This window comes from Juglans regia, chromosome 13 (assembly GCF_001411555.2).
Source record: "Juglans regia cultivar Chandler chromosome 13, Walnut 2.0, whole genome shotgun sequence".
Taxonomy (NCBI): domain Eukaryota; kingdom Viridiplantae; phylum Streptophyta; class Magnoliopsida; order Fagales; family Juglandaceae; genus Juglans; species Juglans regia.
The window spans coordinates 31,917,491-32,061,669 of record NC_049913.1 but is presented as its reverse complement, the minus strand read 5'-3'; the positions used below and the strand labels follow the sequence as shown (position 1 = coordinate 32,061,669).

Sequence of the window (144,179 nt, the reverse complement as noted above, 5' to 3'; positions counted from 1 at the left end):
TGGAAAAGGTTGCGATGGACTTTGATATTATTGCATCATGTTATGGCTGAGTAGCCCCATTTTTAGAGCTTCTGATTACTGTTCATTGCTGGGAGATAGGTAAGGGATGAGATTCGGCTTGGCATAACATGAGACCGTCCATGGTGGAGTACATGAGGGCAAAAAAGAGATGAAACAAAGTAAGTATTAGCGTAATGTGTCGGCCCGAAAATATATCATACACAAAGAGTTCACTACTAATCATTAATTTTTACTATTATTCACAGATCATCTAAGATCACCTCAGCATCCAAATTAATATAGCCTGATCAAACTCTTACAGATATGTCTACAGTGCGGCATGGATTCAATTGTTGACCCGAATAATGTTTATGTGTTTGTCTTTATGTCTAGGCCCCGTTTGGATACAGAAACACTTTCAACCCATCTTATCTCATCACATCTCATTATTACAAATTTTTCAAATTCTCATACCAAATATATCAAACAATTTAAATTTTTTAAATCTTAAAATTATAATAATATTAAAAAATAATATTCCAACAATATTTTATTCAACTCATCTAAAACCATCTCATCTTACTATCCAAACGAGTCCTAAGTCTTTAAGTCGTCTTTGTGTTTGTCTTTAAGTAGTCTAAGCTACTAAGATTATGTCTGTCTTTATGTGTTTAAGTCTTTACGTGTTTGTTTTCCCATTTGATACTCTTAAAATTAGACAGCAAGTTGAGGATATTTTTCCATGAAAATTTCGAAAAATAAGTCATGATTTGAGAAAGATCCAAGTTATGAACTCTCACGGCCAGTACCCGCAACCATGCATATTGACTAACGAATCTTTTATGCGGTCCAATTCTAATTTGTGGGTAATCAAAATAAGTTACTGTTAGTGCGAGAATATTCAACATGTCCAAATCTTGACGTCGAAACACTATAACAAGGGTGCTCTAAAGTAGATCTTGGGTAGGGTTTGGCATCCTATGGAGCCTATTCGAATTCAAGATTTGGATTCAAAGTTCTTAATTGCAAAATTTGAGGATGCGAGGGATAAAGAGAGGGTCATTACCGATGGTCCCTGGACTTTTGACAAACACTTGGTCTTAGTTAAAAAATTTGATGGTTCTTAACAAACACAAACGTTGCAGTTAACTGAAACTTCATTTTAGGTGCGAATTCATAACTTGCCTCTAATTAAGGGTGCTACCCGCACCATACGGTGTGGGGTAGCCCCCTCTTCGCCCCCCGCCCCCTGCCCACTTCAATAGTGGATACAGTCCAATAGACCTAATGTGAGATCTCTAATTTTGCTTGTATTTTAATCCTTATTTTTATTATTTTTAATTGAGGTGTTATTTTGTTATTTTAATTAATGTGTTAGTTAATTATGTTATTTGTTATTTTATTTGTTTTGGTATTTTATTTTGATGTTTTGTTAATTTTATTTTATTTTAAAGTGTGTTATTTTGATTATTTTTATTTTTGGGCTTGTGTTTGTTTTGGGCTTATTATTTTTGTTTTGTTGTGTTGGGCCATGTGTGTTGTGTGTGTATGTTTACTGAAGTCTAGCCGAAGACCGGCCCATCCCGAAGCCCGGCCCATCCCGTGAGAACCCAGCCCCCCACTAAGACACATGACGCCGTTTTGATGGAGCTAGGGCTCCATCTTTTTCTCTTCGTGCGCCACATACTGCTGCTGCTTCTTCTTCCTCCTCCTTCATTTCTCCTTCATTTCTTCTTCTTCCACCAAGTTCCATCTTCCACGCAGCTGCTGCCGAAAGCGGATCCCAGCCGTGAGCCACCTCCACCTTCATCTCTCTCTCTCGTGTCGTTCAGCATGCACCCCGAGGGCTCGCTGTCAACCCGTGGCTTCGCACAGTCACCACTTCCTTCCGCAAGCTCCTCGGTGGCGATGGGCATGACTTCCGTGTGTGCTGCCGTGCCACACGTCCGCGAGAAGACTTCTATTTCTCCACGGCATGCTGCCGTTATTTCCTTCTTCCACCGTGCGACACGCACGCCATACGAACCGCCGCATTTGGCCTATAAATAGACCACGGCTTCTCATGGATTGGGCATTCTGATTGAGTGTGTTATCTGTGAAATTTAGGAGTGAAACCGAGTAATTTTGTAAGCTTTTTCGAGTGTGGTTTGGTTCGGAAATTGTGAAATTTTGGGTTGTAAATGGTGAGTGTTGGGAGGTTGTTGCCTTGTATGGTGTTGTGAAAATTTGTTTGTTGTTGTGTGACAAAAATCCAAGTTTTTGGGCACTTTCTTGCCGTGTGCTGCTGTTGCACTGCCGTCTTGTGCAATTAAACATTTCAATTGATCTTTCAGATTTTTCTATTCATCGTGTGTATGTAATTTTTTCTCTCAATAATATTGTGTGTAATTTCTCAATTTTTATAAATAAATTGTTATAATTATATTGTGTAAACTGTTAATTGGTTGGTTTGTTGAAAATTGGGCCTTAGGCCGGATTGGAGGATGGGATTACGCGTGTGGTTCTGAAACTGTATTTAGGCGTTTATTGAGAATTTGAAAATGAAATATTTAAATGCGTATTCCAATAAACTGTTGAAAAGCATATTTATCGTTTTATTAAATTGTGAGATGATGTCACAAAATCTGTTGGATATTGATACTGTTGCGTGGGTGCGTGTGTTTCACGACTCCAAACTGAGATGGGGCATTATCTCGGTAGATCTCCTCTGGTCACTCGGGAACGTAACAGACTGACGTGACATTCCCTGAGTTGTCGCAGGGCGACGATGGGAACGGACGAGACGGTAACGCTCTCGTACCGATTCCGTGACCTTTGACTGGCGAGGTTAGAGGATGCTTGGCCATGTACGCACTGGACGCGGAACTGTGCATCGCTCGTTACGAAGTCTCATGCACGGACGTTACCCATGATGTGACGAAGACAACCAGGTCGTGCGGACGGTCCCTATGGGAGACCGTGGCGCATGCTTATTGACTAATAATTCTGATTGGACCAAAATGAGATTTTTGGTGTAAGTGATTAAAAAGGGTATTTTGGGAATAAATATATTTGGTATTATTTTATGTAGATTATGCGCCTATGGGGACGCGTGTTACTTATATATATATATATATATATATATATCTTGGATGTTATTTCGGTTAATTATGTACTGAGATGTCATAATCTCATGGTGGTGTTTTACCCTACGGTTCCGTTTTATGGTTCCGTAGAATCTGACGCAAAGCCTGAGTATGAACCTGAGGAATCAGCTCCGCCAGAAGTTTGACTTGCTGAGTTACTATTCAACATTATGGGATTTGTTTCCCCTATGTTATTTTCTGTATTTACTTTATCTGTCGGATGACCGTTTAATTCTTGTAAAGTTACTTTTTTTTCTTTTTAAACAAATTCTGGTACTTAATAAAAAAAGACCTTTTATTTCTCCGCTGCAATTATTATTCTATACGCTTATTGCATGTTGTACACACTCTGAGTACTGTTCGTTGGGGTGCGTGATCCGTGCGGTCATCATCCCGGTGTCACGAACTCTAGTAAAATAACACGTGGGGATCGAGGGCGCCACAGGTGGTATCAGAGCGGTCTGGCTCTGGGAAACATCGTGAAAGTTACTAGGTGCAGTACCAGAATTTTTTTTTTTTAAAATTGTTTATTTATTTTAAATATCGAGTTTTAAAAATACGCATTTTTATTAGAAAAATGGACCGATCGGGAATGCCACATCCGGAACCTGAGAATGATTTGACTCATGCTGATGTGAATCTCGCTATGGCTAGAGCCTTGACCCGTATGACAGAATTTCTCTAACAAAATTATCAGCCGCAAAAAGAGCAACAAAACGGTTGTCCATATGAATGCTTTTTAGCTCATAGGACCCCTGCTTTTTCCGGACAAGAGGATCCACTTCATGCTGGGAGGTGGATTAGTGATCTCGAAAAGACATTCGAGATCTGTGGGTGCACTGAAACTCAGAAAGTATTATACGCAAGTTATCTGCTGCAAGGTGATGCAACTGCTTGGTGGGAGACCAAGCGAGAGCTTCTGGAAATGGAGTTAGGATCTATTGCAGCGGTATCTTGGGTACGTTTTAAAAGGGAATTTAATGATCGGTTCTTCCCGAACACTATGACGAAGCAGAAGGCCTGGGAGTTTAATAATTTAGTGCAAGGGGAGGTGACGGTTGAGCAATATGCTCGGAAGTTTATAGAACTCGGGAAATTTGCTACGCATTTAATTGCCACTGAGGAAATGCGGATTGAGCGATTTCAGGAAGGTCTACATCGAGAGATTCATAGACAAGTTGCTTGTCTGCAAATTCCGACCTTCCAACAACTGGTGGAAGTTGCTACGATTGCAGAGCGGGAATTCATTGAGCCTATTACCGCTTCGTTTGGGCAAAAGAAAAGAAATTTCGGGGAAGGTAGTAGTACTGGGTCTGCACCTAAGTTTACTACCAGGACTGGAGCCCGACCGCAGATGACCACTGGAGTACGAATGAGGGGATGAGCTCCAGTATGTGGCAAGTGTAATAGGTCGCATGTAGGTGAGTGTCATTTGTCTGGGATTCAATGTTTCAGATGCGGGCAAACGGGGCATCTTGCTCGCAATTGTCCTACCATGTTCCAGGCGAACCAAGGTAGTTACCGAGGTGGAAGGACTACCCCAAGACCATCTGTTCAGGCTAAGGTTTACGCAGTGACTCCCGATGAGGTAGACGAAGAAGCACTAGAGACTCAAAATGCTGGAGTCATTACAGGTTCAGATTTCTATCCAATCAAATTGATATTGATGTGTTGTGTGTTTTGATTGATAGATTTCATCAGTAATTTTTAATTTACTTTAGGTAGAGTTCGACTGTTTGAATTTTATGCATGCACTTTGTTTGACTCTGGAGCATCTCAATCGTTTATATCTACTACGTTTGCACGGATGTGCAATCTAGTCTTTAAACCTTTATTCGCAGTCTTTGTTGGTGAAGTTGCCAAATGGAGAGACTGTTTGGTGTTCAAACGTTACCCTAAGTTGTCCTCTGGTTATTAGTGGAAGAAAAATTATATTCCTAAGCCTCATACACCACACACCAACCTTTTTATGATTTCTTTAATTTTATTCTCTTATCAAATATGTGGTATATGAATTATGAATAGAATAATTCAATTATTTTAAGAATAATAAAATAAAATAAAAAACTTTAAAAAAATTTTAAAATAATAAAAAAATTTTGGTGTGTGGTGTATAGGCTTATGAATAGCAATGCTCATTAGTGGAATGACTCTTAAGGCAGATCTGATAATGTTTAAGTTACTTGAATTTGATATTATTTTAGGAATGGACTGGTTATATCAGTATTTTGCCAGTATTAATTGCCGTAGTCGGATAGTTAGTTTTCAACTACCCGGAGGGAAGTATTTAGAGTTTGCAGGGAGTAAAGTAAATCAAAACCTACAGTTATAACTGCCATTCAAGCAAGTAGAGACTTGGCAAGTGGAGCTGATGCTTTCTTAGTTCAAGTAATGTCTGTACTTTCGGAGAAGAAATCTTTAGCAAATATTCCGATTGTGGAGGAGTTTTCCGATGTGTTTGTGGATGATTTGCCTAGCTTACCACCTGTTCGTGATTTAGAGTTCGCCATCGATCTAGAATCCGGTGCGGCACCAGTTCATAAGGCCCCGTATCGAATGGTGCCAGCAGAATTAAAAGAGCTGAAAAGTCAAGTACAAGAACTGGTAGATAAAGGGTTTATCCAGCCTAGTTATTCACCTTGGGGGGCACCAGTTTTATTTGTTAAAAAGAAGGATGGTACTCTCAGAATGTGCATAGATTACCGAGAACTCAATAAAGTAACCATCAAGAATAAATACCCCTTACCTCGGATTGATGACTTATTCGATCAACTTCAGGGTGCAACAACTTTTTCAAAGATTGACCTAAAGTTGGGATACTATCAATTGAGGATTAAGGATCAGGATATACCTAAGACTGCCTTTAGGTCTAGGTATGGGCATTATGAGTTTAAAGTGATGCCTTTTGGTTTAGCCAATGCCCCTGCAGCCTTTATGGATATGATGAATAGGGTATTTCGACTTTATCTAGATTCCTTTGTGATTGTTTTTATTGATGATATATTGGTTTATTCTCGAGATCCGGAGCAGCACGCCGGTCATCTTCGTTTGGTTTTGAGTAAGTTAAGAGAACATCAGCTTTATGCAAATCTGAATAAGTGTGAATTTTGGTTGGAGGAGATTAAGTTTCTTGGTCATGTTATGTCCCGGGATGGCGTAGCAGTTGATCCAAGTAAGATCGAAGCTGTCTTGGCATGGTCACGTCCTTCAATGATACACGAAATTTGAAGCTTCTTGGGACTTACCGGTTACTATCGTAGGTTTGTGGAGGGCTTTGCTCGATTGTCTGGACCTCTCACTTCACTTACCAGGAAAAATGTGGAGTTTGTCTGGTCCGACAAATGTGAGAAAAGTTTTCAAGAATTGAAGAAGAGGTTAACTACAGCACCTGTGTTGGCACTTCCAGAACCTCATAAACCGTTTGTGGTTTTTAGTGATGCTTCCAAATTTGGTTTGGGATGTGTTCTTATGCAGGAAGGAAAAGTTGTGGCGTATGCATCTCGTCAATTGAAAGATCATGAAAAGAATTATCCCACTCATGATTTGGAGTTAGCAGCTGTGGTTTTTGCTCTCAAGATTTGGTGGTACTATTTATATGGAGAGGCCTGTGAAATCTACACTGAAGTCTTAAACATCTATTCTCGCAGAAAAATCTTAATATGAGACAGAGGAGATGGTTAGAGTTAATCAATGATTATCAATGTGAGATTAAGTATCATCCTGGAAAAGCAAATCTGGTTGCAGATGCACTTAGTCGGAAGTCTTATTCGGTTGATGAGGCTGAGTCACCAGGATTGGACTCTCTTCTTATTAGTATGAGGAGACTTCTTGCTAAAAGTGTTGACTTCAATTCATGATATCCGAGTTCTTGATTTTAAGGAGTTAAAGACTCTGCAGGAAAATGACTCTAAGTTGTTTGACATTAGAGAAAGAGTCAAAAAGTCGCCAGGACCCGCGCATTTCAATCTAAGCAGAGAAGATATTCTTTTATTCCGAAATCGTAGGGTGATTCCTACAGATTCAGAATTTAAAAAAAGAATCTTGACTGAAGCCCATGTAGCTCCTTATTCTGTTCATCCTGGAAGTACAAAGATGTATCGAGATTTGAAGAAAAGTTTTTGGTGGGAAGGAATGAAGAGAGACATTGCTTTATTCATTGAAAAATGTACAACTTGTCGACAGGTTAAAGCCGAGCATCAAAGGCCTGCTGGCTATCTTCAACCACTCCCTATTCCCGAGTGGAAATGGGACGACATCACAATGGACTTTGTTATAGGACTACCAAGAACGCCTAGTGGGAAGAATTCAATTTGGGTAATTATTGATCGTCTGACCAAGAGTGCCCATTTCTTACCTATATCTAACATTGATACTTTGGGAAGTTTGACTCGGTTATATATCAAGGAAATTGTACGTCTTCATGGAATTCCCAAGAGTATAGTGTCAGATAGGGACCCACATTTCACATCTCACTTCTGGAAAAGTTTGCAAACAGCTTTGGGCACCAAGTTAAAATTCAGCAGTGCTTATCATCCTCAGACTGACGGCCAATCAGAACACACTATTCAGACCCTTGAGGATATGTTGCGAGCCTGCGTTTTGGATTTTAAGGAAAGTTGGGAAAATCATCTGTCGCTTATAGAGTTTGCTTATAATAATAGTTTTCAAGCGACTATTCAAATGGCCCCTTATGAAGCTCTTTATGGGAGAAAATGCAGGTCTCCCTTGTTTTGGGATGAAGTCGGCGAAGATAATCTACTTGGACCAGAAATTATTCAGGAGATGAGAAATCAGGTTCAAGTTATAAAAGACAAGATGACAGTTGCTCAGAGTCGTCAAAAGAGTTATTCGGACACGAGAAGAAGAGATTTATTATTTGAGGATGGTGATTGGGTATATCTCAAGGTTTCTCCTATGAAAGGCGTTAAGCGTTTCGGTAAAAAATGGAAACTTAGCCCGAGATATGTTGGTCCTTTTCAAATTCTGGAGAAGGTTGGACCCATTGCTTATCGTATTGCCTTGCCAGAATATTTTGGAGAGATTCATGATGTTTTCCACGTGTCGTCATTAAAGAAGAGCTTTGAGCAACAAGAACCGCGTTTCGTTGACCCCGGAAGCATTCAACTTCGGTCTGATCTCACGTATGAAGTTGTTCCAACTCAGATCTTGGACAGAAAGGAGCAACAGTTGAGATCTAAGACGATACCATTAGTTATGGTATCATGGGGAGATCCTTTGGCTCAGGATTTCTCATGGGAGAGAGAGGCAGACATGAGAAAGTTCTACCCTTACTTGTTTGGGTAGTTTGAATGTTGTTTTCTTTCTCAAGCTTTTGATAAGCTTTGTATTGCATCTTGGTTTTGGAATCAATGAAGAACTTGGCAATTTCGAGGACGAAATTTCTTTTAAGGGGGGGAGGTTGTGAGATCTCTAGTTTTGCTTGTATTTTAATCCTTATTTTTATTATTTTTAATTGAGGTGTTATTTTGTTATTTTAATTAATGTGTTAGTTAATTATGTTGTTTGTTATTTTATTTGTTTTGGTATTTTATTTTGATGTTTTATTAATTTTATTTTATTTTAAAGTGTGTTATTTTGATTATTTGTATTGTTTTTATTTTTGGGCTTGTGTTTGTTTTGGGCTTATTATTTTTGTTTTGTTGTGTTGGGCCATGTGTGTTCTGTGTGTATGTTTACTGAAGCCCAGCCGAAGACCGGCCCATCCCGAAGCCCGGCCCATCCCGTGAGAACCCAGCCCCCCACTAACCCACACGGCGCCGTTTTGATGGAGCTAGGGCTCCATCTTTTTCTCTTCGTGCGCCGCATACTGCTGCTGCTTCTTCTTCCTCCTTCATTTCTTCTTCTTCCACCGAATACCATCTTCCACGCAGCTGCTGCCGAAAGCGGATCCCAGCCGTGAGCCACCTCCACCTTCATCTCTCTCTCTCGTGTCGTTCGGCATGCACCCCGAGGGCTCGCTGTCAACCCGTGGCTTCGCACAGTCACCACTTCCTTCCGCAAGCTCCTCGGTGGCGATGGGCATGACTTCCGTGTGTGCTGCCGTGCCACACGTCTGCGAGAAGGCTTCTATTTCTCCGGCATGCTGCCGTTATTTCCTTCTTCCACCGTGCGACACGCACGCCATGCGAACCGCCGCATTTGGCCTATAAATAGACCACGGCTTCTCATGGATTGGGGATTCCGATTGAGTGTGTTATCTGTGAAATTTAGGAGTGAAACCGAGTAATTTTGTAAGCTTTTTCGAGTGTGTTTTGGTTCGGAAATTGTGAAATTTTGGGTTGTAAATGGTGAGTGTTGGGAGGTTGTTGCCTTGTATGGTGTTGTGAAAATTTGTTGGTTGCCGTGTGACAAAAACCCAAGTTTTTGAGCACTTTCTTGCCGTGTGTTGCTGTTGCACTGCCGTCTTGTGCAATTAAACATTTCGATTGATCTTTCAGATTTTTCCATTCATTAATTTTTTCTCTCAATAATATTGTGTGTAATTTCTCAATTTTTATAAATAAATTGTTGTAATTATATTGTGTCAACTATTAATTGGTTGGTTTGTTAAAAATTGGGCCTTGGGCCAGATTGGAGGATGGGATTATGCGTGTGATTGTGAAACTGTATTTCGGTGTTTATTAAGAATTTGTAAATGAAGTATTTAAATGCGTATTCTAATAAACTGTTGAAAAGCATATTTATCGTTTTATTAAATTGTGTGGTGATGTCACAAAATCTGTTGGATATTGATACTGTTGCGTGGGTGCGTGTGTTTCACGACCCCAAGTCGAGATGGGGCATTATCTCGGTAGAGCTCCTCTAGTTACTCGAGAACGTAACAGACTGACGTGATATCACCTGAGTTGTCGCAGGGCGATGACGGGAACGGACGAGACGGTAACGCTCTCGTACTGATTCCGTGACCTTTGGCTGGCGAGGTTAGAGGATGCTTGGTCATGTACGCGCTGGGCGCGGAACTGAGCATCGCTCGTTACGAAGTCTCATGCACGGACGTTACCCGTGATGTGACGAAGACAGCCAGGTCGTGTGGACGGTTCCTAGGGGAGACTGTGGCGCATGCTTATTGACTAATAATTCTGATTGGACCAAAAAGGGATTTTTGGTGTAAGTGGTTAAAAATGGTATTTTGGGAATAAATATATTTGGTATTATTTTATGTGGATTATGCGCGTATGGGGACGCGTGTTACTTATATATATATATATATCTTAGATGTTATTTTGGTTAATTATGTACTGAGATGTCATAATCTCATAGTGGTGTTTTACCCTACAGTTCCGTTTTATGGTTCCGTAGAATCTGACGCAGAGCCTGAGTATGAACCTGAGGAATCAGCTCCGCCAGAAGTTTGACTTGCTGAGTTACTATTCAGCGTTATGGGATATGTTTCCCTTATGTTATTTTTTGTATTTACTTTATCTGTCGGATGACTGTTTAATCCTTGTAAAGTTACTTTTTTTTCTTTTTAAACAAATTCTGGTAGTTAATAAAAAAAGACTTTTTTATTTCTCCGCTGCAATTATTATTCTATACGCTTATTGCATGTTGTACACACTCTGAGCACTATTCAATGGAGTGCGTGATCCTTGCGGTCATCATCCCGGTGTCACGAATTCCACTAAAATAACACGTGGGGATCGAGGGCGCCACACCTAACAATTATGCCTAGGTCCAAAAGTGATTAAAAATACATTTTTAGACCCAAATTATAAATTTAAATTTGTAAATATGACTATAATTTAAAAACTATGTAGTTTTTAAATTTGCTAGTGCATATTTTGTGTAAATTGTAGTGTAGTAGAGTGGCCCTCTTATAGATTGCCTTCACAATACAAGTCTCACACTTAATCATTGTGGAACTTTTGTATTGTCTTGACAATCTATAAAAGGCCCACCCTACTACACTATAATTTACACAAAATATTAAGTAAAATATCTACTTAATACATATTACTATATTTATATATAGTACAAATAATAAATATTTATAAATATGTATAGCATAAATATATGTAATTTGATTATTTATGTAATAAAATATATAAGTATGGGGCGGGGTTGGGCCCTCCATGCCCCTTCTAAGGGGGCCAGAAGCAGGGCGGGGCGAACAGGGGCGGCCCCGCTGCCCACTCGTACCTCTAATGGCTCGAAGTGAATCTGTGGGAATGCTGATTGGAAGTACTCTCGGTACAGTTGAGGAGGTTGATCTGCTTGATGGGGTGATTGCTTGGGGTGAATTTCTACGTGCGCTTGTCTGGATATTACAAAGCCTTTGTTAACGGGGAAGAAGCTATACATCAGTTCTAGTGTCCCTTACTAGGTGCAATTCTCGTATGAGAGATTATCCAATTTTTGTTACTTTTGTGGGAGAATTGGTCATTCTCAAAGAGACTGTGAACAATGGGGAGGATTGATGTGAAACACGGTCATCTTCCCTATGGTCAATGGATGCGTGGAGTTGGTCATGGTGGAAAAGTAGCTAAAGCATTAGGCCGTCGTCAACTGTCTACGGAGGGGGATGTTCAGGCAGGTGAGCATAGTAATGCACAAAAGGTGAGGGAGACAATTGCAGCATCAACAGCTCCTGACATTGCGGACGTATCAAAAAATTCCATCGATGCTAGTTATTCAAATGATAAGAGGAGTCATGAAGGAGTGGGGGTTAATGATGTTGAATGGTTGAGTAAGGAAAGTGGTGGTTTGCGCCTTTCACGTGTGCACGTTTCTGAGAAGTTGAATGAACCGTTGGAAGGAATGGAAGGAAGCTTGGTAGGCGTGTTAATGAGGGAAATGTAGTGGGTTGTGTTAGTGGAGGGAATGTAGTGGGCCAAGTGAATGGAGATTCTATTCTAGAATGTGATCAAGGTGATTTTCGCCCAATTAGTCTTTGTAATGTAGTGTATAAGTTCGTTTCTAAGGTCATAGTGAATAAACTCAAGGTTTTTTTGCCTGCTATTATTTATGAGTCACAATGTGCCTTTGTTGGTGGAAGGTTGATAACTGACAATGTTTTAGTGGCCAATGAGCTGGTTAATTATTTGAGGCACAAACAATATGGTCAAAAAGGTTATATGTCCCTTAAAATGGATATAAGTGAGGCCTACATTCGAGTCGAGTGGAGTTTTTTGGAAAACATTATGTTGAAACTAGGTTTTGCCCAATGCTTTGTGAAGCTGCTTACACAATGTGTGAAGACAATTTCTTTCTTAGTTTTGATCAATGGGGAGTCTCATGGACCTATTCTACCCACTAGGGGAATTAGGCAAGGGGATCCATTATCCCCTCACCTATTTTTCCTATGTACTGAGGGTCCCATTGCTTTGTTAAAAGATGCAGATAATAAACAGCTTGTGAGGGGGATTAGAGTGTGCTGAGGGGCTCCAATGGTGAGTCATTTATTGTTCGCGGATGATAGCATTATTTTTTATAGAGCTAATGTTCAAACTACTAGACATATTCAGGGGGTTTTAGAGAAGTATGAGGAAGCATCTAGTCAGAAAGTTAATAAAGAGAAAATTGATGTGGTTTTTTCAAAGAATGTTGATGCTGGTAAACAAATGGAGTTGTTGAGTTTGTGGGGGTGTTAGGACCTCCCAACAGTATGATAAATATCTAGGGTTACCTAACCTAGCGGTGAGTTCCAAATCTAGAGCTTTTGCTAATATTAAGATAAGGGTGTGGAATAAGTTGCAAAGTTGGAAAGAAAAATTGTTATCACAAGGTGGGAGAGAAGTTCTCATTAAAGCAGTGACTTTGTCAATTCCTGCTTATGCTATGTCTTGTTTCAAGTTGCCATTGAGTTTTTGTTGAGAATTGGAATGGATAATGGCTAGATTCTGGTGGGGGCAGAGGGATAGTGAGCAAAAAATGCATTGGCTAAGTTGGCAAAAATTGTGTACTTCTAAGTTCAGAGGTGTGGTGGGTTTTAGAAGCTTACATTCCTTTAATAGACTTTATTGGCAAAGCAAGGTTGGGGGATATTACAAAACGAAGGGTCTTTGTTACGAAGGATCTATAAAGCCAAATACTTTCCTAATGGTACTTTTCTCCAAGCTACTTTGGGATTACATTCATCTTATGCATGGAGTGGGATATTTGAGACAAAAAAAAGGGCTACTTGAAGGGTGTCGATGGAGGGTTGGGACTGGTGATTTTATTAAGATATGAAAAGACTATTGGGTTCCAAGTCATAAAGTGATGAAGTTGGCGATGGGCATTGTAACATCCCTACCCTACCAAGGGCGAGGCCGTTACCCTTGACCTATTCTTTCCCTATTGTATCTGTATATTTATATATATATATATATATATATATACTTATTTGTTTTCTACTAAAGTAATATGTGATAAGCATGAACATATCACGCATGTACTATAAATTCCTAATTTAAGAAATGGGAACACTTGATAGACATTCGATTTAACATTTTCCATAAAGGACTCTCAAAGTTTATCATTCATTCATCAAAACATAACTAGTTCTAAATAAGAGGGGACTTAGTCCCTACAATACATACAAAAAGATGTTAAGCCAACATATGGGGGGTTACCATCACCCGACCATAGAAGTTAAATCGTTACCATCACCCCACCATAGAAATTATATCATACCCAAAAGATACATTGTCTAAAATTTAATTCAACAAAACGTCCCAACACAGGACCAATCCTAAAACATAAACCATCATCATCAAAAGGGTCAAACCAACATGGGAACACTAAGCATCGGCCCCTCCCTCCTTGGTAGTGCCAGGCTCCCCAATCTCCCCATCAATACCTGGACGTTTAAAACATAAACACAAAGTGAGTCTAATACTCAGTAATCAGTAAGCCATGCTGTTAACTTACTAATCACATAATCTTTTTTTTTTTGAAAACATACATACATAAACATTTGCCATTCTTGACAATGCTTTCATGCATAAACAGTTTAAAGAATAAGTCATACTTTCATGCATAAACATTTTAAGAAAAACTATGCCCTCATGTTTCACTTTCATTTGGCTGGTACACACTATTAGATCCCATGTGTTAGAGTTAGCGATCTTTTAGATCCAGACTCTACCCGTGGCCACAGGTTGGGACTCTCTCTCAGTTAGTAGCAGTGCTCTCAAGCTAGTGTAAACATTTACTTTCTATTACTATAAAACAGTAATATTATGCACTGTCTTAGAGTGTGTAAATCTAGAATACTCCCTTTAAAAAATTATAAGGTCTATTATTAAAAAATTAATTTCTTCAAAATAGTCTTATATTTATCCATTTTTTAAAAGAAAGTGTGTAGTACTTTCACACCCTAAGACAACAAATATCATTTCTCTTTCATCATAGTATCAATAAAAAGTTTCTTCTAAAATAAATAGTTTGCAATAAATGAGTGATAAACAATTTGTTGCTAGTGTACGGTGAGTGTACAGTGAGAATTCTGTGATCAATAGTAGTGAAATGGTTTAAATTGAGATGTTTTACTGGTTTTTGAAAAATAAAAGAGAAAAACTTGAATTAAAAAATTATTTGAATATAATTTGTTAATATAATTTTTTTAATTTTTATTTTGAAATTTGAAAAAGTTTTATTTTTTTTTTTGTGTTTTGTTTGAAAATTTGAAAAAGTTGTAATGATTAGGTAATGATTAGATAAATAAGTTGAAGATTTGAAATTGAAAAGTATGTTTTTATTTAAGTGATGTTTGGAAAGGAAAATATGAATAATTTTGAAATGAGATAACATGTTTTCAACTCATCTCACTTTCCAAACATAGCCTAAATAAAAATAAATAAAAGATGAATTTATTCACAAAATTGAGAACTCGGGGAGCTAAATTAGATTACAAGAAACTGAATAGGGGTGTTCATGATAATGAAACGATTAGCTATTTTATGTCGGGAGAATAGCAAGTTATTGATTACTTACTTCAAGTGCACCTTAATATCCACTAGTATCTGATTTTGTTGAAAAAACATATTTATGTTCAATTGTTAGAAGGTCATAGGAAATCTGGGACTTGTTTCTCTATTTTGATTGAAAATTTCTACTTATCATTTCCTACACCACACACTATATGATTTGGCATTTTTACCCTTATATTTAAGCACACACTATTGATGTGTAAATATGCGTGTTTAAATAAAAAAACAAAATTGACAAATTATATATTGGTGTGTGATGTGACCGAGATGATAAGTAACATTTATCAAAACCAAATGTAATTACAAATTAATTACTAAGAATACGTTGATATGTAAAGTAATCTGTGAATAATAGTGAGAAAGTAATAAATAAATAAAATGAATAGTTTGTAAACAGTAATGAATAATAATGAAATTATATCACCTCATAACCAAACACACCTTATAATTCAAAATACAAACATGTGACATTCACATCTTGTCACAATATAATATGTTTTTTTTTTATTTTTTTGAGTTGGGGAGGGGGTCGAATCCAAGACCTCCATTTTGGAGGTTTGGGTGTTATGTCTTCAGGTCATATGCCTTATAATATGATATTAAAAGCTATTAATAATGCAAATAATTTTAATTGCATGTCATCCTATAATAGGATCCGAGTATCATTTCAAAGTCGAAACAAAATACAAGCTCTTTTGGAGGGCTTCTTGGACATGAGTTGAAAAAACAAAAGTCAATATGTATATATCAATAATCTATACAAATTAAGGAAAAGTATTGACATTATGCCGCTCAGTTATATTGTTCATTTTGTCTCATTGATGTGGCACCATTATGCCACGTGACTTATTAAAAGAATTAAAAATATATTTTCAAAACAAAATAACATCCAAAAATATTAAAAAAAATTATAACATTAAGTTCTCTCTATCCTTTTCATTTTTGTATTTTTATATTTTTTAGTAAGCCACGTTGCACCATATGGGTGGTGCCATGTCGATGAGACAAAACGAGCGGTATAACTTAGACGACATAATAGCAATTTTTCTCAAAGAAAATGATTATTTTACAATTCAAAATTTTATTTGAATAAATGTTTGGCCTAAAAATAAAATTTATAAATTAATGTGACCGAATTTTATGCCAAATCATAAAAATATTTTTATTATAAAATAAATCTAAAATTATATTAAAGCATGTTATTTTATAAATTTATTTTTGTAACTTTACTTTGTGGTTCATGCATACCATGCTAATTACCACGTATAATTACTTTATTTAGAAGAGTAAAAGCAATTGGATTGCTCCACCGTTGCCTCGCCCCGCATCCGCTCCGCCCCCATACAATGAGGCGGAGCACCCTGTCCGTCATATGCGGGGGGCGGGTAGCCCCGCCCGCATCTGACCCCCAAGGCTGGGGCGGGGGAGGGACAGGGGCAACCCCCGCCCCGCCCCGGATTATAAATATATATGTATATAAGTATATATAAATAAATAAATAACCCAGGCATGCCTGGTTTTTTTTTTAAAATATATCCCTAACGAAACGACCCTGTTTCATCAATGACGAAACAGTGTCGTTTCATTTTTTGTTTAGAATCCCCCTGGTGAGATCACCTCTCTCTCTCTCTCTCTCTCTCTCTCTCTCCAGTCGCCACGCTCTTTGTGTCTGGCTTCGTCGCTCGCCATCACCGTAGCCGTCGCCGTTGCCACAGCCTTCCATGATTCCGTCTTCATCTCTGTCGCAGAAGGTAAGAAACCCTAAATCTACTACAAGTTTTTGTGATATTTATTTTATGGAATGAAGATTGGAGGAAGGATTGGGTTTAGTTGTAGATGGAGGATGAGATTTTGTGAATTATGTGCTGTGGAGACTTGATTGTGCATGTGGTTCACTGGTTTGAATGGTTGATGTTTGATCTGTACAATGTGTTCATGTGTGAATATCTCCGTGATTGGTTTATTTTTTCATTTTTTCCGAAACCTTAAAAGAATTTAGGGGTTTCAAAGTTTGAAACTCCTAAATTAATTTAGGGTTTCGAATTGAAACCCTAATTATTCACCCTAAAATAATTTAGAGGTTTCAAAGATTGAAACCCCTAAGTTATTTTAGGGTATCAGATTGAAACCCTAAAATCCTCAATATGGTAAGTTTTGAGGTGGAAGTAAAGATGCAAAGTTAGGAATTCTCTAGAGTTTCACGATTTTTGTTGTGGTACAATTAAACTGCTCTCCGTTAGGACATTCATACAAGCTATTCTGTCCAAATTCAGAAAAACAAGTCCAGACACCCATGATAATGGCCAGCTGTGTATCTTATATTCAAGTTCTTGAATGCACATATAAGTCTGGATTTCGAATTCCTCTAGAGAACCCCGTTTTGACACACTAAACACTAAAAAAGAAAATTTCTGTGAAATACAAAGTTACAAAAATTTGAATAAACTTTTCAACGTCACCAAGTTTCCCTTCATCCAATGTATAGATCAAGATATATTTCCGTTTTAACTTTGACTAGTTTTTCCCAAGAAACAACATACATAAATTGGAATCTTTCAAGTTTTGTATCGAATTCATCACCAACTTACCCCTTGACACTGAATATTTTAACACAAGAACATGTTTTGACACGTGAATTTGCCAACACAAAAATAAAAAAGATAACAATCAATATACGTATTCAAATTATAAAAATAATTAATAGTAGTTGAATGATAGAAATTGTAGCTTAATTTCCCAAAAACATCTATGTATGATGTATTAACATTTGAGATGATTAAATGTTACTTATGTTAAGAAAGTGTACACACTTTGCACTCAAGCTCATGTCTAATTAATACGTTATCACTTTAAATCCTGAATTGAAAACCTTTCCAATAATTTTCTTACGCGTTCCACCATTTTTAAATATTGATCTAATTTGTTTTAGTTTCAAAAGAATAGTCATAGCATGATTTGGTTGTGTTTAATTTAATTAAAGTTGCGTTTGGATGTTGAGATGAGTTGAGTTTTTTATGAATAGTAGTGAGTTGAGATTGTTGAATGAGTTTGGTGGGTCTACTTAAGATGAGTTTAAAATGTGTTTGGATGTTAAGATGAGTTTAGATATATTTATAAGAAGTTGTGAAAAAAAGTCCCACCATTAATTTTATACTGTTTACCTGACAGTAAAAACTTTTATTTTCTCATCTGGTGCCGAACATAGCATTGAGGGAGAGAGAGTCAATGGGCTACTAGTCAATGGGTCCCACAAATTAAAGAGAAAGAGAGAGAAATAGAGAGAGGACGTGCAAATAAAGAGGAAGAGAGAGAAATAGAGGGAGAGTTAGTGAGTCCCACAATTAAAGAGAAAGAGAGAGAGAATGTCAGTGGATCCCATTAAGAAAAGAGAAATAAGAGAGTTCGGTCAACCAAGTCTTAAGAGGAAATAGTTTAAAATGAAGATACATTAGCTTCGTTTGGTTTCAAAAATTCTCTCAACTCATCATTACAACTTTTTCAAATCTCAACATAAAATATAATAAATAATTCAATTTTTTCAAATCCTAAAATAATAATAATATTAAAAAATAATATTCTAACAATATTTTATCATCTCAACTCAACTCAACTCAACTCACTTCAACATCCAAACACAACCTATGTTTGAACGTTGGAAGCACTCTAAAAATGAACCCATCTCAGATGAGTTCGTCATCCAGGCTTCGTTTGGTTGATAAATTCATTTCAACTCATCATTACAACTTTTTTAAATTTTAACATAAAATATAATAAATAATTTAACTTTTTCAAATCTCAAAATAATAATAATATTAAAAAATAATATTCTAACAATATTTTATCATCTCAACTCAACTCACTTCAACATCCAAACACAACCTAAGTGATTTCTAATCAGAAGCTCAACGTGCCAAAAAATCTGCTCCTACATTACCTTCTCTATAAATATGTCTTACCTTATCTTCTAAGGTAGCAATACTAGTTTGTATCTTTTCTTAGTAATCTTCAAGATATTTTTCAAAAAAAAAATAATCTTCAAGATATCATATACCACGTCTCCCTTTCCTTTTTCTATTCAATGAACCACTAACAAGGAATCAGTTATATGGGTTGAAAGCGGGTCATAATTGGAGGCTTTTGAGCAATTTTGTATTTAGAGTTCAAAGACGCAAAGTCAGACATTTTTGGAATGAAATGAAAATTTTATATTTTGTTTAAAAATTTAAAATATTATATTTTAATATTGTTATTATTATTTTAAAATTTTTAAAAAAAATAAATTATTTATTATATTTTATATAAAAATTTAAAAAATATATAATAATAAAATAAGATAAAAATTTTGTATCTCCAAACCTGCATAATAAACTTTCCAACGAAGCCATCGCCGATTATAAAGTGGACAGTCCACTTTATTGATTATTATAGACCACGTAATGAGCGTGCAGCATCTTGATACTATAGAGTCTACATATTATCTCCATCTCTCTTTTGAATTATTGACGAGGTTGGGATTAACAAAATTGTAATACATAAAATACGCTATATGCAATATTTATCGAGTATAATGTAAAATTACCACTTTACTCAAAGTTTAAGCTAACAGGAAGAGCAAAATTTTTCTACAAATTAACAACCGTTCACATCACACATAATGTGAAAATTTATTTTTTTCCATAAAGTATTAGGTGTTTTTCATAATGTGTGAGTGTGTTTTTTATACAATATATGATGTGAAGCAGTGAATAATAATTGATGAGAATAATATTTCATAAAATATACATAATATAATGTTTATATAATATAAATTAATTTAAATGATGAATTTTAAATTTAAATTTTATCAATTAAATCGAAAGGCGACAAAGCTTATAAACATGAGTTATTGGTAGCGGTGTGGGGGAGGTATATTATTATTATTATGGAAAATATTAGTATATTGTCTGAGTTTTTTTTTATTTTTTTTGACGGTTCATATATTTTATTTTATTTTTAATTTTTTTATTTAATAATTAAGAAAATCATATTTAATAAATTGACATTTTTTTTATTATTTTTAAAATATTTAAATATGTTAAAGATAAGAAAAAAATAAAAAGAAAAACCTGCACAGATGGCATATTGCTGTCAAAGTTGGGCGGCATGATTCTACTATAGAAAAATTTAATTGTAAGCGATTTTATGTATTAATACACACATTCATTCAATATAATTAATTAAAAAGTAGATTTTACTAAAAATAATATTAATTTAAATTTAAAATATAAAGATAATAATATTAATATATAAATTAATACTCAAATTTGTTTGTACGTAATAAAATTTCTCAATTATTATTATTATTAATAAGATTAGACGTTAACAACAGCAAAGAGCGGTGCTTGACTTAAAGTATATTATATTAATTATTGAGATTAGACGTTAACAGCCGTAGATAGGGGTGTAACCGGTCCGGTCCGGTCTGGTTTTGGATAAAATCTAGGACCGAACCGGTATGTACCGGTTTTATATTTTTCAAAACCGATTACGCACCGGTTACCCTCCTAAACCGGTACTTCCGGTTTTACCGGTTTCCGGTCCGGTCCGGTCCGGTTTTCCGGTTTTTTAAAAATATAAATTTCACAATTTGTCATTAAAAATTTGTTTATAAAAAAAAAAAATTGATTTAAAAAAAACTGTTTTATACTTTTATTAATATATTAGACTATATAATAGTATTAATATTAAACTATTGGTATAGTTATAAGTTATATATTAGTATTAGTTATAAACTTTTAGTGATTTAGTATTAACATTTTATGTAATAATTTATAAATTATAATAAGAAATTATTTCATATATGAATATATATGTTATATATAAAATTTTACATAAAAATTTATAATTATACATTATATATAAAACTTATATATATTAATATTTAATATATATAAAATATTTTGTATAAAACTTATATATAAAAATATTATTTTTTATTTTTTTTAATCAACCGGTCCGGTCCGCTTCGGTCCGGTCCAAAAAATTCCGGAACGGGAACCGGACCGGAACCGGCCGGTTTTTACGTTTTAAAAACCGGTTCCGGACCGGACTGGTTCAAAACCGGTCCGGTCCGGTCCGATTTTCCGGTTTTCCGGTTTGAGTTTACACCCCTAGCCGTAGAGAGCGGTGGTTGAAGAGGATAAAATTTAAAATAATAAATAATATTATTATAATCGTTTATTTAATTTATTAGTTAAATATATAATGATTGATTTAGACTTTAGATAGTAAAAATCCTTCACCGACAAACCAGACAGCGGCACGTGAGTTTTGTCGGTCCCTCGTCAAAAGATTTTTATTTCAACGTTGAATTGAATTAAGTTCTTAAAATAATAAAATATTATTTTTTAATATTATTATTTTAGAATTTAAAAAAATTAAATTATTTATTATATTTTATATTAAAATTTAAAAAAATTATAATAATAATTTAAAATGAGTGATAACTAGACTGCTACGAATATTTATGTCAAATGTATAAAATTTTACAAATATTTGTTACACATCATCTTACGACACATATTACATATATTTTAATTTTTTATTTAATTTTATTCTTATTAAATTAATCGAATTATTCTATTCATCATCTATATAAAATAAATAAAAAAAATAAAAAATTATGCCTGATATGTGATGTATGGACTATAAATAAAATTTAGATAATGATATCTTTACACTTTTTTTACTACTATTTTATTATTTAATTATTTTTTTTCTTTTTATTATTTGAATCTTGACTAAAAAGTCAAGAACATGATATTTTTGCATAATCTTGAAGAGAGTACTAAATTCAATCCATCAACCTAATAAAATGTAATTTAATTTTATAAAAATTAATCTTCTTTTTACTCTTTTGAGTTAATTTAATTTAATTTATTTTATTTTTAATTAAATTAAGTTAATTTATTGAATTCATTTTTTCTTACATTATATAAAAAAGTTATGTTCTAAAATTTTTAATCAGATTCAAATAAAAAAAAAAACAAAAAGGCTAAAATATAAACTAATAGTAAATGAGATGTAATGTTTACCCATCAAAATTTTCAATTTTACAGTACAATAATATATACGGATTAATCGAAAAGCTATGATGAGACAACTAGAAAAGTACGTATTAGACAACAATGATATCTCTTTCTAATTTATATCATCTGCATTACAATACAATAATATGTCGGCAAACTATAATTGGACGTTCAAATTATTTAATATTTTATTTATTAAAATTGAATTATAAAATAAAATAGTACTTTAGTCATCAAAATATTTTATAAATTTAAATTAATATTGATATAATACATTAAATTTTAAAATTATTTTCATTACAAAATATATCTAAGGTACCGTATAAAATTATATCAATTCTAATTTTTTAATTATATTTTTGAACTACAAGTCAATTAAAAAAATATTGTTTAAAAGAAATTAAATTGAAAATTAAAAAAATGCACAATAATTTTTTACATCTATTTTACAATTATGTTTTAAAATGGTGAAAACTTTTGCAAAATAATGATACTATTTTTAAAAAATGTCATCCATTTATTTGGCCAAAAAGCTCATGGCAATTTGCACCATGACATTTTAGCTTTTTCTCATTAGCAGAGTTGGACCGGTTTGCAAAATCCTTCTGGTATGTTAGAACTTGTTTGGATTCGACAATAAGTTGAGATGATTTTAAATAAATTAAATAAAATATTATTATTATATTATTTTTTAAATTGAATAAATTGAGATGGTTGAGTTGCCAAATTATTTCAAAAGATGCAGTTTAGTTTAGGTACTTGGAGGACTTGTAATTTGTAAAATTTGCTCATTAAAATGCAGACGCAAAACCTGCTTGTCCTTTAACATCATGGGCTATTTATTTCTCTGTATTTCAGCACGAATAACAAGACTGATCAATAATGAACACAGAAAGCATATATAATCATAGAACAAAAGCAAAAAGAAAATGAAATCACTTCAATGGGATCATCAGATCAGATCAGAGTCTTTTAGCCCTGCTCCTGTTATAGGGAGAAAGGATGAATTTCAGCCTTCGGATCAGTTAGACCAAATAAAGATCCCATACTTGCAGCTGGAAATCCCACACTTGCAGCCGAATCTCTCCTTTCCAACTCTGTAACAGCAGCACAATCAGTGTGATTTATTTCCTGTTTTTCTGTTCTTTTCCTTATATTATGTAAAACGTCTTCCTTCCATATTTGTATATTTCCATACTTATTGTAAAGCTGTAACCTCATAGAATGTATTATTTAAATCAAATGAAGATGAAGGAGAGGTGTGTTGGTCTCTCTGTTTCTATCCATTTCTGTCAAGGATTATAGAGTCTTACAATCTGGATGTCAAGTGCGGAACAAAAGGCCTTTATTGTCATTCTTCGAAGTAACAGTGTTGGATCTGTCTAGCTATTTGATTCTTGGAGATATATAGGCACGCACTGGATTCTTCATCACAACCAAGAATTCCTCCTTTTCTGAAAGATCAACACCTTCCCCATCCACTGTTTTGAACTCAAAATTCCAGACCAGATTTGAGACAAGATACTGGAGGAGAAGCAATCCTAGTCTGTTCCCAGGACACATCCTTCTCCCAGCACCAAAAGGCATCATCTTGAACGCTGTTACATCAGACACTTCTTCTCCAATGTCTTCACCAGTCAACAATCTCTCCGGCCTAAACTCCATGGGATTCTCCCACACGTTTGGATCTCTCCCGATCAGTGCTGTCACGATGTTCACCGTCGTGTCTTTTGGGATTGTGTATCCGCCGAGCTCAACATCTTCCATGACCGTGTGTGGAATCAACGAGGTGTTTGGAGGGTGAATTCTCAGACTCTCGAGAACCACTGCTTTCAGATATGGAATCTTGTGCAAATCATCTTCCTCAACTTCTTTCGCTCCTTTTGCCACCACCTCGCTGATTTCTGCAAAAAGTTTGGATTGAATTCGTGGGTGTTTCACTAAATATGCCAAAACCCACTGCAGCATCGTTGTACTTGTGTCGGCTCCTGCATTGATGAACTCCGAGCACAAGCTCAGAATATCTTCTTCTTCCACATTACCTTTCTCTCCGGATATTTTCAGGTCCAGTAAGGAATCTGTGTAAGAAATCAGTTCGAATGCCTTGCCTCTCTCTTGTCTCAACTTCTTCCGGGCTCTGATCAATGGCAAAATCACATCATCTTGGTTCTTCAAGAATTCTAGGTACCTTTTCCAACGGTTTCTGAGAAGCAACTTCCCCAGTCTAGGCCAGGTACCGAACACACTGAACTGCTCGTAAGCGACAAGAAGTTGATATTGTGTTCCTTCAACTTCTTTGATTTGAGTCTCGCTGAGTTCTCCGAAAGCCATGCGAATGAACAAGGAAAACACAGCGTGGTGGATATGATCGAGCAGACGGACGGGCTGATTGAGCTTGGAAGATTCATGGAAGCCCTTGATCAATGAGTCCAAGACACGCTTGCGTTCAACAGAGTAAGATTTCAACGAAGTCGGGTGGAGAACTTCCGAAATGAGATTACGACGGAGGGCTTTCCAGGTTGGGCCAAAAGGGGATGCACCGATATCTTTGCGCTTGTTGCTGAGAACAACGCTAACGGGGACGACTGCAGGACGGCTCGCAAAGGTGGCGCCATGTCGAACAAGGGCTTGGTGGGCAAGGGTGTAGGAGGTGATGAAGATGAGGGGTTCAGAGCCGAGATAGACGGTGAGAATCGGGCCATACTTGTGGGAGAGATCATAGATGAGAGATCTCAAATCAACCATGGATTTGGGAAGCAAATGAAGATTTCCTATGAAAGGCAGAGTTGGGGGTCCCGGCGGGAGATTACCTTGGGAAACATTCTTCTTGGTGGTTTTGGAGGAAGAGAAAAAGCTGAAGAGTGATTTCAGGAAAAAACAGGCAGAGAGAGAGATGAGGATGATGAACCAGGCCTCCATGATCGATCAATCTCTAGAGTGCAAGATGGAGCTTAGCCCTGTTCTTAGGACTTAGGAGAAGTGGGCGAGCTTGATGAACATGTATGAGGTATTTTCTTTTGTATATATACAAAAAAACATGCACCAAGTTGCCACCAACCAATCCACAATGGCCTTTAATTAACGTTGAGTCATGAGTGCGATTTTCCATGCAAAAGTATGCAATTCTTTACTAGCAGGCCGCCTCTCTTTGATTATCTTTTGATTTTTTAACTCGTAAAGCCGCCTCTCTCTCTACTGACCCCGTGTGTGTGTTTGAAGGTATCTCTCTCTATTCTGTACATAATATTTGTAATAAATGTTAGATTTTCTGTTCCCTTCATCCAATACATACATGATGCTTAATTCTCACTTCCAAATGTGGATTTCACCACTTTCATAATTAATTAAGTGCGTAGCAAAGATATCTCAATATTTTTTTAAGTATTATCGTACGGATAAAAATATTCTACATGCCAAATGTAATAAATCATCTCCATATCAAAGTCTCTTTAAAAATCATTATAATATTTATCATTATTATATATAAATAAAAAATAAAATCACTATATTATTTATCACTATTATATATAAATAAAATCATCATTAAAAAAAATCAGTCATTGATGAGACCCACATCTTTTTCAATTATCTATCCAAAAGTCAACTCAACATATTTCATACATCCAAACAACTCAAAATACTCTCAATGAGACCCACAAACCCATTTAAATCTCTATTCATAACTATTCATAGACATTCTCAACACTTCTTAAGTATTCTCACTATCCAAACGTAGTGTACCGGCCACGCACCTCACTTTGCACCACCTCTCAAAGCTATTTAGATTACGTTTGAATGTTGAGTTGGGCTGAATTATTTATGAATAGTTGTGAATTGAGTAGGTGTGGTGAGTTATGTGAGACCCATCTAAAATGAGTTTAGATATGTTTGGATATTAAAATGAATTTAATACTATTTATGAGAAATTGAAAAAGGTTGTGGGTTCTACATATAAGGATGTGTTGAGTTGAAAATGTTGTGAGTCTCACATGTAAGGAGGTTCTGAGTTGAAGTTTAGTATTTTGAGAGTTTGGTGTTTGGATATTAGACTCAGTTTAAAATTAGACTAAACTGAGTTGATCTCAGCTTATTCTTCATTAATTAAAATATGAGAAATGCTTTGCAACACCCCTATTGTTGTTGGGCGAAAAACAACCTACCAACGGTCTGGTTACACGTAAGATAAGGGTTCTATAGCACAATAGAATGGAAAGTAACTTATTAATTCATCTAATAGTAGAATAAAATGTTATTAAAATATTATTTTTTAATATTATTATTGTTTTAAAATTTGAAAAAGTTGTATTGTTTATTATATTTTGTGTAGGAATGATGAGATAAAATGAGATTAGTTGAAGTGAGTTTTGAATTCAAATCACTCTTAATCTTTTCTCATAAAAGATCAAATTGTATTTTCTACATGTGTATGGTATATTTGAAAATTAAAAGTTTAAATTTTGAATTTTTAAAAGATGATTAATTGTCATTTTTTGTATATGCATGATATGAATAAAAGTCTGAATTTTAAATTTTTGGAAGATGATATCTTTCACATGTGCATGTTTGCATAGTTAATTACATAACATGCTAACATGACGGAATGAAATTGGATGGCTGGTTATGGTCAGAGACCAGATCGTCTAGTCTCAAGGTTTTCTCTTGAAACTAGACGATCTGGTCTCTGACCATGTATTAAAGAATATGTATAAAATTTATATATCTAAAATTTAATGGGATCCATCATTTTATAAAGAATATGTATAAAATTTATATATCTAAAATTTATATGTAGCATTACTCTTCATTTTAATGACTACTAACGGATTGTATTAAGACACATTAGTAATATAGAGACATGTTCATCAATCTGGCCATTGCACAAAACTAATATCTCTAAGAGAAATAATATTTGCAATTTCAAAAAAAAAATAGATGAATATAAAATTTACATAAAAAATTAATTTTTTAATAATAAATTTTAATATCTTTTAAATTAAATGCGCAAAATTTACATACATGATATATAAGATTACTCGATCTCCAAATGGCAACACTATGTTGAATTAAGAATAATCTCTTTAGATCAAACGCCTCTTGTGACAAGCTTCGGAGAAGAGAGAACTGAATAGCACGTGGAGCATGCGTATGTATGGGGGCGTATGAATGCCTTGCAATATGGACCGAATTAAAGCGTCGTGACACGGTTGACTGGGTGAGACAGGTGTTGAATGGAACCGAATTTGGTGGCGTCAGTTTTTTTTTTTTTTTCCGTATAAAAATTCAAAATTTAATAAGATATTATTAAAATATATTTTTTTAATATTATTTTTATTTTAAGATTTAAAAAAATTAAATAAATTATAATAATAAAATAAGATAAAATAAGATGAAAAAAATTAAAAAATAATAAATGAAAACTTAATTTTATTTATATAATTTATACTAGAACTTTTGACTACTGGTTGACCCACTTTCCAAAGTTCAACATCAAAAGCCGCCATCGCGTCGATGCGACGGCTTCGTTAGGTTGCAGAATTCAACCTCCCTACAGGTAGTCTCCAATGTATCTTTGTATCGCAAAAGTTTCAAACATTTTAGATTGTGTTTAATCTGAATTAAATTGAATTGAATTAATATGGTAAAATATTATTAAAATATTATAATTTAGATGAATTGAGATGAATTTAATAATTAAATGCATAATGAAGAAATAGAGATGAAATGAATTATTATAGTTTAAAACTTTCAATCTATCTCAATTTATCTTATAATGATTCATCTCATCATTATAAATTTTGGAAATTCTTATATAAAATATAACAAACAATTTAATTTTTTTAAATTTTAAAATAATAATAATATTTAAATATAATATTTAAATAATATTTTATTCAACTTTTAACTTTCTTTTCAACTCATCACATCTCAACTCACTATCTAAATCTAACCTATCAATTGTTTTTTTGTGCGTAAATATGGATTTCGCATTTTAAATAAATTTGAAAAATAAATTTATAAATTTCTTTTAAAAGGAATCACTATTTAGTTTAAAAATAAAAATAAATCATGACTAAAGATAGCCACTCCTTATAATACGTTTACATGTTGAGATGAGTTGAGTTGAGTTAAATTATAAATAGTATTATTTTATAGGTTCCATTGAGATGAATTTAAATATTTTAAGTTGAGATGAATTTAACTGTTTAGATTTAAATGTATGAAGTAGTTTAAGATAAATTTAACTTTTTTATTATAAGTTAAAAAAATAATAAGTCTCATCAATTATTTATTTGAGATAAGTTGAATTTGGTTCGATAACCAAACACAACTAAACAGCTTATTTTGAGCCATCTATGAGCGTGGCCACCATCGAGTAGTCTTGAAAAGAAAATACCTCCTAGTAGATAGCTCTGAGGTGGCCACTAGCTCCGTTTGAATGTTAACGCTATGTTTAGATGTTAAAATCATTTTAATTCATCTTAAACCAATCATCGATAAAACTTATTACTTTTTAAATTTTATATAAAAATTCAAACACATCCCAATCTATTACATACATTTAAACACATATCTAAAATTATTTACATTCAAACACATTTCAATGAGATCTACAAAATGCTATTATTCACAAATCAACTCAGATCATTTGAGATCACCTCAGCATCTAAATACAATTTAAAAATATCTCAAATCATTTGTGAATAGTAATAAAATAATATAAATAATTTATAAATAATAATAAATTATTTATGAATAATAATAAAATAATACAAGAAGGTATACAAATTAGTATATTCTAGAACATAGCCTTAATTAGAGTCACCTAATTAGGGCCACCCGGAGGTGACGCCATGATGACCAAGTATTAAATTTGAATGAGCCAATTTTTAAGATGTAGGAGTACATTTTTAGAATTCCATCGATAAAATTAGACCTTCAATTTTATTAATTGAACATGTCAAAGAATAGGAAAGGTATATCATTTATCAATTCTATAGATGATTCACCTCAATTCTCTAATTTTTTTTTAATATTTATGTGTTTTAATATTATAATAAAATATATTTTTAATAAAAGAAATAAAAATAAACAGACTAGCAAATTGTGGATCTATGAAACGAGAAGCGGTGGTAGGTCCGGCTAAGGTGGTAGGTAGCTGTCATTCTGGTGGCGAAACAGCCCCCCTGCGCCACTCTCATCTCGTCTTCTTCTGCTCCTTCTTTTCCACCAAAATCACATTGTTTTTTCTAAAAAAAAAGTACCAGTCAAGCAGTCTTCTTTTAACTGCTATGTGCCTAAAATTTATATGCGTTCAAGAATTTTAAATTTTAACAGTATAAGAAAGATAGGCATAAATCGACACCATAAGTGAGTATTTAAGCCTGATTTGTAAATGAGTTTGAGATAAGATATGTTGAGATGGCTTATAAATAATTGTAAGATATTTGAGTTGAAATGAGATGAGTTAAAAATTATTTGAATTAAAATATTTTATTGAATTTTGGGAATGAGAGAAAAAAAATTGAATAAAAATATTATTAAATTAAAATAATATTATAATATAATTTTTTAATATAATTTGTATTTTATACTTTGAAAAAATTGAATTATTTTTTATTATTTTATTTAGAATTTGAGACAGTTGTAATAAATTAGATAATGATTAGATAAAAAAATTAAAAATTTTAAAATTGAAAATTATTTGTATTTGTGGTATTTGCATATTAAAATGAAATGAAATGACCTGAGAAGGAATGAGATGTAAGCATCTTTTTATCTAAACGAGGCTTTAATGTTGTATGAGAAATTTGCTAGACAGTTATAGATAGTTCTTTAAGACTTGTTACATGTGTCAAAAAAAGATAAATTGAGAGCGACTTCATATCAGAAAGCAAATTATACAAGATTTATTGAATTTTTAATATTATCTGAAAAATTTATTAACTGCTTAATTAATATTGTAGATTCATTTTATGTATCTATTTATTTAAATTGTGACCCTCCAATTTAGAGTCTTGGGAATATATTTTCCTTCTTAGGTGGCGCTACAGCCATCGAGACTTAGTAATGAGATATTGTATTGATTGACGTGGCATGCCATGCAGCTATTAAATAAATAAATAAAATGATCCCCGATACCACTTTTCTCCTCCTCCCTTCATTTGACGCTATCTGTAAGGGTGAGAACCTCTCCCTCATTCCTCCCCCTCACTCACGGAGAAATACAAGAGCAAGATGCCCAAGAAATTTAAAACCATGCTATTTTTCATTTGAAACTTTTATCATTCTTATAAATAGTATTTCTCTTTATAAAAAATGCATAAATTCTTGTGAAAAATAAGCCATACAAATAGCACAAATATTCTTCATGTTTTTTTGTGCTAGCTAGCTCCTTGATATAATTAGCTCAATTATGTTGTTAAACATGAGTACTTTGATAACCAATTAAGTAATTAATTCTATTAAAAGTCTGAAAATAATTATGAGATTTTCATGAAGCTGTTAAGACAGAAGGGTCATGAAAACACCAAACTATCTTGTGTAACATGATTGAAATATATACGTGTCGATTGGCCTTTGGAATTTATAAAAATCCATCCATATATACACCTATTTCTAGATTCATTCAATATTAGAAGAGTTTCTCTACTTTAAGAGTTATCTATGAAGTAATGATAGAGATACAATTTTTTTTTAACGATTATGTATATATTTTTTAAATTGATCAAGCTTTTTGTAAATATAAATATCATTATTTTATAAAAATGCTCTCCATTAATTTCAAAACCGAATTGTAAAAGCTAGCGCTGTAGAATTTTATGTGTTTGTTAAGCTTATCTATGAAGCTTGCTTAAAAAAATGTTAAATCAATAATATATATATATATATATATATGAATGTCTAGCCACGATATTTTGATAAAAAAATTTCTCCATGTGAATGTCATGGATTCACTTCTGAGCGATGACACTGACGTTGGTTAGTTGTAAATATTGTAAGGTTAAAGAAGAATAATACAATATGGAAGGCACATAGGAAGATGGAAGGCACAGAGGAACATGGAATGTCACTCAGGCCTTCTACAATGATTTCACCAATCCAGGTATACTAAATGTTTTTCATTTGGTTATGTTTTCATGTCCGTTGTTGTGTCCGTTATTTCCAATTATTTAATATATTATTTATTTGTGTATGATAACGATATTTTGGACTATTTGCATTAATAGTTTTTTGTATTAATATTATGCTTAGTGGATTGGTATGAGATGCCCCCTTTGTAATTGTTGTTTATGTTTTTGTCCTGTAATTTAAACATGCAGAAAAAGTACTAGAGCTTTTAACTATGCAAGCATAAGTATACTTGCGAATTTGTACAATTATGGAGAATATGCATATGATTCACAAAGGAAGAAGTAGATAATACTAAAAAATCTGGTTATAATATTAATCCTCTTGGATTTTTTCTCTGACTATTTAACATGAATCATAACAAAAGTCAACTATTTGTTCTTTATTTAAATCTAAAAAATCTGGTTATAATATTAATCCCCTTAGGGTGCTATTATATTGTATTGTTTACAGCGATATGCTGGTACTGATCATATATAACTGAAGACATGAATGCAAGCTTGTTGTGTCATTACATGGACGATGTGTGGCAATACTGGTTTCGGAGTATGTTTTTGTTGGGGAGTTTTTACAAATGTTTTGGTAGTGCAATTCTAGGAGAGTTGGTACCATTATTAAATTTTTTGGTTGACTGATAGGTCCCAAATGTATAGAACAGAAAATACTAAAGGAAAATTTGTATTCTCTTCGGGTGAGAATGTACCACACTTTGACTCAATTAATTTTCGATGCCTTCATTCACCATTCACGTCTGCTTAAATAGCAGAGTTAGGTAGCTTACATCCGAAATAAAAGGAAACTTGCAGACTAAATAAAAGGAAACTTGCGGACTCAACGGACTCAACTTACGGACTAAGAGGACTCAACTTGTGGACTAAGCACCGAAAAATATTGCTCATGAAACAGAGCATACAACAAATAAAACAGAACGTAAAATCAAAATGAAACTAACATAAACGTAAGTACTGAAGACCCTTTCTTCTGCAGACTCGTTCTTCCACTTCAGGCGTTCGTGCGTGCGTCCTGCGCGCTAACCCAGTCGGTTTCGTGTGTTCGTGCGAGGCTTCATGCGCACTTCATGCGTAATTTCCTGCTGACCCAGTCGCGCCCCATGCATTTCGCGCCCCTCACGTACCAGATCATCCCAAATATTTGGGATTTGGTTTATGGATTCTTGATGAACGACGTGGCCTATCAGTACTCCCCCCAACCAGCGGATCCTTGTCCTCAAGGATGGTATGCGAGAATTTGTCTAGTAATGCCGTAGTGGGTTCCCAGGTGGCTTCTTCCGTGGGCAAATGCTTCCATTGCACTAAGCTTTCTTCGATAAGCTGTCCTCCATGCTTGATCCAACGAGTGTCCAAAATTGCTTGTGGTTCGAGTTCAATAACTCCTTCATCTGAGATGGGTGGCAACGCTGTCGGCGTTGGCTCTTTATGGCCGTCATGCTCCCTGTATTGTTTAAGTAGCGATACATGAAACACCGGATGAATGCGTGAGCTTTCCGGCAATTTTAATTTGTACGCCACTGGTCCACATTTCTGTAAGATTTCGTAGGGCCCGTAAAAACGAGTAGCTAATTTCTGATGGGCCCGTTTGAAAGTTGTTTGTTGACGGTAAGGGTGTAGCTTCAACCAAACCCGTTCGCCAATGTCGAACGAAATATCCCTCCGCTTGGTGTCTGCAATTTGCTTCATTCGATTAACTGAGCTGGCCAAGTTACTCTTGAGTTGTTGGAGTATTTCATCTCGATTGAGTAGTTGTTGGTCGACTTCGTGAACTGGGGATAGTCCTTCTGTATATGATGGGATGGCAGGAGGCAGCCTGCCATATAGTGCCTGGAATGGAGTCATCCCTGTAGAATTATGATAGGTGGTATTGTACCAATATTCTGCCCAAGGTAAATAAGAACTCCATTTGCGGGGCCATTGGTGCACGAAACATCGCAGGTATTGTTCAAGGCAGCGATTGACTACCTCTGTTTGTCCGTCGGTCTGTGGGTGGTATGCGGAACTGAGCTGCAATTTAGTACCTGACATTTTGAAGAATTCTTGCCAAAATTTACTAATGAAAATTGGATCTCGGTCACTAATCACGGATTGGGGCATTCCGTGGAGTTTGACAATTCCTTCTACAAATTTATCTGCCACGGTTTTAGCAGTAAATGGATGGGTCAATGACAGGAAATGCGCTGATTTACTCAGCCTGTCGACAACCACCATAATTGTGTCCTTGCCTTGGGAGATTGGCAGACCTTCGATAAAATCTAAGGAGATGTCGTCCCACACTCTACAGGGAACGGGCAATTGCTGAAGGAGTCCTGCAGGATTTAGTGTTTCGGTTTTGACTTTTTGACATACCTCGCACGCTTTGATGTATTCTTGGACTGATTTATGCATGCCGGGCCAATAGAACTGCTGCCTCAATCGTTTGCATGTGCGTAAAACGCCGGAGTGTCCGCCCATCTTGGTATCATGAATCTCATGCAGCAGTTTCTCGCGTAGGGCTTTGTCATCTGGAATGACAACTTTGTCTTTGAAGAGAAGTAGCCCGTGACGCCATTTGTATGGTCTGTTGGGTTGGTCAGTTGCCAAAAGACCCTTTGATTTGACGTACGGATCTGTCGCTGCAGCTTGCTTGATTTCCTCCCATAAACTGGCTTGCGGAATGAAAATTCCGTGAAGAATAGGACTGCCCTGTTTACGGGATAGTGCATCTGCAGCTGAATTTTCACGTCCAGGGCGATACAGTATTTCATAGTCATATCCGAGAAGCTTTGCTACCCATTTTTGTTGTTCTGGTGTGGCGACCCGCTGTTCCAAAAAAAACTTGAGACTGCGTTGATCAGTTTGAATGTAAAATTTCTTACCCAGAAGGTATGGGCGCCACAAACGTATAGCCTCAATGATGGCTAACATTTCTTTGGCGTACGTGGACCAGGCTTTTTTTGTCACTCCCAAGGCTCGACTCATGAATGCTATTGGTTTGCCTTGTTGGGATAATACAGCTCCAATTCCGTCGCCGGAGGCATCTGTCTCAATGGTGAAGGAGTCGTTGAAGTTGGGCATTGCTAATGTAGGGGTTGATGTCATGGCCTGCTTAAGTGCAAGGAAGGCAGTCTCAGCTTCTTCGGTCCACCCGAACTGGCCTTTCTTGAGGAGGTTGGTAAGTGGCCGAGCTATAATGCCATAATTTTGGACGAACTTTCGGTAGTACCCTGTCAGGCCTAAAAATCCACGTAGATCTGAAATATTAGTAGGTCGTGGCCATGCCACCATTGCTGCTATTTTATTTTTGTCCACCTCGACTCCTTGGTTGGTAACAATATGCCCCAAATATTCCATTTCCTGTAGCCCAAAGGCGCATTTACTTGCCTTGGCAAAGAATTGATGTTGCCTCAATATTTCTAAGGCTTGCCTGACATGCTCTAAGTGTGCACCCCAATTAGGGCTATAGATCAATATGTCATCAAAGAAAACTAAGATAAATTTTCTAAGATGAGGACGGAAAATGGAATTCATAATGGCTTGAAATGTAGATGGTGCATTACATAAGCCAAATGGCATAACCAAGTACTCGTAATGTCCATTATGCGTTCGGAAAGCAGTCTTAGGAATATCAAGAGGATTTACTCGTACCTGATGGTACCCAGCCCGTAAATCGAGCTTGGTAAAATACGTGGCACCATAGAGTTCATCTAACATGTCTTCAACAGTGGGGATTGGGAATCGATCTTTAATTGTTGCTGCGTTGAGTGCGCGATAATCTGTACAAAAACGCCAATTGCCATCTTTTTTCTTGACCAATAATACCGGCGATGAAAATGGGCTAGTACTTGGTTGAACAAGTCCTGAGTTTAGCATTTCTTGGACCTGTTTTTCAATCTCATCTTTTTGATAATGCGCATAGCGGTATGGCCGCACATTTACTGGTTCGGTTCCCTCTCTCAATGGAATGCTGTGATCAATTTCACGGACAGGTGGTAAGCTCGACGGTTCTGTGAAGACATCCGAAAATTCTTGTAGCACAGCTTGCATGCTCGGGTGTATCTGGTTTTGGGTTTCTTTATTGGTGACCTGCATGCACATAGCAAATATGGTATGGCCTGGGCAAACACCTTTGGATAATTCTTTAAGAGTTGCCGCTTGAATATCTTGGCCATCGATTCCCACCAATAGTCTGGTCTGGTTCCCCCAAGAAAATTCCATGGTCATCTTTTTCCAGTTGCACACCACTGACCCGAGTAGTTCAAGCCATTGAATTCCCAGAACTAGATCCAATCCTGTGAGTGGTAGAGCATATAGAGTTAATGAGAATTTGATGCCTTGCAAATTTACTGGTACCTGATCGAACCTCCCGTGGCATTTAAGATTCTCGCCATTAGCTACCCGCACAGTGAAGGTTTTAGTTGGTATCACTGGTAATCGAAGTAGGTTGGCCATACGCTCACTAATAAAATTGTGAGTTGACCCACTATCGACTAGCGTAATGACGTTGTGTGCACCGATTCTGGCAGCCACTCGCATGGTCTTGGGTGCTGTCCAACCTGTTAATGCATGCAACGTAATTGTTGGATCGATAGGCCCTTCGTGGATCTCCTCTCCGGTTGGTTCTTCATTTTCACCATCACAGACAACGTTTGCATCTTCATCGTCTCCTTCCAACATAAGAATCCGGGGCCCTTGACATTTATGTCCTGCACTAAATCGTTCATTACAGTTGAAGAATAGGCCTTGAAGTCGTTTTCGCTGCATCTCTTCCCAACTTAGACGTCGAACTGGGGCCACAGGTGCTGTTGGCGCTGTTCGGTTTAGTGGCGGAAGCGCTAGGGGGGCCCGCACTGGAGGTGGAGATCTTATGAATCTCCCTTGTCTTGCCAGCTGGTCATCTCTCATGCGTGCGAAGCTGATGGCCTCTTTCAACGTTTGTGGTTTAAACATGCGAATCCCGTCTGAGATGTCAGTACGTAAACCACCCATAAATGTTCCGATCAGCGCCTTTTGTGTCCAGCCTCTAACTCGATTGCCCAAGCGTTCGAATTCCCGCTGGTATTCACGCAAGGAACCCGTCTGTTTAATCCTTGAAAGGGCTTCGTCAAAATCTTCGCACTCCGAAGGCCCAAAGCGAGCCCAGAGTTCATCTTCAAAATTTTCCCATGAGAGAGCGCGCCCTTCTTCTTGGAATGTTCTGCGGATCCATTGCCACCATTGGTTGGCCTCTCCTTCCAAATGATAAGAAGCCAAAGAAACTCTACGAGCTTCCGGAGTATTTTGAAATTCAAAAAATTGGTTCACACGATTAAACCACTCCGTCGGATCATCTCCTGAAAATCGAGGAAATTCAAGTTTTGCAGTTTTGGAGGATACCACCATACGTCCCCCGTCGTGGCCTTCTTGATGGTGATTAGGAACTTCTTGGTTGGCAAGCAAGACATCGGAAAGGCGATTGAGAGTTTCTTCCATCTGACGAAGCCTATCGGTCATGCCGAGCTCCATCCTATGTAACCCATCCTGCACTCCACCAAGCCCGACCTCCAACTGCTCGATACGCTCCTTATTGGTTCCCATTAAAATGAACCTGGCTCTGATACCAATGATAGGTCCCAAATGTATAGAACAGAAAATACTAAAGGAAAATTTGTATTCTCTTCGGGTGAGAATGTACCACACTTTGACTCAATTAATTTTCGATGCCTTCATTCACCATTCACGTCTGCTTAAATAACAGAGTTAGGTAGCTTACATCCGAAATAAAAGGAAACTTGCAGACTAAATAAAAGGAAACTTGCGGACTCAACGGACTCAACTTGCGGACTAAGAGGACTCAACTTGTGGACTAAGCACCGAAAAATATTGCTCATGAAACAGAGCATACAACAAATAAAACAGAACGTAAAATCAAAATGAAACTAACATAAACGTAAGTACTGAAGACCCTTTCTTCTGCAGACTCGTTCTTCCGCTTCAGGCGTTCGTGCGTGCGTCCTGCGCGCTGACCCAGTCGGTTTCGTGTGTTCGTGCGAGGCTTCATGCGCACTTCATGCGTAATTTCCTGCTGACCCAGTCGCGCCCCATGCATTTCGCGCCCCTCACGTACCAGATCATCCCAAATATTTGGGATTTGGTTTATGGATTCTTGATGAACGACGTGGCCTATCATTGACTTGTTGGGGAGTTTGTACCTCTATGTTTGGTTGTGAATATTTGGCATGTTGTGGGAATAAAAAGTCTCGAATATAAATTTGTGTAGATGATTGTTTGTTGTGAATGGAAGGGGATGAACTTTGTATAATCTGTTAGTTTATAGTTTATAGTTTATGTCCTCCCTTTAATCCTTTTTAAGATTTGATGGCTTTTCAAATTATGCTTATCTGATTGTGGGCTGTGAAATTAGGCATAATTGAAGTGCATATCTATCCATTTCTTTTTTGCAAGTAAACCGCATGTGGGGGGCTAAAACTATCTATTTTTACATGTATTATTGCAACTATCTAGGAAAAACTTGTTGCCAAGGGTAAGAAAGTAAGTAAGACTTATGGTCAGAAAATTCATTCTAAAAAATAAGTAACATTTACGCATTTACCATTCTCACAAGAGTATTCTTTCTCACAAATTGAAAATTTAAGATCCATTGCCATAAACATCCATAATGACATTAATTGAAAATTTAAATTTGTGAGTATTCCTTCTCACAAATTAAAAATTTGAGGACAACTATCTATAACACCATACAACTATAGTCTGAACCAACCATAGATCATTACAATAGATAAAGACCCAATACAGACACAATAATATACGTGCATATCTATTCTCTACAACCTATTTTTGAAGTTCACCCTATTGCTTGTGAAGCTCAATCTCTCTCTCTATTAGTTTATCTTTTTGTTTTTGAGCTTCATACTCGCGCAATAATACATCATCCTCCCTCTTCCAAACTGTATTTTCTACCAATTAAAGTATTTCTGCCCATTTTAAAAATTGACATCTTGTTTCTCCCTGCATTGAGGTCAAGAATTTCATAGTTAAATGTGACACATTTAAATACAATTCAAAAGGCACAAAAATATGAAAAATGCAGCCTATGAAAATATACATTCCATTCTCAAGCGAGAATGATCCATGACACACCCAAAAGTGAAACTATTTTTTTGTATTTCTGTTGTAAAGGTTGATCTCATGTGCTATTGGGGGCCACTTTCTCAATTACATCCATTGCAATGTGTTTCTTATGAAAGTGAGCAATTCTTCTTAGTCCCAATATTTTGTACCTCTTATGCACTCACAGATTGACTGTAAACTACAAAATTATTAACATATGCCATTCAACAAAGGAGGAGTAGTTGAGTTATATGGAAGGATCATGAATGCACAAAAAATCCATCGCCAAGTAATTCCAAAACCCATAGGCCGTGAGATTATAAATGGGCAAACTTCAAAAACTGATGAAAAAGAAAGAAAAGCACAAACACTAAGATTACTTGAATAGCTATTCAGGTATAAACTTGTCCAATGGTTTACATATGCCACAGTTTACCACTGTGGCCCGTTCCTCTACTGAAGCTGAATACCGTGCTATGGCTGTTATCACTTGTGAACTCACTTGGTTGAAACAGCTCCTCACTGATCTTGGTGTCTCTCATCCAGAGCCTATCCGCCTCCATTGTAACCAATATGCTTCACACATTGCTCACAATCCTGTGTTCCATGAGCGCACTAAACATATTGAGATTGATTGTCTCATTGTTCGAGATAAAATTCGCTCCGGCCTCCTTAATGCTATTCACATCTCCTTCCATGAGCAAGTTGCCGACATCTTCACCAAAGCATTGGGCCGGGATCTCTTCCATCACTTTCTACCCAAGTTGGGCATTACGGATCTCCATGCGCCAACTTGAGGGGGCTTATTGACAGCTCACTTACCAATAATCAAGCAAAGATCTTTTCCTCATTTGTAACTCTACGATTTTAGGAATTAGCATTTATTTTTGTAACTGTAAATTCATACCATATTGTAATAGTTACCTTAGATAGATTTATTCCTTGTATCTATTTATTCTGATGACTCTTCACTGTAAAAATATAATTTAGAAATACAAAATATTAAAAAGTTAAAATTAAAAATAGGGTGGCTCTACCGCTGCTAGGAGCCCTGGCTAGTGAAGTTGTTGTATTTTTTTTTATATGTATTTTTTAACACTTTTAAATATGTTTTTAAAAAATAAAAAAAATCACAATATTATTAAAAAATACTTATTTAATTATTAAGTAAAACAAATTAAAAAAAAATCAAGCGGGAGCCTCCAGCAGTGAGAGTAGCTTTACTCTTAAAAATAAGAGCAAACGAAAATAAAGAAGATAAATACTATATATAGTCACTTTTAAATATTATTTGTGTATTTTACTATATGAATAGATATTTTATATTAAAAAAATAGTACAGGTAATCACATTAATAAAATATTAAAAGATAATATAAAAATGAGTGCATTTATTTTTAAATAAAGAATAATGCAATGGAAACGTGGCCGGCATACTTGACGCGACTGCATGACAAATAAAAAAGTATGATGCTAAAGTCACTGGCACCGGGAATAAAAAAAGATGATGCTTTTCAATTGGAATATGATTAAAATTTGTTTGCACGTTGATACAACTTTTATGTATATTTGTGAGAAAGAAAAGACAGAAACAAGAGCTCTTTATGTAACAAAAGGGTTTTATGACCTACATAATGTTACTGATTTTATTGTTTTCAATATAGTTTGGACTTTGAAGAATTTAAAAATACAATTCTTACGTGGTTTATTTTTTATGCATATTTTCTATCAAATCAGTTTCTTTATCATATTTTTGCAAGTATAGCACGTTGTGCCTTTACTAATATATAAAAAAGGTGGCTCTATAGTCATCGTTGGAATCTTCTGTTAGTATATTTTAGATTTGTTTTCACATATATTTTTTTAAAATTTTTAAATATTTTTTTTAAAAAATAAAAAATTTATAACATTATTAAAAAATACTTTTTTAATAATAATAACAAAAACAAAAAAACAAAACCCAACGGTAGTAGGAGAAGCATTTTCCTATATAAAAAATATATATATAGCTTACTTTTCACGAGGAAATAGGTTAATACGGTAGGTAAGCGGCTGCTTGACGTATTATTTATGTCTTTACCTTTCACACTAGATCTTTCTACTGCTTGATCAGCTTGAGGCGTCAAAACAGATTTTTCCTTTAAAATATGGTTTAAAGAAATGATTATTAATAAATTTATGTATTTTTTAAAATATTTAAATATTATATTTAATTATATATTGAGCATCACGATTTTTTGTTTTCAATTAGTTTTTGGAGGGCTGGAATCGCATTCGTTATTTAAAGGCTTATAATATTTGATGATTTGGTATTGGTGGAGGTCCGGATGAGGTTTAGCTGAAATTCTAAGCCATACAAAACAGCTGCGCCCATAACAATGCATGGGAATTATGGTATTATACCGCACGCACGCCCGCCCGCCCGCCAATAGTATATGATCAACGGCTCACTCAAAGCACAGTTACATGCCTGCATGAGCATGCATGCAATTTGGAATTGTTGTTTGTCATCTTTTGTAGACATGAATGGCATCAAATGTCACACTTTAAAATAGTAAATATTTTAAAAAATACATAAATTTATTAATAACCGAACATGTATATTGTATTTTGAAGGCTTTTAGATCAATGATATTAAAAATCTTAAAAATATCAAACTAGACACTATATCACAAGTTTGTGTTAGAGAAAATTCTGCGGATACAGTAATATGAAAAATAAGTGTAACTTTGAGGCGTGTAGAACACTATCTTTAAGGTAATAATTGCCCCCACTCAAAAGACTTTGCTATTGGATTATAAGTAATTCACCTTCAAGATATAACAAAGTCTTCAACTGTAGATAGTAATTTTGAAATTTTTCCTTCAGAATTTCTCTACAAAATTGTGTAACTGACTGAAATATGGAAAAATTGAATGAATAATTTTGTGAGTCTAATCCTCTATTTATAGAGAATGAAGTGACATCATATTAAAGATTACAACTCTTAACTTGTGACCTTTCAACTAGAAGTTACTGGTTTAAATGTCATGATATTTCACTTAAAGATCAAAGGGTATCTGCCTAGCCTAGTGGTCAGTAGGCCCCTCTCTTGGGGAAGGGAGGACACTAGTTTGAATCTCCATAAGTGCATTTTCAATTAAATAGATTTTTCAAACATTGCACTATATAAAAGTACCTATTTAGCCCATGTGCAAGCACCCAAGTGTTGTGACTATTTGACCCACGTGCAAGGCTTGGCTAGCCCAGGCATTATGTCTATCTAAGTCCAACACTTCACAAAATAAATTAAATTGTACTTGTGGAGTTTCAAACTCCTACCATTTCGTTTGAAACAACACATCATTACAATTGAACATATTTATCTCTTTGAGATGGTAATTTACGTAAATAAAGAATAACCCACATTCAATAAATTCACATTTTTAATATCACAATCTATAATAAATATAACAATCCCCCGCTTAGATTACGATATTAAATTTTCAGTCAAATGCTGATATCTTCATGCATACAAGAATGTATCTCTCGACTTAAATCTTCAATTAGTGTAAGTATTCAAATTCTTAATAAAGTCAATGGTGGCCTAGATTTAAACCAAGACTCTATACGCTAAGAACGGAAATACCACACACATAATTCTATCTAATTTTAGCGAGATAATTGACCAATTATTTGCACTAATCCACGTGCTCCATCTTAGCATTCATGAACATTTACAAAAGTAAACTTTCAACTTTTGCTAGAAGTTGTCTCCAGCTCTTATGTTCACATAGGTAAAGTTCATTTCTGTGTCTCTGTTATTTCAGACACTTACACAACTATTGTGAACTTCATTAAGAGTATAATACGCATCCTACATTTAGCGTAATAGCTAGCATTGACCATCCTGGAAGGGTTTCTCACATTAAATTTCAGTGCTATCACAGCCACATAACTGTAACTTGTTATTACTCATTAAACCTTAGACTATTTATTAATAGTTTAACGTTAGGTTCCTATTACAGGTTACTTTTTTTAAAAGAAAGGTTACTAACTCATTCCACTAGATGTACTATTCATCATATCTCTTAAGAGTTCCTTTGTGAAAGGATTCACCAAGTTTTTACTTGACTGCATATATACAATAGTGATAATACCATCACTTATTAATTTTTTGACATATTAATGTCTCAAGCTAATATGTCTAGATTTTTCATTATAAACCTTACTATAAGCCTTAGACATAGTAGCGTCACTATGACAATGCAAAGAAATGGCTGACATCGGTTGTGTCCACAACTTTATGTCAAATAACAAATTCTTCAGTCATTCTGCCTCTTTGTCTGCTATCGCCTAGGCTACAAATTCAGATTCCATTGTAGAATGTGAAATACATGTATATCTCTTAGAAGCCCATGAAACAGCTCAACTACCAAGGGTGAAAACTCAACCAGACGTAGCCTTATTATCACTTGCACTAGTAATCCAACTAGCATCACAATATCCTTTTAGTACAGCAGGAAAATTGGTACAATATAGTCCTAACGAACTAGTTCTTTTAAGGTACCCAATGACTCTACTAATTGCTTTCCAATGCTCCGTATTAGGATTACATGTATATTTAGAAAGTTTACATATTGCAAAGGAAATATCTAGCCTAGTGTAATGCATTGCATACATTAAACTACCAATTGCACTAGCATATTCTAATTGAGCAACCGCTCTACCAGCATTCTCAATTAATTTAAATGAAAATTCATATGGGGTACTTGCTTCTTTAATTCCTAAGTGTTGAAATTTAAAAAGAATTTTCCCAACATAATGAGATTGACATAAAGCATAACCCCACTATGTTTATTTTGACACCCAAAATAGTGTCAGCTTCATTAAGATCATTCATTTTGAACTTTGAAGATAAATATTTCTTAGTTTCAGATATTCCTTCCAAATTTGTTCCAAATTTAAGCAAGTCATACACATAAAGACATATTATAACACCATAACAATCATTGAATTTAGAATAAATACACTTATCAGTATTATTATGCCTAAATACATGAGATAAAATTACCGAATTAAATTTCTCATGACATTGTTTGGGTGCTTGCTTTAATCCATAGAATGACTTAATCAATCTGCAAACTTTCTTTTATTGCCCATGCATAACAAATCCTTCTGGTTGTTCCATGTACACCTTTTCATCCAGTTCACCATTTAGGAAATCAATTTTAAACATCTATTTGGTGTACAAATAAGCTATATATTGAAGCTAGTGCCATAAGTACTCTAATGGATGTAAATCTAGCCACTGGAGCATACGTATCAAAATAGTCAATGCTCTTTTTTTGTTTAAAACCTTTGACAACTAATCTGACCTTAAACGTTTGAATAGACCTATCTATATCGTATTTTCTTCTAAATACTCATTTACAACCAATATATTTTGATCCAGGAGGCAAGTCTACTCAAACCCAAGTATTGTTAGACAATATTGAGTCCATTTTATCATTCATCACTTCTTTCCAAAATGCAACATCTCTAGAAGTCATAATTTCTTTAAATGTTTTTGGATTTTCTTCTATATTTAATATAATGAGTATCTTATTTAAAACATTATCTCTATTTCCTTCCAAAAGGAAAACAATAGCCTAAGATGACACAAAATCTCGATCCAAGTTTTTCTCTTTTCTGACTCTTTGACTTCTCTTCGTTACAGTCAATGTGTCAAGAATTATACAATTCATTTTCTAACTCAAGTCAAATTTTGGTGTTTGAGTAGAATTTGTTACTGCTTTAGAATCATTATAAAATTTATCTAAAACAAAATCTACATCCTTTGATTCTACTATAATGTTAGAATCAAAATTCAAAAGTCTATATGTTTTTGCATTCTCAGCATATCCTACAAAAATATTTTTGATTGCCCTTGGACCTAATTTTGTTCTTTTTGGGTCTGGAACTCTATAAAAGGCTAAACAACCCCATACCCTTAAGTATTCTAGATTTGGTTTCCTACATTTCCACAATTCATATGGTGAAATTTTGAATTTCCTAGAAGGTATTCTATTATGCCAATAACATCTCGTGAACAATGCTTCTCCCCACAAAGTAAAAGACAATTTTGCATTCAAAATCATAGCATTTAACATATCGATTAGTGTCATATTTTTTCTTTCAGCTAAATCGTTTTGTTGTGGAGTATATGGTGCACTAGTTTGATGTATTATAACATTCTCCTTGCAGTACAAAGAAAATTCAGTAGGAAAATATTCACCACCTCTATCACTACGAATTATCTTAATTTTCTTTTCCTTTTGATTTTCAACAACAGACTTATAAGATTTGAACATATTAAAGGCCTCATCCTTACTTTTCATTAAGTATACATACGTATATCTTGATAAATCATCAATAAAAAGTATTAAAATATATATTGCCTCCTCTAGTTAAAATACCATTTAGTTCACAAATACCAAAATGTACAAATTCTAATAATTGTGTATTTCTGTCTGTTTTAAGAAAATATTTTTTTGTCAGTTTTGCTTGATGCAAATTTCACATTTAGCACCATGTCCATAATTATTTGGAATTAAACTATGTTTAGTCATAAACTTTAAATATTTAAAATTCAAATGTGCTAAACGATTATGCCACAAAGTAGAAGACTTAACTATATAAGTAGAATCAGAACTTATTTTATCAATACTAAGTTTATACATCCCATCACAAGAGTACCATTTTCTAACAAACACTCCCCCTTTGGAAAGAATTAGATTATCAAACTTGATTACCATCTTAACACCTTCTTACAAAGCAAATTTGTAGATACAAGATTTTTCTTTATTTATGGAACATAAAAAACATTAACAAGAATAAGTTTATTCTTAGAAGTGAACTGAAGTTTCACAGTTCTTTTTCCCACAACTTTTGCAGAGTTGTGGCTTCCCATTAGTACTACATGTCCATCTGCTGTATTTTCATAACTTTTGAATTGACATCTCTGATTGCAAACATGAACGGTAGCGCCTGAATTAGAAGACTCGGTTTTTATAGCCATATTTAACTCTGTAATCATGCTAATGTGCATTTCAGAGACCATGACCACAATTTCTGAAGTCTCATTTTCGATCAGATTTGCATTATTGGGATTGCCACTTTCTTTCTTGTATTTTTTTTGTACCTGCATTCACTCTTAAAATGCACTTTTCTTTCCTCAATTGTAGCAAGTTTTTATTTTCTTGAACTTGTCACCATGGTTGAAAAATTCATTATATTCTCCATTGTTTCGTCCAAAATTATATTTTCTTGAACTTGTCACCATGGTTGAAAAATTCATTATATTTTCCATTGTTTCGTCCAAAATTACATTGAAACTTATTTTTCTCATCAACAAAGTTCCCTTTAAAGCCATTTTGAGAAAATAATTTCTTATTACGAATTTAAGTTTCTTCTTCAATTCGTAAATGTTTTTAAATTTGCTCTATAGTGAAATCTTATGTTGTGTGCATAAGTTTCTTTCTATAATTATTCCAACTTGGAGTTTGGCAATAATAGCCCCAACTTGCAAAGGTCCAGAAACTTTAACATTAAGATCTTGAATTTTATTCACTAAAACTTGTAATTCACGGACTTGATCCATCGAAAAAGTACTACCATTCATTGTAAATTCAAAATATTTCATAATAAGGAATTGATCCGTACCTTGTTTTTCGGTTCTATACTTTAATTTCAATGCCTCTCAAATATATGTTGGTGACTTGATTGATGTAAACAAATCGTGGAGACAATCGAAAAGTGTATTTAAAATGTATTGTCTACATACCAATTCATCTTTTTCGCGCTTCTTGTGTTCTGCCTAGATTTGATCATTATCGTCATATTTGGATTTTGGAAGTACCAGCAAGTTCGAATACAAGACATATGAAATCTTTAATGTAGTAAGAATGAACATCAACTTGTCTTTCCACCGATTAAAATTTGTTCCATCAAACTTATCTAGTTTAACAAAGTCTTAATTCATCATCTTGAAAGTCGTCATATCAGATTTTGATTCCATTGCGATTATCACCTTAAAATTGTTGAAGAAAATTGTGCGGATATAGTAATCTGAAAAATAAGTACAACTTTAAGGCGTGTAGAACACTATCTTTGAGGTGATAATTGTCCTCACTCGAAAAAGTTTTTTTTCGAGTTACAAGCAATTCACTTCCAGCATACAACAAAGTTACTAACTGCAGATAGCAATTCTAAAGTTTTTCCTTCAAAGTTTCTTAACAAAATTGTGTAAGTGACTGAAAATATGGGAGGATGGAATGAATAAATTTGTGGATCTAATCCTCTATTTATGGAGAATGAAGTGGTACCATGTGAAAGATCACAACTCTTAACTTCTGACTTTTCAATTGGCAGTTACTAGCTTGAAGGTCATGATGTTTCACTTAAAAACCAAAGGGTATGTGCCTATCCTAATGGTCAGTAGGCACCTCCCTTCCCCAAGGGAGGGCACTAGTTCAAATCTCCATAAATGCATTTTCAATTAAATAGATTTTTGAAGTATTGCACATTATCAAAGTGTCTATTCAGCCCATATGCAAGCACCCAAGTGTTGTGACTGTTTGGCCCACGTGCAATGCTTGACCGGCCCAAACATTGTGTCTGTCCAAGTCCAAAATAAATAAAATTGCACTTGTGAAGTTTCACAACTCCTACCATTTCATTTGAAACAACATATCATTACCACTGAGCCAATGGATCTCTTTGAGATAGTGCTTCACGTAAATAAATAATAACCCACATTCAATAAATTCACATATTTAATATCACAATCTATAATATATATAATAGTTTGGAATCTGGATCACAAGCAATGATTTGAGTATCTTAGCGGAAAAATTTATTTATCATCTTTTATCATCATTCTTTCAACATGTTTGCCGTTAAATGATAGGTCCACAAGTAAAATATAGTAAATAGCTTCCAATTATTTAATATCACATCATGGAATGATAAGAGTATGATGATAAAATGTATGATGATTAATATTTCTCTATCTTAACATACTGTACGGACAACACATAACCCTCCACCCCCCCCACCCCCCGGGCGGGCTGCCCCTAGAAGAGGTGAAGGGAAAACCTCATTGCCCTTCTAGCCAATCTATTGGTAAGGGCATTAGTATTGATCTATGCATATGCATATGCCAAGTCATATTTGCATAACATGACCCTAAAATTCTCCATATTAGTTTATGTATATCCAAATATTTAGCTACATATAAATAGTGTTTATCCAAATTTGGATAACCACTATTTACCTTACAAATCATATTTTAATAATTATTTCTCTCTCCTTCCACTATTTCTCTCACAATCCTTTTCTTTTCCCCCTCATTCAACAAAACAACAAAACAAATATTCACTTGCACATTCATTTTATTATTATAATATATTATATATATTTTTCATTTTATTATATTTTTAATATAATATATAAAAAATTATATTTTTTATTATTACATTTTTATTATTAATGTCAAATATATGTAGTGGATACTAATTGCAAAATATATATAAAAAATTGATTTTAGCAAAAAATTAATAATAATATTTTATTATTATTTTGTCTCAAATATGCATAAGTCAATGTGAAAATTTTACTTGAATGGTAAAGTAAATATGTAAAATAGGTAATTTTGCATATACATATGTATAGACCAATACTAATGCTCTAAGAAGGACTAGACACCTTATCATTTTTTTTTTTCTGAGAAAATCTTCACATGGAAAGCTCTGTTTTTCTCCAAACAATAGCCTCGAACGATGAGGTGCCACGTAGACCTCAAACCCAAACTGTTGTGTCCGCGGTTCAGAGAAAAAAAAAATTATCTTCCCCACTCGAGTCTCTACTTCCTAGTCCCCCCCTCCCCCTTCGCATAGGCAGCTCTCGCCGTTCCTGCTTCTCTCTCGCCATTTTCACGTTCCCTCTTTGGAGCTCAGGCCACCCACCGAAACCCCTCTTTGGAGCATTGAAAGTGAGATGCTGGAGGAAAATGTTACTACCCATAGGAGGTCTTTTTCTAGCGTGATTCAACGGCATTCTACGACAAAGTCTTCATCTTCATCTGGTTTTTCATCTTTTTCATTTGGTTCAAGTGGTTTTTACAATTTGCAGCTACTCAAGAGGAGTTGCAGGGCAAATCCAGAGACAAAGGGTTCACTAGAGGAAGCAATCGCTCACTGTAAACAGTCTCAGCGACAGTATAGTTCTCAATGGGTAGCCAGTGAAGCTAGGGTTTGTTCACAGCTGTTTGCTTCAAGGACTGCAGTTTGTTGGGATATTAATAAACAAAGAAGAGGATTTTGCAGCATTTGATTGATGGTTATCACCATGGAGGAAAAGAAGCCCATGAACTGCTTCTTTCTTTGTCTTTTTTTTTGTACTGTTTGGTGATCACCAGTCTTTATATCTTCAGAGACATGAAGCAACGTTCAAAGCACCAACCAGAGGCACCACTGGTACTATTTTCTTGCTCTATGCATTTTTTATGGGATTTTTGTTTCAAGCCTTTGGTTTTCTTGTAAACAAGACTAATGGAAAACTTGTAGAGAAGTAGTAGTGCTGAAATTTGTTGTTTGGGTTATGGTGGTGCCTACAGCTCTTCTGGCCCAAAGTGGTGATGCGTTCTTTTCTGTAGGTGGGTTCTCAGTGTTTCATCTCTTCCGCTATGGTGTGATGCGGTTCAAAATATTTCTATGTGTTTAGCTGACGTGTTAGCCCTTTATTAGCTTCCGATAAACCCACTATATATGATGTACTGTTCCAAAGAGGAACTTTTTTTTTTTTTTTTAAATTGATGAGGTGAGGTCATGGGGCAATGTGGTAACAATTTGAATACTCCTTGAAAAAAGTTTCTTCCAACCCATTTATAAATATAAGAAATGTTCTTCATATACCTGATAAGTAAATATTTTTAATATGTCAATTTTTTAAGTTAGACTTTTAAAAAATCATGTACTATGCTTATTGAACATTCTACATATTTCTAGACAATTTAAATCCCTTTCACACGAAATTTAAAAATTCAGTGGCCAGTTCTTCTCAAACCTAATCTACAAGAGTTAGACCTTGAGAATAATAGCCTCCAAAGACCTCTCTCTCTCCCAATTCCATCACCATCTATTTGACTTGTACACAGTCACATTTTTTTCCAACAACGCTCTTTCCGATCATATTCCATCATTGTTGGAGAACTTGACATAAATAGAATCATTGGACCTTTCTCAAAACAAGTTGTTTAGAGAAATATCTCACAACTAAACCAACTTTACTTTCCTAACAATTTGTTCAATAATCTTCTCACAAGTCCCACACTGCATGGAAACCAATTTGAGACAGTTTCCAAACAATTCATTTGATGGTAATCTAAGTGTTAAGGACAAAATTGATTGGGTCTAACCCATTGAAAACCTATCACTAATAATGAAGAAAAAGCTAAAGTCAATAAATAAGGTAGAGAATAGATAAGGCAACTAAGAGATAAACTAAAAGCAGTTGGCTCAGACTCCTAAAAGGAAAAGACTTTACAAGATAAGTTGGATTTAATTACCCCAAGAAAATATACCTCTATATAAGGAGAAGATCCTCACAAATCTGACGGACTCTCCACAAACTCTCTACATACAAACTCACCACACATAGTGACTCCACCAGATCTCTCTCAAGGGAGATATCGTCTTCAACCTCCTGAAATCCTAAATTTCTCTATTGTATTGAGTGATGTGTGAGGTCATGAGAGATTGTAAAATCATCTATCAAGTAGACTTTGCCCTCAAACAATCTGTGAACGTAGGCTTTTATCTAAGTCTACTTGACTCATAGTTGAACTTATTATCTCTAATACCATGTGAAATCACTTTTAATCCCAAAAGCTTAAGCTGATGATAAGAGTTAGATTTTATTATTTATTTTATATCTTAACACCAAGGTCTAATATTTTCTAATTTAGTAAATGTTTGAACATCTCAAGAATTTTCAAAGCCTGTGAGAAAATTGAAAGAAAATGTAGCTTCTTTACTTGCATTACATATTCATTGGGTATTTCGCCTTAAAGATTATTATTGATAGATCTAGCTTCACCAATTTTTCCTGGTTTCATAAGAAGAGTAATGCTAGATACAAGCTCTAAATAGACAAATATCATACAAGCCTTTTGTAAAACAATGAGTCTCACTAATAAATAATAGTTTTTTTTATACTTTTTTAAAGTGTGGTCCACTTTTTTTCAAGGGCTTGTACAAATCATTTCTCTCATAAGAAATACGGAAACCTTGTTAAGTTGAGAGAACTCAAAAATAAAATTTGTGAATGTGGAAGAGTGTTAGTAGAATAGGCTAATTTGGTGAGGCATGACAAATCGCTAAATGAATTCCTTGAATGGTTTTGATAAGTGAGTTGAATAAGGATAAAGAGCCAATTTGGAATGGATCCAAAGAAATTGAGATAATCAGTCTACAAGAGATTGAAAGAATTAAGGTTTCAAATTGAAGTATGCAAGTAACTTAGTAGAGAACTTGCGTGAAATTTGCACAAAATTAAGTTCTACTTTGGGAATTGCCCATATACTCTGCAACCTCGTAATGCAATGCTTTGTGGCCAAAAAACAAAAATAAAAGTGTCATACTGAACTTTCTTCTAATAGTCATAGTCGTCCAGAACGTCAAAATGAAGCTTATTTTCCTTTTAAAAAAAACTACGAATTGAAAACTGCCAATGAAATTTTATCAAACAAAATAATAAAGTCAATAAGTAGAGGATAAAAAGATGAGAAGATTTGGAAAGTTCATAACACGTTTTAGAAAGTAGAGACCATTGGAGACTTGCATTAATTAGTTAACAATCATATTCCAACATTTTTTCTAAGTTATATATATAAAAACAAAATAACATCAATAATTTTGACGTTGATCTATGACAAAATATTATCATATATTAATTAAGAAGAGCCTTGTTATTCATCATTCTCACACACCACACATATTTTTATTTATTTATTATTTTTTTAAATATGTTTTGGTTTTATTCTTCAAACTAATTGAATTATTCTATTCATCATTCATACACCACACATTTGGTAAGATAAAAAAATAAAAATAAATGTGGTTTGTGGAGATGATGAATATAATTTTTTAATTGAGAAATGTTTTAACCATAAAGAGATTCTACAAAAATAAATTTACAAACTGACATGCTTTGATACGATATAATATTAGATTATAAAGTTATTTTTATTGTAAAATAGATCTAATGTATCATATGAAACTATGTCAATTTGTGAGTTTACTTTAATAGAATTTTTTTATGACTGTAGCACTTATCTGCTAGAAGATTGTAAAAAATCACTTACTCTCTATCTATAATAAAATCCTTGTAATAATAAATATAGTAATCAAAGACACACAATCATTTTTCACAACCTTTTACACAACAAAATAAAGAGTACTTCTTGATCACTAGTAACAAAACAAATAAAAAATTGTCTCCTAGCAGACCAAACATTAAAAAAAAAAAAAAATTATCAACATCTATCTGCAACAATAACAAAGAGTTGTATCTTAATCTTATTATCTTATATATAAAAAATTATATGATCTGCGATTATTTATTAAAAGTATATTCACTGAATCTCATACCACAACCATTTGCAGGGATTTTCCAAATCCCAAACCAATGAGTCAGGTCGATCGCTCAAAATTAACAACATGGTCTACTCCATTCATTGGGTTTCTATTTGGCAACACAACATATCTAAAGTATTCTTAAATATTTCCACTCCAAACATCACTAGAAAACAAAACATTTTCAATTTTAAATCTTTAACTTTTTCATCTAATCATTAAATTTTTTCAAACTCTCAAACAAAATACAAAAAACAATATAACTTTTTCAAATTTCAAAATAAAAGTAATAAAAAAAATTATATTATTCAAACAATTTTTTAAGTTTGTAATATTTTGATTAGTTTTTTTTTTCTCTCATTTCTCAAAACCAATAAAACATCTTAAGTTAAACCATTGCTACAAAAACTCTCAAGGACGGACAACTTCCCTATGCAAAAATCATTCATCAGCTAACAATCCCAATTGGGAAAAATTGAAAGCAACAACAAAATTGCTTTGTTTTGTCTCTCTCAAACTTCCTATTTGACTTTCATTTTTTTACTAACAAATTTGATTTTTAAAGCTTTTTTCCATAAAAACATCTCGAGGTTCCATGGGAACCCCAGTATCTCCACACTCTAAGAACATACTTTACTAAAAATCACCTACATGGCACAAAACACCAGCTACAACGCCTCTCCTGAGCACCGCTCAAGCATCTTAAATATGTTTCCATTAGAATAAAATCACTCAGTATCACGGGCATCTCGGATCTTCATCATTGCCAAAGCTTGGTTGCCCGTGGGCCTCATCTTTGCACCTCAAGCCACCACCGCATTCTTTCGAAACGACTCAGGTTTGTAAATCTCAAACTTGTGATTTGAATTATCTACACTAACCAACTTGACTCACCAGCATGATCGAGCATCACCTTCAACAAAGTTGAATCCCTTGACTCGTTGCAAACAACGGGCGGTGACAATCCTTTGACTGCCCAACCCCCATGCAAACAAAAGCTGATCCCTTGACTCGCCACAAACAATGGGCAGTGACAATCCCTTGACTGTCTGACCCTCACCCAAACAAAATTTGATTCACTTGACTCACCACGAACAACTAGCGGTGATAGTCCCTTGACTGCCCGGCACTCGCATAAACAAAAGCCGAGTTCCTTGACTCATTGGAAACAACGGGAGGTGATAGTCCCTTAACTGTTTTGACCCTCACCCTAAAAGTCGAGTCCCTCGACTAAGAAACGACTCAGGTTTGTAAATCTCAAACTCGTGATTTGGATTATCTACACTAACCAACTTGACTCTCTAGCACGATTGAGTATCACCTTCAACAAAGTTGAATCCCTTGAATCGTCGCAAACAACGGGTGGTGGAGTCCCTTGACTGCGTGGCCCTCATACAAACAAAGGCTGATCCCTTGACTCGCCACAAACAACGGCCAGTGACAGTCCCTTGACTGTCTGGCCCTCACCCAAACAAAAGTTGATTCACTTGACTTGACATGAACAACGAGCAGTGACAGTTCTTTGACTGTCCGGCCCTCGCCTAAACAAAAGCCGAGTCCATTGACTCATTGCGAACAACGGGAGGTGATAGTCCATTAACTGTTTCGACCCTCGCCCTCAAAGTCAAGTCCCTTGACTAGCGGCAAACTATGGCGATGACAATCCCTTGACTACTTCTACCCTCCCCCTCAAAGTCGAGCCCTTTGACTCGTGGCGAACTATGAGCAATGGTAGTCCCTTGACTACTTTGAATCTTGCCTTAAAAAATCAAATCCCTTGACTTGTGGCAAACTATGGGCGATGGCATTCCATTGATTGCTTCGACTCTTACCCTCAAAGTAAGTCCCTTGACTTGCGTCTAACTATGGACAATGCCAGTCCCTTGACTACTTCAATCCTCACCCTCAAAATTGAGTCCCTTGACTCGCGCCGAACTATGGGCGTATCGCTCTAACCCTCACCCACAATGTCGAGTGCCCTTGCACTCGTGCCACAATTGCTGCCAGCGAGTTATCTCTGAGAATAAGCCCCAAGCTCCACAATTGCCTTGCACGGGTTACCTTCGGAAATGAGTCGAGGGGCTCCTTGACTATTTAGCGTAGGTTATAGCAATGAACTCTAACATCAATACTACTAGAAAATTTCCTCAAGGGGCAAAAAATCCGCAAACACCATAAAAAAGAAAAATATTACTGTCAACAGGAATAGGCGCTCATCGCTCATGTTAAACAATCACGTGCAACCATCTGAACACTCAATTATTAGAAAAATGTTCACGCAAACAAGCTTCTTGGAATTTAATTTTTCTGCAGATTATTGACTTGAAGATTCTCAAGGCCTTCTTATTGAGCAAATCGACCTTGAAAATTGCAGTTATCTATTAGAGTTAAAGTTGACTGGGTCTAACCTATTGAAAATCTATCATTAATAATAAATGAAGAGATAAAGTTAAAAGATAAGACAAGTTGATACAGATAGGGGTATAAATTCAAACCGGAAAACCCAAAAATCGGACCGGACCGGACCGAACCGGACCGGTTTTATCGGTTTTGAACCGGTCCGGTCCGGAACCTGTTTTTAAAACGTAAAAACCGGCCGGTTCCGGTCCAGTTCCAGTTCCGGGATTTTTTTGACCGAACCAGACCGGTTGATTAAAAAAAATAAAAAATAATATTTTTATATATAAGTTTTATATATAATATATAATTATAAATTTTTATGTGAAATTTTATATATAACATATATATTCATATATGAAATAATTTCTTATTATAATTTATAAATTATTACATAAAATGTTAATACTAAATCACTAAAAGTTTATAACTAATACTAATATATAACTTATAACTATACCAATAGTCTAACATTAATACTATTATATAGTCTAATATATTAATAAAAGTATAAAACAGTTTTTTTTAAATCAATTTTTTTTTTTTATAAACAAATTTTTAATGACAAATTGTGAAATTTACATTTTAAAAAAATTGAAAAATCGGACCGGACCGGACCGGAAGTACTTGTTTAGGAGGATAACCGGTGCGTAATCGGTTTTGAAAAATATAAAACCGGTACATACCGGTTCAGTCCTAGATTTTATCCAAAACCGGACCGGACCGGACCGGTTACACCCCTAGATACAGACTCCTAAAAGGAAAAAGCTTCATAAAGCAAGTAGGACTCAATCAAGGAAGGAAATAGATCTCTAAGGAGATCTCCACAATTCTAGACGGGCTCTCTACGACTTCTCTATGCACAAACTCCACTACACATAATGACTCCAAAGGATCTTCTTTGAAGGGATTATCTTCAACATCAGTAAGAGAGCGTAAAAGATATTATCTTCTCTAGAAAAGGGGTCTCCGATCTCCATCATACAAAGAGAAACGAGAGTCTATAAGAGATCGTAAAATACTTATATTATAGTAGATTTGCCCTCCAAATGACCATTGGACGTAAACTTTTATGCCAAACTACGTAAATCTCTATCTCTTTCTTTATCTTTTATTTGCTTATTTATTATTTATCTCATGGATAAACGCGAAGAGTACTGTATCAACACCCAAATAATCGTCGTGGGTCAGGGATGACTCTTTCCTCCATTCTGGCCTGTTGTGTGATTTCTTGCATTAGCAATTACCTTACACATTCTTTTCTTCCTAACAAATTTTAGAACGTGGTACCATTTAGAGCATTCTCTCTCCTCTCTCTCTCTCATCAGGTGATAGTCTCTCTGCATCTGCAACAAATGGGCCATTTATTTTTCGTTACGGTGTTTTCTAAAACCCTTCTCTCAATTATTATATTAACCATACACTCATTTAAATCTTGTCTTTGTCTATCTCTACCAAGTCAGTGAAGAAAATATACCTTTTGCATTGTTGATATAGTAAAACTTGATTTGCAAGAGCGTAAACGCCGCGTAATCGGTTTGAAAAAGAGTGAGGTCCACTATTAAAAAATTAAATTTTTTCATGTGCATGAGTCCCATGTTTTATTCACTTTTTTCAAAATGATTACGCGGTGGTTGCACAATTCATGGTTGCAAATATCATTTCTTTTCAAATAAACCCACCTACATAATATTAAAATCCTACAATTTTGAAATAATTAAATTAAAACTAAAAAATGGGTTTGTTCAGAGTCAGAAGCCACCTCCAGATGGTGTAGGGGTGGGCAGCGGGACCCCACACCCCACTGCCCAGCCCCTGCATGGCGAGGCGGGCAACCCCGCTCAGCCCATGTTGGGGCGGGGCCTCCCGCCCTGCATCTAGAGCCCCTAGCATGGGCGAGGGATGGGGAGGGCCCAACCCCACCCCGCATTTCCGCCGCCCCGCCTCCGCTTACATATATATATTATAGATAAACATAAATATATATTTATATTTTACAAATTGTGTATATATAAATATATATTAGAATTTATTAGACTTATTTACAAAGTATGCACTAACAAATTTAAAAACTGTATAGTTTAAAAACTAATACACTACAACCTACACAAAATATGTACTAGCAAATTTAAAAATTACATAATTTTTAAATTATATTCATATTTATAAATTTACAATTTGCAATTTAGGTCTAAAAATATATTTTTAATAACTTTTGAGTTTAGAAATAATTTTTAGTGAAAATGAAGTATATTTTTTAAGTGGACAAAACAATCTGCCCCACACCCTGCCCAGCACCCTGCCCACCGGGGCGGGATACCCAACCCCCGCATCCCTGGGACGGGGAACCTTCCAAGCATCAAGTATATTAATTTACTCTTGTGATTGTTCCAATCATTTCTAAGGGTGGTCGGCTAGCAGTTACCCCAAGTAATAGTCATAATGGTGCACAATGATTTTTTAAAAAATATTTAGTAATAAGATATTTAGAACTTTAGGATTTATATTTTAAAATTTTAGAATTCTTTCTTAAAAAAGGTTTAATATGATTTAGGTACTGTTTGGATACAGAAATATCTTCAACTCATCTCATCTCATATATTTATTATAATTTTTTCAAATTTCCATGTAAAATATATCAAAAGTGAAAGTTTGGACTGGCCCGGACTAAACCGGTTCTGATTTGGTAGAGTCATAACGGGTCCGATTCTGGGATCGGTTCCTATGTTGTGCAAACTGGTCGGAACCGATCCCGGTCCGATTTCGGTTTCTCCCTTTCCGAGACCTGATCGGTTGTGAAAAAATTAATATATAAAAATTAATTTTGAATATTATATAAAATATGTATATATAATTTTTATATATAATTATATATCATATATGAAATAATCTTATATTATAATTTATAACATAAGATCTTAATCTTAAATATGAACATTTATAATTTGTTTGATCATATGCTGTTAATAACAAAAAATATATTAATTATATTTTATGACCTAATAAATTCTCAACATATTCCTTTGAATTTTTGGTAAATACATAATAGTATTAGTAATCCATTTTAAGTCTATATATAAACATAAAAACACTTATATAAATCATTATAGACTATATAACTACTATTAAAATTGAATCGGCACCGGTAAAATCAGAAGTACCGATTTAGGACGCTAATCGGTACGTAATCGGTTTTATAAAATGCAAAACCAGTGTTACCGGTTCGGTTCTAGATTATGTCTAAAACTGGATCAAATCAGACTGATTACACCCCTAAATATAATAAATAATTTAATTTTTTTTAATTCTAAAATAATATTAATATTAAAAAATAATATTTTATTTAATTTATCTAAAATTATCTCATTTTATCTCACTATCCAAATAAACTCCAGCAACTTATTGCGTAAATTGATTAGATTGTTGAGATGGTCATACGTTGTTGGAATACCTTACAATGCTTACGCGCAATTCAGACAAAAACACTGTCCTTAAGAAAGTCCTTCTGTTTAAAAGTTGAGTAATATACCATCCGGTAATTTAAACGATTGTATTTAATTTGAAAATTCTAATATAGAGTTTTTCTTGTAAGTCAATCATAACTAGGGGTGTAAACCGTCCGGTCCGGTCCAGTAATGGACCGAAAATATTCGGTCCATCACTGGACCGGACCGAACACCCCATAGGGACCGAACCGAACCGGTAGTTATCGGTCCGATCCTGTCCGGTCGGTCCAGCATATATATATTTTTTTAAATCAATTAATAAAAAAAAATTATTTAAAATACTAAATTAAATTAAGTGACTTATTAATATGGATTAGGTAACAAACTCAATAAAAAAATATTTTATATGGTTAATGATAATAAATTAAATGAAAATTACATTATTAATTTATATAATTACTATATAATTAACTAATTGATATTATATATTAGTTAATTCATAGAATATTAACAAGTGTTAATAACATATTTAAAATTTTATATTGTTAATAGTGATAGGTTAGATTAAGATATATATAAAATATTGTTAATTTATAAAATATTAACAATTATTAATAACATATTTAAAATTTTATATTGTTAATTGTATAATTATTATATAAATAATATATATAATATATATATTTTTAATTATTTTTTATTCGGTCGGTCTGGTCCGAGAAATCTCCACCCCGGGACCGGACCGAAGACCGAAACTTTATTATTTATTGGACCGAAACCGACCATGCATTTGGTCGGTCCGGTCCGGTCCTGACCAAACCGGTCGGTTTCTCCGGTCTGGACCGACCGGTTTACACCCCTAATCATAACATGTAATCAGCATGAAAGAGAAATATATATATTATACACAGCCTCTCCGAGATACAAATACAATTTTTTTTTTAAATATTATAATTACAAAAAAATTTTATAAAATTTTTTTTATAAAATGACGTGATTTAATATAATTTATCAGATTATAAAATTATTTTTATTATTAAATAGATTTAACAAAAAATATAAAACTACGTTAATTTATAAGATTATTTTTATATAATTACTTTGTAAAAGCAGTGGTAGTTTTTTTTATTTTTTAAGAAATCTATATTTGGAAAGAAAAATTTTTCTCATCAGTTATTATTTATCATTTCACATCTTATATAAAATATTCTCATATCTTATAAAAAATATCTTCATAATTTATAAAAAAAATTATAAATATAAAACGTAAAAATAAATGGTAATTGATCCATAAAACTATTTTGGATGTATTGGAAATAATTCGAGCACAAGGACAAAAATGGAAGAAAGGTCGCTTTAATTCACAATTAGAAACCCTGTCCCTCACCCTGTCCCTCTCTTCCTCTTACGAAAGAGAACAGAAATTCAAAAAAATTTGAAAGCTGAGTAGAGAGAGAGAGAGAGAGCGAGAGAGAGATGGCAGCGAGGTCAGAGAACATGAAGGGATTCTACAGACAGAGGAAGCAGAGCGGCGTCATGAAGAAGCCTCTTCATCCTTCTTCTTCAAGCAACAAATCGCCCAAACACTCTGCGACCTTCGGCTCCGATGTCCCCGCTCTCCTTTCCCACGGCTCCCCTGATCTCAAAGGTCTTCTATCTCCCTCTCTCTTGATTATAGTGGTTGGGCTTTATTTAGATTGTCGTGTATTGTTTTATGCCCTGTTTGTTAGGGTTTTGTCAAATACAATTTCGGTTTTTTGTTCTAGGATTATTTTATGTAATCAAGACTCGGAAGTTTTCAAAACGTGGTTTTGTTGTTTTTCTTTTTCAATGTGCGTTTTGTTTTGGTGTGATAGATGAGTATGATGAGAGTGAGGAGGTGTTGCGGCAATTCGACTTGAACATGGCGTACGGACCTTGCCTCGGGATGACCAGACAGGCTCGGTGGGAGCGTGCTCGTCGTCTGGGTTTGAACCCTCCCGACGAAATCGAGCGCCTTTTGAAGGCTGGTAAAGTTGAGCCCCAGTGCTTGTGGGATGGCCGTGTTTAGAAAATCTCGTGCCGCTCTTTATGGTATTAAGAATGCTATGTACTGACGGAGAAGTTTGTGCTTTTAGCTAAGTGCGTGTTCAGCCTCTGGCTGTAATGAACCGTACCGTTTTAGATGATGTTTGTATCTACTCATCCAAAGTTGGTTAATAGGTATATGATTATGGGTCTTTCTGACTTTCTTTCACAAATTATGTGCTGCATTGCGTGACTGAGAGTTATCAGCAAAGCATAAGGATAGTTGACTCAGGTTTTGGGGATTCTAACTTTGGAACATGCCTATGCTTTGCTTGTCTCAAACATGTAAGTGAATATTAACCAAATTAAAGATGGTTTTGGCTGTCAAAGACTATAGCTTATGGTGTTTTGGTTAATTTGCAAGTCTTTCTAGTTCTGGGCCTCTGGCCAAAGATTCATAATGTTATGGATATGTTAATTTCTTTTAAATGATGTAAACTATTGAACCTTTTTTTAATGGTTAGCATCTAGGTTGCTTGTTGATACTAGGAGAATAATAGATTTTGACATTGAAGGTATCGTGATCTGCTCTATAATCTTTGTGAAAAGGCAATGATGAAGTCCATCTTGTACTCCAAAACATGGTTTATGAATAGTAGTAAGATAGTTTGAGAAAAAAAGAGAGAAAATGTTGAATAAAAAATATTATAAAACTAAAATATTGTTAGAATATAGTTTTTTAATATTATTTTTGTTTAGAGATTTGAAAAAATTAAATTGTATTTTATTTTTTGTCTGAAAGTTTGTAAAAGTTGTAATGATTAGTTTAAAAAAATTGTAATGATTAGTTTAAAAGTATTTGTATTTGAGTGATGTTTGTGAATGAGATGAAAATTTTGAGATGAAAACTTTTTCCAAACAAGCCCTAGTAATTCCTCTGTCTTGCGATAATTAATTTTCTTTACCTGTGTTTAATGTCGAATTTGTTTTGTCAATATGTGGTTTGAGAAGATTCATTCTATCATATTGAGGTTTCTTCCTTCCATATTTTGTTTGAACATTATGATCATGCTCATTAGATGTGAGCATGTATTGTAACATGCACAAGATTGCTAACTTATTTAGTTTTGCTCTCCAATTCCTGCACTTAAATACACAGAAGATTTCGATGATATAACATCCGTTGTTATGCCATGGACTAACTATTATGATGGACTTCTTTCAGCCGCACCCACTAATTTCATACTTCTCTGAAACAAACGAATAGCCCGAATCATTCATTGTCTGGAAACAATATAACAAAGTTACCTTTAAAAATTAATACACTAATCGTTACAATAAAATGTAGAATTCTAATGTTGAACATATTGCTTGACACGATTATTTGCTAATTGAAATATAAATGTATTAAGAACTAAAATATATCTATATTAAGAAGTGTCACAAGGTTACTGCGTTTTAGTCCTGGATTTGGATTTCACATCATCAGGTATATGCGATGACCCATAAAGTGGTAAAATCGTGCATAATGCCTGTATTAGGAGGGCAAGCGGAAACCCTGAAAAGTTATCTTCTGTAACACCAACATATGATGCAAGTGCAACACCAAGATATCCACTCACTATGAATGCAAGGGCTATTGCAGACATAACAAATGCCATTAAAGATCCTTCGCACCCTGGCGGGCAGAACTTCGCTATCAGAACGCTAAATGGCAGAATCTTGAAAAAGAAGAGAACCTCCAATAAGCCTGAGAAAATCACAACATATAGAGAGTCTGGCATACCCATCTTTCTGTAGAACCCCTTCACAAACAACACATCCGATAACATAAATATGGACATCAATATCTGAATGGCCGAAATCAGTTTCCTTGGTGAGACCGACTTCAATTGATGATTGTAAATGATGCTCCATAACAGCATTGCTGCCTGACCAAACACCTTAGATAGACCCAACACTGATGAGTCCATCTTCAGATATTCTGTCTGGTAAAAGAACATGGTGCCTGTTAGTGCTGGAATTATGGCATAAGATGATGCAAACCATGTTATTGAGTAAGCAATCTCGGGTTTTGTTAATGCATCTGAGAGCTGTGAAAGTTGTTTTCTAATCCCCACATCAGCCTTGATCTTGGGAAGGTTAAGAGAGCTTTCATGAATGTTAATGGTGATGAAAAACTGTACAGCAAGGAGCAGGCCGAAAAAAATGAACATAGTTTGGGGGGAGAACCGATCAATTACAGTACCACCCAGGAGGTTTCCAAGGACCCCACCAGCAGCGGATGCCATCCAAACAAATGATTGTAGCTCTCCTGAGGAAGATGGTGAAGAACTTTTGGAAGAGGAAGTTGGTTGTTTTCCTACCTCTGCAACAATGGCATCATTTGCAACCTCAGCTATTGAGGCACCAAGGTTACTAAGGAGGAGATATAGGGTGACAGTGAAGATTGAGACGCTTGATGGTGATAGGACTGCTATAGTTAGCCATGAAACTGCTTGTAAGAAAGCTGCACCAACAAAGTCGCTGAACTAATTAGAAAAACAAATAAAATTATATTGCATGAGGAAGGCAACATTAGGGATATTAAAAGTAAAACACACCAGCCGCACCCACACATCAAGGGCATTCTTCTCAAACTCATTAGTTCAGAATTATAAGTAATCACATTACTAATCAGACCTACCTTTTACAAGCACAAGCAAATCAGTACATGATAAACTTTAGATAATCACTTTTCAAGGTCTATCTCCAGAATAAACCCCTTTCTCTCAGAATCAAACTTCTAGCTGTCAATCAAATTCATGAAGATAACAATACAGTTCCAAAACACACCAGCATTTGCTCCATGAGAGATGTCTTATTTCCTCTTGAAAAGAAAGGTGACTGAGAGATCAATCCCAAAATAGCTTTTGAGTGAATCAGAAATTGACTGAAAGAGATCTATAGATTGACCAAATTCTCATCCTCCTTTGAAAAGAAAGGTGATTGACCACCTAATCCAAAAATAACTTCTGAGTGAGAACTTGCCCAAGTTTCTAGCTACTTTGTTAAGTCGGTAACCACGAAACCTAGAAGAGGAGGTAGCATTATTAAACATAAAATTAGAGTTTTTGGAACAGGCTAAACCATCTCTAAGAGATCGGGTAGGAACATCTGAATAATGCACATATGTATTGGGTGACCATGATGCAAGGAAGGTGTTGCTCATGATCTGAAAGTGAATACCTGTGAAATTTAATTCAATGTCAAAATCATGAACTACAAAATGTTTACAAAGTCACCACTGTGTATCATGGAGTGGTTTGGGCAAATTTTTGCTTTCATATTTTAAGAACAAAAAATGACTAGTTTTAAAAACTAATGAACAACACTGAAATTAAAAGTGGAACTAAAATCATCACTAAACAGGTTTAAGCTGCCAGAATCAACTTTATCATGGTTCTTGGTTCACAGACACGGTTTAATTTTAGCCCATGCTTTGTGTTTTCGAAGCTCTTAACACAATGAGGTATGATTGACCATCTTATCGTGAGGAAAATGCAGAGGCATTTAACACCAAATCAAAGATTTGGTTCATCACCAATCATATGGCATCCGAACAGAGATCTTCGGGTTAGCAACTAGAAAACCCAAGCATCAGTAGAAACTAACACTTCAAGTGGTAGATCAAAATTATTCCATTTACGGAGCACTAGGGCACAAGTAAATCGGCTAGGTCTACTGTGCTACGTTATCTAAGTACGAAAAAATGATGAGAAAAAGAGAGAAGAATCTGCTTTCCATAAAGAATGGAATTATAAAAAGATTTCAGGAATTGCATCTCCGCCACTTTCGCTTTTTCTCGGTGAAGAAAATACAAACCTTTAATCCAAATTAGCATAATAATTTCCATTTTCTTCAAAAACTGCAACAATTCTTAAGTTGAAACTGAACTCTAATAGTCATGTCAGAATTCAGAAAACAAAAGAACTTTAATTTCCACTAATGGAAATGGGATCATCCTCAATTCTCAAAGATCGAAATTTTGAAATCAGAAGGCAAAAAGCGGTCATTTTCATTTTTCATTACCTCCAATAGCGATGTAGGGAATGCGATGCTGGTCGGAAATGTAGACGGCGTCAGAAATGAGGCCGTAGAGGGGCTTGGCGACCATGGGAAGGTTGGCGGAGTTCTGGAGGAGCTGAAGCGTGGAGGGGTCCACATTGAGGCCGTCCTTGAGAAAGAAGTTCACCGCCATCCAAGGAAAGCACCTAAAGCCCTGCACCCAGAACCCAAGCCCCAGCAGCTTCCGGACCGGGTTTGGGTCTCCACTCTCCGACGACACCATTTTGGCGAGACCCCGATTTGCTTCCCGTACTCTTTCCTCCGACCAGTGAGAGTCTGTACTTTCGAAAACCGAAAAAAATGGGGGATTTTTTGTGTTTGCGCAGGGAAGTTTTTATTTTATTTTTATGTACAAGGATACGGTAGCTGTCGTGTGTTGGCGGTGTTATCAAATGACACGTGCCGGGGGTGAGGTGTCCATTTTCTTTGTCTTCTTTTGAATCTTTCCAGTATCAATGGCATGCAGAATATTCTTCCCTTTGTGGAGGATGTTTACTTTCAAAAGAGTTTTATCCTACAATCTCCACCACACATCATATTTTATATTTTTTAAAAAGTTTTAAATTTTTAATATTTTTTTTAAATTTTTTTTAAATTTATTCTTTTTAAATTATTTCAAATTTTCTATTCATTATTCATATAATAAATATTTGATAAAAAAAATAATAATAAAAATTAAAAAAAATTTGAAATATAGAGTATTAAGAAGTTGTGAAGATTTATTCCTTTCAAAATATGATCCTCCGTTTGAATTGCGATGAGATGGATTAAAAAAATTTTAAATTAATTAAATAAAATATTATTAAAATATTATTTTTTTAATACTATTATTATTTAAAAATTTTAAAAAATTAAATTGTTTATTATATTTTATATTAAGATTTAAAAAAATTATAATAATGAGATGAATTGATATCACTTTTCAATCTAAACGAGACCTTCTAATGCTATTTTGTTTTCTCTTAAATTTTATAATTTTAAAGAAAATAAAATTTACAATATTAATTATGTTAATATGTAGCATTTTAAATATAAGAGTTATTTAAAATATATTATATAACATATATGATCGAGGATTCAAGAATGATAAAGTCTAAAGTGAAAATGAAATTTTTTAATTTTTTTTTTATCACCAACCCTATATCTTGCATAAACTTGATGTTGGATTAGATCAAGTGATTGGACAAGATTTGAAGAATTATATATAATTCATTATGATAAAGTTTGGGTTAGATGATCAATTTGATTAGGCATGCTTGATAAATAAATCAATTGTGTTAACCTCGCATAATTAGATTATATTTTTGTTATTAAAAATAATTAAAAATTAAACCTATAAGACCAATTTAAGAATTATTTTTAAGAATTAATGATGAAGCCTTGTGAGGAGGCTTTATCGTATTATTTGCTGGAATGTGATTTTATTTTTTACACTTTTTATTTATATGAATTTTATTGGATTTAGTGGGATATTTAGATATCGAGTATAGAACCGCTTTGGAGCGGTACCTACCGTTTATGTGGGAAACCAGCATCAAATGACAAACTGAAACCTCGTTAATATAGTAAAACTTTACATGAGGACCACCCCATCAGAATTTTTTCCAAAAATTCTTAAACATTTTTTTCCCCAGCATTTCACCTCACCATGCCACACATTCCCACAAGGGCACACCCAGACGCTGCACCAGCCCGACGCAGCCCCCGCCAGCCACACGTTCCCACACGGCCACACCCACACGTTGCCTCCACCAGCCCGATGCAGCCACCACGAACCACACGTTCCCACACGGCCACACCCAAACGTTGCCGCCAGCCACCAGCCCAACTCAGTCAGCCACCAACCACCACCGTCGTCCTCCATGGTTTGCTTTTACAGCCCCTTTTTCTGTCTGTCCGATTATAGTTGTTGTTGGGGACACTATTTTTCATTACAGTTTACACTGCATTGCATGAAAGACAAATGAAATTAGAGAACATTGAAAAAAATGTGCACTGCCAGTGTAGTTTCTGGTTAATGAAGATAAGAGAAAAGGAAAGCTTTGCATCGATGGATTCTGCGAGAGAGACAAACGAGCATGAGGGAGAGAATAGCTTCTGTGTTTTAGAAGAGAGAGACACGAGAGAGAGAGAGAGAGAGAGAGAGATGAGGTTCGGTGCAGTGTGTTTTCGAAAAGAGAGAGACGAGAGAGAGATGAGGTTCGGTGTGGTGCACGACCATTCCTTCAGTAATGGGTGGGCTACGTAGCTTTATTATATTGGAGGTTGTTCTCAAGCCTATTTCAAATGTACCGATGAGAAGGTTTTTTCTATTGAGTAATGTTGTACGTCACACTTCTATCTCATTTTTATCCCACTATGTAAGATATGACATATTTATCACTATTTGATGATCTAAGTGTGACACATCTTACATAGTGGAATGAAAGTTGGATGGTAGTATGGTATATAAAATTTTCCTTATATATTTGCTTTGAAGTTGGACTATGTTTATTAGTTATAGCTATAGAAATCAATTATCAAATTTACTTTATCATGAATTTGATTGGAAATATGTATAATTGACATAGTTTATGCTTATAAGATATAAGATGGTGTTAATTAGATTGGTAAAAATGGGTAGTATTCAAATCAATTTAATAATATTAATGTATTAAATGAGTTAAATTCAAGAATAAGTTAAATTTCTCATGAATATATAAACACAATCATGAGCTTCTTACACTTGAAGTATGAATATGCTTCGCGTATAGAGACCGTTAATACCTTCCCAAAGGAATTTAATCGATACAATAGGAGGTTTGGATAGTGAGTTAAGATGAGGTAAGTTGAGATAAAAGTTAAAAGTTAAATAAAATATTGTTAGAATATTATTTTTTAATATTATTATTTTAAAATTTGAAAAGTTAAATTATTTATTATATTTTATGTGAGAATTTAAAAATTTATAATAATTAGATTAAATAAATTGAGACAAGTTGGGGAGACTTTTATATCCAAACCAGACCTTAATGAATGGAAGTACTAACAAAAAAACATATTGTCTATTCATACTGGTAAAGAGTTAAAAGTTATTTGGACAACAAAAGTAGAAAGCTTCTTGGCCAAGGAGGCACCCAAAATTGTAGTACAATGTTACTTTTCATTTTAAACATTGTCATCTCCAATCACACTTGTTGACGTGGCACATTTCGAGTGGCTTATTCTATGATCTATTTAAATGACAATTAGTTAGTTGTGTTTGGATGTTGAAATGAGTTGAGTTGAGATGATAAAATATTGTTAGAATATTATTTTTTAATATTATTATTATTTTGAGATTTAAAAAAATTGAATTGTTTATTATATTTTGTGTTAGGATTTAAAAAAGTTATAATGATGAATTGAGATGAATTGAGAGGAGTTAAGTAACCAAACGAAGCCTTATTAATGCGAGACATTATCAAGTATGATTGGAGATAACAGCAATCTTAGATGAAGAAGATCGTTACTCAAGATAAGGGAATAATCCGGATTTTGTATATGCAATATTCTCATAATTTCCACATACTTCTCCCACAGGGGAATTTCTCTTTTCAATTTTTTTTTATAAAGAAAACAAAAGAACTTTAGCGAAAGTTAAAGAAAAGAGTTATAGGAACATGATTGATGATTCCCATAACGTTGTACTCGGGTGGGTTTTTTTTTTTTTTTATATATATATATTTTTATCTATTTCATTTAGAGCAATAAAAAGCTTACTATGACAACAACATTCATCACTTTCTATCGTCAAGAGAACATTAATAGATGCTCTTTAAACCAAAAGGCACTTCCTCTCCCTTGCAAGAATGGTATCAAAGGTGAGATGGTGGATTCAAAGCTGCATACCTACAAAAAAAGAAAAGAAAAATTGCAGTGTCTAGAACAACCAAGATGGGTAAAGAACATTTCTTTATTTTTTTTTCTTTTTTCTAATCACTGTAAGGAGCAATTAATCATGTAACAACAATCCGGCCACACTTTTCTCGGACGATCCTTTGGAGTTTCAATATGAAATTCTCATAAATAAGAACAGATCGGCATGAAAATTCATAGACTAAACCAGTTCAAATGCATTAATGTATTGTAAAATGGCTTACTTGCTGCATTAAGAGCAAAAGTTTTATATTATTATACAAATTATCATCTTATACACACTTTGGGAACATTATAAATATATTAATTAAGATAAATTATAAATAAATTAATAATATATAATTAAGTATATAAAATATAACTAATATGTAATATATAATACATACATATATAACACATTACGAGCTTCGAAACGAGCTCAAATGAGTCAAGTCGAACTTATATGAGCTTTATTCACAAGCTTAAATCGAGTCGAATTTATACGAGTTTTGCTCGTTCAATATTCGAATCTATATTAATGTTTACAAACATCTCATTTATTAAATGAATCAAACTCAAACTTATCAGTATACATGAGTTGAGCTCGAGCTGTTCATGAGATTCTATGTTCATTTGCAGTGCTATAGGGCAGCTAATAAAGCAGCTTATTACTTGGTAAAGACGTTATGCATGAGGATATTGCAGTTGGTAAAGATGGTAAAGCGCACTGGTATTAGCTAAATGTCGATGCATCTCCAAAATTTGGCTAAATATCAATAAAATGATCTATATTAAAGTAGTCAAAATAAGGAAGCTCTGCATATGAGCTACAGTATCACTAAAATTTCTTTCAAATTTAGAGATGCACTGTTTATCTTCAAATAAAAATATTTTATTCTAAAAGTAGATACTAATTGCATATACAAGTAGGAGGTTAGCTAAGTTTAACAAGTTTCGGGTCCTTCTCTTTCTCTCTAGAGACTGAGTGAGGTTTTTGTATCTTTGCTTGCGCAAGGGTGCAGGTCTCTTTTCGTGAGAGTTTCATAGTTTTTTGCGAGTGTTGAGTTACGTAAGTAGGGTGATAGAGGAAAAGGATTTAGCACGACAATGGGAGAACCTAAAAATGTCCTCGGAGGAAAGCGAAGTTTTCTTGGTTCCCCCTTCTGACATGAAAGATAGTTGTTTTCGTGGGAAATTATGTGTGGTTGGGGGGGGTGATGGTGGAAAAGGGGATTAACAGTGAAGCCTTTCCGGTGACAATCTCCCAAGTGTGGAGGTTGGATGAGTGGGTGAAGTTTAAGGATCTTAGGGAACTTCATTCTTTCATAGAATTCCAATTTTTGTTCGATAAGGAGAGAGTCCTTGGAGGGCATCCATGGTTTTTTTTACAGAAACCTAGTCTCTCTTCAAGAGATTGATGAATCCATACCACTGAATGTAGTGCAATTCCAATTCGAACCTTTCTGGGTGCAATTACATGGTCTGCCTCTGACAGCCATGACATAAGACATTGGAGGAAGCCTTGCCTCGTCAATTGGCCATGTGATACGTGTTGAAGCTGATTCGGATGGTATGGCATGGGGAAAGTGCATGAGGGTCAGAGTCACTGTGGATTTGTACAAACCTTTACTACGAGGTAAATGGGTGCAGTTAGATGATCAGAAGTATTTGGTCTCTTTGAAGTACGAGCATTTACAATCTTTCTGTTTTCATTATGGGATTCTATCTCATAAGGTAAAGGGATGTCAAGGGCAGAGAAGTGTACCCCTGGGTGGACATTCAAAACCCTCGCAATTTGGCCCTTGGCTAAGGGCACAACCGATGAACTCCAAGATATTTGAGACCTATAAGTATGGTGGTGTAAATGGTGCAAACCACCAGTAGAGGTGGCAGAAAGATGAGGTTCTTGGGAGTTGTGGTGATGAGACCGAAGATGGAAAAACTCCAGAGCAAGAGCAAATCAAGGAGTTTCCTAATACAAATGATATTAATTATGGTAACTTCCCTCAGCTTGAGACTTTGACAACACCACTTGTGGGTGACTTTCATGCTAGTGATATGCAGACAGATATTCATTTTTTGTATATGAAAAATTAATATATTGCATAAGCAGGAAACTATTAAAATTAATATGCAAGCAGGAGGTAAGGTTCTTGTACATGTGCAGGAGGAACATGTACATTTTTGTGCAATATACAAGCAGGAGGTTAGAAGGAACCTAACCAACTGCACATTTTTTATGTACATTTTTTCATGTACGTATTCATATTTTGTATATTAGTTTTGCGGAGACTAATATAAAAGCAGGAGAGGTAAGGTTCCAACACATTTTTAATAGATGAAAAATAATAGGTTGAGGAAAAATAATAGTTGGAAAACAAATAATTTAAGTAAAAATTAGATTATTAATTAATATATGATTAGTGTAGTTGCAAAATATGAAAAAAAAATTTAAAAAATTATTATTAAAAAATAATATTATATTATTATTTTGACTAATTCAATATGAGGTTATATCTTAATGGTTTTGGTTTTATACAAAATATGTATTTTTAGCTAAATTTTAGAAATAACTTTAATGAAACCGATGTCAATACTCTTAGATCTCGATCAACTAGTGGTTGCAAGAAGCGAGTAACCACGTTGTAGAGTGTCTTTTTTAAAAATAAAAAATAAATCTTTTTTCTGTTATAAAGAAATTAACTTATATTTAAAAAAAGGAAATTATATTGGCATGTGATGGAGTTTAATTCGACTATATATTTTCTTTTTTTATTAAGTTTAAAAAAGAAAATTTTAATGAAAACTTTCTCCTCCCAAGTTAATTTTAATGAAAACAATAAATCCAGCCAATTGTCGGAATGTGTATGAGATACCATAAGAGCCCTATATCTCAATAGTAAGACTGTTCATCCAAGTTCCGGCCCGGGAACTCGGGTTTCAAACTCAGGCCAGGCCAAAATTCGAACCAGATTAGCTCGGGTTAGATCCGAGCTGGAACCTAAAATCCGAGTTTTGGGTTGAACCCCCTTTTTTTTTTCCTTCAATTTGAATGTTTTGATGTTTCAAAAATTTTGTTACAAATAGATATGATGGGATTGCTGTATACAGATTTTTTGCATAAACCGTAGCATACGGACTTGTCAAGTGTACAAAAAGGCTGATCCAGTTTGATTATATTGGGTTTAATAAAGGGTCTATTCCACAATAGCCACTTAACACATGTTAACGTTTTAAGAATTCTAGTTTTGCTTTTCTTACGACAAGTTTTATATTTTACAAGTGAAGAGGTAGAAACAAATCACCACCCAAAGATGTAGTTTTCATAACACTAGTGTACCGGGTTGACATGAAACAAATTTTGGAAGAGTTCAATTTCTAAAAACATCAAAACATTCAAAATGAAAAAAAAAACAAAGGATATCGGGTTGTAAACTCGGGTTTCAGGCTTAGAACCCGATACCCACACCAGGTGTACCTAGGTTCTAACCCAGATTTGTTCCAGGCCGGAACCCGAAACCAGAATCTGGTTTCTCGGGTTCCAAATCCGGCCAGGAAAAAATTCAACTCGGATGAACAATTCTACTCAATAACACCTTTGTCTAAAGCTTCGAATGAGACTTCATATCCAAAATGTAGGAACGATCTGTCATTTAAAACTTGATCGAAGAACTAGCGTTTATTGAAGAAGCTATAGAGTTGATTACAAAAAGTAACAGTTTGAAAGGGTCGTTGGAATTTATCCGCTACGTTGTTGAGGAATAATCTCACATTGGTTGTGGACAAGGTCTTGGACATGTTTATAAGCAATGAACAATCCTCTCTTGTTGAACCGGTTTTATGAGATGAGTTAGGTCCGTAAATTTCTTCATGGTATCAGAGTCTGCCACAGGACAAATGGGGGCCCACACTACTTACCCCGTGACAAGGACCAGAAAAAATACTGGCCTGCACGTGAGAGAGGGTGTTGAGGAATAATCTCACATTGGTTGTGGACAAGGTCTTAGACATGTTTATAAGCAATGAGCAATCCTCTCTTATTGAACCGGTTTTATAAGATGAGTTAGGCCCATGAATTTCTTCAGGATTTACATTATATACAACAAAGAGTAGGAATCATAGGAGATACATCGATCAGTAGGAAATTGGATTTTCTAAGATTTGGAGAAGGAGATAATGGGCCCTGAGACCAGACTCTTTCTTCCCTCTCGATTCCATCAATTTCCCATCTAAAATCTGAATGATCTGAAATTCCTTTCCAATTCCGTACATCAACTAATGGGGACACCGGGAGGGAAGACCCCGGTTACTTTTTTCTCTTCATCTCTGGAAAGAGTAATGCTAGTCATGGATTAAGCGCCACACATTCCTTTAGAAAAAGAATCAGGTCCACTATTAAAAATTTAATTTTTTTCATGTGAGTCTCATATTTATTCATTTTTTTCAAAAAGAGTATGTGGCGCTTGCGCACTCTATGACTGCAAATTTCATTTCTCTTTCTTAAATAATATTACGAGAGGCGCTAGGGATTTAATGGAATTTGGATAATGATAGGCTTACTACTTCTTACTACATGTTTACTACTCCCTTTATTTTTTAAGTTTTTTTTTTTTTTTTTACTTAATGGTTAAAGAAGTGACTATTAATGAAGTTGTATATTTTTTAATTTTTTTCTTAATGATTAAAGATATTAAAAAAAAAATCAAATACACTATAAAGTAGTAAAGGAATAATAAGAAATAGTAAACCTATCATTATCCATTCAAATTATACCTTCCAATCTTCTCGTGATTCTATACCTTCTAACAAATAAAAAAGGATCCTGCCATTTATATCGAGAAAAAGGAATGATATTTACAGTTGTGGATTGTGCAAGTGTCATGCAATTTTTTTAAAAAAAGTTAGTAAATATGGGACCTACATAAAAAAAAATATTTTAATAATAAACCCCTCTTTTTTTGAAAATAATTGTGCAACATTTACGTACTCCATGACTGTATATAACATTACTCAAAAGAAATCTCAACGATGGTTATGACAATGCAAAAATATTTTTCTTAATTTTTTTAAAAATTATAATAATATTTTTAAAAAAATCACAAAAATACTTGTTTAACTATTAAACTAATAGTTCCTCTTCGAAATAGTCGTTCCATTCTTGGGGCTTTGACATCCCTTAATAAAATCCAACTACATCATCAATCTTATACTGCATACAATGAGACTCATCACATCGACAAAATTAACTCAAGTGAATGTCTAACGAAGTGATATTGTCTAAAATAAATAAGGGTAGCGCTCCCAGCAGGTCGGGTGGGTTATTTGCTTTTACACCAGCTAATCAGTAGCTGCCACACAAGGGTCTCATAAAAATCCCATTTACACCTGCATACAGGTTATTTCTCTCCCTCTCCCTTCCCCCCACCCACGTCCCAGTCTCTCTCTCTCTCTCTCTCTCTCTCTCTCTCTCTCTCTCTCTCTCTCTCTCTCTCTCTCTCTACTGAACTTTTTCTCCAAACCTCTTAGCATTTTTACTTGTAAGCATTAAATTAGCATGAAGAACTATTTTGTGGTTAAGAAACTAGAATAAGCAGAGGTTTTAATAAAACATATGGGTTCATTCATTTCTGTATTTATCATTTTTAATGTCAAAACCAGTTTTATTGTGAAAGGAATTCTTTTCTTTCCTTTTTTTTCAACCAATTTGCCATTGGAATCTATTGTGCCAGACGCCACATCTCTCTTTGGAGAAATGATATTGTTCCATAATATAGGACTAGATCTTTGCGTGGATCCAATTTGATCATGTTGTATGACAATTCAGTAACTGAATCACCAGTAAGTTAAGAAGAGAAAGGAACATGTTTGTGTTCATCATCTCATTAATTGGTACACCCGAAATTGCAATGAAGAAAGAAACCTGCAGGACAAATTCTTGCTAGTGGAGGCAAGGTCGCCTTGGGCAGAGATGGGAAAATCAAACCAGAAAACCCAAAAAACTAAAAAACCCACGATAGTGAGAAAATCAAACGACTGCTAACCCATAAATCAAACCCACGACTACTAAATCATAAATCAAGCCCACGACTACTAAGCCATAAATCAAATCCTAAAATCTAAAAGAAAGTGGCATGTGAAAAAATCAAAAATTTGCCCACGACAGTGAGAAGATATTCGCTACAATCGGTACTACGTGCGAGGGAGGGGTGGGGAAGGGAAAAGACACTACAATCGGTGAAGTTAGAGGGGTGAGGACTCATTTGAAGAATTCTTGGGAGGGAGGGGGAAGGAAGGGAAGGAAGGGGAAATATCTGAATAGGGAAGGAAGGAAGGGGGAAAAGAATTCGGGGGAGAGAAAGGGAAAGAAGAATGGTCCACGTGTGGGTGCATATGTGTCTTTCATGTACTTCCTATGTGGCAAATTCATGTTGTCTGGTGTAAAAACAAATAATCCACCTGACCGGCCTTGAGTTTTTTTCAATAAATAAATAACACTCCCAAATTCCAATGCTCCCATTGAAACTTTTGCGAGAAAACAATACTTTCTCGTCCTTTTTCATTCCTCCATAGTATCGCAGTCTCGTTTGTTTTAGCAAATGAGATGGGATAGGTTGAAATTGAAGTTAAAAATTGAATAAAATATTGTTAGAATATATTTTTTTAATATTATTTTTATTTTAGAATTTGAAAAAATTGAATTGTTTATTTTATTTTGTGTGAAAATTTAATAAAATTGTAATGATCAGATGAGAGATAAGATGAGATTAGTTGAGATGAGTTGTGAAAACAAACTAGGTTAAAGTTAAAAGTTGAGATAAGTTGCGAAAACAAACATTACGCAATTACAAAAGTCAGATTTGGATCCAACCGGCCGATAATTTCTTCCCAAGTTAGACCATTGAATTGGGCAAGGGCTATTGGCTGTGAATGGAGGCGCAACCTGGCTGTGGTCAAAGACGGCTGAGGTGATGACTGGTGCTAGGGCAGTTCCCTATTGCTGGAGGATGACTGAGTCACGTCCATTGTGGTGGCTTCGGGTTGCAGCCGAGAGAGTGGAGGTGAGGGAGCTTTTCACACGACGTTGGTGGTCAAGCAAATGTGAGGATGGTGGGGTGCGAACAGGCTGGGTTGAGGAGTAAGAGCACTCCCAATGTCTCTTGTAAAAGTAGGTTTTCTTTAAAATATAAAGAACTGCTATGAAAAAAGGACTCTATCCGATCTTGTATTTTAAAAACATTTTACATTTTGATATAGTGATCCCCTACATGTGGAGGATCTTGTTCATGGTTGTAAACTTTTTTAATTAATTTCTTTTTCCTCCTCGTCCTATTTTCCTCATTATTTCAAATTTCTTTTATTCTCATTTCAGACCCTCTATCTCTCGTTCCCAAGCTTTCTCCGTTGCTTAGTGCCAAAGACAGAACCAGAGCCTTCCATCTTCCTCGACTTCGCTCGCTGCTTCCAACGCCAATCGTCCATTTTCTTCTGCTTCAAGCTTTGCTACTATTGTTGAGGTAAACATTAGAAGTTTTTTTTTTCCTTTAGCATATATTGGTTCATGGAAAGCTATACATTGAGTTTCTTGGGCTCTCTCTCTCTCTCTCTCTCTCTCTCTCTCTCTCTCTCTCTCTCTCTCTCTCTCTCTCTCTCTATGTCTCCCATTCTTTCCAAAACGCATGAAAGTTTAAATTTTTTCTGTTTAGAATATTGGTGTAGGAGTTTGCGTGGGACTTAGCAAGTTGAGGAGGTTTTACCGTTTTTCTTCTCAATGGCTATGTCCTTGCATAGCATGTCTCATCTTTTTATTTTTATTTTTTAGAGAAGTTGGAGTTTGATCCCTGTAGTTGTTTTGAGCGAGCCACGAACAACATATATGGACTCGATTTTGTTTGGGCAAGTTATTAGGTGCCCTCATGTTGCTCCAAGTTTCTGGTTAAACCCTTCATGTTGGCTTTCGTTTATTTCACTCTAAAAAGATAAGTTATGTTTTTTCTCATAACTTAAATCACACTTTCCGAATAAAGCTAGCGATTAATCGATCTCTCCCTTTTCATCCTTTTATTTTCTAGAAACCTTTGCCCACATCTCATTTTTTAACTTGTACAAGAGTGCTCTTTTCTCTTTTTTCTTGTTTTTCCCCTTTCTTAGAATACAACCCTCTGATGGTTTGGTCAGAGGGTTGTATTGGGGTCTTGTTTTGTTTGGATTTGATTCTGTTGGTGTGGGAAAAAGCAAGGTTTTTGTTTTCATTATAGGTAAAACTCGAGGGGTGGGTTTAATGTAGAGGCTTTTGAAAATAAATCCTAGTTCTGTGTATTCAACAAGAAGATAGAGATTTTACAGTAAAGTGAGAAGCAGTTGTTGCAGTAAAATACATGTAATATAAGGGTGAATGGATGCTTAGAGCATCCGCATCGGCCTCACTAAAACTCCTAAAAAGTCAAATTATGAACTTCATGGTCATTAAACCGACTGCATTGGACTCAGTAAAACAAAAGAGTTCAAGCTTTCAGCTACAGTAAGTCCATCATTTTATCCATACATAGCGAGGTACTATTCATCGCCAAATCATTATTTTATTCTAAAATCACTTCTCCTCAATCGAAACATTCTATTTCCCTCGTGAATCCATTCTCCCCAAAAACCTTCACTCTCTCCGTTTCTCCCTCGTCGAATACCCCTTCATTTTTTTTCTCCCCGTTTCTCTCTTTCATTCTCTTTCTCATCGGTTGTCTTTTTGGCCCGACACTCCCTCTCTCCCCTTCTCTTCATTTTTTCCTTTTTTTTTTTCCAATTCTCTTGTTGTTTTCGTTACCCTAGGGCTATCCAAGTTGGGAATATAGTACTAGTAGAAGGAGTCGTCAATTTGCAAGATAAAATCAATTTTAATCAACTAGTCAGGTCAGGCCCCAGGACTGTAGATTGTGTTGGTATTTATTTGTGGACTATGTTGCTCAATACAGCTAATTCATTTTATATATGTTGGACTGTGGACTGTGTTGAGAATACTAATATTGAGGATACTAATGTTTATTAACAAATAAATATTTATTTGTTAATATTTATTCAATACTAATGGCAAAATTTTTTATTTATTCTACTTATTTATGAAGTGTATTTGCAAAATATAAAAAAAAAAAATTGTCAAATATTATTAAAATATATAATATTATATTTTTATTTTTATTTTAAGATGGCTAGTCTAATGTGAACTCACCTAGCCAAAAGTTGATTGTATAGCTAAAAGTTGAGATTCTAGCCAAATTTTAGACTAGGTCATTGCCAATGCTCTTATATATTGGTTTTTGGTGTAAAATTAATTACATATCTATTTTTGAAAGAATTTGGTTTGATAGAAACCACAAGGAGGATGGCTAATCCAATTGCAAGAACTGTCCCTTGCGTGCATTTTTTGTCACTGGTTTTTTATAAGATTCATATTTCCAGAAATTATATTCAAATCTGCAAGGAATACTGGCCTCCACGCCGAGTAATTCTATCAAGTTGTATTATATTTGTTCCTCCTCAAAATGTAATTCTAGCTCACGTCCTGTTTACTTTGTTTATTTTTGTCAATTCATCCTTTAAATACTTTACTTGGATGTATTGACATGGTCTTATTTCTTTACTCTTTGGTACCCACCCGTAGCTTTGAATTCTCTAAAAATATGTACTTAGATTATTTATGAGCAATTAGGCCTATTCATATGCATTCGGGAAAAGAAAAATTTAATTGTAAGCGATTTTGTGTATTAATACGTACATCTATTCAATATGATTGGTCAAAAAATAGATTTATTAAAAACAGTACTAATTTGAATTTAGAATATGAAGGCAACAATATTAGTACGCAAATTGATACGCAAACTTGCTTATACATAACAAAACTCTTCGAAAAAAGTTAAACTTACATGATTTTTTCAATGTGCAGTCTGCAATGGTCTTTTCTTTTTTCTTTTTCTTTTTTTTCTTTTTTTTGAATGATGGATTCACAATTTCATGGAGTTCATTCATTCACTACCCTCTTATAGGAGGAAAAAGAAAGCTATAATGATTACCTCCTCATATTTTTGAATGACACAGAAATTATTGACACGACTCATAGAAATTGTCCAAGCCATCAGTTTTTCTGAGATCGAAATTACATTACTTAATTTAGTTGACATGAGGATGTATGTCATACTTTTTATATGACATGGCAATGAAGATAAAAGGGTCAATATGAAAAAATCTTTCCAAAAAACTGTAATGGGAAGAAAAGGGCAACTAATGAGCCCTGTCAGCAAATCTTGTGCTCCAGTTGATAGTAAAGGGTAACATTGAAATGATTTACAGACTATGAGGAACATTTTATTTTATAAGAAAGTATGAGGACTAAATTGATGCAACTGAATGTTCAGAAATAAATTGACATAAATTGACGTGACTTTGTATATTTTCACCTACTGTGTTAGAGCACTAGCATCGGTCTCATCAAAGGGGACGTTTCATCAAAATTTGATGATTTGGGAGTTAAAATGCTGGCATTAGATTCGACATACCATCAAAGCTCAAGCTTTGAGCTACAGTATCTTTATTTTCATCTCTATATTTAAAGACCCACTATTTATTCTTTATTCCTATTATTTTATTATAAAATATATTTCTTACATTTCCTATAATTTATACAATGACTCTCTGGTTAGTATCAATAATTTAAGTATCAAATTAAATTATTAATGTATATATGGTTAGTGTAATTGTAAAATATGAAAAAATAAATAAATAATTTATTATTAAAAAATAATATTATATTATTATTTTGATGAATCTAATAGCTAATCCAATGTGAGGTTATAGATAAGGAGGTTTTAAATTTATGTAAAACATATACTTTTTATCAAATTTTAAAAATAAATTTGATGAAACCAATGCTAATGCTCTTAAGAGTACTCATCCTCTTCTCTACAAAATATGACTCCAAGATTTTATCTAAGCAAATTATATTAATTAAACTGAAAAAACATTTTGATACTTTACGTTTAAATCAATATATGGTGTTTAATTTCATTGTACTATATTAAGGAAATTAAGGTTACATCTTCTACAAAATAAAAATATAACATTAGGCTAAACATAGTAAAATATAAAATACAAGTACTTAATATTGACTATATATTTATCATAAATGTTTGATAAGATCCGATTGGAGTTGAGAATGAAGTCATCGATATCGAATGTGATAAAGATGTTGAATGAAGTTTATAAATTTATCTGTATGCTCATGGATATTCACGAAATATATCGAAAAATATTTTAAGAATATCTTTTTACAATTATCGAGAGTAGATATTCTCAAAATATACTTTGAGAATATTTTTATTATATAATCACTTCTTTTTATTTTGAATTAATTTAAAATAGAAGATAATTATATGATATTGTATATGGAGAGATATTATAAATATTAAAAGATATGATGATATTATTGATAGTGAGAAAAAATATTTCAAATGAATAAAAAAGATTAAAAAAATATAATATTTAAATGATATGAAAAAAAAATAAATAAGTTGATGTATAGTATATTATAAAAGTTAATATATAAAATTAAAAAAAAAAAAAAAAGAGTTTTAATAATGTATTTTGAAATATAAGATGAATAATCATTGGGAGTGCTCTAAGAAGACGCTCTGTTTAGAAGAGGAGAAAGCGGGGTGATTGTGGCTTACGGTAGTTGTCGCGTGGGAGGTCCTGGGCGGCATCATGGTGCTCGGGTGGTTACTTCCAGAATTGGGTGGCTCGCTGGTGGCACGGCATGGCGCGAGGGCCTGGCAGAGGAAGAAGAATTGAGAGAGAGAATCGAGAGTCTGAAATCGAGACACGGAGAGAGGAGAAAGGGATCCATTGTTTTAGGAGGTGTAAAATACAACTAAACACGAAGTCCGGTTTGAAGTTTTTCACTACATTACTCCGCCTCTGTTATCGGACGAATGAAGGATATTTAGTGGAAATCTGTCTTGACTGCTGCGAATCAAAGCAAAATGGTGCAGCTCTTGAAGAAGCAAACAAAGACTCTCCCTTCCTTTACATGTCTCTTCCAGTCGCTCTCTTTTTCTTCCTCCACCAAACACCCCAACCATTCATCATACGTAAAACCCAATCAAAATCCACTTTCCTCTCTCACAAACGTCCCTCCTTATCCCAGTAGCGACACAAATGTCATCCCCTTCTCATCGTCAAAGACCCATCTTTATGCCTCCTTCTTCTGCACCCTCATCCACCTCTACTTGACGTGTGGAAGATTTTCCAAAGCCTCTCAAACCTTCTTCTCTATGCGAAACCACGGTATCGTTCCCATTGTGCCCTTGTGGAATCGGCTACTATACGAATTCAATGCCTCTGGTTTGGTTGATCAGGTATGGGTTCTTTACAATAACATGCTCGCTTGTGGGGTTCTGCCTAATGTTTTCACCTTCAACATATTGGTTCATTCTTGGTGCAAAGTGGGGAAGTTGGGTCTGGCATTGGATTTTCTTAGGAGTGCGGACGTTGATACTGTTACCTATAATACTGTCATTTGGGGGTTCTGTGAACAAGGATTGGCTAATCAGGCTTTTGGGTTTTTGTCAGAAATGGTAAAGAAGGGGGTGTCTCTAGATTCTATTACTGTAAACATATTGGCTAATGGGTTTTGCAAAATTGGGCTGGTAAAGCATGCAGAGTGGGTTATGGATGATTTAGTAAGTGGGGGGATTCATCGAGATACTATGGGTTTGAATTCTTTGATTAATGGGTATTGCAAAGCGGGGGAAGTTGACCACGCATTCAAATGGATGGAGAATAGGAAAAATAACGGTTTTTTGCCTGACATTGTTACTTATAATACTTTGATAAATGGGTTTTGCAAGATGGGTGATTTTGTTCAGGCCAAGAGTCTTATTGATGAGGTTTTGGGGTCTCAGACAAATGAGGAGTGTGCAGTTTTGAAAACGGAGGATATTGAGGATGGGGCTGACAGTGTGCATTTGAAGCCGAACCTTATTACATACACTACCCTCATCAGTGCATCCTGTAAGCAGCAAGGGCTTGAGGAAGCACTTTCTGTGTATGAGGAAATGGTTATGAACGGGTTCTTCCCCGATGTTGTTACTTACAGTTCCATTATGTATGGTCTTTGCAAGCATGGGAGATTAGCTGAAGCAAAAGCTCTTCTGATGGAGATGGAGAAGATGGCTGTGGAACCCAATCACGTCTCATATACTATCCTTGTTGATGCTCTGTTAAAGGCAGAAAGAGATGTCGAGGCTTTTATTCTTCAGAACCAAATGGTAGTTCGTGGCATTAGTTTTGATGTGGTCACACTTAGTGCTTTTATGGATGGACTTTTTAAGGTTGGGAAAGCCAGTGAGGCTGCGCGCATGTTCAGAACATTTTTGAAGCTTAACGTAGTTCCAAATTCTATCACCTATTCTGCACTAATTGATGGGCTTTGCAAGTTAGGAGACATGAATACTGCAGAGTCTGTGCTGCAAGAAATGGTGCAGAAGCATGCTTTTCCAAATGTTATTACCTACTCCTCTATCATTAATGGGTATACAAAGAAAGGAATGCTTGGTGAAGCTGTTAATGCACTGAGGAAGATGGTGCAGCAAAATATCTTGCCAAATGCTTTTGTTTACGCAACACTAATTGATGGGCATTTCAAGGCAGGTAAGCAAGCAGCTGCTCTTGATCTATATAATGAGATGAAAGTGGGAGGATTAGAAGAAAACCGTTTTATTCTTGATGCTTTTGTGAACAACTGGAAAAGAGGAGGAAGCATGGTGGAGGCTGAGGGACTATTCAAAGGAATGATGTCTAGGGGCTTGTTGCCTGACCATGTTAACTATACGTCCTTAATGGATGGCTTCTTCAAAGTTGGTAAGGAGTCAGATGCTCTTAACATGGCCCAAGAAATGACACAGAGAAATATTAGGTTTGATGTTGTTGCATATAATGTTTTGATTAACGGTCTATTGAAGCTGGGAAAATATGAACTACAATCTGTTTATACTGGAATGAGAGATTTGGGTTTGTCTCCAGACCATGCTACTTACAACACCATGATTAATGCTTATTGTAAGCGGGGGAACTTCGAAAATGCTTTTGAACTCTGGAATGAGATGAAGAGCCAAGGCTTGATGCCAAATTCAATCTCCTCGAACATTCTGATTATGGGGCTTTGTGAAGATGGTGATATTAAGAGAGCAATGGACATTTTGAATGAAATGTTGATGCTGGGTCATCACCCTACTTTAACCACTTATAGAGTTATGCTTGGTGCATCTGCAAAGAGTATGAGGGCAGATTCAATTTTTCATATGCATGAGCAACTAGTAGGTATGGGGCTTAAACTTGATCGGGCTGTTTATAACACTCTCATCACTACCTTATGCAGGCTAGGGATGACCAGGAAAGCCACATCAGTATTGAAAGATATGACACAAAGAAGGCTTGAAGCAGATACTATTACTTACAATGCCCTTATACGTGGGTATTGTGTAAGCAGCCATGTAAAGAGGGCCTTCACTGTGTATTCTAGGATGTTGGTTCAAGGAGTTTCTCCGAATATTGCTACATACAATCTCCTTCTAGGAGGTCTTTCGGCTGCTGGTTTGATGAAAGAGGCAGATGATTTATTTGGTGAAATGCAGGAAAGAGGATTTGTCCCTAATGCTTCTATTTATGATACTTTAATTTCTGGACATGGCAAGATTGGAAATAAGAAGGAATCAATAAAACTTTACTGCGAAATGGTAACTAAAGGTTTTGTTCCCAAAACTAGCACCTACAATGTGCTTATTAGTGATTTTGCTAAGGTGGGGAAGATGGACCAAGCTAGAGAGCTTTTAAATGAGATGCAGGCAAGAGGGGTGTCTCTAAATTCTTCAACTTATGACATACTGATATGTGGCTGGTGCAATCTATCTAATCGGCCAGAGTTGGACATGGCATGGAAAGTGCCATATCGAGCTGAGGCAAAAAGATTATTCACAGAGATGCAAGAGAAAGGGTTTGTTCCATGTGAAAGTACCCTTTTACGAATTAGTGCTACGTTTGCTAGACCAGGAAAGAAGGTTGATGCTAAGAAACTGGTAAAGGAAATGTATAAGAGAAAGAATATATGATAGATTGGCTCAAAACAGAAGACAGGAGATGTCTATTGTGGATAGCCTACCACTTGAGCACTAATGGAAGTATGTGTTACTGCAACATTCCAATTATATATTTAGACACAGGGTCCTGAAGTATTTTCGGTATGCATTCTTGATGCCTTTGTATTGGCCTAGAGCATTTATATTATCACATTGCATTTCTTCTAAACTGATCAAAGTCTGTTTCTCTATTTGAAGAGCATTTTTTTACCCCCAAAAGAAAAAAACTTAAGAGCATAAGAATTCAGCCATTATCAATTCTTACTTGGTGTTTTTCGTAATTAACACTAACAATAAGCTGAACAATAGAGTTCTGAACTGCATTAATTAGTATAAAAATATTTTATTCTTTTTTTTAGGAAAAGCATTTATTGCGTTAAATGAGGAAAAAGCAGCTGCAAGGAGAAGTGGCCTGCTTGTTTCTTATATTTTTACCTCCCTTTACTTATCACCCTTGTATTATCTATTGCATTGGAGCCTCACCTCCCTTCCCAATTCCTCATTTGGTAAGTGTTCAGAAACAGCTGCAGCCAGTATCATTTTCAGCAGTATTGTGACCACTATCACGTCGTTCTTCAAGTCCCCCTTCACCTCCGCTTTACAGTACCAAGACTGCTATTCAAACCACCTTGAGTTTATTTGTATTCTTGACAGTCAATATCTCTTTTACTGATTTTCGGTCTCTTTAATTCTAGGACATCTGAGGTGTACAGTTGTTCATCACAAAGTCCAAATATCATGAAATGTTGTAATCACAAGGACAAGAAAGGCCAAAGAAAATGTTGTTTAGGACACTAACAAAAAACGATACGACTTATAATTTGCAGAGGGCATGGCTCTATCCTATTCTGGATATCTTCATCTTGCATGGCAGGGATGACGGCTCCTAAGTTTTGTAGTTTCCCATTGAAGTTCTTATGAACTGAATTTACTGAAACCTTTATGCACTCAGTAGATTCTTTAGTGGCACAGGATGCTCATTTATGTCTTTCATCTTCTTCCTTTTTATCATCACATTCATTATACTGTTCTTGCATGGTTTCTTCACTGTTATTTTAACATCCACTGATACCATCTCTTTCTTTAATGCTCTCTCTCTCCCTCTCTCTCTCTCTCTCTTACACACACACACACACATTCACACTTATGCTTCCTGCTTTGAGAAGGGAAAGCACCAATTCTAGATCCCTGTCATTAATTTTGATTTACTTTTGAAATATTTATAAGTTATTTTATATTCAAATTTTCTAATTACAATCCAAATTATTGTACCTGACTAGTTTGGTTAGTTGTTGATTCTTCTAGCTTTGAGATGCCCTGTATTTTGGTGAAGTAGAATCATTGCAGTTGAAAGAGCAGTTTCTGCATTCATTCCTTTTGACTTCGTCTCCCAGAGACATGGATCTTTTCAATTTTTGCTACTTACCCTCTACATTTTACAAATAATATTCCGTTAACTTTGCAGAAGTTCTTCATCCCTTTCTGGCAGTATATAGAAAAAAGATATTTCCATTTCTCTGGGTTCTTGGATATCAAGGGAAGGAAAAAAAATGTTGAACTACCAGTCAAAGCTTCAGAGCAGAAAGAGAAGTTGACCTGCCCTCCTAGAAGGGGGAAACATTCACCCTGGAAAACTTTGTTTCCTAATTAGAGGTAATGATTTCCCATACTGTGTTTTGGGACCATGAATAAAAACAAAAATAAAAAAATAAAAGAAATTTAGGGTCAAGGAACACCCCCTTATGGACACAGGATTCATTATTTTCTGCTCTTGATTTTTTCACTATAGTCTTGACAAAGATCCACAAATCATCATTTCGGAAACATATGGTCTCTACCCTGCATTTTTGAAACGTCCTTTCATTATGTTTTAGGCTGCGCATGTACCTCTATAAGAAGTTTTTGGTCCTTCTGTGCGTTTGGCATGATGGGACTGAGAACAAACTCATGAAACCAATTTTGACATAATGCCATTATTTTCTCCCCCTTTTAGCTTCATGCATTCCCCCCTTCCATGGGTATCTGTACCCTTTGTACTTTGTGAGCAGCAGATGCAAATAGTGAAGCGTCAATAGCTCTGCCATTTTGCAAAGGACAGAATACATACATTATTTAGTTGCTTGTAAGTGTTATACTATACAATCTTTAATAAATTACTTATTTTAGTGCTCTAGAGGTTTTGTTCCTTGATTTCTTCACTCTGCTTTAGGTCATTTCTGGCCTTTCAGCATAATCTTTACAGCCATGTTGTGCTTGTTTAACTGTTGGAGAGAAAAGATAGGCCCTGAGAAGGAGCCACTGAAAACCTCATATGCTGGCATATCGAAAGCTCTAAAAAGCACTTGTATAATTCAAACCTTGTTGTCTTGTATGGATTTTCAGTAGTGGTTAGAAGGGCACAAAACGGGACTAAGGTGACAGAGATGCGAGAAGGTAATACAATGATTTATTCATTCCACTATTTTGTATATCTTTGTTAACTGGATATTTACTGCTGGTTAGTTAAATAATAGTGAAAAAAGTATGAAGCTGTCCATATCTGTGGAAAGCAGTCTAGCTCCATCATTTTCCCCCCCTTGCCTAGCGTTTAGTGAATTTCCTTTTCATTTATACTAGTAATGTGGTTGCCGTATTTGAAGTTGATTCTATGCATTGCTTTCTTTTAGTTGTTGCTTAGTAAAACAGATGAAGATTCAATATTTATATGCTAGCTGTTTTTCTAGTTTCTTATACCGGGAAATAATTCATACAATTGGTATACAGACATGGAATGATAATGATAATTTGATATGCTATGGACTCTTATGTATACTGACAGTAATACGGAGTAGATGTGACTGTAACACATTTTTGAAATAGATCTCTACTTTTTATGTATTGTGTATTATACTGTTCAAATCTATCAGTACAAGGCCTCAATTGTTTGATGTCCTCACTGACTGTGTCAAATAAGGAACTTGTACACTTGGAAAGAACGAGGAAGCTGAAAGAGCTTTCCAGAATCATGGATACGGTAGTTTGTAGTATTACACTCCTGCTTTATAACCATATCTTTATAAATGAAAGTGGTTATTTGAAACTTGAAATCTCTTCAAACGTGCACTAGTGTTATGTCAGATTTGGGAATTGCTTACATCAAAGACCTTCAGAAACAGGCCTAAGGTACTAAAATCATGCTTCTGACATATCTATTCCTATATGACCTTCTAGGCTTCTGCCAACTCTATCTTCTGTCACCAAACTGTCCTTAATAAAATTCCCGATTTTCTGATCGCAACTTATGAATTGAAAAATAATATAACTTTCTAGAATTGATTGAAGTTTTGTTGATGCCAAGTGTCTTTTTCTCCATATAATTCCAACCCTAGTTTCTGGTTCAATAGGTAAGAGTGAATCCTTGATTCATAGTTCTCAAGTCGACAAGAATACCCATCATTAATCCTCAAGGGATGGAAGGCAAACTTAGGAAGACTTGATTGCTAATCCTCTTACTCATGTTTTCTTATATCCTCTTACTCATGTTATATTTGAATCTTTGCTATCAATTTATTCGTGTTTGGTTTCCTTTCTTGTTTTTTCTTTCATAATATTTAACAACGTGATTGATCGGTCACTTTTAGCAGTAACTGAGAGGCTGGAGCGAGTAAAGTTTAAAGTTCATTGTTGATTATTCTCTTTATGGATCGCTTTAGTTGTCCCTGGATATTGCTTCTCATGGCGCGCTTGACATGCATTGTTTTGCAGAATCATCTTGGGCTTTTTCATTTTGGATCATGACCAGCAGGTTTCGAAAAAACTATGATTCATGGAAAAATCATGATTGGTTTATTTCAAGAAGACAGGGTCTATGTGGTCTTGCATGCATACCCACTTCTGCAAATAGGTTGACGGCCACTTAAGTGTCCAAACATCTTGGAAGGGGTTTAGTACCAATGTAAGAGCTGTCTGGACTAAAGAGAGAATGCTGAGGCATTTTCTTGGAGCTGCCTTCCAAGACGTTTGAAGACTTCCTCCAGGAGATGAAAGGGACACTTGGGAAAAAATTTCCCGTTAGAAGTAGTTGAATTGGGCAGTTCTGTTATATACCTAACATTATACTTCTAAGAAATGGGCTGAATTGCAAAGGATGATGATGAGAGAAAAGAAAATCAAGGTACTAAAAATATTTTAGAAATTAAGGTGCTAACATTCTTCCTGTAAATGTTTTGTTTATTGCATAATGGCCACTGGTATGCTAACATAATTCCTTACATTTTTCTCTTTAATAGCTCAAAATATTCATGTACATTGCGTGGGAATACAAGTAGTTAGTTGGTAACATACAAACACACCTTCGTTTCTGATGATCAAATTTTATTTTTTCACATTGAAAATATGCAAATTGCATTTTTCAGGGCATAAGATAGTTCATATGTAGCACTTCTATTTACCTTTTTTTTTTTTAATTTTCTTTATTTTTGATGTTTATATGTTTGTGTGTAATGCAGCTTTACTTATGTTTTCTTTATTATTGATAAGAATTCTCTTGTTATGACCCTATGGAATCGATTAATATCTCATATTCATACCACAACCATGATTATTCAATAAAACATAAGTCCAAAAATTTACAGAGTAAAGGTGCCGTTTGGATAGTGAGTTGAGATGAAAGTTGTATAAAATATTGTTAGAATATTATTTTTTAATATTATTATTATTTTGAAATTTGAAAAAATTAAATTGTTTATTATATTTTATGTAGAAATTTGATAAAGTTATAATGATGAGATGAAATGAAATACTTTCAATATCTAAAGGGCCCTAAATAATCACACTGTTTGATGAAAAGAAGCATGCAGCAGGCATTCCTCTTCAACGCACATGGCAAAAGGAGCAAATTTTTCACATTTGCAACATTTTTTTTATAGTTCTTGGATTTGGACTAATAATGTAGTCAAAGAGCAAGAAGATGTATGAGATTATCAGTTCAATATAATGGGTCCATAACTTGTCAACCAGAAGGAAACTCGTTTAAAACACACAACAAGGCATTTGCCACCCTGAGAGAGAGAGAGAGAGAGAGCTTAAAAAACAAGCAGGGTGTGGAATCGGACAAATAATTATAAGAGATTATACAATGTTACACGTAACTGCACGAAAAAATTTTGAGCACAAATGTCTTCCGAGTTGGCATGTGGTTTCATAATTGATTGACAATAACAACCCCTATATAACCAACCTGTAAGAGTTGCAAGGTATTCATTCCAGCAAAATCCTGGAGATAAAATTCCGGCAATGATTATGATATGAGAGACATGCTTTATACTTGAACCTCTTGGCATTCTAGTGTCGCAGATGTCTGTCAATCAAGCACTGGCATCACAGTGGAGGATAATTTGCTACATTTCATGCTCAGGATTTAGAGGCCAGGTCACTTCTGCATCAGTTGGGATCTATTTGCAGCAATCACCTTGGATTAAGATCCAAAAACCAACTCTTTTAAAGATGTCAGAGGTGAGCCATAACCATAAACTACGGTATCTCTCCACAGAGCCATTCCTGTTACAAGGATAATGATATCAGAGATATTTTCCACCTGAAACACTATAATCAATGGATGGGCCAAAACATTTTTTTTTTCTGTATATAACTCTAAAAAAGTAATTGGCTTGTTGCACTGCTGAGGAAGAGGGACAACCTATCCACAAAAACAGACCGGTTGATGCTGCAAAGAAGAATTCCTTACTAATAGCTTTGAAACTGCAATCACAATACAATACCTTGTTTCAGTTTGAAATCCAAATGGCTGCTCAAAAAACATTAAAGATACCAGTAGATATGGACCATTAGTTGAGGTTTTCTTACCAGTACAAGCATAAAATGTTCCCATATCCATAAAACAAAGAAGCCCAAGATGAACCAAGGAACCTGCAATCGTAGATGAACCATCATTTTGTTAATGTGTATATACCAATAATTCACCTAGACATCAAAGAATAAGTTCAACAATAAAGGGTGTTAAAGCAGGTCGAGAAGCAGTTGATCAAAATTTATTGGTTGGCATATAACCTCCCGGCAGTCTAAAGAAGCCAAACGATATATGTACAAGAATTCTGTGATACTTTCCATTTCAATCAAAAAATGATAAAACAATATTTTACATTGATCATAGATAATTTATGCATGTAGATTTTCTGTTGATGAGAGTAGCCATTTGGACAGACCACTCCACTGCAACAACCTTTCTTTTCCCACAAAAAAAGGTGGATTTCACCCACAGATTTGGAGTCAATAAACATCAAGAATCACAATTGCTTCATAGGACTGCCCTTCTTTTAACCGCAAGTACTAAGGTATATGGTAGTCTTTGCAATATATGTCATGCTAGGCGTCATTATAAACAATACCATGGTAGACGACAGGCATAATTATTTTAGTAACTAGTTGTAGGACCTACGTGATATGTAGGAATAGCTACATTTATTAAATAAAAATAGTGGAGGTAACTAAGTTAGCATACCTTGAACCATTATGCAATAAATTAAACCTTTAAAAGAGTGTCAATGCTAGCATTTTGATACCCAAAATTTTGGTTGAGAACTTTGATCTCCTCTCTCCTTATCATCCATTGTTTCTATCTTAGTATTGAGAATCTTCACAAATCTTACTTGAGTGAAGGGAAGGACTAACAGTAATTTATAAATCCATTTGTTACAAAACTAAAAAAAAAAAAAAAACTAGGTTGAGAAAACCAGAAAGACATCCCTTTTGAAACTAAAAGTCCAGTACTCCTAAATAAAAGTTAGTAATTAAAGTAGATACATTATTTGTCATTAAATAACTTTAACTTAGTAACATATTTTATTTAATTATAATTTAAATAACAATTTTCATGTGGAGGAATAATCAACCTGAAATAGCAAATGACTTCTAAACTACCAAAATTTCTAATGGATTAAAGGTTGAGTGGTCATGATTGAGTTCAAACCTTTTAGCTTCCAAAATTTATGATTTGAGTAAGGATGTGTGGTTTCATACAAAGCGAGCTGTTTCCAAAATATGGTAACAGATATAGATGTACTGTATGATGCAAGTTATACAGAACAATGACTATCTTATATCACCATTGAAAACACAAAAAGGCTGGAGGGACAAGAGCATTACCACATAAAATCACGAATGAAGAGTGCACGTGGGATCATAAGTCCATTTCCCATCATAGCAAGCAACATTGAGAAAGCTGATAAGCCCTTGATGTTATCAGGATTTAGGAAATTTGTCCACTGAACAGGAGCACATATTCTCAGTGTAAATATAAAAGAGATTTCCCTGTTAAATATGTTGCAATTCTATAACAGCAAGACAAGCTTAGCTTACCATTTGTGAAACTGGCATCCACATGAAGAGAAGGGTAGCTGTCCACCCAGAAATTGCTCCAACAAACTTTGCACCTTTCTCTGAAAGTTTTCCCAGTCTTGCCTGCAAATCTTAGCAGCTACATGTTTAGAAACAACACAAATTTCCAATCTCTTCTAAAGAAATTTCAAATATGAAAAAGCATTTAAACACAAGCATTTTTACCAGATGAAAAACCTTGAATTGTTCATGTTCATATCAAAGGCGCCTAATCTCACAGTATGTTTTGAGATGAATTTGTTTGGACGGAAATGTATCGAGATAAACCCTTTGATTCTAATTTTTCAATTGTAAAGAAAAGAAGTGATGAAAAGGAAGAAAAGATAATTATTTATATAGTATTTTCTTAATTCTATATAGTATTTTCTTTTGTTTGAGGAATGAAAGGAAGAGAGGAGAAAATAAGTGTAAAAAATTGGGTCCACTAAGGGCGTGTCACACTTACCTAGTGTTGAAAAGCATAGAGAACAGAAACAAGAGGGAAAAACCATTTGTTCAAAACCCTACTGTTTATTCATTACTGTTCCACTTTATATACTAAAAATGCAATTGACGATTATACCCTCATGAGTTATACTTATTACAATAATGCCCTCTAACACCTAGTACAATATCCTTCCACCTCTCACAAATCCTTCCAATTGTGACAAAAATATAATGGAGCCTTTTTCACTTCTCTCATTAAATATCCGTAGAAGAAATGTGATTAAATTTTTGACACAGTTACACTTCTCTTTGTTCTACTTCTATTGATCTAAACCAACTGAAATACAAAAAGGACCCTTTGTGACTTTAATTTTAGTTTGACCACATATTCGAAATTGAGCAATATTTCTTTGTGACTGATTATCTACAAATCATATCATGCATTTTCCTTTGGTAATTTTTGACATGAAATAAATACGTGATAACAAGAAGTACATTATATCCATGATTCTATTTGCATGACAGGGAACAATATTGAAAAGTCCCTTTGAAAATAAGAAAGGGAAGGAACTCTTATGGTTTGGAAAGTGACTCTAAAGTGTGTCTTAGTCGATGAGTTCAACAATGTGAAACGTTAAGGCATCTAACAATGAAGAGTTGTTAAATGTCTCGATTGTTTTGATGAAGAGATTCACTCATTGTCCAGCACAAAAAGTTTAATCATGTTGGAAGACAATGTCCACAATTTCTCTGTCAACTCTTAATGTATGGTTTCTTAGGGATGGGTTTCTCTCCTCCTTCATGAGTAAGAATATTAATTTATCAACACCATAGACAAAAGAAAGGAAACTTTATGCACCTAGAATTAAACTGAGCTGTGTGCCAATGCTTTCCTGATGTATGACTCATAAGTTCATAACTCATCAGTCTGACATATATAAAAACAAATAAACAGCCCACAGGTAGTGTAAACTTACCATAATAACAGCCGCCACTGCTATAACAAAAGCTATTGCCCCAGGCAAGATACTGTTTGGTATATATGGGACAAAGGTAGACCACATAATCTGTATTAAATGTTTTCATTGTCAATATTGAACCAAAAATTTAAGAAACATCATCATTATCTAAATACCAAAATAAATACTTAATGTTCGTGTGTTTGGGAGTGCTAATAGAGAGGTTGATAGAAGGGAGGGGGGGAGATTACTTGGGGAAGTGCAGACAGCCCGCCAATAGTAATAAAATCTTCCCAAAGACGCCATAATCCAGAATTGAGCCATTCAAAATAATTCATGAAATTCAATATGAGTCCCGCTGCGACAACAACTGAAGTGACCACAAAATAAGGCAGAGGCATGGCTTCAGCCAGTGCAAGCTGTGCAAATACCACATATTGTGATAGCACGCCTAATGTTTGTACAACGATCACCTCATTCTCCTTCTTCTTTGTAAAATATGAGAGGAGTGAAAGGTTTCCCAGCAAACCAGTAAACATCCCCTGCATTTGCAACATTCAGTTCCTTAAGTTCAAAGGCAATTATCTGCCTGGTTGATTATAAAAAATAGGAAAATAAAATTGTTTGAAGTTTTGAATCTTAGACTCTCCATGATGTAATAATGGAAGAGGATCAAGACATCACTCAGCTGAGCATGACAAAATCATGGAAGAGGATCGAGACATCACTCAGCTGAGCATGACAAAATTACATAGTATTGCTATAAATAACAAAGATGCTGCTGTAATGGTTTACCAGCCATGGGACGGCTAGAAGGGCTGTTTTGTTACCAGCCAAAAGATTGCGAGCGTTAAGGATGATCTGAGGCATTTGCAGTAACAGAAATGGGATATTTGATGCTCCAGAGAACTTTGCAGTTAACGAATCCCATTGCTCAAAGCTCTTACTGCCCCCATATTTCACTGATCCCTTTCAAAACCCCCAAATGGAATCCATTAGTACATTGAATTAAAACCTCAGCCAGAGGATAAGAGGAAAATAAAAAATGAAAAATGCAACATTATAGGAGCACAATTTGTTTTTGGTTCTAGAAAATGTGAGTATTAATTGAGTCTCTTTACTCATTTTTCAGCTCAACTAAGTTGAGCTTCTGTTAGGAAACAGAAAACACAAGATGTAAGGCCTCAAATTAATTTCTACCATAGACAGGACTGAGAATTAGAATTTCATCAACATCTTATACCAAGTTATATATCAAAGCTAAAAAAAAAAAAAAAAAAATTCCTATAACCAAAGCTTTAGTAGTTACAACATCATATCTATTAGCTTTTCCGTTAGAGCCAACCGTGAAAAAGGAGAAAGGAAATTGAATCTTTTGAAAAAGCGAGATCCTACTCAACTAGGTGTCAATAATCATTTTGCTCAACTGACCGGTCCTGTACGTACCCCTCCACCACCAAAAAGAAAATCTCAACCAGAAATTTGCTTAGGTATTAATTTCTTGAGATTAACCATCAGAAATGGCTCTTCCACTACGCCACGTTAACTAAATCGAATCTTTTGGAAAAGTGAGTACAACGATTATTCAGCTGACTAGCTTGGATTAATGATATCGGTCTTCTGTAAACTGTCTATCCCCCAACCACAACAAAATAAATACCGATCATCTATTGATTTTGCTTGAAATTGTGAATTAGAGAATGAGAAATGGAAAGCCCAGAAACTGTTCGGGGATTTCCCTTATTTTATCGGTAAACTCATTCCATTTTCTCGGCCCGGCAAACACTGCATTGGTTAAACTTATTGAAAATAAAACTGTAGACTACAACATAAAGAGCTCGGAGTCGGAGTGGAAGTACCTCGTGAAGGGGATGTGGGACGTCGGATTCAAGAGCGGAAGGAACCGGAAAACGGATGATTCGGCGGTGAAGCAAAGGAGTGAAAGAATCATACTTCAAAGAGAGGGGGCTTTGGAGGGTGGAAGAGAGGAAGGGCTTTGGTGGTGGAAGCGCGTGGCAGTAGTTTGGGGACAAGGAAGGATGTTGAGGACCAACCGGCGCCTGACTACCAAAGGAAACCACGAGAGATTTGGCCATTGAAGCAGTATTAAGGATAGGATTATGTCGTTCAATACGGAAGAACGAAAGGAGATTGATGATTGAAGGGGAGAGAGAGAGAGAGAGTGGAGGAGGGTGGCAGCGGGAAAAGTTGTTCACTCCAGATTGGGTAGCGAGAAATGTGGGAGTGCGGAGAGGACACGTGGAAAGAAGTCGTTGAATTTTATATATTAAATAGATATTAATTATATCACGAAATTTTAATTTTATTATTTATAATTACTTAATATTAATATTAACATATGAGTAATGATGGGATGACACCTAAATGCACAAGTTTTGCACAAATTTTTTTTATAAAAAAGTAGCTCCTACCAAGAATTAGTGAGTTTTTTACACTTTTTTATAATAAGGTCTACTTTTTACAAAAATTTTATGCAAAAATTATACATTTAGAACTTGTATGTATCATTATTCTTAAGTTATTAATATTCTACTATTTATGGTTGCTAGGTAGTATTTATCAAATTTATCGCCTACCATTTACTTTCTTTTAAGAAAAATTATTATCATTCATTTATCAGAAAAACTTATATTCACGATCGGATACATTCTGGGATGTCTCCATATCAAACATGACATCATAAACTAAAATAATACATTTGGAGCTCCATCAGTACACTATTTCCTTTTGTGACTGATCTAGTCTTCACTATTGCTAATACTCTCTACAGATAAACTTCCAAGGGACAACACTCTTTGCTTAAATAAAAACTCAACCTCTACAGACAAAAGTCTGAGAGACAAATTCTTTTTTTATTTTAATTAATAATAAGGAAACTAAAAAGGAAAGCAATAAGATAAATGCGAAAAATGATGGATTACAGTTTGGACCAACTTCGATAGACTTCAGAATCTGTGACGGCCCTTGAAAGTAACACATTTGTCTCTTTTCAACTATAAATATCATATCTGAAAGGTCTGGTGGTGGTAAGTCTAGTGATTTGGCGCGTGTGTCGAGAAGAGTTGTCGAAAGGGATGACGTGTGAAGACCACACATAGATGTGAGTGGTGCGTGAGAATCACATATGGTGATTTTCGCAAAACCACCACTTTCCTCCAAACAATTTTCGATCTGTAAATCTGTTTGTGTCGCGCGTATCTCTTGGGAGTTGCCGGAAAGCTGTAGATCTATTTTTTTCAACCTTGGAGAAAGTAAAATAAAATTAAGTAAAAGAAACCTTAATAAACAATGTAGGTGAATAGAGGAATGAGAGAAAGAGAAGAAGGAGCTCGGCGAAAATCAGATATCCGCCTAACATTTACTTGATGCACTTGCATATCTACATTATATAGTACTCATTAATTAAATGATATATTAAACCCTAAGTTATATAAGTATAACTCAACTTCCATTATATGCACCTTTACATATTAGTAATTTAATATCTTAGAGAGTATCATGACATTAACATATTATTACACACAATTAGATTAAGGAACTTCATTTATCCAATGTAAAATAATAATAATAATAATAATAATAATAATAATAATAATATAAAATTCAGAAGAAAAATGAAAAAATGCATAAAAATTGAACCGAACCGAACTGAAAAAAAAAAATCAAAACATTTGATTCCCTTGATGAACGAGTAGGTTTCAATTTTGATTATTATGAAATCAATTGGTTCGATTCAATTCACTAATAAGTCTAAAAATAAACTGAATTGAATCAATTACACCCCTACTTAGAATAAGACAGTGGGATATGGTATTTAGAGCAAAGTTTTGAATACTGTTTTGGTAACCGTTTCGGTTAAAGCACTGCAACGAAATATTTCAATACCGGTACTGTTTCAAGATAGTTTATATATAGATAAGTTAATTATATATATAAATTATATTTCAAAATAACATCAATACAAGTTTTTAAAAGTTAAAACACATATTTGTAAAACTCAATAATACTTCTAAGTTCTCAATCCAACTATTAAAAAAAAAAAAAAAACACTCATCTTCATCACAAAAGGAGTGGATTAAAAACAGTCAAGAAAATATTCTTCAGTTGTGAGAATTAGAGTGAAAATTACAAAAATATACTAAAAATACAAAAAATTCACTAATTTTGGCCATTACACCAAAAATCGACCAGTATTGACAAAAACGCACCAGTACAACTGGTATTTGATCCGGTACGAAATACATACATTTTCTATACCAGTCACTGCCCGGCACAATAAATATCGATTATACCAACCAGTACGACACGGTATTTAAAACTTTGATTTAGAGAGTTAGGAACTTTATTTAACTAAAACTAGGCATAAATTTCCTGTATGTAAAAGTGGAAGTGTTGTATGTTTGTACTTTTAAGGATTTGTGACCTTCACCTGATCAAGATTCAATATAATATAATCTGATTTGTTAGAGAAATTTAAAAATATATATATTTATTTTAACATGTTAGTAGGGTGTATAACGTGTTTTTCATACTAACTTGTAAATAAAATTGGAATAAATTGTCTCCTCCCCTCAAATATGTTATTCGCCATTTTATTATTATTTTATAATTTCTTGCCGTAATATAAATTGATTGACAGTTAAAAAAATAATTTTATATGAAAGTCTTTCACTACATACTTCTATCTAATTTTTATATGATTTGTTATTTTTTTCATTCTATTTTAATAGTTAAATATATATATGTTTAAATAGAATAATAAAAATAATAAATCATATGTTAATTCGTTGGATGTGTGCAATGTAAGCCTTTGTTATAACATTTTACTTCAAAATATTTAATTATTTTATAATTGTGATGAATAATATATAAGACAAGGAAAATACTTTAGAAGTGATTACAATAGCCCAAGCCCAAAACCCAAGACGAAGCCCATTTCACCCAGTAGTCGGTTTTGGATCAGCTTGATCCGCATTATTCAAGACGAAGAATACTACAACGATCCATTTTCAGGCAAGAAATCTGATGTACCCGAGTGCCAATCTCCGACTCTGCGTACAGAATTAGGGTTTTGGTTTGTAGGATATTCAAGTCTTAGTTCTTTTTCTTGTTTTTGGCTTTACGTCAAGATGGATGATTACCAGGAGATGGAGAGGTTCGGGACGGAGAACGACTTCGACGACGGGCAATGGATCGGCGGCGAGTTCTACTACAGGAAGCGCAAGGAGAAGCGCACTCAGACCAAAGACGACGTACTCTACGGCGTCTTCGCTGACTCCGCCTCCGATTCCGATGGCGATTACTCCACCAAAAAGCGCCGTAGAGATCCCAATCTCTACAAGAAGGCCGACCTCTCCAAGCCCGTCAATTTCATTTCCACCGGGACCGTATTGCCCACAGAGGAAATCGATCAGAATTCCAAGAAAGAAAACAACGAAGATTATGAGAACGACGACGACAAACCTGGGTTGGGGCTCGGGTTCGATTCCGCTAGCTCTGGGCTGGGTCTAGGGTTCAATTCGAGTTCTAACGGGGTTCGTAAGAATGAAGAGTACGGTAATGGTAACAAGGGTAATAGTGGAGGTGAAGATGATGATGACGACATTTTTTTGCCATCAGCGTTTGGGAAGAAGATTAAGGAAGGGGCTATGAGGAGGGAGAAGGAGAGAGCGGAGAAGTCGAAAGTGGATAAGGGTAAGAGAGTGAAAGATCAAGGGTTTGTAAGTGGGAGCGATGTTGGTGGGTTTGAGAAGCACACAAAGGGGATTGGGATGAAGTTGTTGGAGAAAATGGGGTACAGGGGCGGTGGGCTTGGGAAGAATGCGCAAGGGATTGTGGCCCCAATTGAGGCGAAGTTGCGGCCTAAGAATATGGGCATGGGGTTCAACGATTATAAGGAGACGAAGAAGTTGCCGCCGGCGTTGAAGGAGCTCGAGGAGAAGAAGGGTTCGGGGGGTGTGACTGAGAATGTGGGGAGAGTGAAGGAGAGGCAGTGGTCGAAGCAGGCCAGGAAGAAGAAGGAGGAGTATGTGACTGCCAAAGAGTTGTTGGAAAGGAAGGCGGAGCAGGGGTTCGGTGAAGTGGTTCAGAAGGTTTATGATATGAGGGGTCCGCAGGTCCGGGTGCTTACTAATTTGGAGAATTTGAATGCAGAGGAGAAGGCGAGGGAGGAAGACGTGCCGATGCCGGAGCTTCAGCACAATTTGAGGTTAGTTGTGGACTTAGCGGAGCTCGAAATTGAGAAGATTGACAGGGACTTGAGGCACGAGAAGGAGGCGGTGGAGATGCTGAGCAAGCAGAAGGAGAAGTTTGTTGTTGAGGCCGAGAGGCAGAAGAAGCAGTTGGGTAGTATGGAGGAGATATTGGGCGTTTTGGACCGTTTAGGAGATGAGAATTCGATGGGAAAGTTGACGTTGGACTCGCTTGCGCAGTGTTTCGGGGATTTACAGAGAAAATTTCCTGATGATTATAAGTTATGTAACTTGTCCTGCATTGCATGCTCATATGCTTTGCCTTTGTTTATTAGAGTGTTTCAGGGATGGGACCCTCTTCAGAGTCCCTTTCACGGGTTGGAGGTTGTGTCTTTGTGGAAGACTTTGCTTCAGGGTGAAAATTCTCACGATATCTGGGATACTGGTTCGTCGCCTTATGCCCAATTGGTATCTGAAGTTGTGTTACCGGCTGTGAGAATTTCTGGCGTCAATACTTGGCAGGCCAGAGACCCGGAACCGATGCTACGGTTTTTGGATTCCTGGGAAAAGTTGTTACCTCCTTCAGTTCTCCAATATATCTTGGATAACATTGTGATGCCGAAATTGAGTAGTGCTGTGGGCTCTTGGGAACCACTGCGGGAAACTGTTCCGATCCACATTTGGATGCATCCATGGTTACCGTATTTGGGACACAAATTGGAGGGTATGTATCAGACGATACGTGTCAAGTTGAGTCAAATTCTTGGTGCTTGGCACCCGAGTGATGTGTCTGCGTATACTATATTGTCACCTTGGAGGACTGTGTTTGATTCAGTTAGTTGGGAGCAGCTTATGCGTAGATTTATAGTTCCAAAGTTGCAGCTTGTTCTTCAGGAATTCCAAGTAAACCCGTCAATTCAGAAGCTTGATGAATTTTATTGGGTTATGAACTGGGCTTCTGATGTACCAATTCATCTTATGGTTGATATGATGGAGAAGTTATTTTTTCCCAAGTGGCTACAGGTCTTATATCACTGGTTACAGTCGAACCCAAACTTTGAGGAGATTACAAAATGGTACCTGGGCTGGAAGGAACTTCTTCCAAAGGAGCTGCTGGCCAATGAAAGTATCCGGTATCAGCTTAACCTTGGTCTTGAGATGATGAACCAGGCTGTAGAAGGTTTGGAGGTGGTCCAACCTGGTCTGAAAGAGAATATCAGCTACTTTAGGGTACTTGAGCAGAGGCAATTTGAGGCTCAGCAGAAAGCAGCGGCACAGCAAGCAGCTGCAAGCCTCAGTGGTGTTACAAATATGGATGGTATGGGTGGTGCCGTTGACATGAGCTTGAAAGAAGTTATTGAGGCGCATGCCCAACAGCATGGATTACTATTTAAGCCTAAACCTGGCAGGATGCACAATGGTCACCAGATATATGGTTTCGGTAATGTAAGCATTATAATGGACTCTTTGAATCAAAAGGTGTATTCCCAAACCGATGAAGCTTGGTCCCTTGTATCCCTTCAAGATTTGCTGGACAAGCACAATAGTTTTCTTACAAAGAGACGCTGAGTTGTAGAGTGCCCTACAAAAAGTTGTTAGGTTGTGAAGAAACTCTTTGCTGAGGTGGAACAGTGTTTCTGATTTGTAGGCCTTATTCATTATGCATAGATTCAGGACTCAAAAGGTTAGCTTGTCCTGATTCTTCCAGCTTGTGGTGGCTAGAATTTTTGTTGTACGAATTTAAATTGCAAGTCTAATTTTCCTTGACACCAGCATAGATTTTCTCTGTTTTTTTTTTTTTTTTGGAAAAGCGACTTTAACATAGGTTTTCATTTCGCTTTTCTCCGGTTTTCTGGTCTTGTAAATACGGATCTTCTTCGTGTTAACGATATTAGGTCTTAAGGTAGCTTGTTTAATAGATAGTAGATACATTCATTGAAATGCATCCATAGTTGTGACTGGATCCTCATCTGTACAATTTGAATACTATTTTCATTTTTCAATAGAGATGGTTCTATAATACTGGTATCAATTACTAATTTATTGGTAAGCATACTACACAGTCAGAGTATATATTAAATGAATACCGGAAACACCTCACCATGGGAGTTTCATAAACACCTCCATATAGCACAGCAAAAAAGACTTCCCTGACCCCTGGGAAGGTTATTACAGAGCCTTTGTAGTGCATTTTTATCGTTCTCTAGAAGCTTTAGAACCCAAATTTTCACCAAAAATGTCAACTTTCAAGAGCAAGAAGTCTTTAAAGTTGAAGATGGTGTTGCTTTCAACGAAGTTGTAAAGTTTACCTCCTCCAGATATTGATGGCATTCTTTTGTTAATATGTATCATGGATAAGGCCAAGTTCGATGTTTCCCAAGACGTCTGCATATCTTCTAGCAAATGATTTACTTTATCCGCTATATTTCTTATTCAATATCAAACTTTGAACCTTGAGATGGTAATTGAAACTTATTACAAAGTATGTTAGTTGAGCCTTTTAATGAGAACAATCTGTTGTCTACTAGAGCAAACACACATTGTTGTGCATTTGCATTTGACCTTCCTAAGAACCTGTATGACTGTATGTGGCGTGGATTGGTGCCATCATTAGCAGATTATTGACCTTGGGCATTTACTGTCAATACAATATTGCAATATTGTTTTGTGAATTAAAAAGCATTTTTAATGATATTTTAAGAATTAATGCATATATCTCCAAAAAGTGTCATTTTGAGTTATATACTTAGTTATAATTAATCAGTTTTTCCCTCTAAATTTACCCACTGCACTAAACTGATGCTTGAAATATGTGCCTTTTCCTTATTTTTTTATCGGTAAACAAAATATTATTAATCATAAAAGAATAGTGACCCCAGCTGCTAGTCTAGTGACCTTTTTTTTTATAGCAGGCTGGGACTTGAAACAATGAAACGTGCTTGTTTTAGCTAAATTTTCTTGATAAAAAGCTTTAGCTTGTAGTCATTTACTGGGTTAAGCAGATATCATTTTGTAAGGCTCCTTGTTATTAGATCTTCGACTAGAGGAACCTAAACTTTGTGAATGTAGTTTGTGCCCCCTTGATGCCTCTCCCAACGAAGGCATGAACTTCTTTTCATGGTCGTGGCATTGTCCTGTTTATGAGATGTGCATTACATGCAGTAGTACCACCATAGCTGTCTTAGCATTAGTTTAGAAAATAATTGAGTGATCGATCGATCATCTGCAAAATGAACATTGTTTCTGTTGATCCAAACTATGTTCTATCCATGGTAGTTTTACTCTTCAAGTTGGCGATGCGTTTGTGCAAATCTGAGGCATGACAAGCACTCATTGAGCAAATCTGGCTCCATTCCTCGGCTCCAACCATGACTGGACTCGGTTTAAGTTTATAGGGTATATTTACTGTATCAAAAAGGTAAAGAGAACTCTACACTCAATGCCAAATGCCCATTGGTCATTCAATAGATCTCTCTACTTTGTGAGCATTAATATCTGAACATTTCCAATGTTAGTAAAGAAGAAGTGCTTCAATAAAAAGATTGATTGTACAAAGAAAAAGAAAAGTAATTAGACTTGTAGTTCAAGGTCCTCAATGAAATTCTTCGTTTATTATCGTCACCAAAGATAATGAGATGTGCTTCACATAAGAGATCCTAGTTTGGGTGTCAATGTATTCTCAGGTATTTTGAATACCCTTCAGAATACCTCACTACCCAAATGCAACTTAGTCTCTTAAAATTTGATACATAAAAAAATTTCCGCTCCCAATTACAAGCTCTTAATTAGTGTTTTCTTGTTACAGAAAGTTGGGGTCCTAAACCCTGGCATAATCTTCTATAAATTTTTTTTTCTGATGGGAAAAACAAATTGTTTTCTTTTGTCTCTCTATATACAGTCATGCATCTTATCATGGCGTCTTTGACGAAACACAGCAAACTAATGTGTCACCAGCATAGCCTCCAACTTGCTTTTCCTCGCGGCGTGTTTTAGTTTTTCAAATGCAACAAGTCCGACTTGCCTTACCCTTTCTCTGGACAAACCTATGCTGAAGAGTAAGCACAATATATACATATTCATCAAAACCAACTGGAGAAAATAACTAATGCAATTCTTCATGCAAGAAAAGGATCCCAGAAGCACAAAAACTCTTCAAACCACAATGGATGATAGTGATCTAAACTTTATGATTTAACCCCATAAAACATGTTTTCATTTGAAAGACAATCAAGGCCAGAAATTGAAACAGTAATCTTTCAATCAGAGAGCTAGAAGTCCTCTGTTTGATCCGATTTTATGGCCACGGGATATAATACCATTGGTAAACATGTACAGTTTATTTTTGAAAAAACACCCAGATGTATCTGGAGAGTGGTCAATAAGAAAGGATTTTTGGTGACTAAAGAAAATCATGATGCAGCTTTTAGTTATGCTTGTTTACTATTTAATACTGTCTAGTTTTTGCACTTACCGTTTACTAATATCCTCCCATGTAAGACATTCATTATCCAGACCATGGTAAAGACGTATAATCTCTCTCTCCCGTTCCCCAAGTGTCATATTAATGAGCTTGTTTACTTCATCCTGCAAATACATTACAAGTAATATTATTTACTTTTTTCTTCAGTAGCATGGAATATGAATAAAGTCTCTCTTTCAGCAAACAAGCACGCAAACACGCAAACAGCATACACAGAAAGAGGTCATGCATTTTTCATATAATTCATCTTGGATTGCATGATAAAAGTTGTAGCACAATTATTTGGCAAATGAGATCCATAATCATCATTCCCCTATTCTATTTAACTAAATCGTCATTGCTAAAAGTAGATGTTAGCATAAATACCATGACATAAGTATCACGAGTTTTACTTAAGTAGTCTGAAGACAGATTGTAGTCCCAAATATTACTAAGAGTTTTTAAGAAAACTTTGAATGCGTACAGAAACTTGATACAAAGTTTCAGCTTGGGAGTTCAAACATTTTCTGTGGAGAAATGATATGAGGTATTAGTATACTTTAAAATAAGATCCTCGGTAAAGGGCCAATAGGCCATTGGCCTTATGGTACTTATGGTGCTGTTGGTGTAAGGGTCTGGGGGTAGAATCCCCCATCCACTGAGGCTATGCATGCCTCAAACATTGCCTAGGAACAATATAGAAAAAGGCTCGGTAAAGGGATGAGGATTGTGACTAATGGTGTTAACACCTAGATCTTTGGGTGACTCAAGCTTCAAGATTGAGCCATAGGGTTTAAGATGAGGCCCTGAGAATAAAATTAAAAGGGATTTGTAACTACTTTGGAGATTACAACAATTAATATCTACAAATCCAGTTTGATTTGGAACACTTTCAAGAGAACTACTAAAAGGTGTTTGAATTACCGCTTACTTACATACATTCTCACTTGTATATTTTCAACTTATAGTTTATTTACCTTTAGTGCCCACTCGTCTACTCCATGCCATGGGTTATTCTCGGGGCGATTATCTGCAATGTACTGAAATAGTAAAGAGAAAAAAAAAAAAAAAGATCAACCAAGAGCATAGGGAACCAGTTTTGCGACATTGGAAAAGTTTCCACAATTGGGTTTGGAGAAGTAAGGTTTCATCAACAATACTTACACTATGATGCGTTTCTCCTGGAAGACCATTCAGAGAGGGAAATGCTTCCCTGTCAAGAGAGATGACCTTACTCATTGCCTGCATGAAATGACACCATACAATGAGCATGCTTGTACAATTTAACCAAGCATGATGTATTAGACAATATACAATTTCAAACATTTAGTACCTGTGTAGCATTCCTGACTTTCTTTTTTGACATGTTCAGGCATTCTGCAATCCTCTGAGAAAAGGTGGAAACAACAAGATAATTGGTAGGCAAGATGAAAATAACAAAAATGTAAAGCAGCTTATATTGTGCCTCATTCATGATAGGTGGTATCAGGCATGTTGATTGATATTTTAGTATGCAAAGGTTAAAATGTAGTAAATGTAATTGCTTATAACGGTAGAAAACTTACATCAATTGATGGATTTATTCCTTTCTCTTGCAGTCTAACTTTTGCATTCCGGATTAAACCTAACCTTTCATGCAAATGGGTAGGTAATCTCAAAGTCCTGGAATTCTCAACCAATGTTCGTGAAACACCCTGGTAAGGAAGCCAGTATTAGCTTTTTCCATAACTGATGAAGGAATTGGTTTCAAAGTCATGAGCAGGAAGATATAATTTACACTAGTAATCGACTTAATACTACTGTGAAAATGTCGTGTAACAGATATTCCCGACTTGCCAAATAAAGTATAAACTCCCAAGGAAAAACAGAAAAGAAGCAATTTGATTATTTTCTTCCTCCAAAATTTGATGTGATCAGCATTTTGCTCTGTACTGCTCTTACACATCAGTGTCAAACAAGATGATCAGGAGTAAACAACTCGAACGTCAACTCAATAATTGAGAGCTTTTGTCAGTATGAACTTTGAAAATGGACGTGTGTATCCACAATCTTGAGGTAGATAATATTCTCATATGGTATCTGTTTTGGGAATATCTATGCATCTTGATTATTTTAGTGCGGATGGTCTAGGCCGTATGACCATCTTGAGCTGTTATTGTTTCATCCATGATAAAATGGAACTAAAAACTATACTTGGTTAACTCATAAGGGTAAGCAATTTAACACAGTTGATTGCATTGAGTTATAGTCTCTACACATGACAATGTTTGAGTTTCTCTGTAGGTTGCGTTATTTACAATCTTAGCAGGGAAATATTAGCCCTACCTGACGTATCCACCAATAAACATAGGTTGAAATTCTGCACCCTTTTGAAGAATCAAATTTCTCAATTCCACGCAGCAATCCAATCAGACCACCCTACATAAAAAATAACATTATTTATCTATAATAAAAATCTACATTGCATGCTGTAGTTTAGTTTATGATACATCATAAATTGATATGCCTTATTTGAAGTCATACAAGAACCAGAAAATCACCTGAACAAGGTCAGACATTTCAGCACCCATGTTTTCATATCTTTGAGCAATAGACATGACCAGACGAACGTTGCTCATTGCCAACTTCTCCCTTGCTAAAGAACACTCAATGAATTTTGACCGTAATTGCGCGAGAGGAATCCTCAAAGAAGTTGCAAGTTGGTCATCAGATGGCTCACATCCTAACCTCTCCTTCAATCTGGATGTTCCATTTATAAAAATTAGAAGAAAGACATAAGAGATTTTCTCCGGCCAGAAATGCCATAAAAGTATAAACTAATGACTCTCTCTCTCTCACTCACTCTCACTTATTCACTTGTCTCATTCTCTTTCAACCTTCTATTTGTAATTATGAATACCATAATTTGACGATTTTAAGGGCCTCCCATGGAACAAGTTAACAGGAGTAATGAATTCTATTCACATAATGTTGAAGGAATAGAATAGGAACAAACAATGTTTTGTTATGCAAAAGATAGAAATAAAAAGGGAAGAACTCAAGTACACTTGACATTGCTATGCAAATGATATGAACACATTGGAATTATTCAAATATCATACCATCATCAGTTATTCTACTATTGGGAAAACTAAATGTATCCTAAGGTCAAATCTTCATCACTTACTATAGGCTAAACTTCTCAACGCGTGGATCAATAAGTAAAGAAGAAAACTGAACCTCTTTCTCGAAAAAAGGCTAATGTCTTAAATACATTAAGAAAGTTCACCAAATTAGAATTATTCATCACACGGAGAGATATGTAATCACCTCAACTTGTGCTCCTCTAAGGAAAGACCAGCACTAATTTTCTTTGACAGGCATACTACATCTGCATGAGTAAGCAATTCTTCACTTACTACACCCTTGACATAACCCTTTGAATGGCTCTGAAGCAGCTCTGGACTGATCATGGATCCCAACTGCTTACCGCTAGAAGGTTGCATCAGATAACCATTTTTGTTCAGAATTTTATTCCTAGTATTCACTCTCCTTTGCCGAGCAGATACCCCAGAACAAGTGACAGGTATCTTCCTATGATTTTTTCCTGTTGGTGAGTCAGTTAGTACCTTTGGCTCGAAAGAAAGATTCCATTGCTTTTCCAGCATAGACTTTTGCAGCAAAAGAAGTGCCTCCATTGAATAATGAAGATCAGAACTTTCCTCTTCAAGTTCATTGGATCTCTGAAACCATGGCTCTGCAGTTGAAGGAGAGGAAACAATATCCACATGTTCTTTGACAGCCTTGATAGACTGTGTTTGTTGAATAGCTGACTGAAAACCGGGAGTAAAATTAGCTGACTTTTTTGCACTTATCACTTTCTTGGATGAAGTTATTTGATAGTGCGCTCCTGCATGATCATTGGCATACGGGATCTTTTCCGCGAGATCTGAGTAATAGTAGGAGCAACTCAAGAGCCTCTTCCCTGAACTAAGCCCAATTACTGCAGCCGCGGCCATCATATGGCTTCTTCTGATGTATGTACAAATAACATAACACGTCTTTAACAATTTTGTCAAACCAAATACGCCCAATTATTTCTTCTAGTGTGCTTCCTTCAACAGCCCCGGTGAATTGTTAAAATTGCTCTCCAAGATGTACCCCTTATAACATACAGTCTTCTGCTAAAACCCAAAAAACAAGGAACAAAATGCTAAGTACTCTTTTCTCAAAGAACTGGTTTACAAGATTAGTTTGACATGGGGTATAAGGAATGAATCCAAATTATGCAGACCTCTATGTGGTGAACTATTAGTTTGATAATTTGGCAAATATCCTTTTCTTTTGATAAGTAAAACCAGGCGAATATCATATTGAATAAACTAACTCACATCTTTTTCACAGCATATTTAGCTCATAATAAGTACTGATGATGGAGGATTTCCTCTTTCTTTGTGAAAGAAAAAGAAAAATTACATATAGTGTATACCCGTCTATATCTGTCAAGGAACTTTCTCCCTCCTCTTCCCATAAGAACAACACCAATTCAGCATTTCATACATAGATATGATACAACTCATAAATGTAATGCGTCTCATGAATTGCAGAATAACAGGTATCCAAAGTTCCAAACATATACGAATACTAAACTAGATTCTTTACAGAAACCAATATTTACTGCTTACATTCAACGAATGAACAGTTTTGGTATTAAAAATGAAGGGTCGTTCAAACTGAAATGAACACATGGGTATTCCATGTTCTAATCATATGGTTTCTCTATCTGGGATCCCATCTCTTTACGTCCCAACTGGATCGTGAACACAAGGAAGAAGATCCAATTATCCAACTAGTCATTAACCAAGGAAATCGGAAGAAGATAATTTAAGCTTACAGTCTCAACATTTAGGATTGTAATTTTGACGGCAGAGCAGCAAAGTGGTTCCAACTGAATTATATCTAGTTGCTATATTAGAAAAACATCCATTAAAGATAGATAAAAAAAGCTCTGTGGGGGTTCAAGAATGGCATACCGGAATCCACTATAGAGAAAGGCAGACCCCAAGATGGAAACTTTTTCAGTCAGTCGAGAAGAAAAGGAAGAAGAAGAAGGAAGAGACGATGAACCCAAAGTGAGGCGAAATAGTAGGACAGCCAGTTGAGCTCCAACCGACTCTGCTTTTATTTTATTTTATTTGCATGAATGAAACTGAAAACTTTTCTTTGTTTCTGTCATCTTGTTTTCCGGTCATATATATTATCTTTAACAAGATTTGTATTTTCTTTTTGTATTTGTTATGAAAAATAGAGGAAAAAAAAAAAATTGGGAATGGGTAGTAGAAGAAAGTTGAAGATATGGAAGGGAGAGATGCGATTGGCTGGAAGAGATATTGGGTCCAGGTTCGAGTGGTGCAGAATGTGCCATTCTATGCTCTTTAGGCTTCCATCTGTCTGTCTCTTCCAATCCATTTCAATTTGGGTTGATTTTTTGGATGGGTCACTTTCTTTTTTTTCTTTTCTTTTTTGAAAGTCTGTCTAATATTTGCCCATTTTCTATGCAAAAATCTGTTTGGAATTTGGTGAGCCACTCGCCACCAAACCCACCAAATCAAGGCAAGAATCGAAACATAAAAACCAACGCAAAACTGCTTGTATTGAACATTCACTCAATCTAGGCGTGGGAGGAAAAAATATTTGATCTTGAATTGTACAACCGTCGCATAATCGTTTTGAAAAAAAAGTAAATAAAATATAAAATTCATATAAAAAAATTAATTTTTTAATAATAAATCCATCCTTTTCAAAACAATTACACGACATTTATACACTTCACGATTATACGTAAAATTACTAAGAATGGGAATAATAATCTATGAAGTGTGGGACCTACATGTCTATGCCCACCATCTTGATACGTCACCGTTTAACAATGCATTTCAACCGACGTGTCTGAAAATATGATTGTGCATTTATCATTTTCCTTAGATTAAAATTTTTTTCTTATTAATTTTTATTTTTGAAATAGTTGGCTATGACATTCAGCATGCTCATATAGTAGTACTGATATCACAACAATACGGTAAAATATGAATGAAATGAGAGTGTAATATATAGTATTTTTCTTTCATTCCATATGTCCATTAATCATCAGATTCAATAACCTGAGTTTGCTGACATCTTCAAGATTATTAAGTAAACAAGAAGCTAGCATGAGATGCAGATATTAATTGCAAGGGACGGACGTCTTCATGTTTAAGTGAAGATAGAACATCATTCACGACGTTATAATGGGCAATGCAAAGTGCACTTGGTATTGCCATTGCCAGAAAAGAAAAAAAGGTCATGAACTCTGTACTTGAATGCTCTTTAACAATGAGTCCCCCATCGTGACCAAAACTTCTGGGTTATAGGGAGATGGCAGGCTCCGGAAAAGCTTCAAAAAAAGTTGAGAATAAAGGTGACAGAAATCATGTAAAATTGATAATAAAAGTGACATAAATCATGCACAGAAGTAAATGGTCATTTCTGTATCACTTGACTGTATGTTAGTTGTTCCCCACCTCTTCAGTCAAAAGTGAGAATATGCGCAGTTGACTGCAGCCTTCTGTATTCAAATATATCATCATATAGTGCAAACCATAAAACTTACATTTTGTTTGTTCAGACTAGCTCTCAATTCCTGATCATTCACAGTCAATAAAAATCACTAGCATAATCTTATACTTTAAGGGCTGAAAAACTTGTTTAATTTACATGCTCGGTGTACCGGATTTAGCCAGCGGCTAGGGATATCTGCAAGTAACCTACTTGGCTTGTCAACCAGAAATAATTAAACATGGAAAATATATCTTTTTCAAATGTCTGTTTACGATCACGCCATCAGCCACGCAGCCCACTTGCTACTCTTAGAACAACTTATACCTTGCTGCAATTCTTTTCGGCAGCTGCAATGAAAATACTTCAATAATAAGGTTAGATTCCTACAAAGTGGGAAAGGGAAAAAAATCATAGTACCAGTACAATATTTGAACTTAAAGTTCAGGCACTCAAGATACAGATGCAACAATGGAGGGTCAAAAAGAATATTGATTGCATGGATTCGTAAGAAGACAAGATAAACCGTATCATAAATTATATCTATGCAAGCACAATGAATCAGCATGGTCTGGAGGATTTCTCTAACATGAGCCCGTTGGGCAGCTGAACTATGAGTACAACTTTCTTCCAACTCACAGACAAGATCCCTCATGGTAAAAAGAATAAGCTGATTCAACATTAGGCAATCCTTCCATAGTCTTTCCTTCCACGGGATGTTGGTGGCATGTTTGTGACAGGATGATTACTCCTACGACCTACAAAAGAATGCCAAGATCATTCAAAATGTTATCAGAGTTCATCCCATCCCCTCTATTCACCCTCCACAGAGACATAAAATATACAGACTGGCATATTCTTTTATATTTTGACCACAACATTTGTAATTAGAATTTATTAGCCAGAAAGGAAACTAAGAAACATTGATGTGGCTGCACAGTCAAGTCAGAAAATACCCCATGACGTGCCATTGTTCAATGAGCTATTTCCAGGAGAACGTGGACCCCCAGAGGTAAAGCTGGAGAAAGGAGGATGAACATTCATATGATTCCATTCATCAGTCCGACTGTTGGGGGGTCGTCCATTATTGAACCGCTGAACAGTTTGCTGACCCAAACGGCTAGGAGAGTTTTGTGAGATATGAGATGCAATGTGAGAAGGCTTTGACATGGGGTGGACATATCCTCCAGGATGTGGATCATGACCTGAAGGAGGGCAACCCACCTCCATTTGTGAAAATGCTTGAACAGGTCCATTTTGTCTGAAGCACATAAGTAAAACCATAATCAAAACAAAGAATTGAAAATAATGAAATTGGAAGACAGTCCCTCATTTTACCAATTAACCTCCCCCCCAAAACAAAAAAGAGGCTAATAAAGTAAAGTTAGTAGTAAATTTAGTACTTCATAATTGAGAACATCAAATCCAGTTGAAGATTTTTTAGACTTGTGAAGCAAATGAAATTAAAAAAATAACAATAGTGAATATATCAGGAAATATTGATGCCGTGCAACTTTTCACAAATACATTTTCTGCTGCAACTGTGTGAATAGTTAAACAGGGCACAACCTACCTTTGTATGGATGAAATTGAAACTGTATTTGAGATATGATTGAATCTTCCATCTGCAGATACAAGACGCATGTTTTTTCTGAAGTCGGTTGTCATCTCGCTCACATCCAAACTGTCTTCTTGCAGAAGAAGATCATCACTAAAACAGAAATATGCAAATGTCAAACTAATAGTCGAACAACCTTAAGTCTGTCATAGGACGCAAGGACTTCAGAAAATCTAAGCAAGATCTTCAAATCTAGCTTGATGATGATTTGAAAATAAATTATTTGAAAATAAAACTTACACATTCTTTACATGTATATCATTGACTAGTTGTCTATAGATTAACCAATAATGGTCTGGGTGATGATAATAATGACAGAATAATTTGCACGTCTTAGTTCTAGTTGATTTCTTTAACCATTTTGTTATCTTGATAAGTATACTATGTCATCCATTAGCTTCAAAATGCATGTTATTATTGAAAATTCAAACGCACAGCTACATTATTGCCTAATCCATTTCCAACTACCGCCCAGTCTAATGATCTGGAATCTGCCTTCAATTCAAAGGGCAATGTTTCTTTGGCCAAGGAGTAAATGTCATTTACTCCAGCCTCTTGAATTAGAAAGTACCCCACCACGTAACCAGTACAAAAATTAGTCTTGAAGTAAATTCATCATTCTTTTTTTTTTTCAGTAGTCTTGTAGTAAATTCATCATAGGAGTATGATACAACAAACGACTATCAACTAGACTCGTATAAAAACTATGGAATAATTACGATATGGTTAAAAGGAAAACAAGTCACCACACCGATAACAAACACCCACCGCACAGGCAATGGTGTTAACCTGTTGGGCAGTTACCTGTACTGGTTTGACTTACAAAGACCTTTTTTATGGTAAGTTCGTCTACAAACATCAAATTACAAAGTTACAGGCACAGCTAGGTGTTCTGTTAGTGGTGCATGCACCTTCTTAATCGAAATATATCCTACCTAAAGCACGTATATGAAAATCTAGATTGCTATCTCAAATATCTCGTCTGCTTACCTATAGTAGGGATCCCAATCTTGAGGGTCAGGCAGTGAGAGGTTAGCCTCAGGCTTGTCATTAGCTGCTCCTGCATTTTGTGTCGATTGAATATGAGAGCCAGGAATAGAGGTTCCTGGCATGCTCTGAAAAGCAGGGTAACCAGCTGAGATTCCGGTGCCTCCTTGATGTTGCTTCCAGCTCGCAGCATTGGAGTTTGATTGCAGATGCGATGGAAAACCACCAAGTTCAGCATGTGAAGAGCTGGAGCCCTCGTTAAATTGCCCTTGCCAATGAGAAGATGACAAGCTCTCTTGAGATTGAGAGTTTCCAGAATACCCCGAACTTTTTCTTCTATTGAAGTGGCTAACTGCAGCCATCTTTCCTAAAGACGATCCATGACTACCTCTTGCTGGAGAGGTTGGACCATATTGTCCAGGAAAGACAGCAGAAACTTGACTATAGGAGCTTGGTGGAGTAAATTGTGATGGGCTAGTGCCAAGAGGCAGTGGCGCAAAATTTCCTGCCGAGGGACTTATACCAAGTCCATTTCCATGTGGGTATTGTATAACCCTTCTTCTTGTATCAGGACTACTTCCTAGCATTGACACATTGCTATGTGGATGCATGTTCATTCCAGATGGACCAACAGGCGAATAATATGCAAACACATTACTACTATCTCCATAACTTCCATAGCTGCTTCCAAGCCCTGTACCATCATTATAGCTACCGTAGCTTCCAACACTGCCATAACTGTGGGCATGTTGATATGGCACCATCTGAAAGTGTGGGCTATTATGAAGAGCGACTCTATTCTTGCCAGGAATCTGCATGACATAGATATCCTTCAGTGAGAGAATAGTGTAGTAAATGCTGATAAGAAAAAAATTAGAAATAAACAACCAACAATAATTAAAATTAAGGCATGATCAAAGGCACAGCAAAGCTCACATTAGGAGAGAGACCAGCAGCAAACCAATGCCCTCCACCTGGGTGGTGGTCCACCTTGATATTTTGAGCTACAGGCTAAACACCCACATGGACAAGAGAAATAACAGTTAACCGTATATCATCTGCTACAGAACTTGTGATTGAGCAATACCTAAGTATGAAAAATATATTGGAACAGAAAGTTCATAAAATAATCGAATCAATACTGCATACTTATATTAAACGAGAGAACTTCATAAGGTCAAAACGGTGAAAACAAACCAGTAAAAACAATATGAAAACATAACCAATATGCATATCACATTATATAGACAATTTAGGGGAACTACATCCGGTCAAACAGTGAACACTTTATAACAATATGAAACTGTTTCTACGGTTGATAAGTGTGTGCCACATTGTGGTTTGACTGTGTGAGCGCGGGAGCCAAAGTCTAGAGACTCGATGTTAGAAAAAGGTTGGAGATAACAGTGTTGTTTCTTAAAATCCTAATAGTCTCAACTCAGCAAAGCCTTTTTTTTTTTTTTATGTCGGGGAACCTCTACAAGGCAAGGCCCTTCAGGCCCACTCCTGCAGAGTAAACCCCAGTCCCATGCACCACACTCTCGGAAGTTTCCCTACACGGAACTAGTTAAATCGCTAGCTTTTCACCAGGAGATGTGGCCCCAAAGGATTGTTTGCACCCATGAGGTGTTGAACCTTGGACCTTGAAGGGAGTGATACCCCAAAACCAAGGCCTTCACCACTTGGGCCAACCTCTTGGGGTTGCAAAGCCTTAATATAAGTAGATAATATGTACAAAAGTAATCCTAAAATAACTCAATCTAAACTTCATAAAATCAACAATTCAAAAAAGAAGAATAGAAGTGTGAAGAAACAGCATACCGCACACATCCAATCATACAAGGGTCCAATTGATCTGTGCTCTCCATTTAATTTCTTTTATCAATAAAAAAAATTTTATTGATCATAGGAAAAGGCAAGAGCCCAAGTATATATCCTTTTTCAATTAATTGAGGTTGGCTCAACATATCCAATTCTACCATTATATCTTATCTGAATCATACATTGCGTCAGCTCCGCCCATCTATCGCATACTTTCCTCCACTGTGTCAATCCATAATACTTAAGCCTCCTCCCAGCCCTTACCCAATTTTATTTCACCTCTTTCTCATTACACCAATCATCGGTCTTCATCTACATGGGAAACCATCTTTCATGGATCTCTCAATTGGAGCCAACCTCACGGCTAAATAGATATTTTAATTAAAAACAAAATATATTATTCAATATGCCTTTGGTACTACTCTTATTTTACACAATCCAGGAACTTCCATACTCGTAAAAAGTTTAAAGAATTATAAATAATCATTTAGGACTCGAAGCATTATCCATAAGAGAGTAAAAGAACAACTAAAATTCGTATTAACCGAAAGAAAAAGTGGTTCAGAATGTCGAAAAATTAAGATTTTACTCGCTAAACATTTCATACTCTTCTTTCTGTCTATTTGAATAAATCACATGTCAGGAACCAGTAACAGAATATAAAGCACATAACATTATGGGGAAACAAAATTAAAAAGATAAGGATTTAGAGAGAGAGAGAGAGAGAGGAAGGAAAAAAAAGAAGACAAGATATACCAAAATCTAACTAGGGAAATATTATCTATAGTGTAGAAGAATTACTCATCGAAAAAGAAAAAAAGGGTAAAGTATGGTATAAGGATATAAAGAGCAATTGCATAGGAAATTTAAGACTTGGACTTTACAGAAAAGTACTTTGCAAAAGTGGTAGAGCATTACGAATAACAGGGAGACTGAAACACAATGGCAAAAACTTGGGTTAAAGTTTGATGAATCAATACAGAAAGTTGATGAACAGATCAACTTACAACACGAGGGGTCTCTGGGGGAGGCTTGTAAGGGCATGTGAAAGGTTCCCCTGTGACAAAAGGATGTTTTGAAGCCTGCATGCACATAGATTTCAAAGTCTAATTTCAAAACCCTGAATTATGTATTGCAACCCATAAGAAATCTAGTTTAGGAGACAACAAAACAGATGAAGCAAAATTCTATAACCTGTAAAGGCGACCACCGCTTTGCAGGATCAAAGTCAACAAGACCCCTCAAGAAATCAATCAAAGCTAATCGTATTTGCCTTTCTGCCACAAGTTCATGATCGGACAGCCATCAGTGACACAATCAAAAGCTAGTAGCAACATTTAGCTAAAATGTTAGTGTCTGCTACTTCAGACAGATACAACCTAACCTTTTAAAATATCTTCCTCAGGCAAGTTCTTTCTGTAAGGATAGCTTCTGACAATTGCTTCAAGATTCATGTGTTTGAAATACTCTTTTCCAATCACTGGCTTTTTCTTCTCTCTCTGAACAAAAACCAGCAACACAATAATCAAACAGAAAAAACTACAACATAAGTAGAATCTTTCCAAAAGGGCCAAATAAGAAAGAAAGTATACATCGTTATTGTTAATATTTTGTTATTATTTGGGATAAGTCTGATAATCAATATTTTCACTTCTACATTAAATTTCTTATTAAAGAAAACTATAATATATGAACACTTACAACTTCATATTCTTCTTCTGTTAATACTCGGTAAGCACTTCTGCCATTTGTCGAAACTTCACCAGTCTCTATATTGTGGACACTCCCAATGCACTTAAAAAACTTACTTGTGTTTTTAGCCTCCTTTAATACATAATCTGGGGGTTGTCCTCTACAAAATGTTGACTATATATCAAACATTGTCCAATTTTTTAATCAATTGCAACAACATACAAAAAAATAATGACTAATAAGAAAATTCTCCGGTTCACATACATAATCTGGTAATAAATTTTATTGAAACTGAGCAAAAGAAAATGCCAAAACTTTTGAGTACTCATTTACCTAGACAATGCACCAGAAAAAGAATACAATAGAAGTGCCCAAACTCAATCTCAGAAAGTAATGGCGGGTGGATAAACAACATATCAATAGCTTTCATATCTATTTTATCACACAATTCATTACCTCGAGGATGGGAAACAAAAAAATTAGTGTTTATCCAACTAATTCTAAACATTTTACATCACTGAAGGAATCACTAGTCTCCACAATATAAAACCAAAATAAATTCAATTCCATTTTAGATCAATGATAAAGCACAAGCAAATAAAAGAGTCCTGCATGTGGCTCAAATATTGGAAAAATTACAGATAGTCCAAATGATAAACCAATTTCAGGACATTATTGTCTTTTTAATAGGACAGACTTGTGTCCCCAGTGATTCCTATTCACCGAAGTGCGACCAGGCCAAGTTAGAATCAAGACCGGCTGAACAGCCATAAAAAGAGGTTTTGCAAATGCCAACTTAACAACATAAATGAAAAAATGACTTGTAGAACAACAATTGAAATTTAAGAAAAGATTTTAGACCAATCTACGTGCATGGAAAGCAACTTCTTTTTATATGAGTAATGTAAATGCATTAAAAAACACAAAGGGAAGCAACCTTAGGACACAAGAAGTGCACAAGAGAACCCTTATTCAATAGAATAAGAGAATAAGGAGGTTAAATACTAAATTGGTCCTAACAATTGATCTTAAGTCAAATTGCGCCATATTTTCAGTTGAACTTTTTATTCCCTCTAGTTGTAAGATTGATCAAATTGATTCCTTTGTCAAATTTCCATTAATAAATTGTTAAACATGCTAACATGGCACGCCATGTGTTAAAAATTAATAACAAAAACTTTAGAAAACATTTTTAAAATTTTTTTTAACATGACAGACCTCCCTTTGTTTTTTTTTTTTTTTTTTTTTTGGCACTTTCAATATTTTTTGTTGTTTTTTCATCGTTTTGTTAGGTTTTTTTTGTTAGTTTAAGATTTTTTAAGATTTGTAAATTTTGTGTAAAATTTTCTATTTAGCAGTTGTTTTTGTTTAATTTTCCGGATTTTTTATAATGTTTTTATTTTTTAATACACATGGCACACATGTGGCCTTTCCACTAACATGTATCAAACACTCATTGGTAGTAATGCAGCATCTCTTATAGATGGATCAATTTGATCAATCTTACAACCAAGTGGAGTAAAAGGTTCTTCCTTATGGAATATATGCCTAGATGTAGCTAGGGTTTCTTAGGTCATTTCAGACAAAAAGGGGATTTGAGCCGTGCTACCAATGATGAAAAGGCCCGACAAGGGAGTCAAGGATAAAGGGAGGAGATTGAAATAGAATGAGAGGGTGGTGAATAAAATCCCCAATCACTCGGAAAGGAGAAATTCTTGCCTTTTATATAGAAGGCCTCCCTCCCTCATTTTGGTTCCATGTTAACTTAACATAAAATCTAGTATGGTGTAAACAAGGTAGAACTTTCCCTTCCTCCAAACAAGGTAGAAATGTCTCCCTCCCCCCCTTGTTTCGGTTCCATGTTAACATAAAATCTATTATGGTGTGAACATGGTATAAATTTTGAGCTTCCTTCATTGCCTTTGTAATCAAGTCTAGATGCTCCTAATTTTGGAGCATCTTTCTTGCAGCCATCTATATGTTAAGTGTAGAAACAGCCATCTATATGTTAAGTGTAGAAACATTTGAAACATCTCGGCATGCCGATGCCTCCATGGCTTTCAGAAGATTAAGAAAGGACATAAAATAAGGAATTAATCTAAGCAATCATGACATCTGCATCTAATAAGGTTGTAGTCGCCCATTCTTGAAATTTTGCATAGGCTATTTCAAATGGATGTACTTAAATTCATTCAAGTTTCCAAAACACTATGTTCCTTTATCCTTGTGCACAACCTTCATTCTGAAATTTGAAACCAAATCCCTTATCCTCATACAGCACTCCATTCTTTGCTAAATTTGTGACACTATCCACCAATTGAGCACATTCACGGCAAATCATACTTTAAAATAAACTCTAGACTCTTGGAAATTTTTTTTTTTTTTTAAATAAGAGAAATTTAAAAGTCAAGGCGAAAGAAAGGAAAATAATGATTTTAAAACTTTCTAACTCTTGATTCTCTAGCTTTAGTGGCCGGTGATCACCATAATACCAATTCTTGTATAGATTTGTTCAGAGGAAAAAACTTAAAAGATAAGACATTCTAATTAAACTTTTTAGTGTTAAAAGGGGTAAAACAAGATGACTCTGCAACATTTCCTAATTGTACATGACAATAACAACCTCCGCTACATTGCCTTAAACTAATTATTCCAATTTTCTAACAGAGACTACAAAAACATATTTGAAAGCAACAATCAAAGACCTCGGTAGTAAACTCCCCGATAAAGTGGACTGATGGAAAGATAACTTAAATGCATACAATTGCTTATGAATCACCAAGAAAAAAAGAAGGGCATACCCAAGTATTTCAATCATCCGACTGTGGAGGTCAAATTCTGAAGCTCCTGGGAACAATGGCAAGCCTAGAAACAATTCAGCAACGATGCAGCCAAATGACCACATATCGATAGCTGTAGTATATCTGAAGAAAGGGCTAAGGACCAAACAGACAACTCGGAAAAATGAAATCAAGATTAAGATTTCTAATGCACCAAACACACAACTTACCTCTCTTAGAACATAATTTTTTTTTTTATAAGTAAACGGTAGTATTAATAAGAATAGGCATAGCCTAGGTACACAAGGTGGTATACAAGAGATAAAACCTATCTAATTTGCTATAAAGGAAATAACAAAATCATGTACATAATTTTCTTTCTCTTAGAACATAATTTTTAGCAAAAGAATTATGTTCTAAGGGGAGTCGTCACATTGTTGCGATATGGAAGATGATTCCTTCATGTTTGATGTGGTGCTTATGGATGGAAAGGAATGGGCAGTGCTTTGAAGATAGAGAACACTCGATGGGAGAATTTAGAGAGTTTTTCTTTAGTACTTTATGTATTTGGGCTAAGTTTCTTTTATTGAATGGAGATATCTTCATGATTTGCTTTTAGCCTACTCTTAACTTTTGCAAATCGTTCAGCCTGCATATCTAGTATAAGTAAAAATTTGTGAAAAATTAGAGGTCATTGGAGGCCTTGCATGAGTGCCACAACTGAACCTGTCCTCAATAGTAGTGGGGTTGTATCTTCAATCCCTTCCCAACATAGACAGTGAGAGTTTAGCTTAAATCTAGCTGATCAGTTTGATTCCAACAAAGTTGCAGGCCAGGAAAAAAGCAAACAGGGAGGTAAAGCCAAAAGAAATATTGCAGAAATTGAAATTAACTGAGAGAGACAAAACTATACTGACATGTGGAGCAATCACTTCATTGAGAAGGATACTGATACCCAAGAAGAACTTCAGGAGATCTGTAGTAACGACTCTGCAGAATGGATGCAAAAAAAAAAAAATTGCAATTATGAGATCATCCACCACATGAAATTATGAGAGAGAGAAAAAAAAGCCTGTTAGTAAGCATAACTGCAAACCTGAATGTAGGAGTAAACGGTGCGATCTTCCATGCATGCTGATCCAAAGTCGATAATTTTAATTTCTGCTGGCTTCACACTATTGTTCACAAGACAGAAAAACCCATTTCAGGAAAAAAAATATATGTCCATTTCACAGTTGTAGTCCTAAACCATGGTCAAAAGTAACTCACCTCGTGCACAAAAGGATGTTTTCTGGCTTCAGATCACAATGAATGATCCTAGCATCTTTTAACAGAGCCAGTCCATATAAAATCTATATTCAGAAAAAGAAAATCCAAAGAGCAAGATGTAAGTAGATCCCATTACACCACAATATCCAATCCCATGCAATAAATGCAATACCTGTTTAGAAAACATTTGGACAATGCTCAAAGACAATCCCCTAAAGTGGTTTATTTTTATAAGCTCATACCTGCAAAAAAAAAAAAAAGCATTTCATAACCATGATCCACCAAAAAAAAAAATTATATGTCTAGTATAGATGATAGGATATAGTAGTCCCTGTAACTTACAGATTGGTGTCAAGCAGTTCAAAGCAGATGCACAAATGTCGTTGATATACAAAGTAATCAAAAATACGAACAATATGATGCTTATCCTCCGGATCATACTTCTTATTCAACTGCAAAAGGCAAGCATAAATGCACACATTTCAACACTAATTTTCTTTTGACAAGTAATACAGAAGCTTCACCATCAACATCACTACCATAAGAAACATCTCATTAAGGGAGGAAATAATTACCGTTGTCAATATAGATACTTCAACCAGTGCCTGTTGATAGTAGGCAGGTTGATTTTTTATAATCTTCAAAGCAATAAAACAGTTTGTCTCTGCATCCCAGCATTTAGCAACCTGCCCAAATGTCCCATGACCAAGAACATCGTTGACAATGTATCTGCAAATGATCATAGCAATCCAATTGAATATTTAATGCAAGAAGGAGAAACCAAATAGATAAAGGACTAAATTGAAGTTTTGAACACAACATATGCTCAACCTTTTAAAAAATATAATATGGGTTTTTGCATTGAAATGCAATGTAGTTTGTTCGAATGAATCAACCTTTGCACGGAGAAGAACTTTTGCCTATCACACAAGATGATGGCAAGCTAACAATTATGTCTCAAGTTCAAGACCTTCAATTCGACTTCGATCAACTAGACCTGGTCTCAGGATCAAAAACCATTCACAAAGACGTTCCAGCCTTTTAAATAACTGATAAGGAAGTGCTTGATCCAGGCCTTATAAAGGCATCAATATGAAAGTCGGCAGCTAGCAGCTTTGTTGTTGATCTCTCCTCTTCCCAGCTCTCTGTGACTTATACATGCAACCGTTTTCTGCGACTTAAAATAGATATCCCTTACTCCTCTCCTTTTAAAAAAGGATGAGTCCATGAGGCCGCAGGTACTATTTTTTTTCACTCACGAATGTTGTTCTGAGTAATGAATCGTGTGCTTGTTCTAGTGTGGGCTATCGATGATATATAGGTGAGTCAAGGATAGCTGCTTGACCTATTCAGCTATTCATCACTATCTTTCCTGCTTCCAATTGTCTGATAGGTTTGTGTCATCTCCCTAGGTCTGCTTACCCTTTGTGTTAACAGAACATCTAAATCCCGGTAAAGCCTCATCATCCACAGGAAAGAAACTATGGTTTAGCCTTCATACCAGTAACTTGAGGTTTAGTTTAGAAAGATTATCCTTGTCTCTGCTTACTTCACAAATTGGACTGAATTACAATAATTCCTCCCCGCCTATGGATCAGTCAACATTTTTTACAGTGCAACTTAGGTGGAGGTCAAAGAAGCTGCCTTAGGTAGATAGTTTCTATGAGATACCAATGAGATGCTACTCTAAAAAGAGTTAGAATTTTAACCACATGTCAAGACCTATAGTTCAAGTTACAGCCTTAGGTAGATAGTTTCTATGGGGCATAGACCCCTGACCTCCCAAAAGGAAACAGACGCGTTAAAGGTTACGTTGGGCTCCTATATCCACTTATTTTCAATCGTCCATAGCCAATCATATCTGTTTGTTTCCAGTAACAGATGTGACCTCCCAAAGGGAAACAGGGGCGTGCAAAGGTTACCCTTAGGTATCTATATCCACTTATCTTCATTTATTCATAACCAATTATATCTGTTTGTTTCCAGTAACTGATGCATGATTATTAGGCAGCAATGCTGGTGGACGGGTACAAGCAAGCATCAGATACAACTTAAGGAATTTACAAGTTTGCTTCCAGGGAGGTAATCTATCAGAAAAAAATTTATTTCATTACATTGTTAGCAACTTCACAGAAGTATCTTCAAAAACTATGCCGAGTCCAGCACTGACAATGATTAGACAACAGCATTCCTAACTTCTGGGATGAACACTAACCAAAGAAACTTAAATTCAGTCTCAGGCATGGAGATCAAACATGCCAAATGAGCATGTCAGATTATCTGCATAGTTTGATTTCATTAAATAAAGTTCTTCCTGCATTTCCTTATCTTGCATTTCCTTATCCAGCATTTCCTTATTCATCCATTTGCTCTGCTAAATCCCCCATCCATAGATCAATATAGGAGATTCAAAACACCAATTAGAATATTATTTGGTGTGGTTCACATTGAAAAGTGAAAATCCTACACCGAAATAGGAACACGAGGAGAGGCACTCCAGGTTGGACAGAGCCAGAACCCTCTGATTGCATCTATCAGATCTCAATTGATTAAAAAAAAAAAAAGGCTTCAAATCAGTAAGTTTGCGTGTTAACAGTTCATAGACCAGAAACAGAGCCGACACTTGCAATACTTACAGAAAATAATTAGTATTATTATATAGACCAGCAAAAGTATGTACTACAGGGATGAATTGTCTTGCTTACAATTGATGTTGAGATATAGCTTCTCTAGATTCAACCTAAAATAAGTTGTAATTTGCAGTGCTGAACACTATTTTTTTATGACAAGGAATCCTGGAGACCCTACAAACGCAGCATGTCTTTAAACCCAGTTAAACCCCGGACACGTGTAACTCGTCCCCATCACACAAATAACCATATTAACACGCAAGAAGACGATCTCAAGTTCTTTCACTTCCAACCAAAATCAGGAACGCCCTTTGTAGCTTGTAGTATGCCAAGAGGAGAAAAGGGTTTAAACAAATAGATGAACGGAAAATGGATTAAAAAGATATTAAAGAATAGCAAACCTTCGCTGTGTTCCTGAATTGATTAAGACACAGTTCACAGTCAGAATAAGATCTGAGTTCACATTATCATAGCCATCATTTAGGACTCCAATGGATGGGCTGGTCAAATATCTCTTTGGATTTAGTTCCTCTGAATACTTAAACTGCGGATTGCATATTTGGTACGTCTCAACTATGCCCTTGGTTAGTCTTGCCACCAACTGCACAATTAAAAACTTGTCATCACAAATTTCACACAACTCAGATCTAGATATTCTTCAAAGCACATAAAATGTCAAAGGCTGCTATACTATTAGAATTATGTCCGTTGTGTGAGTGTATTAATAAGAAAAGTGGCAATTGATTCACTATGTGATATAACAAAGAGCAAGGAATGCAAAGGAATAATTTGGATATTATATCCTTTATTTTATATCTAACTATTTCATTGACTGAAGGGTGCAAATAAGATTACATACAACTTAATGAGAGGAATCAAGGATTTTACCCACTTCTGGGCAGAACAACAGAGTGGTGTTCTAAGGGAATCTCCACCCATTAAACACCATAACCGATCAGGAAAATGGACCCCAAGTTATGCCCCCCCCAAAAAAAAATACTTTTCCTTTCTAGCATCCAAATATTCTATTAGTCTAAAGTTGTGATACCTCATATGATAAAGATCAGGGTAGGTGGTGTATGGAATCTCACATTGCTTGAGAATGAAAAGTTATTGCTCTTTATAAGGTTCCAATGAGACTCCAATTTTATCATTGACTAGTCCTTTTAGAGTATAGGTCATGTGGTTTGGGTCTTCCATTGAGGCATTACAAATAGTATCAGAGTCTATCACAACCTGAAATGTGGGACTTGAGCCGTGCCACCTACAAAGAGCAGGCCCAACGAAGACGTCAGGAATTTAAGGGGAGGAGATTGTGATACCCCATGTGATAAGGATAAAGATAGGTGGTGAATGAGATCTCATATTGCTTGGGAAGGAAACGTTCTTGCTCTTTATAAGGTTTCAATGGGGCTCCAATTATATCATTGACTAGATAAAGGTAGATGGTGTATGGGATCTCACATTACTTGGGAATGAGAAGTTCTTGCTCTTTATAAGGTTCCAATGAGGCTCCAATTGTATCATTGACTAGTCCTTTTGGAGTATAGGTCATGTGGTTTGGGTCTTCCATTGGAGCATTACAAATAGTATCAGAGCATATCCCAACTAGAAATGTGGAACTTGAGCCGTGCCACCTACATCTGACAGGCCCAACGAGGACGTCAGAAATTTAAGGGAGATAGATTGTGATACTCCATATGATAAGGATAAGGGTAGGTGGTGTATGGGATCCCACATTGCTTGGGAATGAGAATTTATTGCTCTTTATAAGGCTCCAATTGTATCATTGACTAGTCATTTTGGAGTATAGGCCACGTCGTTTGGGAGTATAGGCCATGTGGTTTGGGTCTTCTATTAGGGCATTACAAAAATTCAGGCTTACATATTTTCTATTTCAATACTCTCTCCCTTTGAACCGCTATTATAGACTTTAGTACGCTTAACTTTCATGATTTTGTTGTATTTTGCTACTTCTAGATAGACATTCTTTTGTATGCATCTTGTGTACCTGTGTTGCAGCTTTTAATTCTTTCAATGAAATTTACTTCAAGTTAAAAAAAAAAAAAAAGAAGAAGAAGATTGAAGGATCAGGCTAGACTACATTAATTTGTTGTATATTATGTGGGCGGTTAAGTTTAACACTAATCCAATCACAATTGTATCCATAAACAAATTGAGATAAACCTTAAGATTAAACAAGAATGGAAAGGTCACACTAGCCTGCCTATTTCATAGGTTGTTCCATACTACAAATTAGCAGCTAAGAGAAATGACAATCCTAAATAGTCCAAAAACTAACAAGGCTAATTGGAGGTGATAACCACCTTTGCCCAATCCACACATTCCGAGTTTAAAATCCCCCATGTTTCTTTAATGCAAGGTTTACTAGTTAAGTTGCATGTTCACTTTCCTTCCCAAGATATTTTACATTTATGTAAGGCTCAAACTCTAAGACTATAAGTTTAATACCCCACAATTCACATGAGAAGGTTTTAAACTCTTAAAGGAACTCAAGTCTTCAAGGTTAATAAAGACAATCAAAACAATTTACAATTTGAGCTATATCATTTTTCTAGCAAAGTGAGTTCATAGTTGTTGCCGAGTATTTTTTAATTACATTCTTACTACATGGTCAAAAATTCCCCGATAAACCTTGTTGATAAATTCTGGTCATCTGCTATGAGTGATTAGCATGTGCCTCATGCCACATCATTATGTTTGATTTATGAAAGCTGTCTTGTCAGTGCCTTTGTACAATTTGAGCTATATCATATGCTATCATAATGCAAAATTTGAATAAAATGATCGAGTTAATTGAAAACATTGCTGTGAAATTATTTAAAACCTAAAGAACACAAGCATTCTGATAGACCTCTACCCTTATATTAAGCTTCAAAGAGATGAGGATACAGTAAACTAATCCTGGCAATGATAGAAGACTTCTGGGTAATTAATTTACTTAGACTTCCATTAAGCCTTAACTTATTTGTGCTGTATGTGTAATGAGTCAATTCATGCAACCCCTAAGACGCCAACTTAGGATAATGCTCTTTGAATGAACCCTCTCAATAATCTCGATACCACTGCCTTTATAGATGTAGACTAAGCAGATAGGAGTTCTAAGCCTGGTCTGTATACCTTTGCGGAGGTAACACTGCTGCTTGGAATCACAATTAAAAAAAAAAAAACGAACAAGCATGGTGACATCCAGTGGGAAGGTAGAGGACAGGGCCAAGACCTATGCAACCTGTGGGAACTTGATCCTATATTTCATGTAGACTAAGTATACTGTGGTTTAATGTCACTTTAAGTAAGATAAGGTTGGGAGAAATAGATAATGGCACTTTAAGTCAAATTAACTGTCAGCCGGGAGATGTTTACATGAAAACCTTTCAGATATGTATAGCAAAATGGGCATCACGTATACCTACCTCAATCCTGAAGAGGAGAGTTCAGAAGGGTTATAGGCATCATCATTCATGGTGGTGAGGTTGAATGAAGCACATTTTGCATCATTTAATTATAAGAATAAACAAATAAAGGAGACTGCCTTATTACGTTCTACTGTCTCTTATAAAGTTATATCTCTTTTTTTTTTTACAAGCAGATTCTAACCATCCTGAAGAGGAGAGTTCAGAGGGCCATAGGCATGATCTTTTTTTCTTTTTCTTTTTTTTTGATAAGTATGCTGAATGGATAGATACTTACCTCCCTTTATCGACTTTTCTGTAGACATAATTGATTGAATGGGTGCAAAAGGTCAATGAAATTCAAAGTTGGATCTGTGGTGATTTAAGTATTAATGATCTCATGTTGCAATTGATATAAACAAGCCACAAATTGCGATTGGATCATAATCCTTTCCTGTTGTAAAACAGGGTCTCCTCTAAACCCAAGTTGCCTAACTATCTCAAACATTCTGTCCCTTCTTTTCTAAAATACCTCTATTGATGAAAATGCTTGAGATAGGAAGGGCCACTCATTGAAAATATTCCTCCTAGACATTCTTGCACATTGAGGGGATCATTCTTGTGGCCTTTTGGTCAAATGGCGAGTTCATAGGTTGCAATCTCATGTGATCCGTATGTTACTTAGCAATTAAAAAAAGCATATAGGAATAATTTAAAAACAAGGAAATTGTTTACATCATTACTTGTGATATTATTACAGCTTTTTTTTCAAATGCTGGGAGATATCATTTTCCTGATTTAAAATCAAAGGGTCTTGCTTAAATGGAAACAAAAAACTACCACTCTCCAACTTGCATTTTGTGAACTGGGACATCCTAAACCCTTCATCTAGCAAAAAATCCTCTAAAACTGGCCCACCGTCAATTTGTAAGGGCATCTCCATTGTCAAGGCAGCTAGCTCTTTCTTAATCATGCCAATGGAGTTTCCAACTCATAAGCACATAGAAGACTCTCCTTTTCCCTTTTTAAGTACCATCAGACCCAATACCCAAAACTCGTATTTTCAAATGCCAACTGTAAATGAAGCTAAAGAGACTTGAAACAAAATCAAAAGGTCAAAAAACTAACCGGTTTCCGCACAACAACGCGCAAAGCTTGCGTCTTGTTCACAGTCTCATATCGACTAAAAACAAGCTGCTTCGGCCTCCAATCAAAACCCCCTGGCACCGCCGCCGATGACGATGATAATTCCTCGGCACCACCACCGCCCGATTCTTTTTGTCCATTGCTTGGGCCGACCTCATCCATGACCCAGACCCAGAAGCCCCAAAATCAAGCACCGACCAGGAAATTGACCTCTCCCAATGCCTCCAACATCATAGGCTTCTTTACAAGCAACAAAATAAAGAGAACCCCAAAAAAAATTCAATTAACCGATCACTGATCGGACCAACTCGCCAACCCGATTGTTGAATTGGGTGTCGAGCTTCTCTTCCAATTCAACGAATTCAACCCCAACCGATTCCAATCCCATCCTTCTTCATTCACAAATTTGGGTCTCGCAACATACAAACTCCCAAAAGATCACTCACGACGATCATAATCTATCAGATTGGTGATCAATTTAAAGATTTTACAATCAAAGAAAATCTCTCGAAGTAAAAACTGAAAAGGAAACAGCAACAACAGGTAGAAGAAGAACAACAACAACAATAACTTGAATCGGATATTAATAATACGAAATAGACTATAACAAATTATATAAATTAGCAACCCAGGCTTGATGGGAGAAGAAATTATGGGGGAAATGAAAGAGACGGAGAGAGTGCGTGTGAGAATTGGTTGTTCGAGGAGATAGAGACCGCTGTTGTTTAGGACAGGAAGCACTCTCCCTCCCTATGGCCTATTCTACATTATTTTTCAAGATGAACCAGTATATATATGTCCCGTCATAGCACCTCGACTTTGATCAGATTTTCCAGTCCGCTGAAAAGAAAAACCTCAGCAATCTCGTAGTGTGTTCGGACCCTTTACTCAAATCCACCGCAACAGTAAGGTCAATAGACCAATATTTGTTTAAAAAAAAAAATTCAGTATTTAAATGTATTAGAAGGCTATAGACTATGTTAAAAGTAATTGTTGATGTTTAAAAAATCGCACAATAGGTCAAAATGCAAGAAAGAGTAATTCTTGACTCGCTATGATAATTTGGACCTCGATCGGTATGGTCTGCTACCCCTAGCAATGATCCAATGCGACCGTACGGTATCGATACGTATATCCATGACGGTATATATAAAACAAATGCATGAAAATTGAAGAAATTGAGACAATGAGATTTACGCAGTTCAGTATAATGCATACGTTTATGGGCGTTTGAGGAGGAGAAATTCACTATAATATACTTTGTTTACAGTCTCTCATAACCTCTCATTTCTCATTGTACAATAAAGATTTTAAGTATATTTGTTGGAGAATACACCCTCGCTGGAGCTCCCCTTCGCTGGGTTGAAGAAGAAGTCGAAGTTGAACCAATCCCCCTTTCGTCGTCTAGCCCCTTCTTTTTTATCCGATCCTCTTCTCACGTACGCCTCAGTAGTGGTGAGGGAAATCTGTTATGCGTGTCTGACCACTTCTCTCTTTCCTACTTTCTCCTGGCATTGTCCCCCTTGCCTCCTGACACACTCTTCTCTCTTACCTTCTTGTTTTTCCTCTTATCTCCTAGTGAAGGCCCACCCAATAAGTTGGGTCTGGATATTTTATTCTCTTCAGTAATCATTTAAATAATTAAATTTATTTTTATCAACTCAAAATTTTAAAATAATTGTTGATTTAACAGTGATATTATAATAGAAGTACAGAATTAAAATCTTGACTCTACATTAAATCACAAACTAAAATAAAAAATTTATAAATAAAAGTTTTATGAGCTAATTCGAGAGCCGAGACACCCGATTGGACATACAAAGATCATTTTCACAAGTGATTTACGAAGAGAAATGATATTTGACATAATATTTTGCAAAATTGTGTTAATTTTGTATTTTTAAATGAAAATTATTTTTCTTCTAAAAAGGTTCGAAAATTGAAAAAAAAAAAAAAAGAAATTATTAATTCGGTCAATATCATTGGTGTTCACAAAGTGTTATGCCAAGTAGAAATTCTCCCCCTTTCTTAAATAAAATAAAACTTACCTAATAAATTCAAAACTAATTGGGCCTATTCTGACCAGATTTTTTATCCTGGTTCATTTAATTCAAAGACTCAAGTCCTTTGGAATTTAAACTCATTTGTTGGTGAATTATACTCATGAATAGAGGCTGTCCTAGAGTTCGATCTGCGTTCTTAATTGAATTCTAGGATTTGAAATAAGAGATGGACATATAAAATAATTTCATACTATATATTGACCATTTAATATTATCTAAAATAATTCATTCGAAAAACTATAAATATTGTAAAGTTCTACTTAAAGTTAAAAAATTGAATAAAAAATTGTTATAATATATTTTTTTAATATTATTTTTGTTTTGGGATTTGAAAATGTTGAATTATTTATTTTATTTTGTATAGGAATTTAGAAAAATTATAATGATTAAATGAGATGAAATAAGTTGAGTTGATAAGTTTCCTAAAAATAAACGAGACTTAATGTATTTACTATTTATTTATCTCTCATTTTAAATCCAAAAGTTCGGTAAAAGAGTAATGCTAGAGAGAAGTCACTATAGCAGTGCATACTTTACATTCACTGCGTGGCTGCTTCTAGTTGATTGTTCCTAACACTCATTTAGGGAGATGTGTGGTCTAGATGATGCCACATCATGTGTGCAAAATAGATATTTTCAATAGTGACTTTTATCTATATTTATTATATTTATTATTTTGAATAATAAAAATGTCTCATCTCATCATTATAATTTTTTAAAATTTATATATAAAATATAATAAATAATTTAATTTTTTTAAATCTTAAAATAATAATAATATTAAAAAATAATATGTTAATAATATCTTATTTAATTTTTAATTTTATTTAAAATTTTATCTCATTTCATTTCATCGTTCAAACCATGCAAATGTTTTTGATGAACCATGTAGGATTTTGAAATGTAGGATTTTGCCATTGACATTTGCCTCGACCGAATGAGGGCTTCCATTGAGTCAATCACGTGTAGGTGGCCTCAAATTGAATAAGGCCTCTTTCCTTGGGCCTTCCACCTTATTCGACGTATGTAAAATTGTTGCACCAATTGATCTTAACATCCATCCTTTGTCGCATGGCATCTGCTGGTTCTGTTGGACTTACAAAATAATATAATAAGAATACAATTAAATTAAAATTAAAATTAAGCTAGTTTAGATTGAGGGACGAAAAATCTTACTTTTTTTTAAAGAGATTTAAACCTTTTGTAGTATACAAAATCTCAAATTAATTGATACAGCAGGACTCATATTGACTTGACTTCTCTAAGATATAACAATTCAACTAATAGTCGTATATCTTGAACTAACTCTGCACAAGTGCTTGAACCTAAAGTTTTATCAAAAGAACACATTTTTTTATCTAGAAATACTCTAAAAAATATATACTCACTAAACTTGTTTTTCTTATCACTCTTTTTCTAAAGTATATTCTTCTCTGTTAACGAAAGACCAAACAAATATATATATATATATATCTACTCTATTATAATAAGTGGTTATCTAATTATGAATAATAACTTTTATTTGTTTCTATTAATTTTTCTTATTTTTTCATTAAGTCCATTAAGTTTTGTTTTATCAAGAGACTCTTAAAATCGTTGATCATTTGACGTGTAGCATCATTATAGAATTTAATGAAAGATCATATTTTACTAAAAGACCCTTAATAGCCTTGTGATTAGATACTTTGATGAAATTTAGATTTTTTTTAATCTCATTTAATCTTTTTTTAACCTTATATATATTTTTTTTCAAACAAATAAGTTACTGACTTTTTCACTTTTCATTTATTTAAATCATTATATCAGTTGCAATCCGGATCCGTTCTCTTGTGTATATATCTTCCTATAACTTAAAATAGGCTATCTCTATTACTGTTTATCAAAAGTAATGAACAGTAAAGATGTTTTTTTTTTTTTCTTTTCACATATCCCTATTATTGTTTATTATTGTTCATCAACAGTAATGAACAGTAAAGATGTTTTTTTTTTTTTGTTTGGTTTTTATGTTTCTTTTTGGGTTCGTCCGTATGAATGCCAGTGTACGACGTAATACTACAATCGTGCGTGGGGAATGAGAGAGAGTGAGAAAGGAAAAGTGGAGAAAAATATTAATTTTTAGGTTTTAAATTCCAACTATTCATTTTTAATCTTCAGATTTAATCTAACAGTAGAAGTTTAAATATTGATTTAAACTAACATAAAATAAATAATTAAAATATAAATATTCTATCATACACTTAAAATTAACTTCAATTTATAAAATACTAATTTTTCATCATTAAATAAAAGATAAAGTTTTACTGAATATTTTTAAGATAATAATATTATATCATACACTAAAAATCAACTTTAATTTATAAAATACTAATTTTTTATCATTAAATAAATAATGAAATTTTACTGTATATTTTTTAGAAAAAACAACTATCTAATTAATTTGAATTTTTAATATAATTTAAATTTTATAATAAATAATGAATATAAATAAATAATAATTTTATTTTTATATATTATACTATTTTAATATTTAAAATTACACTTTATTTTTTTCTTCAATTTGACAGACGTGGCAAACGTGCTTTATATATATATATATATAAACTGGACAAAAACCGACTCTGGACGTAGTGTAAACATAACTGGAAAAAACAATAAAAACAACCAACTTAACATTATTAAAGCCTTCACAACGTTAAAGAAATTAACCTTACAACATCTGAGGCATAAAACCGCTTGAAATCAAAAAACGGTTTGAACTTAAACGACCAAACCTCTCCCCAACGGCAGTGTCATTCATTAACTATCAACAGAATATGAGAGAAACTCAACGGTAAATAATAAACATTATTAAAAAAATACCAACAGGTTCTATTATTGTGCATCAGATTGCCGCTTCACTCTGCCAACTTCTTCATCGCTCAGGGTTTGTTTGGGATTGTATTAAAAGTCTTTTAATAGCTTTAAAATTATTTTAACGATAAAATTGACTTGTTTAGTTGATTCATATTAAACCTGTTTTTTAATATAAAAAAGCTAAAAAGTAGGTTTCAACTTTTCCTCAAACCTACTTTTTTTAATTTTGCAGAACACGTGGTTTTACTTTTTAAAAAAATAATAATAGGTGAAAATATCCGTATAACATTCCAATATTTACACTTTTGCTTGTCTTATATTATTTATTGAATTAGTATTTCTATTTTAATTTTAATTTTAAAATTTTTATCATTTTTAATAGTCGGTACATCAGCACATATGGTTATAGAAATAAAATTTAAAGTACATACAATATTTTTCTTTTTTAAAAAATCAAATGACATTTTATGTCAATTCTATTTTAAAAGTATTTTTTTTAATTTGTTTTTAAATAAATGTAATATGTTTGAAATGCTTTAGATATATGTTTATCAAATAGTAAATAAATTTTTAATAATAATTCTTATTACTTTAACCTCTATAACTATAAGTTTTATGCAAAAAACTATATTACCCACTGCAATTTCAAACATGCACATAATTTACCTCTTTATATAATCTGACTCTTGTAATAAACTCACATCAATTTGTAAAATCTTTTGTTATAATATTCTTATATAGACCATATATTTTTCTTTATAAAATTCACATTCATTTGTTGTAGAAAAACATCAAAATTGCCCGATTTGGTTAACTAATACAGATAAGATGAGATGAAATATTTTAAATAATAATAAAATTTTTGAGTTAAGATAAGATAAAATAGTTTGTAAAAATAATAGAGAAATGATACTTGCAGTCGTGAGTGTGCAAGCGTCGTGCAGTCGCTTTGAAAAAAGTGAATAAATATGGGACCTATATGAAAAAAAAAATTAATTGTTTAATAATAGACCCTACTCTTTTTCAAAGTGACTGCATGGTGTTTGCGCATTCTACGATTATATATAGTATTATTCAAAATAATATGTGTTTGGATAATAAGATGAGATAAAATAATTTTTAATTTTTAAAATTTGAAAAAGGTGTGTGTCTACCATTGGTTAGAGAGTCGAAAAATGTAATGTGTATGCACTGTTTACTGTTTATATATTGTTTATTGTTATTATTTATTTTTTATTATTGTTATTTAAGTGAATATTTTTAAAATTTAAAGATGAAATATAATATGTTTAGATAAGAAAAATTAATGTACGGTAAGATGAGATGTTCATGTAACCAAACCGGGAGTTGTCGGCATGTTTGTGGGTGTTGAAGTTGCTATTTGTGAACTTGAGCCGAGAGAGAGTCGAGGTGAAAGTACAATAATATGACTTTCATTATATACTGTCCAGCCCATATATGGCCCAACAGACAGACACCTGTCCACATCATACCTCTCACTAAACCAGAATTCTGTATAATTCATCGAAATAAACACCGAATTATTTTCCTAACTCTTTATACAATTATATTTTCAATAAATATTATTTTTATAAGATAAATTAATAAAATAATAATTATTTTACAAAATATCCTAATTTTAAAATATAATTATGTAGAGAGTGCAAATCGAGAATTTGGATGGTTTGTAGTGTAAATTGAAAAAAAATGATAATTTGATGGTATAAAATGTACTTTTGAGTCATACTAGATACAATTATGCGTCATGTAAATATTACACGTTTTTTTTTTAAAAAGAAAAAGGTTTATTATTAAAAAATTAATTATTTTATGTAGATTTCATATTTATTCATATGTAATGATGCAACATGCACGAAGACCTTTAGCCGGAGAGATTGACACGGAAGATAAGGGTAGTAATTAACCAGATATCATATAGAACATTACATCCACTAGAGTTAGTTGAAAATTTTCTTAATCATGTTCAGTCAATTAGCTTGTGAAAATCCTGTGCAAGACTTCGGCATACAAAGCAGTTATGTTCTTTTGTAAGACAGGAGAGAGACAGAAAGATCAAGAAAATATGTATTACTCTCCACATGATTTACGCTGCGTTTGATTAGTAAATTACTCTCAACTCATCTCAACTCATCATTACAACTTTTTCAAATTCTAATATAAAATATAATAAATAATTTAATTTTTTCAAATTTTAAAATAATAATAATATTAAAAAATAATATTTTATCAATATTTTATCATCTCAACTCAACTCAACTCAACTCACTTCAACATCCAAACTCATAGGAAGTTGTTTGGTACTTTGAGAAGATTATTCGATGGATTGGACATCAAACAAGAATTTGTTGAGACAATACAATGTTATGCATTTGTTTCATGCACGGATCAAACACATCGAATGTTTGGTATCATTTTAGGTTTGGATGCAAAAAATAATTCATCTTATTATTATAATTTTTTTAAATTTTTACATAAAATATAATAAATAATTTAAAATTTTTAAATAATACTAAAATAATAATATTATTAAAAAATAATATTTTATTTAATATTTAACTTTCATTTAAAATTATCTCATTTTACTTCATCTCATTATCCAAAATCCACCTAATAACCTTTCATGTTCTTATACCCATCTATATATAGGTTTTGTGATTGAGACTATTTTTTTTTCGGTTTATTTTAAAGAAAAAGACAGAAGAGATCTAAAATGTATAAGCGTCGGATATTTATTTAAAAAAATAAATATAAAAAAATGATTTTTTAATAATAAATTCAATACTATTTAAAAAAGAATGTATAGGGGTTTGCCAACTAATTAGCATTAATCAAAATAAAGCACCCTCTTGGAGTACGTGAAATTATTGTCCTTTCTCTTGGACTTTCTTTCCCACTTTTATTAGTTTATTTATATATCGGTTTTGAAAGTTTTGCTCCGAATTATAACTAAAATCCAAACAAGTACATCAGATTAGATCAATGAAAAGAGAAAGGTGTATAGCATCAACATGTGTTTTATTCCACTTTGAGAGATCAGTAAAGTAAATTTAAAAGTTATGATAGGGTTACTATTTATTATACCAAATTTTAATATAGATAATGTTATATACAATTATAGAATACATAAATATCGTGTAATCATTTTAAAAAAGAGTGGATTTTTTCTTTTCATATGGATCTCATATTTATTCACTTTTTTCAAAACGATTGTACGGCGCTTGCACACTCGCGACTGCAAGTACCATTTCTCTTTTAATATAATTAATTATTATTAAAATAATATTTTTTCCCTTTAATTTAATCACAATATCTCACAATCGGCAGTTAAAACTTAATTTACTTTTGTTAACCCTAATTGTGTTAAAGTTGTTTAAAAGTTGTAACTGATCTATCAATTTTAATTTCTAAACTAATTAATTAGGTTAGATCTCATTGTTCAATTTCATTAGATAATGTTTTAGAAAATATCATTAACTGTGAAAGTGGTATATCAAGATCATAGGCTATATGAGCCCCAAAAATCTGAACAAAATAAGTGAAAATATATGGATCTATTCAAAGTACTCTTCGAATTAGGTTTCTACCTTGAGTAGTGTCACACATACTTACAAAACTCATTTTATTAGTTTTATTTTAAAATCTAAATTTCATGATTTTCAATATATCAATAAATGACATGTGGAGAAGTAAATTCTTTATAACCTTTTCTTATGTACATTTAACAGTTTCCGTCGCCTGTGATCATGATCCTATATTTTACTCTGCTCGGTATGTAAGTTAGATGAGTATAGTACTTTTCATCTTAATTTTTTTTTTAATTTACAGTCACACTTACTAAAACTAATGTGACACATTTTATGAAATTTTTATATATAGTAATGTTAAATATAGTTATGAGTTGTATAAGTGACACATACTTCTTTTAAAAAAGAGTGGAAACTATCATTAAAAAATTAATTTTTTTTATGTAATTCTCATATTTATTTATTTTTTTTAAAATAAATACACGACGCTTAATTCCACCACCATTATTTATTTTTTTCCTAGTGCACCCAACATCTACATGAGCATCACACTCCTCTCCACAAATCCTGAAAACAGTAGTAGTACTAGCACACAATTTTGAATGCATACATACTTTAATCTATGAATAATTATAAGATTTTGTAAGAAAAATATTAAATATTCTTTTATATTTATCATAACATGTCAAGATTACATGCAAAATCATATATATTTTTCTTTTTTAAAAAAAGTTTTTGGTATCGATTAATCATCAATCTCATATCTATATATGATTGACACGTTAATAAATGACAAAATAATGATAGTTGAAACGATATTAAGTAGTATTTCTCCTAACCGATCGATCGGCCAGTACTTCATCATGAGTTCATGTAATTTGTTTATATATATATATATATTAATTTTTTTGGGTTTTCAATATATAATAGTGGCAACAGGGTGTTGTATATCATTTTGATTGAAAATGACGAGTATGGACCAAATATTTTGAGGGTTTCCAATCCACATGCAACTTGACCCTTGAAAAATATTCAACAACCAAAAGAGTTATTGCACTGAACATATTTTTGTCATTTAGCAATTATTTTATTATTGAATCGCAGTCTACTTTTTAAATATTCTATATATCAAATGCCAATTAATAAAAACGAATTAATTAAGTGGAAGATCGATCATGATTCATGAATAGTTGACTTACCTTTACTTAATCATATACCTGTAACGTACCTACAGAAATATTTATATTTTAATCCAATCATTAATACAGTACTACTACTGCTGCTGCTGCATGCAGATGATCAAATCATTTCTAGCTAGCTCTGGCTGGCATCTACCATTTTGAAATTTAAATTTTAAAGATCATCATCTAAACCATCCTTTTCGAGTGATCTGTCTAGTAATCCAAAGATAAATGGATCAGCTTAATTGGTGATTATGATCATTATATATGATTAATTTAACGAGATGATCAATAGATCAAGATCAATATATAGAGGGATTTTTACAAATTAGAAACTATATCATGTCATGTGTGTTCAAAAATAAAATCAAGATTAATTTAATATGTATTTTTTCACTATAAGTCAAGATTTATTAATAAAATCAATATATATATATATATATATATAATCCCTTTTTAAAAAAAAAAAAAAAAAAGTTGGTGGAACTGCCATGCATGAAGATGCCAGGAAAGTGTGTATTATTTGCCAAGAAATGCGTGGTTTCCTTCAGCGTAAACGACCTGATTTCAGCATTGACTTGGCTTCCCTTTTGGCTTTTAGGTCTTGTCCTTGGCATTTTTTTATTTTTTATTTTTGTGTGGATGCTTATAAAATTTAGTTTACACTTGATATCTTTGAATTTAGAAATTATTTTATTTCATCTTATTCTATTATTATAATTTTTTTAAATTTTTACATAAAATATAATAAATAATTTAATTTTTTTAAATATTAAAATAATAATAATATTAAAAAATAATATTTTAATAAAATTCTTTTTAACTTTTATATTTCATTTAAAATCATCTTATCTCATCTATAAACATGAACCGTCCCTTATTTAATTTGTGCTATCTTAAAAGGGCTCCACAGCCTCCTCTACTTTCAGCTCAAGCCATAAGTCCAAGTTATATGGCTTCATTCATTTTAAAAGTATATGACAACAGGTTAATTAATATGGGGATTTTGTGATTAAAAAAACCAGAACTAGTTTTCTTTTATTGCAACGAGTAAACCAATTTAGTTGATTCACTTATTTTTCTTAATTGTTTTTAAAAAAAAATCTCTCTCGTTAATTTTGGCCTATTTCAATCGGTATTTAAATAAATTTATTCTATTATTAAGTCCGTATATAGATCACATAATTTATATCACTTAAATAATAAGATTTACTTTTGTAATATTTAAATTATAAAATTTATATTCCAAATCAAATTACGTCATTTAAGTACTTTATTAGGTGTGCTATACACATGCACAGGCTTGAAAATATTTTTTTTATTTGATTACATACCATTTTTTTTTTCAAATTATTTTGAATAATGCTATACACCGCACTACTATCATATTTTCATCCCACTATATAAGATGTGACACATTTATTACTATTAAATGATATAAATATTTAATAATAATAAATTTATCACATCTTAAATAATAGAATAGTAATGTTGTATATAGAAATTTTCAATTATTTTTTTATTGTTTGAGAAAGTAAGACCCTGATTAATTAATTCTACTAAATTAGGACAACACTAGCTGCCATGCCCTCCAGTGCATTTTCATTTTTTTTTTCATTATTCATTTAAATATTTTCAAACTAATTATTATAAATTTTTCAAACTAATCATTATAACTTTTCCAAACTTTCAAACAAAAAATAAAAAATAATTCAATTTTTTCAAATCTCCAAATAAAAATAATATTAAGAAACTTTATTATAATAATATTTTAACTTTATAATATTTTTTATTTAACTTTTTTCTCTCTCATTTTTTAAAATTTCATAAAACACTCAAATTATTACACTATTATTCATAAAATTTTAATCTCATCTCACAGTACTCCAAACTTTTACTAGCATTTTCATTCTATTAAAATAGGTCAAACATCGTCGGAGGGTTTGGGCATGCATCTCGTTGGATGTCCTTTTAGTACTGATCATCATGTGTTATCATTTAAGTTCACATAAATGAGAACTTCCTGGGATGGTACGTACAGCAGTCAAATGTTTTGAATTAATGGGGGCGTCCGTCAATAATTCACATTGATGATTAGGGACCCTACATATATTCGTTCATATTAGAGATGTCGGCCTCCTTCTCACCACTTATCCAAATTATATGGCATCAAAATTAATTAGGGTTCAATATATTACACCTCTAAATAAACGAATACGACATCAAAAAACCAAAACAAAGAGAATTATATTACATTTCAACGCCAAAAAGTCTCTCACTAGTTATTTGCACATCACTAATCTTTTTTTTTTTTTAATTTTAATTTTAATTTTCACCGTGTCTCCAAAAACAAAGTTACAACTGATTGCAGGGATAGAGGTGCACAGGCTTTCGGCAATGAGTCTTGCACAAATGAATTACTCTATATACAGTCTCAAAATAGAAACTACTCATGCAAATTTATATAGTTATATTTAAAAAAAAATTAAAATTAAAATGATATCAATTTTAAAATGATATTTTTTTTCCTTTTATCCTCATTCATCAATGGGATTGCACACGTAGTTTTCCACTCAATATTACAAATATAATTTTCTTCACAAATATAATTCAAATAATTTAAGTGAAGATTCTCTAAATTTGATGGTCCTTAAAATTTATTTGCGCAAGAGAGTTATTACCTTAAGCATATCATTAGCTATTTATAATGTACATGAAAAATCTTAATTTAATTAAACATGCTATGTGGGTCAATTGTGAATTAAGCAGATTAATATGAAATCGATCAATTTATTAATCCCGTATAATCAGGTTGTAGTTCTTTAATCTAGCATCATATTCTTATCGAATTTGCAAATTTATTTATTTATTGATAATATCAAATATTTCATTCACAATGACAATGTATACATATAAACAGATAACACATTACATCTCAGCATCTAACAAGATTTGAGCTAGGAGAAAATCTGGACATTGATGCCATTGTATAGTATCATCAATAAGTCGTGCATGTCGAACCAATAAATGAGCTACATCATTCTCTTATCGTCCAACATGAGTCACTCCATAAATCATGAACTTATGAAGGAGAGTCACTTCATAAGCCATGAACTTACGAAGGAGAAGTTGAATCTACCCGTCAAAAGATTCTGACTTGATAAAGTAGCACCGCTTGCTCGAATCAAATCAATAACAACCAAGCAATCTCCTTCTAGCTAGTATCAAATCGGAATGCAAAACCTATATGCAAAACCATTTGCAAACCTCGAAATGCAGCCATAGCTTTTATTTCATCAACATCAAGCAGATTAGTTTCCTCTCCATTATCATTACGAACAATCACCCCAAGTCTAACATGACTAAAAGATTGAAACAACGCACCAACAAAATTAAGTTTAACCTTACATTGTGGTGGTGGACTCGACGAAAAAACAGTCTTTGCTAATTGCTTGCTAGCAAATGATGAGACTTTACAATTATATAGCTCTTAGCATAGGCAAGACACTTATCTACATTAATGTACATAACCCCAGAGTCTTGTTGTTGAAATAAATGATAGTTTCTATATTTCCACAGACTCCAAACAATGGTACGTAAAAGCGGAACACTACTCAAAAGTCAAATCGCAAATTTATTAGTTATTATAATTAAGTGACTGGGAATCCAGAGGATTTAGCATTTAGGGTGCGTTTGGAACATAAACTACTCTCAACTCATCTCAACTTATCATTACAACTTTTTTAAATCTCAATATAAAATATAATAAATAATTCAATTTTTTCAAATCTTATTATAATAATAATATTAAAAAATAATATTCTAATAATATTTTATCATCTCAACTCAACTCACTTCAACATCTAAACTCAACCAGTAGCATTCCCCAAACACGTGTTTTAAACATGCATGGCAAACCAAAAGGTGAAGCCGGAATTTTATAATTAAATAGTCTCAAATACATCCGTAAGTATTAGAACATGGAAAAACTCTTACACGTTCTTTCCATGGCTTCTATTTATTTATTAGTTGTCATTTTTTTTTTCCTTTTAAGTTTTCTTCGATCATATTAAAATAATAAACTACAAAATGGAGAATATCACTTAAACTAATTCTTAATTTATAAATATAAAGATAATCGTTTTTGGCGCAAGACATGTGGACTGCCAAACTTAATTATCCACCTATAAATATTTACCAAAAGCGCGGGAATCCTTTATAGATTTCACAAGTCAATCACTGAAACCACGTGGATTGTCTATAGGAAAAAGTTACTTTACCGCACAAAGCTATTTGACAGCGTTGCGAAAAAACAAAATAATAATATATTTTTTTATTTAATGATTAAAGAAGTGATTTTTAATATATTGATGTATTTTTTTATATTTTTTTAAAATTTTTAAAAATGATACAAAAATATGAATAAAAAAATTGGATAAAAAAAAAAATACTAACTTTACACTAACGGTCACTTGCAATGGTAAGCTGCAAGTGGCACGCTAGCTTTACTCTTATCTATAAGTGCTATGTCAACCATTAAGATTTAATATATTTATTTAAAATAATTTTAATTAGATGAGAGTAAAGGATGGAAATTTGTGTTTATAGTTGTGTCAAGTTATGAACATTTGACTATATGAGTCAATATGACCCCGACCCGTTAATCTAATCGTGTCAAAATTTCAAATTCTAATCTGATCCGTTTAAATAATAGGTCGTGTCGTGTCAATCATTTTGACTTGTTTAATAATTAATTAAAAATAGGTCAACACAACACAATTAATATCAATCTGTTTAATGTAGATGAGGTAAACTAGCATGCATAACCCATTTGACCTTATTAATATAATTTCACATAAAAATTAAAATCTATATTTATTAATAGCCACAATAACAATAAAAAAAAAACAATAAATTCTTTAAATTTTAACCTATAATAAGATTATGGTGTTTAGCATTACTCTTAGATGAGACATCAATCTACATATATATGTGATTGGAATGATCAATTACTCACAATTTCTTTATTCTTCGGACATCATGAACATTATTTCAAGGTTAACTCTAAGGCTGTGTTTGGGTGACCAAGTGTCCTCAACACTTTCCAAGTATTCTCGTACTTTTGAAAATACTTCACATACCAAACAACTTAAAATACTCTCAATGGGACCCACAAACTCACTTCAATCTCTACTCATAACTATTCACAAACATTCTATAATACTTATCACTATTATATATAAATAAAAAATAAAATCACTATAATATTTATAACTATTAAATATAAATAAAAAAAATCGTTATAATATATAAATAAATAAAATCACTATAATATATAAATAAAAAATAAAAACACTATAATATATAAATAAAAAATATTTATCACTATTATATATAAATAAAAAATAAAATCACTATAATATTTATCACTATTAAATATAAATAATAAAATCATTATAATATATAAATAATAAAAAATCACTATAATATATAAATAAAAAATATTTATCACTATAATATATAAATAAAAAATAAAATTACTATAATATATAAATAAAAAATAAAATCACTATAATATATAAATAAAAAATATTTATCACTATAATATATAAATAAAAAATAAAATCACTATAATATATAAATAAAAAATAAAATCACTATAATATTTATCACTTTTAAATATAAACAAAAAAAATCATTATAATATATAAATAATAAAAAATCACTATAATATATAAATAAAAAATATTTATCACTATTATATATAAATAAAAAATAAAATCACTATAATATATAAATAAAAAATAAAATCACTATAATATATAAATAAAAAATAAAATCACTATAATATTTATCACTATTAAATATAAATAAAAAAATAAAATCATTATAATATATAAATAATAAATAAAATCACTATAATATATAAATAATAAATAAAATCACTATAATATTTATCACTATTAAATATAAAAAAAATCATTATAATATATAAATAAATAAAAATCACTATAATATATAAATAAAAAATATTTATCACTATTATATATAAATAAAAAATAAAATTGCTATAATATATAAATAATAAATAAAATCACTATAATATATAAATAATAAATAAAATCACTATAATATTTATCACTATTAAATATAAATAAAAAATAAAATCACTATAATATATAAATAAAAAATAAAATCACTATAATATATAAATAAAAAATAAAATCACTATTATATATAAATAAAAAATAAACTACTATAATATTTATCACTATTATATATAAATTAAAAATAAAATCACTATAATATATAAATAAAAAATAACATTACTATAATATTTATAACTATTATATATATATAAATAAAATCATTATAATATTTATCACAATTATATATAAATTAAAAATAAAATCATTATACTATTTATCATTATTATATATAAAAGTAAAATAAAATCACTACAATATTTATTAATATTAAAAAATCACTATAATAAAATCATTATAATATTTATTACTAAAAATAAAATCACTATAATATTTATGGGACTCACACATTTATCAACTACTTACTCAAAAGTCAACAACTCAACATACTTCACACATCCAAACAACTTAAAATACTCTCAATGGGACCCACAAACTCACTCCAATCTCTACTCATAACTATTCACAAACATTCTCAACACTTCTCAACACTTTTCAACACCCAAACGTACCCTAAGAGTAATGCTAAACACCATAATCTTATCTCACTTTCATCTTTTTACCTAGTGGAATGTAAATGTGATGTAAGTGTGGTATATAGGATTTTACTAACTCTAATGACAACCCATTTTATGGTCTAGGTGGTGATCGACCCTAGTCTCAAATAGGTGGTTAGCCATCCCTTTGCATCAAGTGGTTAGAGATGTCCTACTTCACATTTCATTAAAATTATTTTTAATTTTATTTGATTTTTTATTTTAAATATAAAATAATTATATTTTGAAAGTCATGAACATTCATTTTGAAAAAGAATAAGATTTATTATTAAAAAATTTAATCTTTTTCGTATAATTCCATATTTACCCTTTTTTTAAAAAAAAATATATAAAATTTACATAATTTAAAATTACAAATATCAATTTTCAATAATTGTTACAAAATAGTAAGTTTATACTTTTTAACCACTTTGGTAATTACAAATTAAAGAGCTTTGAAGCCGTAAGCCAGTTCATAAGCCGATGGATCCCTGTTTAGTCAAGTCATTATTTATGGAATTCCAATCCATGCAGCCATGACAATCACGCTGCACTTTCTCACAACAACCACCGGTAAATACCCCACGCTACACTACTGACGACACCAGAAATTTGTGCTCTTTTGTTCCACTCTCTCTCTCTATAAATATCACCTCAGAAATCGCAACATAGTACACTCGCACCTGACAATTATATAGCCAACCACCAAAGCTAGCTCCCTTATCACTTTCTTTCTTCCTCTGATCAAACCCATCTTCTCGGCATGGCCGGCTCTCTGGTTTTCACAGTACGAAGGCGCGAACCAGAACTGGTTTCTCCATCTAAGCCCACACCCCACGAATTCAAACAACTCTCTGATATCGACGATCAAGAGGGTCTTCGTTTCCAAATCCCGGTGATTCAGTTCTACAGATATGATCCCTCGATGAAAGAAAGCGATCCCGTGAAAGTCATCAGAGAGGCACTTGCAGAAACTCTGGTGTTCTACTACCCATTTGCCGGTAGGCTTAGGGAAGGGCCTGGCAGGAAACTTGTAGTTGAATGCACGGGTGAGGGTGTCTTGTTCATCGAGGCCGATGCCGACGTGACACTGAAACAGTTTGGTGATGCTCTTCAACCTCCATTTCCATGCTGGGAGGAACTTCTTTTTGATGTTCCGGGATCCGGAGGAGTCCTTGATTGCCCATTACTGCTTATTCAGGTACATATTCAACTAGAGAACTCGCTAAGGATTTTGAAATTTACATATATATATTAGAAATTGTTGTGTTGCTGTGTTGACTCATTCTATTGGGATATCCGACTTGAAGGTGACACGTCTCAAGTGCGGCGGGTTCATCTTTGCGCTGCGCCTCAACCACACCATGAGCGATGCTGCTGGCCTGGTCCAGTTCATGG

The 144,179-nt window shown here is 34.2% G+C and overlaps 9 protein-coding genes across 19 annotated transcripts in view; 4 read left to right on the top strand and 5 right to left on the bottom strand.

Moving 5' to 3' along the window:
- Positions 1-23,046: 23,046 nt before the first annotated feature.
- LOC108996626 (cytochrome P450 89A2-like) lies at positions 23,047-25,261 on the bottom strand. Its single transcript, XM_018972621.2, has 2 exons — positions 23,439-25,261; positions 23,047-23,222 (listed from the first exon to the last, which is right to left on the bottom strand). Exon 1 carries the CDS (start codon positions 25,042-25,044, stop codon positions 23,512-23,514), a length of 1,533 nt encoding a protein of 510 aa, XP_018828166.2. The 5' UTR covers positions 25,045-25,261; the 3' UTR covers positions 23,047-23,222; positions 23,439-23,511.
- Positions 25,262-59,142: 33,881 nt separating this feature from the next.
- On the top strand, positions 59,143-60,274 carry LOC108996617 (DNA polymerase delta subunit 4). Its single transcript, XM_018972611.2, has 2 exons — positions 59,143-59,499; positions 59,708-60,274. Exons 1-2 carry the CDS (start codon positions 59,328-59,330, stop codon positions 59,899-59,901), a joined length of 366 nt encoding a protein of 121 aa, XP_018828156.1. The 5' UTR covers positions 59,143-59,327; the 3' UTR covers positions 59,902-60,274.
- An 835-nt stretch (positions 60,275-61,109) lies between these two features.
- Positions 61,110-64,283, bottom strand: LOC108996616 (probable folate-biopterin transporter 7). The gene is made up of 2 exons (XM_018972610.2): positions 63,930-64,283; positions 61,110-62,367 (listed from the first exon to the last, which is right to left on the bottom strand). Exons 1-2 carry the CDS (start codon positions 64,186-64,188, stop codon positions 61,307-61,309), a joined length of 1,320 nt encoding a protein of 439 aa, XP_018828155.1. The 5' UTR covers positions 64,189-64,283; the 3' UTR covers positions 61,110-61,306.
- A 15,230-nt stretch (positions 64,284-79,513) lies between these two features.
- LOC108996613 (pentatricopeptide repeat-containing protein At5g14770, mitochondrial) lies at positions 79,514-87,352 on the top strand. Of its 6 annotated transcripts, XM_018972601.2 has the most exons (5): positions 79,514-83,119; positions 84,483-84,670; positions 85,011-85,139; positions 85,227-85,450; positions 86,762-87,352. In XM_018972601.2, exon 1 carries the CDS (start codon positions 79,865-79,867, stop codon positions 82,988-82,990), a length of 3,126 nt encoding a protein of 1,041 aa, XP_018828146.1. In that variant the 5' UTR covers positions 79,514-79,864; the 3' UTR covers positions 82,991-83,119; positions 84,483-84,670; positions 85,011-85,139; positions 85,227-85,450; positions 86,762-87,352. The 6 variants fall into 6 exon arrangements, with proteins under 6 accessions (XP_018828146.1, XP_035540430.1, XP_035540431.1 ...); XM_035684537.1 differs by having other exon boundaries at positions 79,514-83,059; positions 85,011-85,450; XM_035684538.1 differs by lacking the exon at positions 85,011-85,139 and having other exon boundaries at positions 85,403-85,450.
- A 728-nt stretch (positions 87,353-88,080) lies between these two features.
- Positions 88,081-94,034, bottom strand: LOC108996606 (maltose excess protein 1-like, chloroplastic). 3 transcript variants are annotated; one of them, XM_018972586.2, is made up of 9 exons: positions 93,657-94,033; positions 92,593-92,766; positions 92,049-92,339; positions 91,816-91,905; positions 90,374-90,475; positions 90,161-90,279; positions 88,862-88,924; positions 88,695-88,756; positions 88,081-88,555 (listed from the first exon to the last, which is right to left on the bottom strand). In XM_018972586.2, exons 1-9 carry the CDS (start codon positions 93,891-93,893, stop codon positions 88,473-88,475), a joined length of 1,221 nt encoding a protein of 406 aa, XP_018828131.1. In that variant the 5' UTR covers positions 93,894-94,033; the 3' UTR covers positions 88,081-88,472. The 3 variants fall into 3 exon arrangements, with proteins under 3 accessions (XP_018828131.1, XP_018828133.1, XP_018828132.1); XM_018972588.1 differs by having other exon boundaries at positions 92,593-92,759; positions 93,657-93,764; XM_018972587.2 differs by lacking the exon at positions 91,816-91,905 and having other exon boundaries at positions 93,657-94,034.
- Positions 94,035-96,818: 2,784 nt separating this feature from the next.
- On the top strand, positions 96,819-99,972 carry LOC108996605 (septin and tuftelin-interacting protein 1 homolog 1). The gene has a single exon (XM_018972585.2). The coding sequence runs from the start codon at positions 96,948-96,950 to the stop codon at positions 99,576-99,578; it is 2,631 nt and encodes an 876-aa protein (XP_018828130.1). The 5' UTR covers positions 96,819-96,947; the 3' UTR covers positions 99,579-99,972.
- A 1,613-nt stretch (positions 99,973-101,585) lies between these two features.
- Positions 101,586-107,682, bottom strand: LOC108996612 (RNA polymerase sigma factor sigA-like). Of its 2 annotated transcripts, none has more exons than XM_018972600.2 (10): positions 107,481-107,682; positions 105,778-106,631; positions 105,009-105,207; positions 104,794-104,886; positions 104,034-104,162; positions 103,802-103,855; positions 103,633-103,710; positions 103,446-103,508; positions 102,481-102,593; positions 101,586-102,057 (listed from the first exon to the last, which is right to left on the bottom strand). In XM_018972600.2, the coding sequence occupies exons 2-10, from the start codon at positions 106,467-106,469 to the stop codon at positions 101,949-101,951; spliced, it is 1,530 nt and encodes a 509-aa protein (XP_018828145.1). In that variant the 5' UTR covers positions 106,470-106,631; positions 107,481-107,682; the 3' UTR covers positions 101,586-101,948. The 2 variants fall into 2 exon arrangements, with proteins under 2 accessions (XP_018828145.1, XP_018828144.1); XM_018972599.2 differs by having other exon boundaries at positions 105,778-106,628.
- Positions 107,683-108,585: 903 nt separating this feature from the next.
- Positions 108,586-127,283, bottom strand: LOC108996607 (dual specificity protein kinase YAK1 homolog). Of its 3 annotated transcripts, none has more exons than XR_001997038.2 (19): positions 126,380-127,283; positions 122,240-122,439; positions 119,784-119,937; positions 119,551-119,660; positions 119,381-119,450; positions 119,209-119,291; positions 119,036-119,114; positions 118,889-118,929; positions 117,961-118,083; positions 115,169-115,319; positions 114,852-114,966; positions 114,662-114,744; positions 114,475-114,549; positions 112,583-112,657; positions 111,650-112,458; positions 110,615-110,752; positions 109,998-110,302; positions 109,631-109,799; positions 108,586-109,391 (listed from the first exon to the last, which is right to left on the bottom strand). XR_001997038.2 is itself a non-coding variant. In XM_018972591.2 (19 exons), the coding sequence occupies exons 1-18, from the start codon at positions 126,557-126,559 to the stop codon at positions 109,723-109,725; spliced, it is 2,868 nt and encodes a 955-aa protein (XP_018828136.1). In that variant the 5' UTR covers positions 126,560-127,283; the 3' UTR covers positions 108,586-109,391; positions 109,681-109,722. The 3 variants fall into 3 exon arrangements, 2 of the variants coding, with proteins under 2 accessions (XP_018828136.1, XP_018828134.1); XM_018972591.2 differs by having other exon boundaries at positions 109,681-109,799; XM_018972589.2 differs by lacking the exon at positions 108,586-109,391 and having other exon boundaries at positions 109,444-109,799.
- A 16,158-nt stretch (positions 127,284-143,441) lies between these two features.
- LOC108996627 (benzyl alcohol O-benzoyltransferase-like) overlaps positions 143,442-144,179 on the top strand; it is a 1,722-nt gene continuing 984 nt past the window's right edge. Inside the window, exons 1-2 of the mRNA XM_018972622.2 lie at positions 143,442-143,982; positions 144,092-144,179. The exon at positions 144,092-144,179 is cut by the window's right edge and continues 984 nt beyond it. Of these exons, the coding sequence (XP_018828167.2) occupies positions 143,545-143,982; positions 144,092-144,179 (526 nt within the window). The 5' untranslated portion in view covers positions 143,442-143,544. The remainder of the gene's footprint in view (positions 143,983-144,091) is intronic.

What these genes read in the sequence shown, in the direction of transcription:
- LOC108996626 (XM_018972621.2), bottom strand. Translation starts at nt 25,044, where the DNA reads ATGGAGGCCTGGTTCATCATCCTCATCTCTCTCTCTGCCTGTTTTTTC.
- LOC108996617 (XM_018972611.2), top strand. Translation starts at nt 59,328, where the DNA reads ATGGCAGCGAGGTCAGAGAACATGAAGGGATTCTACAGACAGAGGAAG. An exon ending in CGGCTCCCCTGATCTCAAAG is followed by an intron (nt 59,500 to 59,707) that starts GTCTTCTATCTC and finishes TTGGTGTGATAG; the next exon opens with ATGAGTATGATGAGAGTGAG.
- LOC108996616 (XM_018972610.2), bottom strand. Translation starts at nt 64,188, where the DNA reads ATGGTGTCGTCGGAGAGTGGAGACCCAAACCCGGTCCGGAAGCTGCTG. An exon ending in TCCCTACATCGCTATTGGAG is followed by an intron (nt 62,368 to 63,929) that starts GTAATGAAAAAT and finishes TTGTTGGTGCAG; the next exon opens with CTTTCTTACAAGCAGTTTCA.
- LOC108996613 (XM_035684537.1), top strand. Translation starts at nt 79,865, where the DNA reads ATGGTGCAGCTCTTGAAGAAGCAAACAAAGACTCTCCCTTCCTTTACA.
- LOC108996606 (XM_018972586.2), bottom strand. Translation starts at nt 93,893, where the DNA reads ATGGCCAAATCTCTCGTGGTTTCCTTTGGTAGTCAGGCGCCGGTTGGT. An exon ending in TTCTAGCCGTCCCATGGCTG is followed by an intron (nt 92,340 to 92,592) that starts GTAAACCATTAC and finishes TTGCAAATGCAG; the next exon opens with GGGATGTTTACTGGTTTGCT. An exon ending in GGCTGTCTGCACTTCCCCAA is followed by an intron (nt 91,906 to 92,048) that starts GTAATCTCCCCC and finishes CATTTAATACAG; the next exon opens with ATTATGTGGTCTACCTTTGT.
- LOC108996605 (XM_018972585.2), top strand. Translation starts at nt 96,948, where the DNA reads ATGGATGATTACCAGGAGATGGAGAGGTTCGGGACGGAGAACGACTTC.
- LOC108996612 (XM_018972600.2), bottom strand. Translation starts at nt 106,469, where the DNA reads ATGATGGCCGCGGCTGCAGTAATTGGGCTTAGTTCAGGGAAGAGGCTC. An exon ending in TTTATTGGTGGATACGTCAG is followed by an intron (nt 104,163 to 104,793) that starts GTAGGGCTAATA and finishes CTTCCTTACCAG; the next exon opens with GGTGTTTCACGAACATTGGT. An exon ending in AAGTCAGGAATGCTACACAG is followed by an intron (nt 103,711 to 103,801) that starts GTACTAAATGTT and finishes CATTTCATGCAG; the next exon opens with GCAATGAGTAAGGTCATCTC.
- LOC108996607 (XM_018972591.2), bottom strand. Translation starts at nt 126,559, where the DNA reads ATGGATGAGGTCGGCCCAAGCAATGGACAAAAAGAATCGGGCGGTGGT. An exon ending in AACATCCTTTTGTGCACGAG is followed by an intron (nt 119,115 to 119,208) that starts GTGAGTTACTTT and finishes TGTGAACAATAG; the next exon opens with TGTGAAGCCAGCAGAAATTA. An exon ending in CAGAAGAAGAATATGAAGTT is followed by an intron (nt 114,967 to 115,168) that starts GTAAGTGTTCAT and finishes GTTTTTGTTCAG; the next exon opens with AGAGAGAAGAAAAAGCCAGT.